The 125,442-nt window shown below is 36.8% G+C and overlaps 3 protein-coding genes across 16 annotated transcripts in view; 2 read left to right on the forward strand and 1 right to left on the reverse strand.

Moving 5' to 3' along the window:
- Positions 1-12,950: 12,950 nt before the first annotated feature.
- Positions 12,951-90,601, reverse strand: LOC121383439. 12 transcript variants are annotated; one of them, XM_041513474.1, is made up of 5 exons: positions 90,491-90,601; positions 76,186-76,803; positions 74,462-74,814; positions 26,627-27,047; positions 25,597-25,735 (listed from the first exon to the last, which is right to left on the reverse strand). In XM_041513474.1, exons 2-4 carry the CDS (start codon positions 76,796-76,798, stop codon positions 26,649-26,651), a joined length of 1,365 nt encoding a protein of 454 aa, XP_041369408.1. In that variant the 5' UTR covers positions 76,799-76,803; positions 90,491-90,601; the 3' UTR covers positions 25,597-25,735; positions 26,627-26,648. The 12 variants fall into 12 exon arrangements, with proteins under 12 accessions (XP_041369402.1, XP_041369405.1, XP_041369408.1 ...); XM_041513468.1 differs by lacking the exons at positions 25,597-25,735; positions 26,627-27,047 and adding an exon at positions 12,951-14,249; XM_041513471.1 differs by lacking the exon at positions 26,627-27,047 and having other exon boundaries at positions 24,811-25,735.
- Positions 90,602-92,851: 2,250 nt separating this feature from the next.
- Positions 92,852-117,043, forward strand: LOC121383721 (pneumococcal serine-rich repeat protein-like). Its single transcript, XM_041513817.1, has 11 exons — positions 92,852-92,958; positions 102,300-103,868; positions 104,074-104,321; positions 105,343-105,376; positions 108,603-108,646; positions 109,182-109,262; positions 109,957-110,042; positions 110,404-110,429; positions 111,892-111,959; positions 113,670-113,762; positions 116,651-117,043. The coding sequence occupies exons 1-11, from the start codon at positions 92,901-92,903 to the stop codon at positions 117,041-117,043; spliced, it is 2,700 nt and encodes an 899-aa protein (XP_041369751.1). The 5' UTR covers positions 92,852-92,900.
- An 8,046-nt stretch (positions 117,044-125,089) lies between these two features.
- Positions 125,090-125,442, forward strand: part of LOC121382580 — a 23,760-nt gene continuing 23,407 nt past the window's right edge. Inside the window, exon 1 of one of the 3 annotated variants that reach the window (XM_041512069.1) lies at positions 125,090-125,417. The gene's annotated coding sequence lies outside the window, so the exon portion shown is untranslated. The remainder of the gene's footprint in view (positions 125,418-125,442) is intronic. The other 2 variants (XM_041512067.1, XM_041512063.1) reach the window with 2 other exon arrangements.

Consider the following 125,442-nt stretch of genomic DNA (forward strand, 5'->3'; position numbering starts at 1 on the left):
TTTTGTTACTTTTGTTAAATGTATATGAAAAACTCAATAAAAGTAAATAAACAGAAAAATAAAAATTACTTCAATCTCCTCGATTGGTTGCAAAATAAAGCTTGTCTTTGTCTCTTCAATGTTTGCTTAATAATAAAACAATTTTCTATTAGGTTGCACTGCCTTTTAAGCCGTTGTGTACGTGATGTTGTTTTGTGATATACGTGACGTTTTTCACAATTATGTCCATGTGACCAAGAAAGAAAACCCAAAGTCACTTCGCCTATTTTTCCTGATATAACCAATTGTCAACAATAACATCTTAACAATAAACGTATTACTGTGTTGTATCCAACAAAGGAACAGTATATACAGACAAAACGTGTTCCACATCCAGGTAGACTTCTAAGTCTATCCATTTACGTGGCGTTGGTGAGCAGCAATTACCTTCTCACGAAGACCATCAACCAGATAGTACTGCCTGCGCTTCTGACCTCCAGTGGTTATCGGTGCAGGCACATTTGGCATGAAGATGTCCTCGAGATCGGTTTCATAGGTGTCCTTGTTCACTGGCCAGTTGTAACGGTTCAATTTCCCGGTCACTAGATGAAGGTAATCGACTAACACCCGACCATCCTGCAGGCCACGGACGACTTTACCCACATAGTTAAAGTCGGCAACCAACCAAGATCCGACTTGGAACGGAGGATCTTCTATTGCAGGTCCTACGGTCTGCTGGTTGGGCAGCGTCGCCGGAACCAGCTCTGCTTCAGGTGGTCCTACGGTCTGCTGGTTAGGCAGTATCGCCGGAACCAGCTCTGTTTGTGGTTGTTGGAACAGCACATGTTCTGTCCATCCTTGACAGCCAAGAATAAATGTGCCCTCCTGGAAGCAACACGGTCCATAGCAAGACGTCTTCCGCATAGCCAGTACCCCTTGCCGAATGCAGACTGCAACATGGTACGTCATAGTGCCCTTCACCTTGCGGGTGGTCCTGATTCTGTCAATTGTGACTCCACCTTCAGCAATGACATCCTTTGGGACAACCACGTAGGTTACCTTACCCGAAGAATTTCCATACTCGGCGTACTGTGCTGCAGTTGTGATGCTATTGCCACGTCGCACATAGTCATCTGCCATACGTTTCGAGGAACCACCGACACCGTCACATGGCCCCTTGCCATGACCTGCTTCAAAGTACAACCATGAGGCACTGACACCAAACAGGTCCTTATGCTTTGCTAGTACAGAAAACATGTGAATGTTCCGATATTGAGAACTTGGCGAATCAATTATATAATGGATGTGCTCCACCTGGATCTCCTCGCGGATCTTGGGGATCAGAGTCTCTATGAAGCTGTACACTGTTGGTGCGCTGTGATTCCTCTCATCTGAGACCAAAATGTACGACTTGTGCAGCAGGGAACCATTCTCTCTGTAGTGGACAACTACTGGATGTATTGTCAGCTGGTCTTTTGCAAAGTAGGCTGACTGTATTTCACGACAGGATAATTAAATCCACCAAGGGGCTGATTGTGAATCCCAACCAATACCGAAATATTGACCATTATATTATAATTCATAATGAAACAAATTTTGGGGGGATAAAACCTTCAATAGACAGTTTATTTGGGACCCATTGAGCCCCTCTGCTAGGCCCCGAGTGGTCCCAGCACAGGGGCGCAACGCCAGGTACATTACTGAATGGGAAAATCATGAAACATCAAAACCATCACGTACATAACGAAACATCACGTCCATAACGGCATGACATCATCATGATCCTGCTTCAATACAACTTCTAATATTGCCCAGCAAAAGTGCCAGAACGAATCTGTACATCTACCCCAGTGATTCAGAACCATATACATGCTTCGAACACTTACCATGTCATTGATGCTATACATCTGTTATGGTTTAATACTGAAGAAAGTTACAGGATTTGGAAAAACATAGTTTTCACCCGGGAAAATATAAATTCTGGACTTGGTTTGGTGATAGGCACGTCATATGCCATCTATCTTCACTGGGTTAAACTACTACGCAATGTTTTATGGCTTGCAAGGTGTGTTAAGTTATCAATAGATGGCAACATTGTTCCCGTTATGTACATGACGATTTTTGTTATGTACATGACACCCAATTATGTTGCATATTATCTCGGATGATGTTTTTTAAATATTTTCATTGATTACTGTGTATCTATCTACACATGCGGAAATAGTTTTAAACAGTTTTTGGTGTCTGGTTGATAGACCCTTGATTTGCGGACCAAAAACCAGGCATCATGTCCATAACGCAATTTCCTGGACATTTCATATAGCCGTTATTGTAGAAAATACTATACAAAAAGTACTAATCTGTGCGGAAAGTCACTTTTCACACAGGTACAAATGGTCTTGAAGTACCTTTTAAGACAGTTAATTTGTATATAGTTATTTTCGTATTCGTAGCATGGCACTGTTACATTTGCCGTTATGTACATGATGAAATATTGGCTGATTTTTTACCGGGCCATTAAAAAATAAATTTCTGGTGGACGTGGCTTAATTTTTGGGCTTCATCGAGATATGAACGAAAACAAAAAAGCACCTCTGGACCAATCAGATTGCCGTAAAGTGTATAGACGCAAAGAAAATTTAATTATATTATTTTCAAATCACTGGCATGATTCTGCAAGTAAGGTTTTGATTGATGGACATGAGCTCCAACTGGCTGTTGTTAGATCCACATGTAACAGTGGAGCTAATTTTAATTAGATTGGCATATTAGTTACTAATAAAACCCCACAAAAACAAACAAACAAACAAATGAATGACGTTTTATACGTTAGGATTGTTAAATAGAAACTTTCGCCTGCATTTTAGTTGCTAACAAAACTGCAAATAATAATAATAATAATAAAATAAAATAAAAATAATAAATAAAAAATAGACACCCACCCACCCACTCCCACCCAGAGCTAAACTCTCCTTTTTGATAAACGGTGTGTACCGAAACAAAGTTCCACGTGTTTGCGTGTATGTGTGTGTTTTGTGTGTGCGCGCACGTGTGTGTATTTTTTATGTATGTATGCATGTATGTATGTATGTGTGTTGTTCATTTTAATGCATGTGTCTATGTGTTTGTGTATATTTGTGTATGTATGTGTGTACTTTTGTGGATGTATGTGTGTGTGCATTTTTTTGTTTGTATGTATGTCTGTGTGTATTTGTGTGTGTGTGTGTACGTTTGTCTATGTATGTTTGTATTATTGTGTATGTATGTGGTAGGGTATCTGTGTGTGTTTGTGTGTGTCTTTCAGTGTGTTTGTGTCTGTCAGAGTGCGTGTGTCTGTCAGTGTGTTTGTGTGTCTGTCAGTGTGTTTGTGTGTGTCTGTCAGTGTATTTGCGTGTGTCTGTCAGTGTGTTTGCATGTGTCTGTGAGTGTGTTTGTGTCGTATGTATGTTTGCGTGTGTCTGTCAGTATTTTTGTCGTATATGTGAGTCTTGCATGTGTATCTGTGTTTGCGTGTCAGTGAGTGTGTTTTTGTCGTATGTGTCAGTGTGTGCATGTGTATTAGAGTGTGTTTGTGTGTCAGTGAATGTGTTTGTGTTGTATGTGTGTGTTTGCATGTGTATCTGAGTGTGTTTGTGTTTGTGTGCCTGTGAATGTGTTTATGTCGTATGTGTGTGTTTGCATGTGTATCTGAGTGTGTTTGTATCTGTTAATGTGTTTGCATGTGTATCGGAGTGTGTTTGCGTGTCTGTGAGTGTGTTTATGTCGTATGTGTTGGTGTTTGCATGTGTGTATGTTCATGTGTTGGTGTTTTTATGAGTATGTATTTGTACGTTTGTGTATGTGTGTATCAAGTATGTATATGTGTGAATGTGCGAGTGTTTGCATCTGTGAGTGTGTTTGCGTGTGTGTAGGCCTATGTATGTCCATGTGTTTGTGTTTTTATGAACATGCATTTGTAAGCTTGTGTATGTGCGTGTTTGTGTGTCTTTGTGTATCTGTCTACAGACGCGCGCGCGTGTGTGTGTGTGTGTGTGTGTGTGTGTGTGTGTGTGTGTTTTCAGAAGCAAGGAGCTAGAGAGCCCGAACATCTGCCCCGAATCCGCACCTGTATCACAAACACATGTAACATTATGATTGTTTTAAGCATTATTGGTTTAGAGTCACTTCATACAAATGTTTAGTAGTTTAATAATTATTGTCACTATTAAGCAAACAATATAATTTTAATCCACGATTTCAATCTGTTTCGACCCTTTCTGTTTCCTCCGACTCTGTCTTCTGAGCTGTCCACATCATCGCCTACCTGCCTCAACTTCCTTCACGGTTGCAGTCTCTGTATATTTCCCTGCACCCACCTGGCATCCTCGTCCTTTGCCGCTAATAAAGCTGGTCTGACCTACGGCACTAACTAACGACCGCCGGTAGTAGGGGTGCATAGTAGGTGGTTACAAGTGCCTCTTAACAATGCCAGAAGTAACTACTGAACACTCCCCGAAGTGACCAGACTAAGTCCGCAGCTAAAAGCTGATGGGGAATGGCAGGTGTGTGGCACAGATAGCCACAAGAGACAAGCACCTGTCGCGGTTGGAGAGACAAGGACTGGGATGTGGATGTGGACAGCGAAAGAAGTTGAAAGATAGGAGGAATTGTCAGATCAGGAAGAAATGAGATGGAATTCAAAGGAGAGAAAGGAAAGGGGGCAGTGGGATAATAAAAAACAAACAAAAACAAAACAAACAACAAACAAACAGACAAACTAAAACAAGTTCTGCTTCCTTCTTTTGTGTTGTTATTATTGTTTGTATGATATGATAACATATTTTTAAACTGCAATTTATGTTTTTTAACGAAATTCGGTCGCGGGCCATTCAAAAGTTGTACAGGCGAGTCAAAGTGTTACTTTGAGTGGCCCGATTGGCCAATCAAAACAAATCCCAAGTGCATACCATGGGGCTACGCCTCGCCCCTGCCCCTGCTTGAAGGCGTCCAATAGCGTTATGGCGTTGTTCTTCTGTAAGTTTTGGCATTGTAACGTCAACCTCTGTGGAAAAACTGTGAATCGATGACATCTGCCGATGGTGTCCTTTATACCCCTATGGAACGATGTCACAGCGTGCAAATTATTAAGAACTTTATTCAATAATATATTAGATAGTGAATGTTTTCCGCCCGTGCGGGCAAAACGTATAATATGTCCTATATTTAAATCTGGTTCTAGGGACGATCCAACAAATTATAGAGGGATCTCTTTGATTGACTCTTTATGTAAAATCTTTATGTCTGTTCTGAATGATCGGCTGCAAAGGTGGTGCAATGAAAATCTAGTGATTGAAGAGTCTCAAGCAGGATTTCGATCTAATTATTCTACTATAGACCATATTTTTACTCTTCATGCGGTGATTGAGAAATATATATATAAACCTAGAGGTAGATTATATTGTTTATTTGTAGACGTTTCCAAAGCGTTTGATACGTTACAGCATGATGTACTGTTGAATAGCTTAGTTGAAGTGGGAATTTCGGGCAATTTTTTAATATTTCATCAATGTACAGTAAATTACATTCTTGTGTAAAAACAGTAAATGGTCTTACTGATTATTTTAAGTATAACATCGGTACGCGTCAGGGGTGTATTTTGAGTCCACATATTTTCCTAATTTTTATCAATAAATTGAACAGATTCTTCCGAAATTCTGGTAATCATGGGGTGTTTATTACGGCAAATTTGGAAAATATGCACATATTAATGTTTGCAGACAATGTTACTGCTCTTGCCGACTCAAGTTTACAGTTACAGCTAAACATTACGGTTTTTGAAAATTTGTGTCAAGCTACAGGAATGCGAATAAATCTTGACAAGACAAAAGTGATGGTGTTTAGGAAAGGAGGTCGTCTGCGATATTATGAAAAATGGTTTTATAATGGGGTGCGAGTCGAAACAGTATCATTGTATAAATATTTGGGTATTGTGTTTACTCCAAAATTATCCTGGAATAAAGCTCAGCTGTGTCTGGCTGCTCAGGCAAATAAGTCTATGTTGGCACTATTTAGATACTAAAAAAGGGTTGGAGATATAAGTGTAGCTGATAGCTTTAAAATATTTGATACCATGATAACACCAGTTCTAACATGGGTCAGAAATCTGGGGTATTACTAGAAGCAAGGTAATAGAAGCCATTCAGATTAAATTTTGTAAACACCTTTTAAAGGTGGGGAAGTCAGTAAAAAATGATATGGTATTAGGTGAGTGTGGAAGAGCTCCTCTCCAACTTATTTACATGACTCGTGCTATCAAATACTGGTGTAAATTAATACAGCTTCCTCTTTTCAGACTGCCCAGACAGAGTTATGTCATGCTTAAATCTCTTGATGATGCAGGTCATGCTACTTGGGCAACAGGCATTAAACAAATTCTTTTCAAACTTGGTTTTGGATATGTATGGATAAGCCAGCACGTAGGAGACATCAGTAGTTTTATTAATGTATTTAAGCAAAGACTATATGATATTCTACAAGAATGGGCATCCTCTATGAGCGGTTCGGATTCTTGCTATTACTATAACCAGTATAAATCTCTATTAAATGTTGAATGTTATTTATACATGAATATCCCCTTGAGATTCCAAATTGCATTATCAAAATTTAGATGTAATAGTTTTGGTTTATGTGTAGAATCAGGTAGATTTAAAAAATATTGTATATGAGAGAAGATTATGCACTTTTTGTCAAGATAATAACCAGGGTTTTTTTTTATTGAAGATCAGCTCCGTGTATTATTTGTATGCAAAAAATATAGTTATTTGAGAAATATGTACATTTTACTCTTTGTGAAAGTAAATGCTGGTCTACCATTAACAATTAACTTCATTAATCTGATGTCATCTCAAAACGAAATTTGTTTACTAAATTTATCCAAATTCTTATACTATGTATTTAGATTGAGAATGAATGGTGAACTTTTTTACACAGAATATTTATAAATGCACTGCCTTACTATTACTATAATATAAAATTAAATGGCAGACCGTTATGTGACTAAATCATGTAACGCATGCTCTTAAATTGTATAAAGTGACTGTATTTTGGGCAAGAAGCCTTTTACTGAATAAATTGTCTGTTTGTCTGTCTGTCTGTAGCGTGTGATTTGTCAGTTTAACGTAAAGTGGGACTAAAGGCTGCGCTTTGGCATCAAGGTCAAACTTTGGTAGTGATTTCTTTGCAGGGTATGGATATTGTTTATTGTGTGTATCATGAGATGTTACGTTCATATTGGTCATACATATATTCAAGTAGTTGATGGTGTAACAGAACTTTTTGGGGAGTGTATAGTTTAGGTATTGTGTGGATTTGTTCAATTATTTGGTTGAAACATTGAAATTTAACCCAACTTGATAATAATGACCATTGGCTGTCAAAAGCTAGCGGCAGTGAGCCATTTACACTGACATATGGCACCCACATGTTGGGTGTTCGTAGGCCCTATGGTGTGTACTATGTACTGTGTAAAGTCAATAGAAATATAGTCCGTAACACAAGGCTCAAAATAAGCGGTTTGCAATAATTAGAAATTATAGGCTTACATGATCATGATTAAATCGATTTTTTGTATCTCATTTTTGAAGGACTAGTAATCCGCCCCTCTTCTAGAGAGTTGCGGTTTTCTAGGTCAGGAGGCCTAACTGCGCTATTTGTGTAACGACTGCATTCAGCGATAGGCCGTGACCCAGTTTTCCTTTGGGTATGGCCCAAACAAGCACGCGTCGCGTCCCCTGGTATGGGTTGGGTTTTTTTTTTAGAAAATTTAAATGAAATGTATTTCAGGCGGCCACTGTTTCCAGCATGGTGTTTTAAGGTGCTACGCATTCGTTTGCCTCTGTGTATTCTTATCCCTGGCGTAGGGATTCTTACACCGGGGTTAGTGGTGGTGGTGGTGGTGGTGTTTTATCGAGTTTGGTGTCAAAATAAAGGGAATTTGAAACTGAATAACATTCTAGTCCTCGAGACCTTCTTTCCAAACTTTTTGTTATTTTCAAAGATAAACATATCGTGTTTGGTACAAAAATAAAGAGTATAATAACCTGTTATTTCCGAGAGAAAAAATATGGAATCATGGATTTTGAGAATGGAAATGAGCCAACTCAGGAGCAAATGATTTCACTGGAAAAAAATGGACGCCTGGGAAAAAATCCTTAATGCTATCCCTGGAATAAATAAATAAATAAATAAATAAATAATTTGTGGGTGGACATGTAGCATTGATTATTAGTTGTATGACTCTTTTTAATGAAACGATAAGGGGGAAATAGAGCTGTGATAGGTCTATGTGAGGTAGGGGTTTTCTTGGGTTTTTTAGGGGGAAGGGGAGGCATATTTTATTAAATTTTAAATACTGAAACATGTGGAGAATTATAAACATCACTGGAAATCCGCATGAATATTTAATTATAATTCTAATTGTTAAAAGTAGCAAACACATTCCAATTAAGTTAATTTTATAGTATGAATCTTTTAATTTTGCGTTGTTAAAACCCTTGACAGGTGGCTCCAGCGACTACGTCTAAGTTAATGTTTCACTGCTTTCTGCCTTAAACCTTGCCGATGTAAACTTTAGTAGACCGTTTCTTGCAGCCATTTTACCATCTAATACGAAATATGTACGTTAGTCGCTAGAGATTCACAGCTCCTACGAAGCTACTCACGACGCCCATACAACTGTCGAGCATGACCTCCAAGATGTAAATAGCCTTGATACAGTCTAATTTGGCAAGGGACGTTACTCTTCGCGCACATGCGCAATGGGAATGTGAAAGAGGTCTAAATCAGCCTGTTTCCCTTGCCCACTAGAAAAATGGAAGCAGGTGCACCTTCCCTTATTTCTTTCCATCAGTAGTTGACAAAGTTCAAGTCCTACTACCTCTGCCATTCACGAGGGTTCGAATGATACCACACTTCACCATTTAATGCTAAGGTTGTTCCAGAGTACGTCTACACTATTTGTCATTAATCTGGAAATGTATGCCTGTGCTAGGTCGAGAGTACAATTACGAGTGTACGTTATGTCTTGATATTGATTTCCGACTACCGTGAAATTAAGTCTCTCCCAACCGCTTCCAGTTACAAAGACAAGTAAAATAAAACGATTATGTCACCCACGTATCCTTTCTCCCATGGGTTGTCATGCCACGATCAGAAGAGATCAGGCCCTTTCTAATGGCCCTATGGGCCATCTAAGGAGACACCTCATCATCCGCAGGTCTTAACTACGAGCTACTCTCGGCCTACTAAATTCCAAACCTATACATAGCTCCCTACCTTTTATCTTTAGAACGAATATTAAAATTGCGCAAAACTTCCTTCATCAAAATGCGCACTCATTTCCCTCTGGCTTAATCCTACGGGACATTTCAAATTACATAGCACCATACCACCCTCCGCCTGTTACCAACTACGGTTGGACTGCTGTTGTTCCCTTGCACCTGCCAGTGCAGCCGTCCCTCCTTTACCCACCCCAACTCTTTCCTGTCCTGGACGGAGGAACCGGCTGAGGCCGGTACTTGTGCCCAGGACAGGCGTGCGCTACAACAGCTTGCTCTGAATGTGCACCTTAAACCATTTTCCATTTCCATGTATCCTTCTAGTTTATGTAGTCAACACATTTAATCTTGTGCTTGCAGGTGAAAGAGTTTCTGTGCACATTTTTGTTTGAAAATTAGTTTTCAATCAATTCCACTGCAGTCAGGTTTGGAAAGTCTGAAGTTCAATTAAAGTTTTCAAATATGGATACTTTTAATAACAATTGTTTTTATTAGAATGTGGAGAAACCAATCATGTAATATAGTCTGCATTAAACCATTTTAAGTAAACAACTCCTTTTTTGATCCCGACAGACATTTTTTTACATATCATCAAAACCGTCAGATATCAGCCAACGTTATTTGCCATCTAAACATGAGATGTTAATTTTTTTTAGTGTACAATTGTATTAGCATAAAATTGTTCTGCTGCAAAATAAAATATGTATCACAAATAGTGTAAGTAATTTTTAACGATGGGGTGGGGTGGGGGGTGGGGGCTGGGGGGACCAAGGGTAAAAAGGCCAGGTGGGGTTTATTGGCAGAAAATTACTCAAGAAATGCCCCGATAGGGATCAGACTAACATATTGGAAATATGGCACATCACAACAATAAAAGTATATCATTGCATAATTATTTTTCCAGAGTCACGGAACGTAGCGCAGTGGAAAGCGCTCGTCTGATGGCTATCAGTCTATGGTCGATCCCGTCGATGGGCCCACTGGGCTATTTCTCGTTCTAATCAAAGGCCGTGGTATCCGCTATCCTGTCTGTGGAATGGTGCATATAAAAGATCCCTTGCTACTAATGGGAAAATGTAGCGGATTTCCTCTCTAAGACTATATGTCAAAAGTTACCAAATGTTTGACATCAAATATTCGATGATTAATAAATTAATGTGCTCTAGTGGTGTCGTTAAACAAAACAAATTTTAATTGTTTATTCAAAAGACCCAACACTAGCTGGTTCAAACGCTGGATTTCCATTTTAAGACGTTCACTTCAAGAGAGAGAGAGAGAGAGAGAGAGAGAGAGAGAGAGAGAGAGAGAGAGAGAGAGAGAGAGAGAGAGAGAGAGAGAGAGAGAGAGAGAGAGAGAGAGAGAGAGAGAGAGAGAGAGAGAGAGAGAGAGAGACCTCTTGTTATTTCAAAAGAAAAGGCTATTTTGCCACTGTTTTAAACATCGTTTCTTACAGAACTTCCTCAATAACCCCACACATTGATCGTACGGTACGTATCTTTGAATGTACTTGAAACTTTAAAACTTTATTTCAGTACACTCAGGCTGTCAAACGACAGAACCTGAAATTTGGTTGTACAATATTATAGACTTTTAATGGCCCATTTTCAGCTACTTTTAGTGGCCCATTTTTTGAACTACACTAAGTCAATGAATGCATTTCTAAAATATCATCCTTAGTTTCCAGCCAGTGAAACATGTTTTCCTACTAATGAAGCCCTCTGAACGACAAAGTATGGTTAAAGCGGCTATGTTTGGAATATTTTTATTATTTAAGCATTTAGAACAGAAAATCCCATTACCTTTGGTGCATATAAGACGCCGCACTCCGAATTGGTTTCACTACACTGGCTTTTCCAAGTTAAAAATAAACCCACTATTTTGAAAATGGGACACTTTTGCCGGGCTCCCTCTGGGCTAAAAATAGTACGGTTCGGCTATTGTTGCATTACAAAAACCGAGCGGATTCTAGCAGCCAATTCCTAGCATCCAATTACGCTAGCAGCCAATTTCAGCTAAACACCGGACTCATACGCCTTTCGATTGTTACCTGTATTTCACACACTTTTATACACACTGTTATGCTAATTTTTAATTATTCACTACAACTTAAGAATTTTAGAGTTTTAAAGAGTATCTTTATATAATAACAACACAAAAACAAAATAACAACCAAGACTCATTTTCACAGTCTTATTGTTACTAATATCCGTATAAATACAACTTAACCGTTTTATTAAGCACTTTTATATCTGAAGTATCACTTTAAAAATCCGTCTGTACTACGGTAATATAGGATGTCCAACTAGTATCGTATAGCCCACACCACAACACACATTATAAAAGGCGTAATGGTCCGGTGTTTAGAACGTCGCCATGCGTGTCTGCTGAAATTGGCTGCTAGCGTAATTGGCTGCTAGGAAGTGGCTGCTAGAATGCGCTCGGTATTACAAAATGGCGAGAATTGTTCTAACTGGCTAGTAAGCATTTGACGATATGCGTTAATGACGACAACTTGCGAGTGAATTAAAAGTGCAGTTATGCTTGTATTTGAACTTAGAACTTGACTGTATACGATTGAAACCAGACATTGCAGCTTTAATAACAGTGATTTTACACTCAGCGTCTTTCTTGACGTCCTAATGTTTGTAATAGCTCCAACAGGGTTTTAACTCCCAGTAATTTTGTACGTACGAAAAACAATAATATTATTATGAAAGTAAAGCTTAAGAAAATATACACCCAATAATATAAACAATAAAATGTACGCAATATACGCATTATTGGTTAAGTAATTGCTACTATTCAATTGTTGTATCCGAAAAAAAAAGTGACGTATTTATGATGAGTGCCAATGGCCTATTTGACTGGTATCATTGTTCTCTATCATGTCCTATTCATCTAACTTGAGGCGCAAAAACCAGTCTAGTTGGTGATCGCGATTCCCCCTCCCGGATATGACTCGGGGCACCGTAATAAAATGCAGGCAAAATTCCTTCCAACCCTGAGTGAAAGTGTGATCCCACACGTGTGTAGAAGTATGAATGTAATTTATTTCCGAGAGTAGTCCAACCAATGTCTGGTGTATCAGTATATTGGTATGTGCTGTCCTGTCAAATCTGTAATACGCCGATCATTTCCTTCCATTTGTACGGGCGAGATTCAGCTCAGTTGGTAAAGCGCTCGCTTGAATACTTTGGTTGCAGGATCGAATCTCCTCAGTGGACCCATTCACTGATTGGGTTTCTTTTGCCGTCCCAACCAGTGCCATACGACTGGTATTAGCAAAGATCGTGGTATGTGCTGTCCTGTCTGTTGGAAAGTTCATATAAAACATGCCAAGTTCTGGTCTGGGTTTTTACATCGATTAAAATGATGTTTTGTTTAACGACACCACTAGAGCACACTGATTTATTAATCATCGGCTACTGGATGTCAAACATTTGGTAATTTTTACATCGATCATGTCACTAGTGAAAAACATGCCAAGTTCTTTCCATTTTAGAGATGACACAAACATATCGTTTGTGGGTTGGGGGGGGGGGGGGGGGGGGGGGGGGGGGGGGGGCGTATTCGGCGTAGTTCTTTTATAACAAAACCCTTCATCGTGTCGGGAAGTTAGCCATGTCATAACAACGTTAATAGTGAATTCTATTATTATTACTGAACTTTAATACAATAAAACTGTTTTTGCAATAATCACAAAGCATGTACACATAGTCCACTTAAGAAGAGTGGGAGAACTTTTGATAAAGTACGCCAAATTAAGTCGTCTTTAAAATAATAATAATAATAATAATAATAATAATAATAAGATATATATAAAATATTAAATACATGTATATTTTAAAAAACTAATACTTTTTTTTCCCAATGACTACTGAATGTCCTTAAGTTACCAAAACCGCACCCTACCCAAACTTTCCTAACTACACCAACCCGTATATTATATATATATAACACAGTGGCGGCTCTAAGACTGAGAGGTAGTCATGTCGAATACCAGTACCGATTCCAATCCACACTCATTATTCATATCAGACTGGTGATACACGTTCAGTTATATCAGATTTCATGAACGTTCAGTTATTCTTTTCAGACTGGTTATACAATTTCAGTTATGCATATCAGACTGGTTATACACGTTCAATTATTCATATCAAGACTTAATGAACGTTCAGTTATTAATATCAGATTAGTTATACACGTTCAGTTATTCATATCAGACTGGTTAATAAACGTTCAGTTGTTCGTGTAAGACTGGTAATGAAGGTCCAATTATTCATATCAGACTGGTTATGCATGCTAAGTTATTGATTTCAGACTGGTAATGAACGTTCAGTTATTCATTCAGAATCCCTGGAAATGAACCTTCTGTTATTCATATCAAATTGATAATGAACGTTCAGTTATTCATTCACAATCCCTGGAAATGAACCTTCTGTTATTCATATCAAACTGGTAATGAACGTTCAGTTATGCATATCAGAATCACTAGCAATGAAAATTCAGTTACACGTGCTATAATTACGGAGTGTACACGACCAGTTTCGACTTCAAACCAAGATATTTACTATTCACTTGTGGATTACGCTTTAGAAAGCCTTTCAACCATCCGTATTGTGGATAGTTATCTTTGAAAGGAGAGATTCTGTTCGTCGTGTCTAGGATTCGTTTGACTTCAGCCAGCACGCCTGTCCGTGTTATGGGCCTCCCCTTGTGGTAGAGATCGAGGATTTGTGTAGCTAGGGTTGTCTCCTCCTCCGGTGTCAAGACGGGACAGGGGCCGTGGTTTTGTTTGATCAGAGGCAGGTTTTGGTGCAGCGTACTTGGCGGTATTCTATACTTCCGAGCAGTTCTGTGAATCGCCATCTTGTTGTCAATTACGTCACGTATTGCACGTTCCATATCCTCAGGGGTATATTTTTTGTAACACATGGGTCTGTCCCTCTTCATCGTCTGAAAAAAAAAAACAGGAACCAATATATTATTTAATATTAGGGTACTGACAATGATAACTAATACAAAGCCTGGTAAACCTGAAACCCTCGAAGTAATGTGTAAATTTTATTTTTCCAGCAACAGGACAAGGTATTTTGAAATGTTATGGGGTGGGGTGGGGGATAAAAGTAAGATATGAGATTTATGAAATGTAACATAATTGGGTTTTGAAAAAAAAGAGAGAAAAATATGAAATTTCTTTTTAAAAAACTGGAGGTCAAAGGGTGGTCTGGACAAATAAGAGTAAAATAAAGCAAAATAAAAATAATTATATTTTTTGGTAAATTTAAATAAATAAATACGTAAATAAATAAATATATCCTACCAGACCAAACAACCTTCATACACGATACACACGTGACTATGTTCGATTCACAAGATATGGGTTTAACCATCTATACGGGTGGGACGTAGCGCAGTGGTAAAGCGTTCGCTTGATGCGGGGTCGGTCTGGGATCGATCCCCGTTGGTAGGCCCATTGGGCTATTTCTCGTTTCAGCCAGTGCACCACGACTGGTATATCAAAGGCCGTGGTATGTATTACCCTGTCTGTGGGATGGTGCATGTAAAAGATTCCTTGCTGCTAATCAAACAGAGTAGCCCATGAAGTGACGACAGCGGGTTTCCTCTCTCAATATATGTGTGGCCCTTAACCATAAGCCTGACGCCATATAACCGTAATTAAAATGTGTTGAGGGCGTCGTTAAATAAAATGTTTCCTTCCTTCCTTTAACCATCTATAATAAGCCAGTACCGCCCACTAGCAAAGATACATGTGCCCAGTTGTGCTCGGTTAACATTATTTAGCTCAATGTTACATGTCATAAAAATACAAAACATTTTCAGCAGTAATTGAGCATTTGATTAGTAGTGATCGCACATACGTGCACCAAACTATATATAAAATCAGGTCAAATATGTATATTTCAATAATTTAATTTCATTTCAACTTATTTTCGTGCTTATATCCAATTAAGGTTCAAGCATGCAGTCTTTGGCACACACACTTCAGCTATCTGGGTTGTCTGTACAGGATAGTGGGTTAGTGGTTAGTGGTTAGTGAGAGAGAAGAGGGTGTAGTGCTCTTACACCTACCCAATGAGTAGTTAAAACTCGCTTGGGGTGGGAGCCAGTACCGGGCTGTGAACTCAGAACCTACCAGTCTTATGCCAATGGCTTAACCGCATACACTAAGTATATTAACAGCAAAACAACTTTCAAAAACAAACAAATCCCACAACAACATACAAACATCACAGAAAAAACACCCCACAAACCACAAACAAACAATGCAACATATATTTCTATTATAAACAAGGTAAACTTAAATATATGTTATTTGAATTAAAATAGCGCCGATTAAACTGAATATTAAAATAAAATGACTGAAAACTGTTGGGTTTCTATTGGCTGTCAGTATATCATAAAATATCAACGTGTACGTTCGTCTTGAAGACGTCTGGGGTCTTAATTTAATGACTCCTCGTTACATTTGTAAACTACAACTATTTGGAAGGAAAGAAAGGAAATGCTTTATTTAACGACGCACTCAACACATTTTATTTATTGTTATATGGCGTCGGACATATGGTTAATGACTACACAGATATCAAGAGAAAAAACCCGCTGTCTCCACTTCATGGGCTACTCTTTTCGATTGGCAGCAAGGGATCTTTTATATGCACCATCCCAAAGACAGGATAGTACATATCACGGCCTTTGTTACACCAGTTGTGGAGCACTGGTTGAAACGAGAAATAGCCGACGGGAATCGATCCTAGATCGATCGCGCATCAGGCGAGCGCTGCGCCACTGAGCTACGTCCCACCCCAGCTATTTGGTGTCTTAACATATGGACAATATTGCTATCAAATTTTAACGGTAGGGTTTGAATTCCGTTTTTTGCTTTTTTAAAGGCTATTTACGTAGATATTACTAAAATCTTAACTTTTTAGAAGAAAATATATTTGCTCATTAACAATTTAGTTCATTCCCGCCTATTTAACATTAAAAATAGGAAATATGTGCATTGTTCGACTGACAAACGTATTTTGACGTGTAAATTGTAACATTTACAGACGGTCTCCTTTACTTCAAACACAATTGGGGAGTAATAAAGGGGCCTGTATGGGGGTCATGACCTAGTTTTCCGTGATCAAGTGACCTTGGTGTGCAGGTGCGTGACCTTGGTGTGCAGGTGTGTGACCTTGAGCAGGGGCATGACTGGCATACTTGGACAAGTGTGTAACCTTGGGTAGGGTGTGACCGTGACGCGACCTTGGTATACCTGGGCAGGTGTGCGACCTTGATCTGATCTTGGTTTTGGGAGGCAGTGACTTTGATATCCTTGATGTGCAGGTGCGACGTTCGCCTTGAGCAAAGGCACGTCTGTATTTCATCTAACATGTGCAGGCAACTAGCGTTTTCTGTTTGTCTTTCTGGTATAACGTCTATTGTGTTGTTGTTTTTGTCTTGACAGTGGACATACACGTGGGTGTTTTTTTCACATTGTGTTTGTTGTTTTAGTCTAGTTGACTTGACACCCAAAATAATCAATAGCCATAAAAACTACTTCTCGTGCAGAAAACGTTACAGATGTTTGCAGACGGTACGGCCAACTTTTGTGTGTGCGTGTGCGTGTGTGCGTGTAGGGGTATATTTGTTGTATCTGTGAAAATGCCCTTCACTGGTGAATTTGAAAGAATAGTCTGGCAAGCTCGAGCCGTACCACCATTTTTTATACTGTGCCGCGCCTGGTGATCATATGCAAATTGTGAAAAGAACATACTCTGGTATGGTTTGGTTTAAAGTGAGACTTTAATGACGCCAGACAAAATGCGTGTGTTGTGATTTTCATTCATTTGTATTTCTTTTACACATAGTCGACTTTTTCTTTCTTCTCGTCGTTGAGCCATCCATTCATTCGTTTAATAAAGTACAAAGGATGAACGATCAATAGCTTTCTATTCAATCTGTAAACCTTTATTGATAACCATATTACAACTGTCGGTCCACACCCAAAAGAATTTTATTAAGACCACACAGTGTTTATGAAAACACGTAGCCACCAGGTGGACAGAGGTAATAAAACTGCAAAAGAAATACCTATGCGTGCCCGTCTTAAGCAGCAGAATAAATTCTATATTCGCCTTTATGGTATTCACACTGACCGTCAAAGTTTGTTTTTGTTTAGCGACATCACTAGAGCACACTGATTTATTAACCATCGGCTACTGGATGTCAAACATAATTTTGACAGTTTTAGAGAGGAAACCCGCTACATTTTCCCATGAGAAGCAAGGGATCTTTTACATCATCTGATAGCCAGGATAACACATACCATGGCCTTTGGTATTCCAGTCGTGGCGCACTGGCTGGAGCGAGAAATAGCCCAATAGGCCCACCGACGGGGATCGATCCCAAACAGACCGCGCATCAAGCGGTCGTTTTATCAAGGAGATACTGTCGAAATAACAAAACAACAAATCACAAAAACACACTCCACCACTTAACTGTTTTTATTGCATTTAACTTCACAGACGAAGAAGAGTGAAATATATTTGTTGTATCTGTGAAAATGTCCTTCACTGGTGAATTTGAAAGAATAGTCTGGCAAGCTCGAGCCGTACCACCATTTTTTATACTGTGCCGCGCCTGGTGATCATATGCAAATTATGAAAAGAACATACTCTGGTATGGTTTGATTTAAAATGAGACTTTAATGACGCCAGAGAAAATGCGTGTGTTGTGATTTTCATTCATTTGCATTTCTTTGACACATAATCGACTTTTTCTTTCTTCCCGTCGTTGAGTCATTCATTCATTCGTTTAATAATGGAGGAGTACAAAAGGATGAACGATGAATAGCTTTCTATTCAATCAGTAAACCTTTGTTGATAACCATATTACAACTGTCGGTCCACACCCAAAATCATTTTATTAAGACCACACAGAGTTTATGAAAACACGTAGCCACCAGGTGAACAGAGGTAATAAAACTGCAAAAGAAATACGCCTGTAACAATGACAAATAGACATAAATTTTGCTGTACAACATGTATATAAAATAGACACACATTGGATTACATCGAGAGGCCTTAAGAGCAACAGGTGAATGTTATTACTCTTCTTTTCTCTTCGTCATCTTGGCAAGGCGTATCGAGTGGTAAGGCGCTCGCTGGATGCGCGGTCGATGTGCGGTCGATCCCTGTCGTTGGCCCATTGGGCTATTGTTCGTTCCAGCCAGTTCACCACGACAGGTATATCAAAGGTAAGGCGCTCTCTCGATGCGCGGTCGATCCCCGTCGTTGGCCCATTGGGTTATTTTTCGTTCCAGCCAGTTCACCACGACTGGTATATCAAAGGTCGTGATATGTACTGATAAATTATCCCTTGCTGCTAATCGAAAAGAGTAGCCCATGAAGTGGCGCCAGAGGGTTTCCTCTCAATATCTGTGTGGTCCTTAACCATATGTCTGACGTCATATAACCGTAAATAAAGTGTGTTGAGTGCGTCGTTAAATAAAACCTTTCTTCCTTCTTCGTCAGTACTGGAATCATCTGTATCGTCGTCCTCTACTTCGTCCAAATATTCGCTGATCTAGGAACGATACTGATTTAATTTAGAACGAATCTGTGGTCTCACATATTTATAACGATCCACTGACTAGAATTTTCCTCGTGTTGGGGCCTTTGTCAAAGTAATGCATATACGTGAGGAAGCGGGAGTACGTGTCTTTAAATAACTTCCATTGTAAAGTCTTAATGGTTTTTTCGATGGCATTTTGGGACATGCTTTGTGGTCGGTTTCAAGTCCACCAAGAGATGTCCGTAGGGCCTGTGGGTAGCTTCGTCAAACCGTTTGCATGAAATGATGAGTTTTTTCCGGATACATCTGTCGTGCCAACGTCAGAACTTGCTGCTTGTCGATGGGCTTGTTGAACAGCGCCAGGTAATGACAGTTTCTTCTCTGTGCCGGGTCCTTACTGTAACAGAGGTTCTGATTGATGGCAATCACCGAGAGGTTTCTGTGGTGACTTCCTTCCGTAAACAGGTCGGTGATGAGATAATCTTTATTGTCATCCAACACGGTGATATTTCTGACTCTGGGATCCAAATAACGATCGTTTTTCAAATGTTCAAAACTTGCCCCAATGATAGCAAAGAAGGGTTGTAATCGTTTGTTGAGACATGTGATGCGGGGGTGGGGGGTGGGGGGATTTTACCATCCCATAGCAGTTTGTATACCAAAACCGTTTTACCACACGATATGTGTCCCAACACGATCATGGTTAAGGGGTGTAGCAAATTAAGAGGCTGCTGCTGTGGACCCAGAGCCGGAGACGGAGCTGGAGCTGGAGCAGGAGATGGAGCTGGATCTAGTGTTCGTTGTGGTAAAATACGTACATTTTCCCAGTGCCGTATCATGTTCCATGATTTGGAATAAGTCTTTGCACATATGGGACATGACCTTCTATTCATGATATTCGCAATTTCGGGGACATACTGACTCATGATGTTAACTCTTCAATGACGTTGTCTGGCTCATGTGATTCCGTTTATAGTCTATTTGGAAATGCTTCTTCCGTTTCAGGGCTTTCCAACCCATACCACTTTGATGATGATGTTGTTGTTGTTTGTTTGTTGTTGTTGTTGCTTCCGTTTCAGATCGGCCTTGGCTTGCTCTACCACCTGTTGCGTGGGGAGACCATGACCGCACTGGGTGTCGAAGATGTTTTTTGTTCTCTTTTTCTTTCTTCCACGTGGGATCGTAGAATTCTAGACATCGATACACACTGAGCTGACTTTTCCCACCTCGCTGAATTTCATAGTGAGACTCAAGTTTGCATTCTGCTTGCAGCTTGTAGAAGCGGGTCCGCTTATACCACCTAAAACGTCGGGTACATACAAGAACTGACCTACAGGTCATAGAGTCATGCTATTTATAAATAAAAGATTTAAAAGATACAACACACAATTTATTGATAAACAACAGATTCAAAATGTAGTACATAAAATATATGACAAAACATTTATTGCAAAAACATACAGGTGTCTCACACGTATTTGACACATCTAATGTCTGAACACATTGTTCACATGGGGACATCTTGGAGAGAGTCTGTAATGTTCCATCACTGGATCATCCATCTTCTTCCAACGGTAGGCGCGTAGACCACAGCAGAAGCACATGACGGCATCGTGGTTTCCAGTGTAGTAGAAACCGGCCTTGGCGAGTTCCTTTGGTTTTTGACGTAATTGTATGGACCATCGAGCATACGTCAGCATCCGGGCATAGAAATGCCTCATTTCGGGATGATCACAGAACAAGTAACATCTCCAATACCAGTCATACTCATAGGCAGCATCTGGCGGACTCGCGAGTTGCATCTGTTCATTCGTCTTCGTCGTCAGCATCGTAGGAAACATCAGTCAGGAACTGTTTGGTATTCACGGCCAGCATCTGTCTGATTTGTTTTTTTGATTTGTTTTTCAAATTTCTAGTTGGCATCGCGATTTTTCACCCTGTTTAGGGCACTGAGTAGTACTTGATGAATGTCCCGATGCCATATTCTTCTTTCAAACTAAAAAGGAACAAGCCACAAAAATGTGAATATCATCAACCTCTGAAGCAAACTGGATGTAGATCTTGTCTGTAGACTTTTCGGCGAGCGAATGACAATGAAGCCAAAAAGCACCCTTTTTATACGCTGACGGAGGCATCCCAAGGTCAGTCAAAGGACATCGGGACCAGTCCAAGTAGGTCAAGGCCTTCCCAGGGACGTCGAAACCATCCTAAGTCGGTCAGGGACACGGGCGGGCACCTGCACACCAAAGTCACTGCCTTCCAACACCAAGGTTAGACTTACACCAAGGTCACACACCTGCACACCAAGGCTCACGGTCACACACCTCCACACCAAGGTCACACACATCCACACCAAGATCACACGCCTCCACACCAAGGTCACACACCTGCACAACAAGGTAACGAGATTACGGAAAAGTAGGTCATGACCCCATACAGGCCCCTTAATACTACTGTGGAGTTCTGTGTAAGCGACATTCATCTCAGATGTCTCTGCTGACATCATATGATTTTAGACTCAGGAAAAAAAAGAAAAACGGCCAAAAAATGGAAGACTAAACGTGTAAATTTGAACGAAAATTATATAACAGCAAATACAAAGGCTATTACGACACTTGATCTAGAGAAGAAACCCGCAGTCGCCCTAATTGCTACTCCTACCGAACAGGAGCAGGGTCTGAAAATTTATAATAAATAAGCAATTCAATTTTACTTTTTTATTTCAACATATTACAACGTCAAAGAATGAAAATGCAAATTATGAAACCTTAAAGTCATATTTTAAGAGGAAACTGTCGTCTGAAAATCCTATCTAGATTCTCTCGAAGTTTTGTAACAGTTGACATTTGTCTGTAAAATAACAACCACTTTTATGTAATAATTAAATAGCATTCACAAACAATGTCACACTGTACAGTCAGATGTATTCACTGACGTAGGACGCGGAGAGGTGGGGGGGGGGGGGATCTCCCCAGTTTTAGCAGCAGCGATGGGGGTTTTAAAAATATATTTATACATGTATTTTTGGCACCTTCTTACGCCCGTGGTATTGGATCAGTAACAACAATGGTATTGAAAATCGCTCTATGTCTTATTAAATATACCTATAAACGTAAAGTATGAAAAAAATGCTGTCAGCTCTTATTTATAGATAACTATATAGTGATATTTTCGAAACAAGTGAGATATTATTGAAAATATTTCTGAATAGATAGTCAAAAATTGTATTTATTATTATTATTTATTTTTTACTTAGCCTTAATTTCAAGTCTCAAAAGGTTCAGTCTTTATATATATATATATATAAATCAAGATAAAAGTCGTTGTGAGTTCTGTGTGCACTTTTAGCCATAGAGAATTAGTCTTCAGATCATTTATCTAGATCACATACAAGATACAAAAATCGAGGTGGCAGTAACGTAGATATTGGTATCACAATCTATCGCATATTTCCTAATATCGTCAAATATACTGACTTTACGTTTCTGTCTTAAACATGTTTATGATGGTATGAAATGTTACCTCTAGTTGTCGGTAAATCTATATTATATTCAAAACGCATGGGAAATATCATTGCAATTGAAAAAATATATAATAAGAGATTGGACAAAAGTTTGAATTTTTTTTAGTGTAAACATGTATTAACACCGAAAGCCAAAAGTTTGAATTTTTTCATTATTGAGAAACACGCTGAACGGAATTTAAATTGGGTTCTGTCAGATATTTTATCTTTTCTTTCAATGCTTCTATTATTATTATTATTATTATATATTATTATTATTATTATTATAATAAAAACAAATCAGCTAAGACATTATAGCCAAGCAAATCACGTATACAAAACAGATGCTGGGGAAAGTATTAAAATGATTCATTTTACCCAACATTGGTCGTTCCCCACTGGTATTTTGTTGTAAATATTTCATCAGTTATTTTACGTCTGGTGTCAATGCTGCTCATTTTAATACAATTATAAAACAAAATTCAGCTAATACATTATAGCCAGGCAAATCACTTATACACAACCGATAATGGAGAAACTAGACTACTGTAATACAGTGAAACCCCTCAAAACCGGACCCTCACTAAACTGGAATTCCCCCAAAACCGGACGTTTTACACGGTCCCGTGATTTGCGTATCTTTTAACACTAAAATTTACCCGTCTAAACCGGAAAACCCTCTAAACTGAACACCGGACAAACAATTCGGTCCCAATGTGTCAATTTAGTGTAAAACGGCCCCATGAAAACCGAATGACCAAACCACCACCAGTCAATGTGGCGCCACTAATTGCTCCTAATGTCACTCCAGCCGGATTACCTGTCTGCGAACACATAATGTGCACATGCTCGGGTTCGCTATTATCAATGTAATCACAGTTACACGCCCCTAAGTAGGCAAGGTTGGCAACATCTCAATAAACATTTAACAAAGACCCATCGCCAGCGTAGATATTTAATTACACAAGCATTGTGTTGGTTACGATAAGCCGAGTTCGAGTTTGGGTTAGATGTTTTAAGTCACGAAGGTGATTTACGGTCTATATATTCCTTCACAAACATGTAACATGATTTGCTTCAAAGATCGAAAAAAAGAACAATGAATTTAAATCACTGTCTTCCTATCGTGTGAATTTTTTGCTCTTTTAAAAACATTTATTTAGCAAAATAACGAGTAAACAAAAGTAACGTTGGCTTTGCATGGTCAAACAGATGTTAGTAATATTTTATTTTCATATCGATTTTCAACATAACAAAACGACCGGCTAAACGTCGCCGTGTTGAACTATCACACGATTATAAACTTTAAATAATTAAACGTTTCGAAAGTAAAGATTTTTGGGTTAAAAGTTTAGTATCGGAAATTCAGCAGTTGGAGACATTATCAAGAAGCGAGAGGTTTATAAAGCAGAGTTTGCAAAGATCATTAGCAGAAATAAACAATAAGCTGAACTATTTAATGGGGAAGGGAAGCTAGTTACGTAAATGCAGACCCCTGAAAACCGGACACCTCTGAAAACCGGACATTTTACTTGGTGCCATTGATGTCCGGTTTAGAGGGGTTTCACTGTATATTTTACCTAAGAATGCATATTTATCTTAATTTATTTAAATGCGAAAAATAAAGTTTTCGTGACCATACAACAAAATAAAGTTCAAAACATACATTCACAATAAAACACAGAGTGAATATATAAATGTATTGCGGCTTATGATTTTTAATATTCCAGCCACAAGTTCATCGTATTTTAATTTGGTCAAGTATACCATACCAAATATGATATAGTATACAAACAATGATAATTTCTTTTGTTCGCTACATTTTTCCATTAGTAGCAAGGGATTTTTTATATGCACTGTCCCACAGACATGATAGCACATACAACAGCCTTTGATATACCAGTCGTGGTGCACTGGCTGGAACGAGAAATAGCCCAATGAGTCGACCGACGGGGATCGATCCCAAACCGACCGCGCATCAAGCGAGCGCTTTACCACTGGACTACGTAAAGTAAATTTCAGAATTTCACAAATGAAATAACATTAGCTCTAACCAGTTTTTGCCCAGGAAAAAAGGTATGTGTTATCAATTAATGTACATGAGCGGATTTATATTTTTGCTTGTTGGTAATATCATCAGAAACCGAAAAGAATGGTGTTACACCCTGTGATTATACACGTTTCAAATCAAACTAATAAAAAAACGAACGCCATATTTCGTTATTTCCATAATTTTCAACATTTACACGAGCGTACAAACCGTACACTTTTGACCACCCCCCTCCCCCTAAAAGTGTACCTCCCCAAATGAAAAATGTTGATCGACATTTTTCATTTAACAAAAAAAGTGTACGCAGGCCCCTTAATCCCCCCCCCCCCCCCCCCCCCCCCCCCCCCCCCCCGCGTACGGTGTGTACGCTCGTGAAAATGTTGAAAAATTATGGACGGCCCCTAACACAACATATCGATATAGTCTAAATCTATGTACATGAACTCATCCAAGAGATATTTCGAAATATGTGTACAACGATCACAAACAAACTTGAACGTTATAATACACTGTAAGATGACAACACAATGTTAGTATAACAAAACAGCGAGGTTGGTGAGAATTGTTCATATCATTCACACCTTTCAAATCTTTATGAAAGTGAAAGAAAGGGATATTCTTTAATAACATTTCACCACATTTTAAACATTAAACAGAACGAGCGGAACCGGCTTCTGCCACACATGCTACTCCTTTCGAAAAGCAGTAAGTGATCCTTCATATGTACTTTCTCATCGACAGCACGAACACAATTCGGCATTTGTCGCATCAGTCATAAGGCACTGGTGGGAAGGAGAAGACGTGGGGAGAGTTCGAATCCATCAGGTGAGGTCGATCCGGTGATCCACTGCATCGCAGGCGAGCGCCCTACCATTCAGTGACCTACGACGTCTTTTTTATGAACTCCTCACGGACTTGCGGGTTCCTCCTGAGAAACTTAGCCAGCCACCGGTAAGTAGGGCCATTCTTCCGGAATTTATGAGGTCTTTCACTGGCATCGACAATCTTTTTGGCCTCGTGACATATGTCCATCCGGGTCAAGGGACACGCCTGCAGATGACGTTCAATTATCAGGTGAGCCAGGCCGGACTCTTCGTCCTTGGACAGAACGGGGCCATTTCCCGACACGCCAGGAATTATGGGAAGCTTGGATTCTAGAGTACTTTCTGGGATGCTGAACATAAGGCCGGCTCTGCGAATACTCATCCGTTTGTTGACAACTGCGTTTATCGCCAGATTCATGCGCTCTTCGGTATAACACTTGTATTGTGAACGATATTTCCTTTTAACACCCCAAAACACATCCTGCAAAACATAATATATAACTATGTGAAAACACATGGGTGGCTTGTATTACAAATAAAAACAAATTTGTCAACACCAAAAGACTATGTAAATACTGTCATAGGCTTACTTGTTTATTTTCATTCTCAGTCGAAAACCAAACTTCGCCAGTTTGATACTAGTCTACGACATATAGGCAACATGTTTTAAGCTCACCAAAGAAATATTATTTGTAAAAGTATATCTTTCACACCACATAATGAATTCGATTAGATGGTTATAGGGACAATTATGATAAAATATCAAGGAAATAGTATTGTACTGTTAAACTGTTTTTGCTCGAGTCATCTGTTTGTACTCAAATCTATCAAGTTGTTGATCGTCTAATTATTCATTGTATAAGATTTCATAAAGACTGGAATATAGTCAACGATCGGGAACGTTGTCGGACTCAAAAAAGAAAAAAAAAAGAATTGGGAGTCCATGAAATCGACGATAGACGTCAATGTCCATACTACTTTCTTCGCAACTCGACAGTGTCGGGGTATTCATTAGGTTCAAATAGACACAATGCCTTGGTTTTAGTTATCTCAAAACTAAAAAAAAAAAGAGAAAAGGAAACAGGCGTGAGTTTGGGTACAGAACAAACAGCAAACAACTCCCAAAGTTGTAATAACATTTATTAAACAAATGTAACTCAAACATTAACTTTGCTGATATTTTTTTTTCCCTTTTTTTGGACACCAGTTTCACAAGTTATAACCATTAATTTAGTGCCTAGGGCTTACGAATACCCGTCGATTATAATTATCAATATAATCTTATTTAACTTAAACGTAACATGAATATATACAAATTGTTTTATAAATAAACTCTGTTCATAAAACTTATTAACATCATTAGAATACTAACATCAGCTGCTTTACAACTAACATCAGACGCTGACACCAACAAACGTTTTCTTTGGAACTACGGGATGCCGTCTCAAGAAACACCGCAACCACCCATACAGTCTTCGCCCTCCACGAAACGGATTGTCTCTCCCAGACGGCAGCAGCATCTCGTCTAACTTGGCAACCACTTCTTCCTTGGTGACGCGCCGTCCTTCCTGGGATCTCTGGACGAAGAACAGAGCAAGATGTTCTTCCTCTTCCCCGGAGAGGAACGAGCAGGCCTTGGGGTTGCTCACCAGCGGCAGTTTCATCAACATGGTGCTCCGCGGGATGTTGTACAGCCTGCAGGCCTGCACGGTGTTCATCGACTTGTTACGAATGGCCGCGATGGCTGCGTTCAGGTCCTCGGCGGAGTATTTCTTAGTCCTGAACGAGTTCATCTACAAAGAAGAAGTCGCAACTTGTGATTTTCTTCAACTAAAACTATAGGCGTTTAGTGAATTTTGAGACCATTTTCACATTAGTCCAAGGTGTCAATCTTGTAAAGTAAAATGAATAAAACACCACCACCAACAACACAAGACTAGCCCATCGTATCTCTATCCAAGAAAAAAGTATTTAAAACCGGGGCGTGTACATACACCCCCCCCCCCACCACACACACGTTCAAAGCTAATCTTCCTCTTTTTAAAATATATTTTCCGCGCGAGCATGATCCGAACCCATCTAGAAACTTCGCTCGGCAGTCTAGACCACCACCCCCATACCTCCTCCACAAGCCCATTTAACTACTAGTATTACCATATTCTAAACAAATTATTAATAGATGCTGCTGCTACGAACTGCCAGAACCTCAAGAACAAAAATATATTTTTAACAATGTCCCACATAAAAAAGTTAAATTATTTAAACTTCAAACCAGAATACAAAAAACGTCCAGAGTACAAAAACGTATCTTTATATAATGTTATGGGTCTTGGGACATGCCAGTTTGTTCAGAGCATCTTTATTAGTTGTCCAAAAGAACATAACAGGAATCTGTTAGTTACTAATCACATCCAGTAGAAACTATTTCTCTTGCTCTTGATAATTATATTTAGTTAAATCTGTCCATCTTAACTGTTTTCGCCGTCAGCGTGGTACAGTTTTTAATTTATAACAAGAAACATATCTCGAATTGAAATATTACTTTCCCATTCCTATTGTCTTGTATTTCTTCTTTGTTGAGTTAATGAACAATTGTTTTGATGATATTTTCCTTAAACAATTCAAAGAGATGCGGAATGGCCGTACCACCTTTGTGTGTGTGTGTGTGTGTGTGTGTGTGTGTGTGTGTGTGTGTGTGTGTGTGTGGATTATATTTGTTGTATCTGTGAAAATATACTTCACAGGTGAATTTGAAAAGAGAGTCTGGCAACCTCAAGCCGTACCACTATTTTTACACTGTGCCGCCCTTGGTAACTTCTCTTGGATATCGAAGAACGTTTTGCATACTTGTTTTACTATGTTCAGAGTACAAAGGAAGAAAGGGCACAACTCTTAAATACAATGTATATATACAAAGGCGTATGGGATGGTGTGTGAAGAGGGATGGTGTGTGAAGAGGGTCTGAGGGGACTGCCCATGAACATCGGAGCTGGGCAGAGCAACAATAGAGGGACACACCCTTCGGTACCCACCCCTCCGGTTCACCAATGTTAAATTCCTTCCGACAACCCTGCTACCGCTGTATTCATTAGTGTTTTCAAACTAATGTTCAATTTGGTTATTTTATGCTATATGTAATGCTTATGTGGAAATCAGGGTACCGTAACAAGAAGTTTGTTTTGTTTAACGACACCACTAGAGGATATTGATGAATTAATCATCGGCTGTTGAATGTCAAACATATGGTCATTTTGTCAGTCACAGAGAGAAAACCCGCTACATTTTTCCATTAGTAGCAAGGGATATTTTATATGCACCAAATCACAGACTGGACAGCACATGCCACGACCTTTGATATACCCATCTTGGTGCACTGGCTGGAACGAGGAATAGCCCAATGGGCCCACCGACGGGGATCGATCCTAGACCGACCGCACATCAGGCGTGCTCTTTACCACTGGGCTACGTCCCGCCCCGGTCATATTCCTTGCAACTTCCTCCATAGCTATATATCAAAATATGATACATTCTCCAGTGTGAAATACAAGAAAAACACCACACATGAAGTTAACAATAATACTTTATTAGTTATATATACATGTATATCAAACGAAGTATTCATACAAAATGATACTCGTTTAATTTAAAGACCAGTTCACATAGCATGCACATTATAAGTAAATAAAACATGCAGGTATGCAGCTCACGTAATGCAATGTAATACAGAAACGTGCATCAATCTAATGGTCTCCTTCGTAAACAAATATAAATATTTGGACAAAACATGTTGTCTAACTAGCAAACTGCCAGTTTAATTACAAGGAAAACGAGGCATAAAAGATTCTTATCACAAGTAAACCATTATTTCATTTACTTGAAACAGAAAGCCACAAAACATGACCTAGATGTTATTCCATGTAACCGAATCTTGAGACTACAATGACGTGTTTACAGAGATCAGCTTGAAACAATATTTATATTGTGAGAAAAAAATATTTAAAAAAAAATGGGAAAACACAGAACTGTAAGAAATAAGGCAGCTTAGTCCTAACAGCCAAGGCAATCGCATTATATTCCACTCACATAATTTTAACAGACACACCCAAACTGGGATTCAAGCCGAACAATTGTTAACAGGTATTCTGAGAGTATTGCTTAAGCAATACATGTCCCCTACCGAAACCAAACAAATTTCCGTTTTTCCTAAGTTCAAGGAGGAACTCTAAGCAATGGGTAAATAGCCATGAAAGTCAAACTTGATCTGTAACAGTAACATTACATAAAGTTCAAGAGCCTTAACTCTGTCAAAAATTGGTAAATCGCCATGAAAGCTATATACAAAATTTCATCTCAATATCTTGAGGCATTGCGAAAAAAAAGAGGAGAGAAAACAAAAAAGTCCGGAAAACGTTATGTGCGACATACGGATACACAGACAGAAAGACAGCGACGAAACCAGTTGGAGCGGTAGAAGACTAATAAATTAAAGATTCTTTTGTGGTTCGGTATAATAGCTTTAATTTTATTATTATCATTATTATAATTATTATTAATAATCCTCATCAGACCTAAATTACTATTCCTGTTTCTTTTGTTGTTCAGTATCAGCTATCACACTCAATTCCTTTCTAGCAGGGCGACCAACTTTCCGGAATTTTCCGGAAAATCTGGAATTTTTAACCCATATCCGGAATTCCGGAATTAATGCGAAATATCCGGAATTTTTTTCCAAATTCGCTATCATTATTTTTTTTGGAAGCAACCATTTCTGAATATATTTTTAATGTTCTATATTTTTAAATCCCGAGTTTATTAAACAGAGTTTATCATTCTGCATTTTCCATTGCAACCTGAACTTGGTATTACAGGGCCGTAGCTAGCATGGGGGCAAGTGGGGCAGTCCACCCCCCCCCCCCCCCCCAAAAAAAAAAATCAAAAAAAAATCGGAAAGCATTATAGAAACTTAAAGAAAAGGAGTTTTAGACTATTAACTTCTCAGTTGCCCCACCCCACCCCCAAACAAAACATCCTAGCTACGGCCCTGTATTATCGACTGTTTCGTGCTATTACTAAGACGTTTGTCTATTGGCTGTATTTGTCAACAGCCGACCAATGAAAATGTTTTTTGACAATCGAGTAAACTGAAGCCATATATGAAATTTGTCTCACTTGTTATGTAGTTTATGCATTCATTTTAAAGATATGTCAAATATTATATGGTAATTACTACGGGGCAGACATCGGTTCTGTGGCGATGCATGCAACTTCGTCACGGTGTGTAAAAACATCAACATATAACAGAACACTTGCGATCGTACGAAAATAAAAGAAACGGATTCACAATTCTCTTCTTAAGTTCTTTTCGTATGCTTTCACGTGCAACATTTCACTAAATACTATTTGGCTACCAGTAATCTGTGACACATTCATGGCATTAATCTTAATTAATTATTAATTAATATACCTACCGATCTTGTTTTATTCAATAAGTTAAACTATAACCAATGTAAATTTGTACAAATCATTGTAAGATTTTGCCGCGAAAAGTGCTAATAGTAAATTGTAATGTAAGCGTAATGCAGAAAGATAGGCAGTCTATCGTCCCCGATTCAGTTAACCACAAATTAGTTTGACCCCACTGATGAAATAGTGCAAATGTAGCAATGTACCTACATAAAAATAACATTGGTCCCAAGTTTGTCACTTTATTACTAATCTGTAGGTGGGAGTGAAACTGTACTACACTATTTGCTAATAAATTGGGGCTTTTAAGGGGGGGGGGGGGGGGGGGGTGTGATGATGATTTTTGATGTTTGGTGTATGTGTGTGTGTGATAATGCTGTTAATTGCTGTACTAGGTATAGTAACTTTATTTACACTGATGAATATATTTAGCATGTTTCACAAGACAAGCCATGATTAAGGGCTATGATTATTGTTATTGTATCTCTTTGGTTGTTGTTATTTTTAAATATGTCAAATATGGCGCTGTTTAAATTATCTTTTATGTTTTTGAAAATGGCGTTTTTGCGTGCTTTAAACTATTGTTTTGAAAGGGGCGTTCGCACGCTTACAAATGAAAATACCAGGAAATTCCGGGAAAATATTTCCATTCGGTTGGTCGCCCTGAGTTTGTCACGGTATTACAATTAATACGGTACGACGGCTGTAAAAGACAATTAGGTCGACTAATGACTTTAGTTCATCATTTTTTATTAGCCCACTCAAACGAGCTGTTGGCGTCAAACTTAACAGCCCAAACGGGGGCGGGATCCGGTTGAACGCTTGCCTGAGTGGCTTTGGCTGTACTCTCGAATCCCATTGGTGGTGCCATTCTCCAACTGGGGTTTCCCCGTCCAAAGTGTCCCATGATTCGTATACCAAAGGCTGCCATGCGTGCTATCCTGTGTGTGGGAAAGTGCATATCAAAGATCCTTTGATGCTAAAAAAAAATAAATGTAGCTGTGTTTTCTTTAAGACTTTTTAGTTAGTTTCAATCTTAACGATTCGATCATTAACTATATGGCTGGAAACCTGTAACGAGTGATCGTGGGAAAATGCAATCTGTATTGTTATGTACAACCAATAATCAAACAAAGACTGGTAGTAAGTATTGTGTTTTGTGATAAAGGAGTGTTCTCATTACGTGATTAGTCGCACCGACTTGTCGCATGTGTTCGAATCGTACTGTGTGAACACCCAAGTCATGCCGTAGAACATGTCCTACTTGTCACGACAGGCCGGTGCGACAAATCGCATAATGAGAACGCCGCTCCAGGGGCGTAGGCTAGGGGGGTTCGGAGGGTTCCGATCGGACGAACCCCCCCCCCCCCCCCCCCCGCTGAAGCAAATGGTCCGCTTTCAGAACTAAAACATACAGGTTTATACATACCCCCCAGGTCCAGATCACGCTACGCCCCTGCGCTTAACTCAGGTGTACGGTAATGTATTTCTGCAGTTAAGACAATCAGAATTGCAATCCAACAGCTTCGTAAATATCAAATGCAATACACTTAAAATATGGTTGGTTAACAGTCTGTATCCTGTTTTAATAACTCTTCTTCTTCACAAATGCATCCTGAACTTGCGGATTCCGCCTCAAAAATCTTCCCAACCAGCGGTAGCCTGGACAGTTATTCCGGAACGGATTTGGCCTACCCGTGGCTTCAATAACCTTTTTGGCCTCGGCAAGTATTCCCATCCGAGTTAAGGGCTGTCCCTGCCTGTATTGCTCAATGATAAACTTGGCCAGCCTCGATTCTTCCTCCTTCGTAAGGACCGGGGCATTACCATTGGTGCTAGGTACAAAGGGAAGCTTGGACTCGAGAGTACTTTCCGGGATATGAAATAGGTCGCTGGCCTTGCGGAGGCCCATCCTCTTGTTGACCACGGCATCTATGGCCATGTTCATATCTTCCTCGGTGTAACACTTGTACTGGGCAGGTCGCCGCGTCCTCTGAAGCACCGAAAACGGATCCTAAAAAACACAAGGCGTAAACTGAACTGAACTGAACTTTATTTACACTCTGGCAGTAATTCAACGGCTTATGTACACACGTGCGAATTTAACTCGATTGCGACTAACTGGTGAACTGAAATAATAGAGGCCGAATTAAACTTGATTGACACTAACTGGTGAACTGAAATAATAGAGGCTGAATTAAACTTGATTGCCACTAACTGGTGAACTGAAAGAATAGAGGCCGAATTAAACTTGGTTGCCACTAACTGGTGAACTGAAATAATAGAGGCCGAATTGAACTTGATTGCCACTAACTGGTGAACTGAAATAATACAGGCCGAATTAAACTTGATTGCCACTAACTTGTGAACTGAAATAATACAGGCCGAATTAAACTTGTTTGACACTAACTGGTGAACTGAAATAATACAGGCCGAATTAAACTTGATTGCCACTAACTGGTGAACTGAAATAATACAGGCCGAATTTAACTTGATTGCCACTAACTCGTGAACTGAAATAATACAGGCCGAATTAACTCGATTGCTACTAACTGGTGAACTGAAATAATACAGGCCGAATTAACTCGATTGCTACTAACTCGTGAACTGAAATAATACAGGCCGAATTAAACTTGATTGCCACTAACTAGTGAACTGAAATAATACAGGCCGAATTTAACTTGATTGCCACTAACTAGTGAACTGAAATAATACAGGCCGAATTTAACTTGATTGCCACTAACTCGTGAACTGAAATAATACAGGCCGAATTAACTCGATTGCTACTAACTGGTGAACTGAAATAATACAGGCCGAATTAACTCGATTGCTACTAACTCGTGAACTGAAATAATACAGGCCGAATTAACTCGATTGCTACTAACTGGTGAATTGAAATAATACATGCCAAACTAAACTTGATTGTCACCAACTGGTGAACTGAAATAATACAGGCCGAATTACACTTGATTGCCACTAACTGGTGAACTGAAATAATACAGGCCGAATTACACTTGATTGCCACTAACTGGTGAACTGAAATAATACAGGCGGACACGTTAAAAGTACTATTATCCTGTTCAATTATTTAGACCCAAAGTTTTTTGCAAATGTTACGTTTATTTCCTATTCGATATTTGTTTTCTTTGCATTTACATGAAAACAAACCCAAACCCCGACAGGTTTTATATACAAATCATCATATAAAATGCACGAAGTTGACTTAATTCCACTTTTTAAAAATCTCTGTGTCGTTTGAATGCACGTTATTTCGCCTATAAATAACTACGGTCATTTGCATATCAAAAGCATCATTCTATAGTGCGTTTCAAACTAATGTTCGGTTCTATCGTCCTATCCGCACAAATCGTAGTATGACCTATATTTAAGAAAATATCTGTAAACATGAAGCAGGCGCGGATTCAGGCGCGGAGTTCAAGTGACAAAACCTCAGTTTGAAAAAAAAAATATGTATCAAATATTATAATTATATTGTGGAATACACAAGCGCGCGCGCTGAAGGGAGAGACAGACAGACAGAGAGAGAGAGAGAGACAGAGAGAGAGAGAGAGAGAGAGAGAGAGAGAGAGAGAGAGAGAGAGAGAGAGAGAGAGAGAGAGAGAGAGAGAGAGAGAGAGAGACGTCATTTGTGTAACGACCCACTCAACATATTTTAATCTATGGTTATATGGTTATAGGGAGAGAGAGAGAAGAATATGGTATGCATGCGATTGGTGGAGGTGTGACCCTCTGCACAACCCCAACCCCACTTAAGGCTTCTTTTGTATATGGAGCGGGACGTAGCTCAGAGGTAAAGCGTTCGCTCATGGTAGGTCGACTGATCGATCCCACATGGTGGACCCATTGGGTTGTGTCTAGTTCCAGCCTGTGCACCACAACTGATGTATAAAGGCTGTGGTATGTGCTATCCTGTCTATGGGATGGTGCATATAAAACGTCCCTTATTGCTTATCAAAATTGCTTATCGGAAACAGTGGCCCATGTGGCGGTAGCGAGTTTCTTTCTCACTGTCATAATGCTCCTTAACCGTTTTGTCTGACGCCACATAAACGTATATCAAATGCGTTGAGTGTGTCGTTAAATAAACATTTCTCTCGTATGTATGTGTAGTCTATATGCATTTCTAGTCGATTAGTTTATAGGTTGTTAGGTTGTTTGATAGTGAATGATATGGAAATAAATTGTTTTTGGTGTTAAAGAGTTCATGAATACATTAAAGTAATACTCCTGATGGGTATGGAGAAATAACTTAATCAGTCGACGAACTCATTTCTTCATCACTATCTTCGTTAAGGGGGACTATCACAGGGGGTATTTTATTTCTTATAAAACTATTTTGTTTTCTAAAATCTTCTTCGATCTTTATTACATGTTTAACTGCGTCAGAGAAGTGTGTAGGTGTGACAGAGTTCAATGCATGTGCAAGTTCTCTCCGCACCGTGGTCATTTTACCATCATTATGACGAGCTATGTGCCCTTTGACTTGACTCCAGATCAGTTCTATCGGATTGAGTTCAGAATGTCTTGGCGGCAGTCTTAGACACAAGTGCCCATGGCGTTCAGCAATATCATCAGTAACAAATTGCTTTGCACATTTGTTACTTTTCACAAGTTCATAAAGAACTGGCTTTGTCATGTTACTCTCAAAAGGTATATTTTTGTTTCGTAGCCACGACTGAATTTCTTCCTTTTTAGCGTTTAGTGCAGGACATCGTGTAATCTCAGTTAATTTGTTGTGGTAGCTTGCGTTATCCATGACGATAACAGAAGGTTCTGGTAGAGAAGGCATAAGTTGTTCTTCAAACCATTTGATGAAATTGTCAAACCCCAGCCCCTAGCACCACCCTAAATACTATATATATATATATATATATATATATATATATATATATATATATATATATATATATATATATATATACGTATGAGTTCCCAATTTAGAGGCAAATTAAATAACATTTTTATTATTATTTGATGTTGGTGGCCTTTGACATTTTATCCCCCCCCCCCCCCCCCAGTCTTCTGGGTCCGGCCCTGCATTAAATTTATTTATAAATTTGGAAAGCACATTCCTGCGGTGTGTGAGGTGATTTGTGTTTATTACTGTGATACACCTCAGTTGTGTTAGGTTAGGTATGGTATGCTAATATATATTTGATATAATAAAATAAAAATACATAATACATTAGCTAAATTTATTAAATATAATGCACCTACAAGAAAGGGTTACATGTTCTGTTTGTTTACATCTATGTTTAACGGAAAGATTAGACAATGCTGTTACACACTGCAAAACAATAATAACCTTGATTTAGTGAAACAAGCTATAATGGCCTTCACGTAGCCTCAGATCCCAATGTTTTGATATGCAAATGACCTTAGTTATTTATAGGCGAATTAACGTGCATTCAAACGACATAGAGATTTTTAAAAAGTGGAATTAAGTCAACTTTGTGCATTTTATATGATGATTTGTATATAAAACCTGTCGGGGTTTGGGTTTGTTTTCATGTAAATGCAAAGAAAACAAATATCGAATAGGAAATAAACGTAACATTTGCAAAAAACTTTGGGTCTAAATAATTGAACAGGATAATAGTATGTACTACACGTAAAACAAAGCAACATATCGTATTCCAATACAGAAAACAATGCAGGTGCTGTGTCGATAACGGATGTCCTCATCTCCACAGATATGCAGTGCCATACCCAACACAAAACCTAAGACCTAGGCCTACGATCAGCCAGCCATCTTTCGCTAAACGTTTGCAAACTATTTTCAATGGTTCCCTAAGTGATCGTTGAGTTTAATTCAAGCGTTATCGATAACGACTGGCTAAACTTACCTCAGAGCAAAGTAATGTCTCCCTTAGCTAGATAAAACAAGAAAAAAAGAGAGTACTTTCAAATGAAAAGATTGTTTGCGTATTTTTCGGTGTGTGTGAGGGGGGGGGGGGGGGGGGGGGGGTCGTCGTCACCTGCCTACTGCCACACTCCTGGTTGTAATACAACACTAAAGTAAATACTACTGATTACCGAAGAGTTGAGAAATGACTACATTTATAGTCCTTCCTACAGAAAACGCCTTTTTTCATACTATGAATTTACTACAATTTATTATATTCTGAGTCGATTATTTTCTAAATTGCACACAAAAATGTTATGTTTTTGTTATTTCCAAACCACTTCAACTTTTCTTTTTACGTCATACCAAACTGAAATTATTTACAAAACAAACACCAACAACAAAAAAAACCCAAACAAACAAAAACAACATTTTTGTAAGAGGATGGAGCGAACTATAGGTCTGATGTTTGTTGTGATGTTTGTAAGACAAATCGGCATGAATACAATAAATCAAAAACGGGTCTCAGCCACCCATAACACACGTTTTTGGCGTAGTCTGACAGATGTCCCCATGAGGAAATTGCAATTGACGGTTAGTCCCCGAATGCGTAATTAGTTTGTTTGTATATTAATACAAACTGTTACATTAGTGTCGGGCCGGGTGGGTAAGGTCGCTGGTTGTCAAATGTCAAGCGAATTGGTGCAGTAGGTTCGAATCCTACCAGTTTACACTTTGTGCTTTCAAATGTCTACGCATTGTATTGAACTATATAGTTTTAAAGCATATTCACCATTTCGCGTTAAACAAACATGTGTAGTTCAAATAGATGACTTTGTTAGCGAGTAGCATCAACCTCTTGGCCGTTAGTGTACATGTGTGAATCATCTATTACAAGATGCTGGAGAGGATGGTGTTTTCTTTGGTGTGTTTGTTTTCTTTGTTCGTTTGTTTTATTTTATTGGTTTCTTTTTTTACAAACATATAATTTTTACACGACTAAAGTTCCATTACGTAATGTCTTTTCTCTCATTCAACAACAATTCAAAACAACTAGTACCCATACCAAGAGTTAATGTCCAGAGGCGGATCTAGGGGAGAGGGAGCCCGGGCCCCCCTAAATTTTGCGATAGTTATAATTTTATTATATATTAATTTTCATTTTTTTTTACGATCCCCCTCCAAACCTCCCTGAAAGTTCCCTTGGCATTTCACCTGTCACTGCCCCCCCCCCCTCTTTAGATGGATTTTCTGGATCCGCCACCGATGTCTGTTTTAAAATGTGTTGTGTCATTCACTACTTACTCGATTGTGTCTATCCTTCTTGCACTATCTGATGTATGAAGACGTTCCACTCTTTCATAATATATTTAGTAGTATTCAAGTCAAACGCTACGCAGTCGAAGTATCGGCTCAATGGACTATCATTTGTGAATATGTTTCAGTGACCGACTAGTTATGAGAACACATTGTTTAAGGCTAATCGGATCGGTCTTGCTGGTTCAAAATTCTGTCACCGGATTCCTCCTCCCCGTGTCCCCAACCGAACAACACGTTTGTTGGTCGACTATTAGTGCATGTACGCAAAACGAGTCGTTACAACAATGGCTACAATATTGGATTTCTTCAATACTGACGTATATCGATTCATCCTGTTCTCGTTCTTTCAGTGTCCACCAGTAATACTGAATCTCAAAATTCAAATATGTCTATTACTTTCAACAGTAAATGTGCTTTAATAAGTATGGTATAAAAGTATACTTAGTAATACTAAGGCAATACTTACAAACAAATAAAACGTTCTTATTTTATTCATGCAGCAACACCATATTATAGTAAATTACACTAATATATGTACATATACATAAAATAAACTTTACTACAATGCACAGTTTATAACTACACTTACATTATGAAATTATATAATTTAGTACTATAAGAATATTTCCCCACTATAGCAGTAAATTCATAACATGTCTCCAAATGTCCTCTGAATAAACTAGTCACAAGTTAAGGACCAGTGTGAATTTTTCTCTCTACATTAAAAAACAAATTGTAAAAAGAAAGAAAAAAAGGCAGGGCAGTGACAGATAATGAAAAGTAGGTTACAGATGTGGTCAAAACATTGCAAACTGCACACGCATCAGCCTTTTACTCACAGCTTGTTTGTTCCCAGGTACAATGAGTGTCACAAAAAGAATTTTTAAAAATCCAAAATTGTTCAACTTTTAAAAACTGTTTTTGCTGACTAAGCTGGGCACCTGCGTTAGAACTGTATGGTGCACGTTAAACTCCTTTTTTATGTCAACACTTTTCGTGTTTGAATCTGGTAGGGTAATTATACATTTCGTTGAAATCTGGCTTTGGATAACCAAGTCACCAAGACGTAAACTAAGAATCCTGGACCATGATCGAGCCCAGGCATAGTTGAAGGATGCGTTTCCATGCAAAAAGTGGCGAGACTTCTTTAAGTGAGCCATTCCGTCATCCAACGTCTGCATGAGCGTTTCCGTGTCACTGGCAGACCGACAGAGCAACCTTGCTCCGGACGTAGTGTTCATGTGGCCCTTAACTTGTGACAAGGATAAGAATAACCCAAAGATTTGGATGGAATTTCCCCCAAAAGCTTTGCCACACTGATGATAAGGTATGCCATACTTTATCACTCAGCTCTCCTTCTCCCCGTTCCACCCCAACCCTGATATTCAGATGTCACCAAATAGTACGATCCATGTGGAAATTATGACTGAATTGTAACTGGTAAAATCTTTATTTACTTAAAAAATACTGATGGGAAGAAATGAGGGATCATATAAACGGTAACACAAATAGTGATGGCAATCAAAATCCTCATCCATAGTGTCTGAACGTTAACCGTGTTACTGACACTCAATCCCACATTACTGACACTCAATCCCATATTAATGACACTCAATCCCACATTACTGACACTCAGTCCCACATTACCTTTCTACCGTATGCTATGCAGAGATATCTTAGCAGTGAAATAAATTTGGTCTACAGTACCAAGTTTTCACTTATTTCTTCCTTACCAGTATACTAGTATATTGCGTTCAACCATCATGAAGCACAAATAAATACTTTCCATTTTCGTAAAAGGCGAGAACTTTCTACATAATGGTATTGTACAAATGCATTTAAAAATCTGGCCTAAGACGTGAGGCGTTCTATCCAAAGGACCTTATTAATATTTTTTTTATGTTATAAAACTGGACCCTCGTGACATTTTTTCACCAATGTTGAAATTTCTTTCGAAAAATATCTTTTGGTAAATCAGGATTTCGTTTCAGGAAGTACACAAGCCATCCATAACCAGGCATGTTATCTCTCCACTTATTTGGTCTCGGGTTGGCGTCGATCATCTTCTTCACTTCCGCATACAGCTCCACCATCGACATGGGCTGGCCACTTTGCTTCCGGTCAGTCAACATTTTCACTATCGCTTTTTCCTCCTCCTGAGAGAGAACCGCTGCCCCGCGTCTGGTTCCCAACATTGGTACGCGTCTCTTCAAAGTAGACTCGGATACATTAAACTTCAAGCTGGCCGAGTGTATGGATAAATTTCCATCCACCACTGCCTCAATCGCAGCGTTCATGTTGATGCTGGTTCTATCTGGAGTGACTGCTGTGCGTGCTATGAGCATCTGCAAGTAAGAAATACACTAAAGGTAAACTACCTTACTAGTTACTCTTTGTTGCTGCATATATTTATTGATTTTGTTTTTTTAGTTTTACTGGGTTTTTACAGGTATCCTACAATTTGTGTACATTAATGTGAACAAAAGTTACTATGCCATTAAAAATGTTTTAAAACCCACCTTTATTCCATTTTTATTTCTTCCAGAAAGTAACCTGCTAAACACATCCAATATTTAAATGAAACAAATCAAACGAGTGCAACAGCTCAAGGAGCAATTTGCCACAGCCTCGACTCCTCTCAGTGGAACACCTGGGTTAATTCCTGTACCAATCAGTACTCAATGAATGGTATATTTAAGACCGTGGTATATGTTGTTACGTTTGTGGGATAGTGCATTCAATATATGCTTTCCTGTAAATAAGGTTTAAGCAGCAGGGTTGTATTGTTGTGTGGTGGGTTTTTTGTTGTTGGTTTTTTTTTTATTATTATTATTATTATTTTATTATTTTTTTTGTCGTGTTTTTTTTTTTTGGGGGGGGGGGGGTAATTTAACACCACCCCTGGGGAACATTGGCATATTAATTATCGTCTAATTGATACTAAACATTTGATCATTCTGACAGATAGTCGTATGCAACATTTTTCCCATCAGCAGTAAAGGATCTGTACATGCATTTTTTCAAAGACAGAACAGCACATACCATGGCCTTTGCTATCAGTCGTGGGACACTGGTTGGGTCACTGCAACTGTAGGAAATCCTTCTTTAACAGTTTCGACTGTCGCATATTACCACGCTGGATGTCTTTAAAAGCAAACGCTACTTTTTTTCTTTAAAGAATAAGTCAAATATTCAAAATATCTGACTGACAGATCCAGCTAATATTATAAAAATATAACAAGTCAAAATCATAAGTGATAAAACTTTATATACAAGAACTGTCCCATGGTATAAACAAAAATGGTTAAATCTGACGTACAGTGATGTATATGGGACAAACGATAATCACAAAAGGTGAAAAACGTTACAATGACACCATGTCTTTAATGAAAATTACAACACAATAATTAAAGTGTATGTTTCCAAACAGAAATGTAAGAAATAACGGCATCCTACTGTAGTCCTAAAGACAGTCACATTTTATTCCACTCACATCCACAAACTGTCTTAAAGAAAGTCAAAACAAAATGTAGACGTTTGAGAGGGGACTTCACTGAAAGAAAAACAGAGCCTTGGTGCCAAGGCGCTGATGATTGTCGGCGATGTCCTGATGACGTCATAGAGGTAACTAACTCACTGTCTGCTTCCAGGCTGGAAATAGTCGCTCGGTATTTGAGGATTTCTCTTGAGAAAATAAACCAGCCACGACCAGTCTGGAGCGCTCACTTTAAAGAGGGAGGCACGAGGGGAATAAGACTCTAGCATCTTTTTCGCGGCGCAACACACTTCACTCTTGGACAAAGGGTGACCACTCTCCAGTTGCTCTAACATGATCTTCACCAACTGGCTCTCCTGGTCTTCTGTCAGCAATGTTCTGTTTTGTCGACGGTGACGCGATATCGGGACTTTTCTCTTCAGGGTGGTCTCAGGGACACCATACATTCGGCTTGCTGCTGTTATGGAACACTTTTCCTCCACCACAGCTTGAATTGCGTGCTGCATATCGTCGTCGCTGTACGTGCGATATCTACTCACGATTCTTAACAATCGGTCACAACTCGAATGCTGCAAGTGGGTCAGCCTCTGAAACAAGGGTATATAGGGTAAATAGTCTTCCAATAGCGCCGATGTATGGCATTAAACTGAAATCCATCAATAACAATAATAACGACAGTTCTAGCTTAGTGTTGAAAGCTATTAATTAATTAACTGATGTACACAAATCAGGTGATTATTTTGCATATTATTAGAAACGGACTCTTGAATAATGAATAAGGGAATCTTTCATTTGTACCAAAATTCCAAACCAATATTTTAGGAAAGTAGTAGGTAATTCATACTCGACAGTGTTTAAGAAACGTTTTGAAGCACCTGAACTCGAGCTACAACTTGAATAATGCCGCACAAATCATGTTATGCATTTTTAATCCTAGCCATCTGAATTTAGGATACAAAATGTTTATACAGAATTAAAACACCCAAGAAATGCTAAAAACCTGGTATGATACACGCCAGTGTTGGCTATCAATGGAATATACATATAATCCGTGTCTGTTCCAAAACAATCTCGACCAAACAAAACTGTTAAGATTCATTGACTGAATCAAACATATTTTATTGCATATAATATACACAAAGAATGGGCACACATTACGTGTGTGAACATACATGTACGTACACATCCAAATGCACACGCAATGTGGGGATGGTGTCTTATGGATTTATAAACCAACAACGCAAACAACACATTACACTCAGTAATCCCCAAAGCACACTCGATCCAAGCAACATCAACATGAACGTATACATTACATTAACGAACGTCTTAACATCTAGAATGAAGAAACCAATGAAAACAACTAATTTTCTTTCAAATTTGTTAACTAGTATACTTTTACTATTTAAGTACTTTTTCTATTTCTTTCACTTTAAAATTTAGGCCACATTCAAATATTAATGACAAAATCGTATTCCGAGACCAAAATCGTATTTCTGCACCAGGGTGAGTCAAAAGAATGTTTTAGTCAAAAGTCGTCCTTGCTTCCATGATTCACTATCAGGTGCTCTCTTTAGGAGGACCGCCACTCACGCAGGAGATCCATAACAGGATGTTTTAACCATCCTGTAACATATGTAGGAGGACTGCCACTCCCAACACTAGCTTAGAAAACCCAAACTATCATACGAGAGAACGTACTGGAATATACATGTTATGTGATGACAGGTACTCATGAATCACTGTAAAAGCAGTGATGATAGCAGGTGTTCGCGAAAGATGAGCATATCCTGCCACACCGGTGGCACCCGTCATGAGCACAATCTACAGACACCAAGTCCATAGTTGAAAGGTACACAATTTCAAGGTCAAAATAGGGTATGGTATCAGACGTCATTATAGTCAGTCATGCGTCATATCGTGAAATGGACTCAGAGTGTCTACTATAAACAGTTTTTAACGCTTTCAGAGATGCTATAGCCCTTGGTAACATCCACACTTCAAAGCGAGACACCATTATAAAATTCCAATGTAAGATACAAGAGATACGTTATTTAATTTAATAAGTATATTTATGAACTTGTCTTCTGCATTTTACTAGCATACGTGCTTGACAAACATCTTTTTTCTTTCATAATGTATATGTCTACTGGAGTTAAAATATTATTATATTTTCTAAACGTTAGGGTTGATAGCATGGCGACGACGGTTTTTAAGCTTATACATATATACAAAACGTGTTTCTAACTGCACATTTGACAACAATCACAAACACATTTGTAAATTAAAGTGAAAATGTATGGTTACTACAAAAAAAAACACACACGCACAAATACATCACAAAATAATATTAGCGTGGTTTAATAAATTATTTTTTTAACATCTGTTTTTATTTTATGTTATTTGTTTGTTTGCTAGTTTGGGTGGGTGTGGAGGTGTTTTTTTGTTTTGGTTTTTTTCTCTTTTTTTTTGGGGGGGGGGCGCTTATGGGAGGGGGGTTTGGTAAAACATTTCATCCTGTCGTTGTGTCACAAGAAGTATATTAAGTAGATGCATTTTCACATATTATAATCGTTTTCATAAAACGTGCTTTGGCGTTTGAAATAATCTCTTGGGATGGCTGGATGACGTTTCAGAAAATAAACCAGCCAGAACCAGTTAGGAGTTCGTCTTTTCACTTGATCAGATCCGGGCTGGATACCCAGCATTCGCATCGCTTCGTGGCAAACTTCCGTCTTTGTCATGGCCGACCCATCCCTCTGTCTATCTAGCATCAGTTTTTCTAACTGATTTTCTTGCTCTTCGGTCAACAGTGCCGTTCTTCGAGAGGGCTTACTGCTCAATGGAACCTTTCTCTTCAACGTGGATTCGGGAACGTTAAACACCCGGCTAGCCATTGCAATGCTCATTTTATTCTGTACGACAGAATCGATGGCGTTCGCTAGTGTTTCTCTGGAATACCTTCTATAGCGTTGGAAGTCAAGCAGTTGTATGTGGGCCTGCAAGGAAGGATTAGGATTATTTTAAGAAATGAATTCTGTATTATTTCGTTCCCTGCAGCTACGATTGACGGATAACTCTATAAACTTCATATGCAGTTAAGATGTAAACTATATTTTGTGACGAAGAATTACATGTACTGTTGTATCATGAACGTAATATTATACATATCTGAAACCATACCATGCAAGTATTTGAAATGGACAGGACTTTTAAAAACAACAAATCTAAAACTACAGCAATGTGTATAACTGAAATGTGTATGCGGACGTAAATCTAGATATAAACTCATGACAATTACAGTATGCCTGTGCATATGCATACTGTGCTGATGATTTTACATTTAAACCGCAGCCATTACATTACGCATATGCACCCCTATTCACAGATAATGGTAACAGAGACTATCAGTATTACACATATATAATAATGTAACCTTATCTGTCAAATGTATGTATCTGAAACCGTTGCTATCACACTACGCATATGGACAATTCAAAGTTAATCGGAATGATCCACAAAGGTCTTGTAGAATATGTGACATCTATAAATACTAGGAGTTATTGAATTTGCCAGGTTGCATACTATATGTAAACAAACCAGCCTCTTCATTAATGTAAACTTCTAATCTTCTGTAGAGTTTGGATATTCAATTCAAAGTAATGTTCTCAAAAGAATAGGGGTGCAACGATACGGTCAAAACCGTATTGCGATATATTGCGATATAAGAAACTGTATTGCAATATGTATTGCAATATAATTGATATTATTTATGGGTTGGGTTTTTTTTTAATGAAAATAGAAGGCATAACTTTTTAATGATCTTTATTAGTTTCAGCTGTCAGGCTAAATGTTTTAGGCCATATTTTTATTTTTTAACACAATACTAGTCTACTAGAACACTGGCGTGACGGTGTCAAATTATTGATGATGATGATGATGATGATGATGATGATGATAACTAATTTAACGTGTCCATATACCACTAGGGTTTCGAACACGCCCATCCCGAGTCCGACCTCCGATAAGATCGGTGGCCTGACTCGGGATGGAGGGGGGGGGGGGGGGGGGGGGGATGAAAATGGGCAGAATTTTGAAAATAGCAATTAGTAAAAAAGTTAATAGAATAAAAAAAGAAAAAAAAAAAAGGTTACAATCCAAAAATAAAAAAGAATTGACTGCTCGGCCGAATATTTATATAATTTGGAGCATCTTAGAAGGAAAGTCCAAAATTAAATAAGAGAAAGAAGAGAGGATTGGACTATTTAATAATATTTAAAAAAAAAAAAACTAATTTCGACATAAAATTTTGAACGTAGATCTAAAAGTTTAAAGTCCGATCGATATGTCCACGCGAGTGGCCTCGTTAAGGCCGTTTGGGTGCACAGCTTAAAGGGACGAGATAGGTTGCATCCCGTCAAGAAAACCCCTAGATTGACAGTCGATAGACGTTGAAGGTGTACTGCTGTGCTGAAATACAGATCTTGAGAAGCCGGATCTGTCTGAACGAGAGAAAGTATCAGACTAGGGTATAGTCCAGTCGTCATGGGTTGGTATAGTGGTGCGGACGGGCCCGACTCCGGAGGATACGAGATGGTATCACTATAAAGCAAGGTAAAGTCTAGAAAAAGAGTAGTAGGGGCCGACCCCGCTTCCTATTTCTTCTTAGAGTGGGGCGGTCAATCTTCCAGTACTGCTAGGACAGGCTCGGACATGTAGAGACTAAACGCGAACAACCGTGGCGTTCTGCAGAATGGCCGTCATACGAGTCACGAAAAAAACCTGTCGACAGTCAGACGGAGAAATGACGTGGAAGCAAGGAATCTCGCTAAAAAAAGAATCCAACCTGGTGGTGCAGGCTGTCGAAATGAGAAGCGTTCCAGCGTTCAATCAGTTCCAATGGCCGCATACATTCCAGTAGAAAACTTCATTTCGCTGACAAAAACAACGAAATGAGGGACCCCCCAAGTCGAGCACACGAAAGCACGTGCAGTGTGCACAAGCGAAACAAACACGTCTTACCGCGTGGAGCTCCAGACTGTGAATGGTCAAACTATTCATAAATTGTCACATTCGGAAATCCTTACTATCGGGCTTTTCCGTTGCTGCTCGCTTAACACGGAAATGTACGTATTGAGTCACAATGTTTCGCCAGATCGACCGAACCAGAGCCGAGGTTATTAGCCGAGGTATTTTGAACGATCGGCCGAAGTATTCCGAGTTCAGTGAAAAACAGCGAAGTGTGATTCTCATTTGTTAGATGATAGCTGTAGCTGTAGCCGTAGCCGTAGCCGTATTCCAACGTAAATGAACAACGAATAATAATGTGTAAGTAACAAAACATTTATTTGTAATTATCGTTAACTGGTTATTTTCACTGGACTTTTGACACGTTTTGTTTAGAAGTTAGAACCAAGTATAACCGACCTATCACTTCGTATGCCAACAAGTAAGCCGACTACGCTTGACGTGATTGTTACATTTCCTGTCATCACCAATTAATAAAATGATGTGGTTTTTGTTTGTTTGTTTGCCTATTTCAAATCAAATAAGTTACAAGGAAAAAAAATCGCGGTACGCAAAACTGTACCGCGGTTCGTATCAAGCTGATCAATTATCGCGGTATACCGGTATACCGGTTTATCGTTGCAGCACTACAAAAGAACCCGATTTTACAAGATTAAATATAGATCTAATTTCTGAACTTGGTAGATTTTTAAAATGTGTACGAGTTATGCAGAACAGGATTTAAAACACCAAAACAAATGTTATTAGATTACGAGGGTACCGGTATGATTCAGGTGTTGTTACATGTTAGCATATAATCTTCAGTCTTGTTTTGCTTCATTAGAAGTGCATTTTGTGGTACTAACACATTATTGCAATAACAGTAACTTTTACTTGTATTATTCCAAAGGACATAATTGCTGAAGTCTGAAGCACCGGGCCCTTGCATAGAAAGCAGACATATTGTCATTAACCGATTAGATTTCCCCCTCGTCCCAACCAGTGCCCCATGGCTGGTATATCAAACACGTGTGTGTTGTCCTGTCTGAGAAAGTGCATATAAAATATCATTTTTACTGAAGGGAAAATCTAGCAGTTTCCTCTGAAGACTAAATTTCACTATTACCAAATGTTTCACATGCAATAGCCGATACTTAATAAACCACTGTGCTCTGGAGGTGTTGTTATAACAAAACAAACTTTAACCGTAACACGAATTTCATTTTATGACTGTTACAAGAAGTGTACGACTTTTCTAAACTCAAGTCAGTTAAAAGTTTTTAAATAATGCTTGCATTTACATCGATGCATTTTATTAACAAAACATAAAAATTCATTTGTTACTCCGTAATGGTGGCCCATACGTCTTAAAAATTAAATAATCACAATCACATACTAAAACATAATCACATCTCGGTCGGTCGAAGGATTAAACCTACCTGGCATACCCAGTTGGCATTCCCTACCCTCATCCCAACCTGTGCCCTACGACTGGTATATGAAAAACAACTTGCAAGTTTCCCCTGAAGACTTCTTTCAGAATCACCAATCTTCTGACATCCAATAGCCAATGATGAATTAATCGACGTGTTCTAGTATTGCCGGTAAACAAAACACACTTTAACTGTGTTAATCCCTCTGTAAACAGCGACGTCAATTGTTTGCAAAAGATAAACGTGTCATACTCCACTTGTGCAACCAATATGCGGTGTATTGAAATTGATACAACGAACTGAATTATACAACAGAAACACTTTATTCCAAAAGAATACAAAATAAATAAACAAAAGGTGTTGAAAGCACGTATTAACACACAATAAAGCAGAAACCTGCTTTATGCAAGGCAACACTGGTGGATCCTGGATAGTATCACACAAGATGAATTTAAATAAATAAAATCTAAACATCTGAAATTATTACTTTACAAGGTATCCAATATGTAAAAACGAACCTTGGAATATTGTTTTTAACGAAGTGTTTATGTTATTGTTAGAACTGTTTTTGAACTTCTTAAACGTAACATCGGTAACCTGGGCTTCAATGTGTGGCCATGGACAATGTGCCACTTGCTTTCTGTAGTGTTCACTTCATTTTAACCACAGCAGAGCATGGTCCACGTCCTCAATAGTGATGTTATGCATTCCCAAAACTGTAAATACACATCACACACTAGGGCCCACATTATTACGTTTGGGTCAGCATAAGAAAATGATAAAACGGTCTCAACCCTACGATGATAAACCTAACAGGCAAAGCAATATACTTAACAACGTCAGAAATGTCATAATACCCAGACGTTTTAAAAGCAATTGGCAACCATCTACAAAACAACTATTATGCATTAAAAAGACACGTAAACTCCACCTCACCCATCTGGCAAAGGTCACTTTTTGTATTCTAAAAATACACACTCCTATAAACAAAAACCTCCGATAATAGCAGGTGTATACAAAGTCGGAACAGGTTGGGGGGAGGTATGTGCCTCCCCCCCCCCTCCCTTCAGGATCAACCATTATTTTTTTTTATTATTATTATTATTATTATTATTATATATTAATATATTAAATATAAAACAGAAAAACAAAACAGAACTAAGTCATCAAATCATTGCTATTTTGTTGTCCAAATATTACAAAATCTCATCTGAGCCAATCTAAAGGTAATATATTATTTTATAGAGAATCATGACCATACACACCCACTTAAAGGTAAATGTAATTCAGGAAACAAAATGTTTCAAGTGTTTAGACACCATGACCATGTAACTTCAATTATTAACACAAGACTATATCACAAATCCAGGAGCGAAACGTAGGCCAGTACTAAAGCACTCGACTGATGCACGGTCAATCTAGGATCGATCTCTGTTGGTGTGCCCATATAGCTATTTGTCGCTCTAGCCAGTACACCACGACTGTTCTATCAAAGGACGTGGTATGTGCTATCCTGACTGCAGGATGGTGCATATACAAGATCCCTTGCTTCTAATGGAAAAATGTAACAGGTTTTCTCTCTAAGACTATATATCAAAATTACCAAATGTTTGACACCCAATAGCCGATGATTATTAAATCAATTAGCTCTAGTGGTGTTGTTAAACAAAACAAACTTTATATCATAAATACAAAGTACTACATTATACAACATGCAGAGTTAAAATAAAATTGCAAGGGATTGTTTTTATAATACTACATTATAATAATAATATCTGTGAATAATAATATCGATGAATAAATTATCAGAGTAAATTGAGACTAAACGCAACCAACGTCTGAAAACATTCTTTACATTTGAACTTCAAAGTTGGCTTCAGTGATTAAACATGGCACCTGTAATAACTGTTCACCACCACCCTTAAACCATTCCGTGTGGAATGTGATGGATCGTGGGATAAAAGGACTGCCACACACCAACAACCATGATGATGTTAAAGATCGGTACCTTTGCATATTATCGCAACTTCTACCACTTCCTCGATGTCACTGAATGCACTAATTATTATTCAATTGGCAGCTCCCTTCAGCGTAAAAGACAGTCATGGCAGGCAGACTACCTCAGTTGGATTGTCCACAATATTAAATTTTAAACATTGCATTATCCGGCTGTCGCATAAACCTTTCAGTGCATCTGCCTGCTCATTTGATGGCTATAGTTGTTTTTAAGAAAAAAGTACCAACAATGGTGTTTCAGGGGTTTTTTTTGAAATCCGTTTCTGAAGTCTCGTATTTGAAAATCTTATCTCTGCAGAGGGAAGTCAAAAGCTCAGTACATAAAACATGAAAAGACACGCTGCGTATAAGTGGTACCAATATGCTAAACATGGATAAACCTTCAAGACTAATGTCTTGTATCACAGTTAAAAACAAAATCTTAGAAGCACTATATTAAAAAGCATCCCACGACTTTTAAAAAGGGTATCTAAAAAACAAAAAACAAAAACAAAAACAAAACGAGTTTAAGTTACTCTCACAGACTCATTGCTGTAAAATTGTTCCAATCACGCTTGTGTGCCTAATTACCAGTAGAATTCAGCACTGGACATCAGTTTACTGAGTAACAGGATTTACTGGCGAGAAGTCTGTAAACTTTTGTTTCAAGTACTCCTCAGGCAGTTCTGGGTGTTTCTTTAAGAAGTATATAAGAAGTCTGTAAACTTAAATTTCAAATACTCCTTAGGTAATTTTGGGTGTCTCGTTGAGAAGTATATGAGAAGTCTGTAAACTTAAATTTCAAATACTCCTTAGGTAATTTTGGGTGTCTCGTTGAGAAGTATATGAGAAGTTTGTAAACTTAAATTTCAAATACTCCTTAGGCAATTCTGGGTGTCTCTTTAAGAAGTATATAAGAAGTCTGTAAACTTTTGTTTCAAATACTCCTTAGGAAGTTCTGGGTGCCTCTTTAAGAAGTATATAAGCCATCCATAACTAGGCAGGTTGTTCTGGAAGTGTGTGACTTTCTGTTTTTCATCCAGAATCTTCTTCACCTCTCTGAAGAGGTCCTGTCGTGACAGGTGTTGTCCACTGTCTGCTCTCTCCTTTATCATCTTAACCAGCATGTCCTCCTCCTCATTTGTCAGAATAGTCATCCGGTTGCGTTTACCAATAAGTGGCAGTCTACGCTTCAGGGTTGTCTCCGGAACACCAAATGCCTGGCTTGCTTTCATGATCGTCCACTTCTGGTCAAGAACAGCTTTGATTGCACTGCTCATGTCCTCCTCAGTGTACTGTCTGACAGAGCGTCTTGGGGGATAGTTCCAGACGTAGTCATGTTCCTGAAAGATAGGCAGCTGTGTCAGTCTTTGTCAAATACGAAATAAAAGTAGGAATGAATGAATGAATGTTTAATGACACACCAGCACAAAAGAAAATAAAAGTAGGAGGAACTAAACTCTTAATATGAAGCTGGGCAGAAATTGCCATGTTTTACACTAGCAAAAAAAAAAAAAAAAAAAAAAAAAAAAAAAAAAAAACCTTGCACATTCTGATCCCATGTACATTTGCACCAAGTTATTCAACAACAACTAAAGACAAGTGTAAAGACGTTTATTTCATTCTATCAATCCAAAATGCATTAAAGTGCAAACCACCAGTAAGAATCAACTAATAGGTTCTAAAACACATGGACAGTCGAGTCATTTTCCATGGCAGACATTTTTCTGGACTGGCATGATTAGTATTAGGGTATTGTACATTACATTTCCATTAACAGACAAAAACACTGACAAGCTGATATCAGACAAGAAGCAGTACAAAACGAGTATTTTCGGGGCTTATAATAAGCTTATTGTCACTCATAAACATTAAAAAATAAAAGCAAGGTGTATACAATTCCTGGAAATGAATATTTACTACAGCAGAACATTCAGAATCTTCACGTAACACAGACAGTACTACCTCTGCCAACCAATGGCAAACATTACTGTATTAATGTAGAACTAAAACAAGGTTGTTTATGTCAGGGATCATTATTTCAAGATTACTTAAACATTTGAAGCAAACTTTATTAATTTAATTCTTTCTAGTAGAATACATCAAAGTTCGAACAGTTGATGGAACTGTACAGATACCATAACAGTCACCATGACTTGTCTAAGAAATTGTTTTATTTTTATTGTCAATTCAACATGTAACTCACAATATCATGTACTCTGTGAGTTCACAGAAACTAAGAACGAATTAATGCATGCATGTACACACATTCACAACATACCCACTATGAAAACAGGGATATATAAGTAGCCAAACAATTCATTTCAACATTTCACAATATTTGTAAGATCACTTGTCAAACTTTAGACAATCCTTAATTGTTGGATTACGTTTCAAGAAAAAGATAAGCCAGCCATAGCCTGGCATATTGTCCTTGAAGTGGTTAGGCCTTGGTTTTGAATCAATAATCTTCTTGACCTCTCGGAAAAGTTCATGCCGTGACATGGGGTTATTCTCCTGAGCACGTCTGGCCATCATACCAGCAAGATCGTCCTCTTCCTCTTTAGAAAGAACCTTTCCTCCCTTTGACGTCCCTAACATTATTGGGACCTTTCGTCTCAGGGTTGATTTTGGAACCTGGAACACTGTACTGGCCTTGAAAATAGTCCATCGTTTTTCCACCACTGCTCTTACAGCATTTTCCATCATCTTCTCAGAGTACTGCTTCATAAAAGGGAACAGCCGGCCAGGAGATGTATATTGTAAGTGTTCCGTCTGAAACAGATGTATTGACATCAGTTGCCGTTTGTACACTTACATTATATATCACACAATGCAATGTTACATTCTTTTTCACATTTTATATGCCATACACTCAAAAGCCATTGCACAAATACAGCAATTTGTCTTTTATATGTATATGTGTGTTCTTGTATTTAACATTTATGAAAATGAAAGGTTTTCTTGAAAATTGTGTGAATTAATATTTTCTGCAGAAGTGAGCACTAAATATTAGGCAATATATATTTTTGCATATAGTTCCAATTTTATTGGGAGAAAGGGGGAAAAGGGCAACATAAAACACTTGGACACACTTGTAATGAAGCGTAGTATTCATCCACTGAGTTTCCCTAGAGATAATTTTCAAACATGCTGATTTAAAAAGAACAAGAAAAAAAAAGAAGTTATGTCATGAACAAGATTTCCATAAAATATTGCACTTTAATACTCCAAATGAACATAAATATGACCATGCATGTAACTGTACAATTCAATAGGTGAACATTAATGATGCTAAAGTCTGGAAGTAAACAAATATTAACTGAAATATCACAACAAACTGTTATCTTCTTCCCATGTTTTTTTTTCTGTTTATAGATCACACATTTCAGTGTGATTGCTAAATCAATTCGTAAAATATATACCTGTAAACAGACCTTTAGATGGCACTAATAGTATTGACATTTCCAACTGCAAACAGCAGCACATGTTGATTAAGAGAGAGCAGACTTTGTCAGTATCTCCAGCTAATACCTTAGGCATAATCTGTCAAGCCCTTTAGATCGTGCTGACACCAACAAAACTTTTATAAATTTGGAACTATGGCATTTTAATTGGCATGTTCTAAAGTTTTGAAATATATGCTGAATCACAACATGAAGTATTATCAGGAATGCACAACAGTTAATGATCTGGAGTGTTTCCAGAGCTAACAATAATTCAAATATGATGAAGATTCATTACAGTATTTTGTTCACGGCTATTACATGCCATCTTTTGAATAAATATATCTAACTAGATTTGTAATCAAGTCTTTATTACACTTCACAAAGAATTCTACCAACAGACAAATCATAGGCATAAGATATCCCATTTGGGGGGAGGGGGAGAGAGAGGCTGATTTTTGCCCAAATTAAACAAAACATTTATTCACATTGGCATTACTGCCAAACACCTATATATCCTATATAGGGTTGCAAACCAATCGTCACAATTGTTTGCATCTATTACAATACTGTGGGTAGAATAATGAAAATACAGTGAAAAGTGTTCAGGCCTTCTAATTTCCCCAAATTTTTCTACTGTTTTTGCAATAATTTTTGGATTTTCTCCTGGTCTCGTACGCTTATGACACAAATTCAAGATCTGGCAAAAGCATTACACTGCTAACAGACATAGACATAGACATAGACATAGACATAGACATAGACATAGACATAGAGACAGAGACAGAGACAGAGACAGAGACAGAGAGAGAGGGAGGAACATTAAATACAGGTGGTAAACATGAAATTTTCTTTTCGTTAATGTACACAGCATTTTATTTTGTAAATACTATCACTGGTAAATTATTTTAAAGACGTAAATGATACAGTGGTAGTCTAACCATTGAGCCTCTATAGTGATTTAAATGATCAACTTGGGACTCAGGATAGGCATGTTGATTTGTTTAAGAATAATATAAAACAGTATATATATATATATATATATATATATATACTAGCAACCTTTAAGAGTAACCTAATGTACATGTACCTCAACTTTACTTGCATGTTATCTTAGACGAGTCAATGATGTTTTTTTGTTGTTGTTGTTGTTGTTGTTTTTGTTGGTTGTTTTTGTTTGTTTGTTTGTTTGTTTGTTTGTTTGTTTTTTTGTGTTTTGTTTTGTTTTGTTTTTGTTGTTGTTGTTTTATTGGGGGGGGGGGGGGGGGGGGGGGGGGGGGGGATTCTCTTCAAATCGACAATATTAACGTTTTAGACCATATTAGACATGTATTAATACTGTTGGGTTATTCTGCATTCAGAACATGGAACTAGTACTAGCAAAGATGGACTAAGTTGTCAATCCAATTGGTTTCAATGAATAAACTTAAGATTTGACATGTCAGTCATGACCAGGAACAGCCTGTACATGTGCATACTAAGGCAATATGAACTGGCAACTTCAAAGTAAAGTAAACATATACAATAGGGTACATCCTTCAACAATTCCAAAGCCAATGAATTCATAGAAGTGTTATGTCTGGGTGCCGTCTCAAAAAGTTCCTTAGCCAATGAAATCCTGGCATTTTTTTTAAAACCTTTTCTCTGGGATTCTTCTCTATGATGTCTTTGACCTCTGCCAATGCCTCTGTTCTAGTCATAGGATTCCCAGCCTCGTTTCTGGTCAACATCAGATCAGCAAGAGCATTGTCTTCAGCCTCTGTTAAAATATTATTTGTTCGTCTTGGCCGTATTAGTGGTAGCTTGGCTGACAGGGCATGGCAGGGAATGTTAAATGTTTCTGCTGCTTGAACAATTGTCATCCTCTTGGACAAAACTTCATTTATAGCCTCTGTGAAGTCAGAGTCCCTGTTGCTTAATCGTGTTCGAGGAATGATGGAAAATGGCCTTGCAGCATCCTGTAAAAGAGGACACCTTTAATTACTTGAAGAAGCTATATTCCAGCAAAACTGTTTTACGAGGGTTCTTTATTAAGCAGTTATATTGAAAATGCAGATAGATGAAAATCAGATATGTAAACTGTGTATCACACTACAGAAGACAGACAGCATATTCTTATGATTTTAACATCTTGGTACAATATTACAAAGGTGAGACAAAAAGGCAATGCCCATGTGAATGCATTCACACATATACACACAGATCGAGGTAAAGCAAACTCAGGTTAAGATACATGTACCAGTACAAGAGAGGTACAAACAATATATTCCAGGTTAAGATACATGTACCAGTACAAGAGAGGTACAAACAATATATTCCCAACATTGTAAAGTTCTCTGCTCACCTAAATGAACATTTAGTCAAAAAAAGTGATGACTGTCCTCCATTTCACTTGTGACCAGCAATTGTAAATCTTGAGATCAACATGGAAACCATTAAGTCAATATTCTTTATAAGAAACACATACATGTACACCACTTTGAACTGCAGCCGCAATAATAATTCAATGCATGCAATAATATACTACTCTTTAATAGTATACATGTATATGACACCCAATTTATCTAGGACATGTATAGAACTCAACCCATGCAATTAAGAAAAATGTACACGGCAATAAACATTTTGTTGAAAAAAATTCAAATAAAATATTATAGTCTAAAGCAAATAAAAAGTGCTGCAGAGATTTAAGAACCCCATGGCAATCTTCACGTCATTGCTGATTGTAGGGGTTGAGTACTTTTTTTAATATGTGCCTATCTAGTCTGATGTTCATTAATGCTCTTTACATGATTAACCTTCATTTCTGATCCCAAACACCTCAGAATTAAACCCGATATTGTGCTTCACCTGCCAGTGAATTGCAAAGTCAGTAGTGCTAAGGCTGGGATTTCATTGTGTGAAGTAGGAAGCAATCTTTGCTTTTAAAATGTTATGTTGAAACCAAATGCTAAAAAATGAGAAGCAGTTCTAGAAATTAGTCTCAAAATTCCTAAATAGACCTGCATGTCAAATATAAGATTAAAAGGAAAAGCTGCTTGTAAAACTATAGTCAGACAGCATACTGTGCATTTTTTTAGCTGCAATTGCTGCCTGTCTCCTGTCAATTTCTAGCCTTGGTTGAACAGTCTCCCATCTATACACTTTTTGAAGCAAATACCATGATCTCTCATATACCACAGAGACATGAAGGATTGTTCCATTGATGAGGAGCAAACCACAGAGCTGTTGCATTTGAAGCTGACATTATACCACTGAACTAAATTCTACCTTCATGATGACTTAACATCATCAATAAGCAACTCAACAAAGAAAACATTAACAAACAAACTGCAGATACACTGTTTTAATTGGTGTTTTTAAATGAAATATGCACACTTACTATAAACATAAAAATAAAAACAGTAAAAATAGAACAACACCATGATTCTTCAGAATACTGTCAATGTTTTTTTTCAACTACTTAGCAAAATAATTATTAGATAAGAATAAACCATTAACTCTGGGGTGTCGTTTACAAAAGTTTGTAAGCCAGAAATAATCAGGCCCTTTTGGCCTGCCTTGCTGAGACACATTCTGACCCATCACAGGACAACTTAATCCATCAGGTGATTTGGAATGACATATCTTTTCCACTTTCTTCAAAACTTCAATCTTTGTCAGAGGGCATCCTCGTTCATAACTATGGACAATGAAGTCAGCTAACCCCTCTTCCTCTTCCTGGGTGAGAAAAGATGTTTTTGCTTGTTGTTTGGAGGGTCGTGGCAGTTTGTCGTATATGGTTGCACGTGGAATATGGTAGAATTCTGAAGCAGCTCTGGCACTCATCCGTTTCTCCATGACAGCTTGAATGGCTTCCGCCAAGCTTTCAGAACTATATGAGCATTTCATATTTGTTCTCATCATTAAAATTGGATTCATTGGCACACACTGTAAAAATAAAGTACATACAATAAAGTCTTGCTAGTGCACAATCAAACTGTTGCTAAATGATGATATATTTTCAATAATTTGGGTATTAAAAGAAATAAGAGATTCCTGAAGAATAAAATACTTGAAAGACACTTACCTAAATACCATCCTGTATAAAGTACAGTGTACTTTACTTCTGAGTCTCGTACAACATGGAGCAATCTAATATCTGTGTAAGTTTTTACTAAAAATGGTTGTGCTTCCAAAATCTGCTTCCACTAATTAGTGGTAAGACTGCAGTGGCTGAAATTAACAGGTGTAAGTCAGTACGCACATATTATTACTATCAGGAAGATATTAGGTATATTAAAATTAGAAAAAAACCTGTAACCATACAGCCATATATCCAATATGTAAATTAATAAACTATTATAATAGTGTGGACCATGCAATTATGAAAAACAAGGTAATTTTATACCCAGACTGTATCCCAGTATTATAGTATTCTGAAAGTTAAAAACTCAAACGGAAAATCTTATTATAGCCACATTTGTATTTCATCACGTAGTGTCAATCACTAATTTTGTTTGTCATTAAAAATGTACAAATCCACAGAAATATCACAACTGATTGATCTGGGGTTTTTTTTTGCATGGGATTGTTTTGTGTGTGTGTGTGTGTGTGTGTGTGTGTGTGTGTGTGTTTGTTTGTTTCTGGTGGGGGAGGGGAGATCAGAGGGTTTTTTGGGGTTTTTTTTATTTTATGACAATTACTGATATCTACTCTTCTTTTTTTCTCTTGCTATATGCAGACCACATACAGTGTATGTTGCATACTGAGCCATGATATGTAATAAACTGAGCAATGTACACAATAAAAACATCTTTATACATGTGTGATTATTCTATACCCTTTATCAGCAATAAGGGAGGGATGTAGCCCAGTAGTAAACCACTTGCTTAATGCATGGTCAGTCTAGGATCAATCCCTGTCTGTGGACCCATTGGGCTATTTCTCATTCCAGTCAGTGCACCATGACTGGTATATCAAAGGTCATACATACATGTAGTATGTGCTATTATGTCTGTGGGATGGTGCATATAAAAGATCCCATGCTACTAATGGAAAAATATAGTGGGTTTCCTTTCGATATTACCAAATGTTTGACATCCAATAGCCAATTATTAATATATCAATATATTCTAGGGGTGTTGTAAAACAAAACAAACTTTTTTTTATCAGAAATAATTATATCAGTTATATCTGTGCATACAAATTTATTTTAAAGAAACAATTCTCAATACAAAAATTCAATAAATGGTTTTATAGCAGTACAAAATATGAGCACATAATAAAACCAACACATTGCAGCCTGTGGTAATGGAATGAATGTTCAGAATGAAAGGTCACATGATATGAAAATGGTGATGTAGAGTTGTGCCATCACCTGTCATACAGATAGAATGTATTCATAACTGTAGCACTCGTGTAACATTATCTTTAGGTCAAGCAACATATTATGATATCACAGAACTGCCTTTTCAGGTATTAATATTATAAATGAATCCAAACCGACTCTAACTGGTGATGATATAGAGGCACATAAATCTCCCTTATATATAGACTACATCGAGATCACATCACAATCTGCACCAACAAAATCTGATTTCTCCATAGATCATTCACTCAATCCATACAGATATAATGGATAAGCACATAAGTCAGCACATGAAATAATGATGATGGAAAACAATTGTAAATGTCTTGAATTTATCTTATATCATCGGTCTCAATCATACAGGTAAAGTTAATCACAATTGTCGAATTACGAAGAATATTATTATTATTATTTTGGAAAACATTGCATAATCTCTGGATTTCTCTTGCAGAAATTAGCTAACCAGCTGTAATCAGGAAGATTGTCTTTAAATCGCTTGGGTCTTCTGGCTCCAGGATATGCACAGCTACCTTTCCTTTCTGCTGCATCCAGTACCTTTTTAACATCCTGCAGAAACTGCCCTTTGCTTAAGATATTGCATTCCTTGCATTTCTCTACGGCCAAGGCAACCAATGCCTTCTCCTCTGCAAAAGTCAATACTGACACATGCTCCTTGTTGGCTCGTGGAAGCTTGGAATAGAGTGTTGCCTTAGGAATTTTATAGACATTTGATGCTTCTTTAATAGTCATAGCCCCAGACATAACAGAGTCTACAGCTGAATTAAGGTTTTCTGATGTGTAGTTTTTCAAAACTTGAGGTCGGTTTGCTTTCATGTACTCCTGCGCCATACGCAGAGCTTGCTGAAATAAGCAAACATTTAAATTCAACAAACTCACTATTTACACAGCAACAAAAAAATCAACATAAAACAAAAAACATGCAATCAACAATACAAAGAGGGATTTGTAGAATATGCTTCATTTTGTGGTACACAGTATTTGGTAAACTGTCTTACATTTTTAATATGACAAAATATACATACATGTGTAAACATAAAAAATGTTATGCCTTAATTCCAACAAGTGTCAAGGAATAGGCATAGGCTTAAATGCATACTGATGCAGCTTATGAACAATGCTGATTTTATGTAACATACACTGTCATGTAATTTTAAATTATATCCATGGATATTCACAAGTTATATATATGTACGAAAAAAACAACTATTATTAAAGTATGAATGTCTGGATACTTTTATTGTAAGCATGTTTTCTGCCTGAGGGCAAGAAGGGTAAAATTATGTACCCTAAAATCTTGGAAATAAATGAATACATTTTTATAATTTTTAGAAAGATTATAGTAAGAGAACAGCTGTTTAAAATTTGTCACAACACACGGAATGAAGTATTGGGTTTCCAAAGATTTCAAACTCAAACCACCTAGTAGGGGCACCTATGGTCCGTTTTGCCTTTATTATACATATCTTCAAATTATTTTCTGGCAGAAAGCCTGGTAATTAATTACCTGTAGGTTGCAAAATGGCAGTAATGGCCAACATGTCTCAAATACCTAGACCAATACAGCTTAGGGCTATTCCATAACCAACCACATGGGTATCATGGCAGGAGTCATTATTTTTGTATGCCCACAGAATAAAACTGAATTTAAACTTTTAAACTAAGCTCATGTCAAATGAAAATTGTAGCAGGCCCATCCGCTATAGGAATCAAAATAAACATTGTCATTACAGGGACTCCTGCCACATGATCCAATTCTACAACCATATATTGTAGGGGTTATTTTATCTCAAGGATAAAAAAAAAGCTGGCACAACCATCTTATATTCAGATCATTTTCTAAAATTATGCTTAAATGTACCTATACAGAGCATATATCTATGGTAAAATTTCAATTGTAAGATAAAGGGTATACTAATGCAGACCTGAAATGCAGCAATACTTCAATACACACAAGAAATGTATATGATACATTTTGTTAATATTGCCTAAACTTCTTGTTTTTCATGTTGTTTGGGGGATTTTAATTTTTTTTAATAGGAAGCATAATTGATTTTTAAAAAAATTTTAAATCCCAATATGTGCCAAGTGTTCTTTCTTAATCATTTCCACTTCTGATCTAAAGAAAAAGTCACATATTACACTATTTCTCTAATCTTTACCAGCATATCAATTGAAATCAGTCACTCACTCACATAAAGAGGACTGTAATTCATGACTTTTGGTTATTCTCTCACATGACTAGACTAGCACATGACGGTTTGTTTTGTTGTTTTTTTGTCTATAATATTGAACCCTTGCTGCTGCCAAGTCAGAATTATCAAACGTTTGTCATCCAATACTGTACATAAATGATCTTCCACTATACATTGAACATTGTACCACAAGTATGTATGCAGATGATTCAACAATGTTCATGTCAGGGAAAACTGTTACTCAAATTCAAGATAAACTACAGCAAGATCTGAATAGTGTAGAAAAATGGTGTTCCTATAATAAAATGTTCATAAACACAAAAAAGACCAAATATATGACTATAGGAACAAGACAAAAAGTTACAATCCAAAATGATATTTCTCTTATAATAAATTCAGAACGTCTGCAACACACTGAATGCGAAAAACTTTTAGGAATTAAAGTTGATAATAATTTAAAATGGACAAATCAGGTTAAACATGTGTGTTCCCTGATCTCTAAACGTCTGTATCTGTTATCAAAAATCATTAGGTATTTAAATTTAGATGCAAGAAAACTTTTCTACAATGGGTATATTTTACCATTCATCGATTACTGCTGTGTAATTTGGGGAAACTAATCAGGATGGATTAGAACGTTTACTAAAACTGCAAAAGAGAGCTGCAAGGATGATATTAGATGTAAATCCTATTACTCCATCTGCCCCACTATTTAAACAGTTAAAATGGATGACAATGGAAACACAATCCACTATCACAAATGTTTACAAATTTATAAATGTCTATACAATGAAGCCCCAAACTATCTTTCAAACTTATTAATATATGTTGGAGAAAACAATCCCTACAACCTTCGAAATGTAGAGGATAGAAATCTATTAATTCCAAAACCTATTTAAACATGCTTTCAGTTACTCTGGACCAGTACTTTGGAATAAATTGCCTAAAGCTATCCGATCATCGCCAAATACTGCTGTTTTTAAATATAGACTCAAGAAATATTTTCTAAAATAATATCATTTGTACATATGTGTGGCTGCACGACAAAAGGTGCCGGATGTCACGCATTGTAATATCGCGTAACAGCCAATTACAATAAAATACATGAATTATTTTTTTTTTTCGTTTTTAGCACAAACAGTTTTTAAAACAACTTAACTTTCATACTAATACATAGTTTTTCCTAAAATAAAACAATAAAACATGTTATTTGGTGATTGTGTACAACCTGTCAAATTCTAATTGTCTTTAATTACGCAAGAATTAATCACTTATTTGGCCGAGTTTATTATAAAACTTGGACTTTTCAACGCCAAGTATTGCATGCCACTGGAAAGGTCGTGAACTCTACTTTCTAAATATAGCAAGTGCGCAGATATATTTGTCATGTAGGAGTAATGCGCATTGAGACAATTTCCGTGGCAAAATTCAACAATTACTTTTTCCCAAACTACGAAATAAGAAAAACGTGCGATCGTCTGTTCAATTTATGAAGTAAAAATGCATTTGAAGTAGTACTAAGACTGTATATGTTGTAATGCGAGACGTGAAACGTATTTAAATCGAGCTAAATCGAGACGAGCATGTAAAAAAACAAGTGCCTGCTCGATTCGCGGTATCAATTGAGAAAATGGCGGCGCCCGTGAGACCAGCATGTGTAATAACAAAGGAAGCTGAGGTGGCTCGCCAGTTGATTTCGCTGTTAAACATCAATGCCAGTATGAGAAACATTGCTTCTGACGATGTGTTACAAGACATTATTATGGACTACTTTGTAATTAGGGATCAGAGTGAGTCGGAATCGGATTTCGAATCAAACGAATCTATTTACTGAAATCGAGGTGGTCATCGGGCTCATTACTCTGGCCGTGTTACAACCTGGTATGTGAGAACTTACTGTATGTTCGAAGCTGGAGAACTATTGACTTATGTTTGAATCAGGTTTTTTGTGTAAAACTTCGGACTTCATTTTCTCAAAGATGGTCCTTTGAAAAAAATCATAATTGTCTGTACAAAAAGTTCAATATTTCGGAAAGTTTTCATCAGATTTTCATAATTAAAACAGAATTATGCTCTGTAGAATGTGCTTTATCTTATTCCTTCAAAAACACCTTCTTTTTTTTTTGACCATGTGGCACCTTTTGTCATGCAGCCACACATATGTTTATTGCCATAAACATATTTTCTATTTGTTCATAAATGTATGCATTGTAATTCTGTATTGTTTGTACCTGAGGGCCTCAGGGAAGATTAGCTTTTGCTAACTGTGTTACCCTCACTAAATAAAGAATTTATTATTATTATTATTATTATTATATTAAAAGCCAATGATTAAGAAATCAATGTGCTCTAAGTGGTGTTTCAAAAACAAATCTGATACTATTCTTAAGGCTTTAGATGCATATACACATTCCAAAGCCATGCACATGTAAAATGTATACACCAGAACTGTTAAGCGAAGACTGTTGTAAACAGACTTGCTTTGATCCATGATGCCCTGCTTCTGAGCTATTACATATATAATGATGCAGATCATGGGATTTAAAACAAATCTTTTCCTCAACTAGTGGACTTGGTTTTATTAAATGACTGTCATTCAGCTGCTTTGTGCAGTAAGATCCACAGTTGGAAATTTAGAATGTGTTCAAATACCTTAAGTTCACCTTTAGTAATAATATGCATGTAATCTCAAGTATACCAATACTAAGAGCAGCATTATCATTTGGAGCATTTAAAGGCATCTGTAAAGAGGATAAATAAAAACAATGTTGACTTAATTCTGTTCAACATTTCTGACTCTGTGAATGGAATCCACATAATAAAAAAATGTGCAGTGTAAGCTTCAACTCACATATATCTCCAAGTTTCTATCTGTACATATATCTATTACGTTTGACACACCAAATTGCTTGTGTAAATTAAATATCTACGCTGGCGATGGGTTAAATGTTTATTGACATGTTGCCAACCTTGCCTACTTAGGGGCGTGTAACTGTGATTACATTGATAATAGCGAACCTGAGCATGTGCTCTAGTGGCGTCGTTAAATAAAACAAACCTTACTTTTCAACATTCGTTTGAGCATCCTGAGCACTTGTACTGCATTTCTATTCATTGGACCAATTGATTGCTTCAAACCAAGTGTGTACTTTAATACTGGATGCATACAGAATAAAACTAACATTGTAAATTATAAAATTGGTAGGTCTACCATGTCTTAGATACACTAGGAAAGATAATATTCATAACATTTTTTTTAAATGTTATTGTTGGACAGATAAATATAGAACCCTTCTTTCAGTTTTCATTAAAAGAAATTGTTATAACTTATTTACTGGTTTCTATCCAATTAAGGTTCAACCAAGTCTGTCCTGGACCAGTACAGGAGTTAAGTGTTAGTATGAGAGTAAACCTACTGCCTATTATTAAACAGCAAGGGGTCTTTTGTATGTACTCTCCCACAGATAGGTTAGCACCATGTTGCCCTAAAAATTAAAATGCCTTGCCTTTTATAAATTTATAAGTTGCCCATGTAAAAAGAAGCCTTTAAACACACCTATGTGGACAGTAGTACATATTTCCTTTTTTTAATTAAGTTATGAAATAGATATAGAAAATAAAATGGCCATAAGGTTTTTGTCCTTTTGAAAATTGTATAATGGAAAAAAAAAAACCTTATATTTAAAACTGCACATAAAATATGCCCCCAAAACGCCACTTTACCATGCCGTACTTCATTTCTAGGGAAGACACTGTGATGAATGGTATTGTTGGTTGCATAATGCATTTCTATACATGCAGAGGTTATTTTGGATACTGGTAGTCAACACCTTTATTTAATATCCATAAATAAAATTATTTTAAAAATAAAATGTTTTTCCTACCTACCTACCCTATATTTTTCCAGCATTTAATATGAAACAAGTAATTTTTTTTTTTTTCGGCCTGAGTGATAATAAAAACAAGAACTGTCTTTTTCCCCTTAATCTCCTCAAAACTATACGTACAAGTAAACTACACTCCAATATTCTTGAAGTACATGAACTGGTACTCCCAACTTTTGACCAACATATTTTCGTATTCATCTTTTATTCCACAATACATTTTTGGCTTTCTGGATCACAACTGAACATCCACATGCATGCCAAAAAAATAAATTAATAATAATAATAAAAATAAAGATTAAAACTTCCAGTTTCCATGTACATGTACTAGCTATAGGTCATACAAAATCCTATAAAACAACCAATTACAAACACTGGATGTCCATTACAAAATAACTATGCAATCACAACAACTGATGCAGAATCAGAAATACCAATCAGAAATACTGGAGCATTATTACAATGTACGTTGTATATGCTGAGTGATGTCCTGGCAGGGTACATACAGCACAAACAAGAAACAAGTGTGTTCTGCTCGTTTTTCGACCGTCTTGGAAAAAGCTCTTTGGTAATAGGCCACCTTGAACAGTTTTCTGATGGAAACTAGTGTTGGGAATTGGTCGGAATATCATCATTGATAATTACCAATCAATCAACTTTCTATCAAACAACTGGTTAAAATTATGTGAACAGAAGACGGACCATGCACCTACTGCCTTCCTCACAAGGATGTAGACCATACAAATGGCTAAGTTAGATGAAAGCAAACTCCAAACCCAACATATTTAGATAAGTTCCATCATCTAAACTGGACGAACAGTTGCAGTTAACATTTTACTACACAATCGATTATGGATTTTTATAATTGATCATCACATCAGTAGAGCCAAACCGATCAAATTTCTATTATACATATAATCTATCATTGGAACATCACTATAGTGGAAGCATGGGAAAAATTATCCACCCCCAATTTTAATACATGTACATGTATATGTATGTACATTTTATGTGCACTAACAGCAATTACTGTTTGTTGATATGATGATTCTCTCAGGTAGACAAGTTTAAAGTCTTCAAGTTACAAACACAAACTGTATACATAATCAGGGTTCTTGGTGACTGTCAGCAAGGTTTTACCCACAGCTCTTATTCCTGCAAGTAACTACGTTTTCACTTTTAACGTGTACCGGCTTCATTCACTGATCTTCATCTTCACCTGCTTTGGGTTTTCAAAACAAGAATTCTGACTACCGGTAACTACATATATATACATTTACAAGCACCTGTACACATAGATAGAGGTGTAGGATAGAACATTACAGGTTAGCCTGCATCACTGTCCACTGTGGTGATCCAGTCGACTTTGTAGTGTTTGGCCACATTAATATAAAAACATAAAAGCCAAGTGTTCATGGGAGGGATTAAGACTTTTTTATTCCTTTTATCTGCCATTAGGTATACAGCCACAGTATTTAATAATTTGCATGTTCAAAAGAAAGAAAAACAAAAATGCACTGTCCTCAAGTCAATTCTACATGTATGTAAATGTGCATAACAAGTATATTAAATATACATGTTTTAACCTTTTGATAAAATACTGGTAGAACATTTAGTATCTGAATATATATATACATACATGTAAGGGAACAGGACATAGCCCAGTGGTGAATATGGTCAGGACCAGAGCTAGGCCTGAACATGAAATACATTAATGACTTTTAAAGTACACCTGTAAAGCCATAGTATTGTCTCAACGCTTCATTATTTTTTCAGTCATGAAGAAATGAAATTCTACTTAATTAACTCATCAAAATTGCTAGTGTTAAACTCCATACTAACATATATTGACATAAAGTTATTATTTAGTGGTGTATTGAAGTTGGGGAATATCCTCGTAACTCTCCATTCCTGAAAAACAATGGGACTCAACCCTAGCTGGCATCGTCTCCTTTATTTTTCAGGCATGGAGAGTTACGAGGACATTCCTCTATACAAAGCTCATCAGATCTATATGTATACATGTAATTTTATTACTGCAATAATAGCAATATCTGTTAATTAGACATGAGTACCTAATGATGACATGCACAGACATATACTCTTAAAAAATGGCAATTTTAGTTGCAAATATATCTAGGCTAGGTAGTTGAGTTATACGAAATTCAACATAATAAACAATCATTAAACATGATATAACTTGCCAAATTACGGGCAAATTTATTATGTAATACAGTTTTGAAATTCAACTTGTTTGTATTTGATGATTTGGCAAACAGCAGCTCACAGTGTCTCCCCACTATTAATTTCACACAGCAAAGCATACTATTAATTAACCTTTTTGTGTCTGTGCTGGAATGACATCACAGACCGAGCCTTTTCTTGATGTCAAACTAATGGCGTCACATCCACAACATAATTAAATTAACAGTGCATTGTGTGCCTCACATCACGGAAGGGTTAAATTAGATACAATGTTTTCTACAGTTGGAAGAAGAGAATATCCATTATGATGTTATTCTTCTCCCAGAAATAATAAGTTCACAACATAGAGTTTTAAAAAATATCATCACACTACTTCGCTGGATTCCAAAAGGAAAGCAATTCTGGGCTCACCATGTCTATTGCCTAATTAGCCAATTGCTAATTTTCATACAAAGTGGCTACAACATTTAGACTTGGCTAGTAAATTTTCTTTAAATTAACCTCTTTCAAATAATTTTCAAGGAAATATCTACATATCTGAGAATTAGCTATAACAAAATTTGTTCGAGTGTAAATGAGCACAGCAATTCTCATTAAACCTCTGCATACAGGCATCACACTACACATGAAGAGTTCATTTTGATGCTGAGATGTACTACTAACAGAATACCTTCACTGCTAAGTTCATACTTTGGACATGGGAGTTTATCATGTTTTGTAAATGAACTCTTCACATGTACATGTATTTACATGATTGAGAAATCAATAGTTGATTCAGGAATCAGTTATTCTCAAATACTTTACATGCTGTATGTCTTTGTCTTATATAAGAGGCTGGACATAGTCCAGTGGTAAAGCGCCCACTTGATGAATGGTTGGTCTAGGATCGATAAGTCGGTGGGCCTATTGGGCTATTTCTCATTCAAGCCAGTGCACCACAAATGGTATATCAAAGGCTGTGGTATGTGCTATCCTGTCTGTGGAATGATGAATATAAAAGATCGATTGCTACTAATGGAAAAATGTAGGTTTCCTCTAGACTATATGTCAAAATTAGCAAATGTTTAACATGCAATAGCCGATTATTAATAAATCAATGTGCTCTAGTGGTGTTGTTAAACAAAACAAAGTTTTATTATATACAGACGTTACTACACTAGAACATAATTAAATTTGATCTACAATATCAAGTGTTCCCTTACATGTATCTATCAGTATACTTCAACTGTAGGAGTTGTCATCCTTTAACACTGTACTTGTAACATAACAGTAAGATAAATCGAGCTTGATTCCAACAAAATAAACATAACGGAAACGACCACTCTTTTTAATGGAACTAAATGTGGTGGTTATTGTTATCTTTTTCTCCACAAAATATTAATATGTATGTTTAATTATCTCGAATGTAACAATATCTCAAACATACTGGCTGGCACCAGCAGCTTCAGTGTTTACTGTATCTCCCTATTTTCATTATTTAGCATTAATTTACGATCATAATAAAAGAATTCAAAACAGATACAGAACTTTTGGAGACCCTACGTGACCATATAAGCGAACAGCCTGAGATGGCCTTTTATTGTCCTTCAAGTTGAAGTGAAATCAAAGTCACCTCGCAAAATTAGCAGACGCCACTTGCTTTTTAAATGGTCACCAATCAATGGCCCAAAGAACTTAAGAAAGCTATGTGTGAACTACATAATAATTAAGCGTCAATTATTAGTCTTTACACTGACACTCTGGTGCCACAAAACCATGTGACAGATATATATGCCTATATAACTACGACTACACAGTCTCATACTAAATACAGAGGAAGAAGTAATTTTTCCCTACAAAGTGGAACTAGCTGGACCCCTGCCATTGATTGTACATGCACATGTAATTAACAGTTATTTTCAGCTGTTGGAATTACTTGGTAAAATGAGCTGTTGGTCATAGGAAAACATTATGGTCACTACCCTAGGCACCTAATGTGATTTAACACAACTTTTGGTAGCTTTGTAAAATGGGACCCAGAACAAGCACAGCTCAGTATATACACATGTACATGTATACTGTACATACATGTATATATACTACACATACATGTATGTATGTACAGACATAGGATACATTCTGTAATGTATACTCAACCAAAAATGAAAGTACATACATGTACCATGCAATGAAAAAGGCATTTCTACATGTACATGTATAAATATATGTATTGTTGTACCTATTCACTGTAGAATATCTATCTGCACATATATGTATACCCTGTTACAACATAAACTATGTGTATGCTGTCGGAATGTTGCTGGTCACCTTGGACTTACGGATAGGGCAAATGCATGATTTTCGTATGCTGAAAATGGTTTTCTGCTCATACACATATATGGGCCCAGTTTTTTCCTCAAACAGGTCCAATACTATTTAAAAAACAACAAATAACATTCCTTCTGACCATGCCATGCTCAACCCCAAATGGCCATTAGAGAGCAGTTGAAATGCTCCATAGAGGCATCAGTATCATGCAGTGACATTTTTTTTTTTTTTTACATTTGACATTGCCAGACCGACTGCACAGATTTGTCAAATAACTAAATGTCACTGGATGCACCAATTACCATCCTCATAGCAGTTTGTCTAACCCACAACCCCCAAAACCTGCTTCAACCACCCACCACGTATAGCGGGGCAGGACGTAGCCCAGTGGAAAAGCACTCGCTTGATGCACAGTTGGTTTGGGATCAATCCCCATTGGTGATGGGCTATTTCTCTTTTCAGCCAGTGCACCATGGCTGGTATATCAAAGGTTGTGGTATGGGATAGTACATATAAAAGATCCCTGGCTACTAATCGAAAAATGTAGCAAGTTTCCTCTCTGAGACTATCACATGTCTGGTATCCAACAGCTGATGATTAATAAATCAATATGCTCTAGTGGTTTTATTAAACAAAACAAAACTTTAACCAAATGACAACATTCTTGTGACATCCAGGCAGGAGTTATTTTTCCTTATCTTGCACAATACCCGCATATATGACAGTTTAACACGGTTAATGCAAGATCTGCACATTGCCTGAGTGAACTGACCACAAGGATGTGTTGTCTTGGCCAGCAGTGTCATCAAACCTCAGACCAAACAACACCTACTGTATGGCATGAACTTGGAAGACATCTTCAAATCTTACATTCACCAGCTGCAGCAGGCCCTTGTAGAGGATGGACCCAACGTTCCTGTTCTGTTGGTGAACAAGTTGACCCAGTCCATGAGACAACATTGTCAAGCCTGAATGAATTGACACCCGCAATGGACTCATGTCCTACGAAGTTACAAGGACATCTAACATTTTGCGAGTTGTTGCAACTTGAGGTCAGTGATTTTGGTTTCTTGGGGTAGTGCTGTTGATTATCACTGTGAGGTACATATGTATAGCATAAATTTATCTTTTCACAAAATGTTATCCATGGAACTTGTCAGGTTGATAAAATAAATATAAGTACCATTACATACATGTATACTTTTCTTTTATTGTTGAGTATACATCCAATGTATGTAGCACATGCATATCAAATTACAATAAATACATGTGTACTTTAAATACTGGCAGTGTTAAATTTAATTAAATAAATATATATATATATATATATATATATGAATATATACAGTTGAATCCCATTGGCTCGAACCCCATCGGTACTCGAAAAAGTGTTTGACTCAATGGGTAGTTCAACCGAACCATTAGGTAAATATTTTGTAAGTTTAACTCGGGACTTCGTTTTTGGTTCAAGTGCTGTGGTGTATGCGACCCTTCCGACGTCAACCCAACGAGATTATACTGTATATATGTATTATTAAAACAAAATCACATACATTGTAAACAAAAGGTGCAAAAACAAAGTAAACCCATTGAATATATATATATATATATGTACATGTAATTCAAAAATATATATGTACGTTAAGTACATTGTTGTATATATATAATATACATATAGGGTAATAATATTTATGTTATAATAATGGAATAACCTTTAGATTAAATTTTGTGAGTATTTTTTATAATATACATCTACATGTACATATATGTATGTATGTATGTATGTATGTATGTATGCATGCATGCATGCATGCATATATATATGCATGGTCATGGCTATTCAATATTTCGTCTCGGCTCGTGGAAATCATCATTAAAGTTCTGTATTTTATAGCGTTGTGAAGGTGTATCACTGTATACATGCAGTAGCCTAAGTTAGAATTCAAATAGTTTTTATGGTGCCACATTAACACAGTTCTAAGTCTTGCGCTGGGCAGTTAAAATATATATCTGAGTGTTTATGGTGCAAGTAGTAATAATATTCATGAACATACAAATATGAACATGTCATCATGGAGCTTACAATACTGAATTTCTGGGTGTATAAAATTAAAAACTGTACATAATCTGCTGGAACTTAGAGTGCTTGGAGGATAAATGTAAACATGTACATGAATGTATCCTAGAGTAATCAATAGTGGTGCACATAAGGACAAACAATTTAGTAAAATAAACATATAACTGAAAAGCAATAAAATAAATAAAATAATTTTAAAACTTGTTGGTTCAATGCTGTATATATAACACACTATTTGTTATTAATATACATATATGCAGTTATATGCTGCCAAATTCATATACCAAAGCAAATGTTCAAATACATGTAAATCCCATTTTTGCCTCCTACAATACAAGTACATGTGTATGTATGTATATATTAATGAATAGTTGTGCAGTCACTGCTTCTTATAAGTTCAATAATTTCTGTCTCTGTCCCCATGTATTTGGTATTGGAAAACACTGAAATTTTGGAATGATGAAAAATGAAATGTATCAACTTTATGAAAGGTTGTTCAGTTTGAACAAACATGTACATGTAGTCCTATTAACAGACCAGGAAATATTATTTCTTCATCTGTTGATAAATCTGACGTCATTGGTTCAAGCATGCTTATGGGCTTTAAAAAAAATGTGACATGAGCAACTATTGATGTGCATGGCTGTTGATTAGTCCACGATACATGTCAGTGTTGTAAGTTTAAACTCGGCATTTGTGAGTTTAGGTAAACATGTATACATGTGAATGTCGTGAAGGCAAGTTACAAAATATAGTATCCATGGGTTTACTTTGCTATGTGCACATAGTGAGATCATTCTTAGTCGGTTGTCAAACTAATATGTAATTTGGAAATCATATAATTATATTTCTGAATATTTCAAGTGGAATACAAATTACATACACAGGGCTCAAAACTTGCCAAAAAATATGGTGACCCAAAAATTAATAATGGATGTTGGCAAATTAAGGTAAACGAACCATGAACAAAATTTTAATGTGGAATCAGTATATGAGATACAAATATTAATAGTGGCTCATATGTTATAGCTCTGAAGAAGATCGCCCAAATAATATTATTTTGGCGACTAACGCCATTATTTTTTAATATTTAAGTCGCCGAAACAGGACATTGGTCGCATTTGGTTACCTTGGCCACAGGCCATTTCGAGCCCTGATACATGGTATAGATTTACACATTGGACAGAACTAATATCAATTTCGGAATGTGTGTGCTTTATGTTTTTATGTAGCAGAACAATTGAGATAAATGGACATTACACCCACAGGATCTCATCTAGCTAGAGAAATGGCTTTTTTTTCAGCCGAAAGCAATGTTAGTCCAGGGCTCGAAATTAACAAAGGCACTGATGGCAATCGCTGTCAAATATACACTGCTGTGGGCCAGGAGCATCACTGATTGCACTTTAGTGCCGCTGAATAAAAAGTACTACCGATGGGAAAACTCTTCAGTAACAGCAAATTGTACACACCTGGTGTACATTATCTGCCAGTATTTGACATTTGTACATTTGAAATATCTCTAGTCTCTAGATAAAGCAAAAATACCCTTTCAGCATGTTTATTAGCTGCAAAAATCACGTTTCAAAAACATTGCTCTTGGTAGGCTCAAAATTGCTGCCGGTAAGTCATTTTACCCATGGCAATATATTTGTTTTAATGCTCATTGGGTGACTAATTTTTAAGTTTGAGTCCTGTAAGACACAGAGTTGCTAGTAGTAGTGAGACATCTACATGTAAGTCAATGTAATATTTTTGACCTAATCAGATTTCACAAACCAAAATCATATAACAGACATGTTTAGTGTCATAGCTCACTTATAAGCCTGGCAATAATAAGTTCTGTGTCCAAACTGAACATAGAAAGATATTCACTTAATAGTGCCTTGCACTAGTGTTGAAGCAGTTCAATGCAGTATCATGTTTTAAAATGCATATTTAAAATAGTTTTTTGACCATGGATATTATGCAGCATGCATGTACACATGCTTATTTTATGAACTGTTGCTACAATGCCTTCGCACAGAAATGGAGTTTTCCATACATGTCTATTAATAGACCCCAAAATTAAAAATTCTAAACTAAACACTGGACGAATAATCTAGTGCCATTGTGTTTATTTAATATAAGTTGTATATCTGAAACCACACAGAAAATATCTTGGATGAGTTGAAAAAGTGGTTTTTGGCAAGTATTTTTGCTTGACTTTTCAGGGATCGATAGCTGATTGTGACAGCTAATTTGATAATAAATTTGATAATTTTACCAAAAACAAAAATAATGAAATACTGGGATATGAATCGTAGTTCGTTTTAAAAAAAACTTCTGGTCAGAAAAACACTGTTATTGGGAATAATGGACATAAATACTGGACAGCTGGCCACAAATGGCCATAAGTAAACGTGACTTTTTTGCCTAATTTTAATCAACATTAACCAATCTAAAATTTCATAAAAATTTGAAAAATCCACGAAAATATGAACTTTATTTTATGTATTAATAAAACATTTAAGTGACAATATGTGAGTAAAAATTATAAACTTGTACCCACTCGACGTGGTTTTTGTCAAAAATTAATCCAGTACGTCTAAAGGTTACTGTTAATAGTCATGGTTTTTGCCACATGGTATAATGGGTAAAATTATATAAGGGCTTTAGATCTCACTAATTTGGGCACGAGGAGGACTTGCGTCTTTTCTTAACTCTTTTTAGTTTAGTACTGTCATTAACAGCTGCTGGAAATGCTTTTCAAGTTATTTTAATGTAATTAAACTTTACATTTCAGTGGTTTTCAGGTGAAATATTTTGACGTCAGCATGTTTGTACTTATTTTGGGCACATAATGTATTTTGTTTATCACCTCGACTTTGATGCAATCTAATGTTACAGCAGCTGTTAACGACAATACTGAACTAAAACGACCTTCCTGTGCTCAGAAAAGACAAAAGTTCCCATTATAGATCAGTAAGATCTAAAGCTGTGTGTTCTGCATACATTTGTAATGGTTCCGAATTAAACACTCTGTTCAAATCCTAATATTTTGTTACCAAATTCCAGTAATATAATTTAAGTAAAACAATTTAAACATTTTAATGACAACTGACTAAGAAATGATCTCGGACTGTTAGAAGAAAAGGCCACCTACCTTCTGTTGACTCGACCCAGGCTGATCAGACATACCGGGCATTCCTTCACCCGGGGATGGAAAGGAGAGTGGCAAACCGGAACTGTCGTACATTGAGCTGCTAGAATCATCGGCACTGAGGACATTCTGAAGGTCTCTGTCATCGGCTTCGTCGGCACTGTCTATGAGCACACAGTCATCGAGTTCCTCCTTCACCTCCACGGGATCAGGGGGCAAGTGAACAATGTCTGTTAATGAACCATGTGTCGTCGCAGTGTCAGAGGCAGTGTCACCATCGGTTTGGTTGTGGGATAGCCCACCCGGGTCTTGGTTGGAATACTGACTCGACAAGCTGTGCGGCATGGAAATGCTTTCTGAAATGTAGTAAGATGAAAATCAGATTTAGACATATGGCAAACCAAACCCAAATAGTGTTTTAATTTTTCTTTTACCCAGCTTTAATTTTTGTTACCTTGTTTCTCTTGCTACACTGATTTGAAGGAGTGAACTTTAGTGTTGGGAATAATTGGATGAAGTTTTTAATCGATCATCAGCTGGCACCAACCAATGATAATCAGGGCTCTGATCCACGAATTGAGGCCAAGTTAATTATTGCAACTTTTACAATTGTTCCACAAAGCAACCTTATGGTATAGCAGTGTTCCTTTAAGTTTAACAATTAATATTTCTGTGCAAAGAAATTAAATAACCCATTGGTTACAGACTATTCTGAACATCTTGGATGCATTCACTGGTATCAGGCATCCATAGAGCAATTTTGTCAGTTTATGTGTGAAGCAATAATTGCAGAATGCATTAGACATTCATGAGTTATCTCCCATATTTTTGTGTCAAAGTTGTATGGCCACAATATTTTTCATTGAATTAATGAATATTTAACGACACCCCAGCACGAAAAATATTTCAACTAATGGGTTGTTCATTTGTTCTGGTCACAAAATAAGTGGAGAATAACTCTGTATTGTACTTGGTTCCAACACTTTATCAACAAAATTCCATGACATGACATAACTTTTTAAAGACATTTCCCATGAACGTTTTTAAAATAATAATGACAATGTTATCAAGCAAAATACTGATATTTTTCTGGAATTTCTCACTCCAGCCAGTGCACTATGACAGGTACATCAAAGGCTGTGGTATGACATGTGCTATCCTGTTTATTGGATGGTGCATATGAAAGATCCCTTGCTGCTGACAGTATAATCAATTTGGTCAACAATACCAAGTATTCCCGTAATTCTTTCTCTCATATTGGTCAAATGGTTTAAGTGAGTGCTGCTGGACAAACTTCATTTATGTTAAAGTTTTTGTTTAATGACACCACTTTCTCTCTCAATATATATATGTATTAATATTGGTCAAATTGTTTAACGACACCACTAGAGCACATTGATTAATTAATCATCAGCTATTTGATGTCAAACATTTGGTAATTCTGACATAGTCATCAGAGGAATTCTGCTACATTTTTCCTTATGCAGCAAGGGATCTTTTATATGCACTTTCCAACAGACAGGAAAGCACATACCACAGCTTTTGACCAGTTGTGGTGCACTGGTTGATATGAGAGAAAAAAATAGTCAGTTGAATGGATTCACCGAGGTGGTTCGATCATGCGACGCAAGCACCTCAAGCGAGCAGTCAACCGACTGAGCTAAATCCCGCCCCCACTTGATTAATGATAATCAGACCATCAATCAGGATAGTGTAGTGAAGTTTACCTGTTTTGAGAGTCTTGGCACTGGGCGAGTCTACACTGGACGATATACTGCGTTTCTTACTGAGACTACTCGTCCCTCCACTGTCTGCAGGATTTAAACTTTGTAAAGAGTCTGTCGCTGGGGTCCAGTCTGAACTGCTGCTCGTAGATGGATGATAGTAATTCCCTGACATGGCACTTTGGTCAGAATGATAGGACTGGTCTGCACGCACAACCGTATGGGATGAAACATTCTTACCATGATTAAAACTGTTTCTCGGTGAAATGACATGTTTAGATGAGGACAGGCTCAAACTTGCTGCCCTTTGTTCATCTGCTAGCCTACTATTGAAGTTTGAGTTCCTTTCTTTAAGAACACTGCTATCGTCAGTCCTGTTCGAAACGTATCTCCGCTGTGTTTTGAACGCCTTGGTACAGTAACTTTCACTCATAACATCACCAGTACTTTGTAGCAGCTCGCTGATCACAAATCTCTCCTTCTTGTAGTTGTCGATTTCCAAGGCGAGGTAGCCGCTGACGTCCACACACTGGTCGAAGTCTAAATATTCTCGACATAACTTCTGAACTGCCTCCAGCAAAGATGTGAAGAACCTCACTGAATACTGCTTCTCCATGGTTACTGTGGGAGACAAAATACAAAGTTCTATGAATGGATACATCTAAAGAGTATGTGTGCATTTAAGTACTCTTATAAACTTGAATACATTTCATACATGCTTATTCAGGAGTGCTGAAATAGAAAATATTTCACTAGCACTCCGGATCAGAATCAACTAAAGTTTACTAGCCCACTAGTCCACCTGCCTATAAAACAATATATGACTGTTTATCAATACTATAACAAATGAAAACCAAAGTCATCTATTGTCAACGTGGTACATGTATTGTTGTGTATTTCATCATCATTCTGAACAGTTTGTTTGAATGGTTTGGAATTCTGACATGGCTAATGCAGAGTCACAGATCTGATAAAAAAAAAAAAACCCATTAAAACAAAACATAATTACAATTTTAAAATAAACACAGATAGACTGGTAGTTGCATTTTTTAACTCGTCCCTCAGAATTTTAACTTTTTTCCTGAGCAGGCGAGCACTTTCTGTACCCCTGCTTATTACAAGTTATATTAGATGCACAAAACCCTTTATAACATCATCATGGTTTCATGTACAGGCCTCTGACAATTGCATGAACGGCCATTTCATTTGCGCAAATCTAATTTTGCGTAACCTATTTTTTGTTCGCACAAATTTTCGAGCACTATTTACTTGGATATAATGGGTTATGCAAAAACGAAATGGGTTACATGGATTTATTTCTGCGTAACCAATAAATGGCACTTGCCAAATTCACCATGTAGTTATCAGACTCAGAGGCAACACGCTACATTTTTCCAAAAGCAGCAAGGGATCTTTAATATGCACCATCTCACAGACAGAAAGCACACACCATGGCCTTTGACCAGTCGTGGTGCACTGGTTGGAATGAGGAAAAAAACAATCAGTTGAATGGGTCCACAGAGGTGGTTCGATCCTATGACGCAAGCTCTTATTAATGGTACCCACTTTAATATTTGTTTAAAAACAGAAACAATTGTTCAAGTGATTATGTGAAAAAGGTTTATACATGTTATTAGTAAAAAAAAGGTTACAAACATTACTGAACATTGGTACTTAAAAGTTACATGTAGTGTGACAAAACTCAGCATAAGCATCAGCCTTTTACTGTTATTACATACTGTTAGCAACAAGGATATTCATTACCAATATCCCTAATTGCATTCGTCTTTAAATTCTGTTATATGCTTGTTTTCATGTGCACTGTTTGCATAATCAGCATCAGATCATAGATGAGAATGCCCCATCCCCAAAAGATCCTGAAAAGTACAGCGACTTATTACGAAAAATTTTTAAAAGGACCTAATGTTAAGCAGGTTATAAATAATAATGCAAAGCAGTCATGATTCCTAGGGAGGTATGGGGGCATGCACTCCCGGAAAGACGAGCATCCTAGTAAAAAAATATAAAAAAATTCCAATTATCAGTTTAAATCATTTTAAGGTTTTTGGTTATTTATTTATTTTTATTTTTTTTTTTATTAATTCTATTAATAGACCCGAGCAAGCCCGATGATCCGGTATGTTCTGAATGGTTGAAACAAGCAATGCATTTTTTTACACAAAAATTTACCTGTCTAAACTGAACAGTGGATGAACAGTACTATTGTGTTTAATGTACATCACATGTAAGTTGTACCGCTGAAACCACATGGACCGCAAGCAGCGGTCATTATTAATTCTCATCAGTGGATTAGACCAGTAGTGTGATTTACAGGGTATATGCATGCTCAGGGTTAGCTGTCAGTCAATATTTATCAACAGAACCGTAGCTTGTGTTGCTGTGTTCATACGAATGTCAAACATATAATATCAATTTAAAATAACTAAAGTACACATTATTCAATATGTTTATTAGGTGCTTTGTTTTTATAAATTTATTTTAGTTTCGAAAGTGATTGGAATTTGTTCACATCATGTAGGCGTCATCGTTGGAGCAAAAACGACCACCCACGATAACCAAGTAATATTTTCTTTGGGACTACATAATTGGTCAGTTCTTTGATTTTAGATAAATAGTTTACTTAATCAATAGTTTTACAGAATTATTTACTGTTATAAAACATGTTGGTTGCCATTTGATAATGTCCATTACCATTTTAGGGGTGACAGGTTATTTGTTGGAGAATGTTTTAAATTTTTTACAGCAACATGGTGACATGGGTCATGATTCACTACATGCTAATAACATAAGTGTCTACATTTTCTTCAAACCATTAAACAAAGACTAATATTAGGACATGCCAGTATTCTCGCTGCTCCATTTAAGTGGGGCAGCCCACCCCGCTATTGCATTTTGCCGCCCTCCTTTATTTTTCTGCATCCCTCTTTATTTTCCCACAACCTACTATATTTTACATCACCTATCTCCGCTGTTTCCAAATGCACACTTTTTTTCACACAAAAATAATCATCATTCTGCACATCAAAGGAAACAAGCCGTGTTGCGTGTACGAAAAAGCAACTGACGAAAACCTTCAGTAGCTTACGAGTTACCGTAACGTAATTTAATAGTATTTTTAACAGCCTCTATTTTGTCCCATACCTGTATCCATTTGTATGTTTGATACACGCAATAAAAGTTATATTTTATTTGAGCAATGAAAACATTTTATTTGTTATCGACTCGGCAATCTCCGACTGACAAAACCACTTATTTGGCACCAAATGTATCATGTCATCAGACCGGTCATTCTGTCTTTTGTTTCCACTAACTATCGTCTGATTTTTTGTCCTCAATTACAGATTTAATTGGTTGTAACTAATGAATTTTACTTTCTGTCATTTCTGTCATTCTGTTTATTCAGCAATTCTTTATAAAATATTATAAACTTTTCATTTTGGGGGGGGGATATCACTGCTTATAAAAACAATCGAAGTGGTAGTGTTTAAAACTAAAATAATTTATCTTGGGTGCCAAATAATATAATACACCGCAGGGCACAATATTTCACGCAAACCGCCGTTCTGTTCGCGTGTCGGTTACGCAAAATTAAATTTACGCGAACCGCAAATGGGTTACGTCCTGACCTGTAGACGTTTAGAAATTAAAACTTGCAAACTTCACGATTACAGGAAATTTATTCATGCAGACATACTACTAGTATTTCGGCAAATGTTTTAGACTGATTTTTAGTACTTGATGCGCGGCAAACCAGTAGACAACGTTCGGTATATTGCAACTGTTGTAACTTGCAACTGAAGGCTCAGTATAGTCGAGCCAAAAGTTTTAAAGAAATGTGCATGGACCGCTAAGGCGCCTAAATTATCTGCTGCTATTCTATCTCTAAAGGAATATAATATGTAGACATAATACTGGATTGCCTATAATTTTACAAAGTTTCAAAACGGTTTTAATCGTAAACAAAAATGCAAAAATGTCACAAAAGCTGAAAAATACTAACATCGCATAATGAGCTTTAAAATTAAATAACAAACATTTACCAGCGATAAAGAGAATATAGCATCACCACCGCAAAAGATCAGTGTTAAATTGTGGTCTTTCTTTTGATGTTATTATAAGATTTATTTTTATTAATCTAATCATGCACCAATGAGTAGCCTGTTTTATAGTTCAGAGGAACTGGACATTTGTTGTTTGAGTTTTTGGTGGGTGTTTTTTTTAATCTGCTGTATACTAAATTTTACATATTATCAGTGACAAATGGTAGCCTTTATTTGTTATTTATATAAAAAAAATATATTAGTCTAATCATGCACCACTGAGTGACTGAGTGTTTTGCATTATACTTCAGGGAATGGAAATGTTTCCTCCAAATGTATCTATTTTGTTTCAGTACTGGGCTAATAGTGTTAACTTCCACAAGCTGCACAGAGGTTCTAGAATACGGTGGTCCGTTGGCCGAGGACAGTGGTTTTTAGATTCGGGCAACTAAAAATTACTTTTTGCGATCCCGATGGCAAGTGGTGAATAATAATAATAATAATAATAATAATAATAATAATAATAATAACAATAATAATAATAAATCTACAACACTACGATCGTACGAAAACAAAAGAAACATCTACAAGTCACTTGTTTCGATTTGAAACTTTTTTATAAAACGTTTTGTTTTGTATTTTGTTTTAACTTTATGTTTGAGCTAAACAATTATGTATTTAAAATATAATTTCAACGTAACTTTGAGGTAACCGATCAGGTAATCCACAGGTTACGCAAATATAATTCACGTAACCGAACAATTGGTTACCTAGGTAAAAACCACGTGAACCGACTTCTGGTTACCTCAGATTTCGAAATATTGTCCCCTGCACCGCCTTTCCAAAAAACAAATTTTTTTATCAGTTGGCAATATCAAAGCGATCAATTCATTCGATGAAGGTGGAAATAAAATAAGCAGAAACTTTTTTTATCCCACATTAGGGGATCACTTTACAAACATCTTTATTGCTTTACATATATCTTGAAATCTTTATTAAAATAATAATATTAAAACTTTGATCACTTCAGCAAAACCGGAATTGCCAGTGAATGTTACACCGACAACTGTCACAACATGAGTCAGCTAATAGTATTTTGTATCAACTTTCTTGTACCAAATAATGAGAGGCAAAATAAGGAGTATGTCTTTCCACAAAGTCGACCAAACAACACACAAAGGTATATGGTAACCAAGCTTGGGTTTTTTGTTTTGTTTTTTAAGGGTGTGGTGCAGCGTGGCCGCCCTCCTTTAATTTTCACCCAGCGAGAACACTGCATGCCATGACACCTCAGATTGGTATATGATACCTCAGACTGGTATAATGACACATCAGATTGGTACAAAATGTATAACAAATACATCACAATACCCTATGATGTTAATAATACTAATACATATTTTTGTGTCTAGATGGAGGTAATTAATTGCCAGTGTTTGGTTACCTACCAAATATACACCTGCCAATCAGGAATCACAGGTAGAGGCAACTAAAAGACCAATTAACTAAGAAAACACTGTTTATCTTTTTAGTATGTAGGTTAATGCATGGACAAACCATGATACAGTTATTTCGACTTGTTTTGTAGACATTTTGACATCAATTTGGTGGTTTATTTTGTATTGAAAAATAATATATACTTATTGCTGGCTTACTGGGATGGATATTATTACAGAACATTGTGATGCATGCCTGTTTCATCATCCCAAAAAAATCAGATACGTTTGTTTCTTCAGTTCCAAGACTAATTCCTGGTGTGACACATTAAGTATTATGTAATCACCGGCTCACCAGAGGGCAGATTCATTGGTATGGGAAAAAATGGCTGCACCCATTATATATAATCGCCGTCACATTTAACTGTTTTAGTAATTAAATATACAACAGACCTTGCCTTTTAAGATGCGGGTACGATCACGGTTGTACAGTGCACATAATTTAGAACGAGTGTGAAAATTTACACGTTACATTTAACAAACAGCCATTTAGCCATTACCAAATACAGGCGTCGAAATAAGCATTGTGTCTGGTAACCCATTTACAGGTTACCACAGAATATAGCCTGGTAACCTATAGGTTACCACAACTATATGAAAGTTTGAATTAAATTCCTGCTACTACTACTTTTAACATGGAAGTTCTGATATTGTATCGAGGCGCGTGAACATCAGTACGAGAAATGAAATGCGGAAGTAACTTTATCTAGTGGGTGCTGCTTAAAAGCGGATTGCCGAAATTGCTTGCAATTACACAAGTGCGCACGAACATCGATGCAATTTCGTATGAGAAAACGAAACGCAGAAGTAAATGCATGTAGTTGATGCTGCTTAAATGCGGAATGACTATAATTGCTTGCAATTGCACAAGTGAGTACGAACATCGATGCAATTCCTTACGAGAAAATGAAATGTGGAAATCCTGGATTACTACCATTCCCCGTTGAAATGTTTGTCGAGAACGAAACACCGTTCTCGACTTTGCTTACATGTGGTAACCTCCTGGTAACCTGAACGACTGTTCTCGACTTATTTCGATGCCTGCAAATAGCGGACAAATTGTAACGCAAGTAACCCTAACGCGAGTAACCGACTATTTTGATAACCCATAATGTATTAATTGTATAATTTCAAAACTCTTATCATATAAAAGATACTTAAACACCATAGCTATACACCAATATATCCACTTTTATCATAACTGTTACAGTATGAGGAGACTTTGGATTTTAAGTGTGTTCATTTTTTGTCGTTCTTTTTCTGTAACGTGAGTAACCGATGTTTACACATTCACAGTATAAAAACTAATCATCATATTTCCTTTTTTTCTTCTTATATATATATATATATATATATATATATATATATATATTATTTTACTAATAAAATGTAATAAAGAAAATAAGTGTTGAATGTATAATTATTAATTTACTGATAAAATCAAAAGAAAATAAGTGTGAATGTAAAAATGTAATCGTGAGTAATCAAAAGAATTGCCCACAAAAATACATGATAACCATGGAATTGCCCACATGAATTTGACTTTTGCATGAGAAAAGTAAACAAATGTCTGTTATATTCACAGAAATGTTCATAAAACTAAGTTAAAACGAGCAAAGAAAGCAATATTGGACTTCACCCACTCATAAACATGGCACATTTCTTAATACCGTTTTCCTATGATTTTCAAAGACTGTAATTTGAAAGAAAACTTAATTTTAAAAACTATTTTTGTCTGTTTGAGATCAGCTGTACTGGTATCTGGTTAATTAAGTCACATGATTGTCAAGGTGTCTGCTGGTAAAGTCTCTTTACAGATACTTTTCAAAAATATATGGTCCTTATATGTTTTAACATAAATATCTTTATGGATATCTGTTTATATATTTATATTTATATATTTATTAAAACTCAGGATGCAGGTTATATTTTTTAACCAAACAATTTTACCATTATATAACCATTCATTTGTTCAAATTATAACATGATTGCAAGACATCATAATTGTTATATTCGTTTTCCTAAAATCTTGTCTGTTAACATTGGTTCTCGAGGGCTCCATTCTGTAATTCAATTGCCTTAAAATATTTAAAATATTTTTAATAAATTATTATAAGTGCATGTTTTGCTGACCAACATACATGTTTTGTTAAAAAAAATAAAAATTGTTAGAAAGTTTTTGCTGGAAGCTATACCACTAAACGTATCACTCACCGCAACAGGTTAAGTAGTTGACAATATTTACTGTTGATGCATGCCATAGTTTTTGACGCATACATGTGCAGTAATCTTAGTTACTTAGCGGCCAGTTTAGTGCTCGTGTGAAGTGTAGAAATACTAATAAAAAGGTAGGTATTTGAATAGCAACTGTCTGTTTATAAATATTGATATGCTTTAGAACCAAATGCTTATGCTCACCAAAACTGGTCCACCCATGATACCTACAGTAATTTTGAAATGTTTTTGCTATAGGAAAACTTCTCACCGACGACAATTGGGAGTCTGCTACAGCAATTTTAAATCAGCAATTTTTTCAACAAATTAAAAAACCAAAAATAGTCTCTTCAATCTACAGCAATAAATTTTATCCATTGGCACAAAACTGCCATCGGTGAAGTCCCTGATCGACGGCAATTCATATTGCAAAGTTCTACGGCAATTGCTGTCGGTGTTGTCGTTAAGTTAAGAGCCATGTAGTACTACAGTGAAAAATAGGTTTGGCGTATACATTTCCGTATATACATATAAATATTTTTTATGCCTACTTGTTTTTTTCTCATTGAAGTCATTGTGTAGCTAAAGTCCGAACCAAATTGTTAACAACTACAATAAATTACTCTCCTACCTTTAATTACTGTTACATTTTGTCTAGACACAAGTTGTGAAAAACCCATTACAGTGACACCGATTCCACATATGAGACTAACGATGTTGCCAGTATCGACTTCGCTGAGATAGCATAGGGCATAGGCCGTCTGCCATTTTGTTTGTTTTTATGGAATACTCTTCAAGAGGGGTGAAAGCCTCCAAAGTATGTGACATAATTAATATAAAATCAATGATCTCTAGTTGTATCATTAAAAAAATTTTTAATAATAATAATAATAAAATTAATATGACATCATCACGTTTGCTTTTATATCTTAACATGTTATGACGTTGTTAGATTAAGTCATATATCCTTTCACCCCTCTTGGAGAATATTCCATAAATAGTCAAGATTTCAGCCGGCACAAAATTACATATGCTTTTTGCCCTATGTGATCTCAAAAAAGTCAATATAGCAGCGGCTGCAAAACAAAGTACTAGTAGGCGTTGGAACTGACAGAGTAGGAGTTGGGGGTTTATCGAGAGCTACACACTCAGTAATGGGGGCACGCGGGGGAAGGGGGGGGGGGGGGCTCTATGGGCGGGAGTCTGTTACCACAGAAGTGTGCGATGTAGTCCACTTGTAATGCAATTAACTATTGAACTAATACAAGTTGTGACAAATTAAAGTCCGAACCAAATTGTTAACAACTACAATAACTTACTCTCCTACCTTTAATTGCTGATACATTTTCCCCAAATGTTGTTTAGACACCAGTTGTGAAAAAAACATTACAGTGACACAGATTCCACATACGAGACTGTAACGATGTTGCCAGTGTCGACTTCGCTGAGATAGCATAGGGCAAAATACATGCAGTTTTCTGACATCTGCCATTTTGTTTCTTTATGGAATATTCTTCAAGAGGGGTGAAAGCCTCCAAAGTATGTGTCATAATTAATATAAAATCAACGATCTCTAGTGGTATCATTAAAAATAATAATAATAATAAAATTAATATGACGTCGTTATTTGTCATTAAATCAAAGTAACCCTACATTTTAGTAGCGAAAAATCAAAGCAAAGGCTACAATTATAATAACTACATAAAGCATGATTGTCTAACAATTAAGTACACTGCACTTAGGGTTCACAAAACGTAAACGTCGTCTGCAAATTGAAGTATGCGCATGACACAGCGGAAATAAAGTAACATTGCAACATTCAGCCAGCCGTTTTTTGCTAAAAGTCTGCAAACCTATTTTGACTAGTGGTTCCAGAAATGGTTATTCGGTTTAATGTGTAGTGTAAAAATCTGTCTTTCAAGACAAGCGTTGGCGACAAATCGCTGGCTAAACTTACTCCTGGAAAAAAAAAACCTGTCCCATCTGCGTAGGCACAACAGACTAAGCAGTAAACCAGCCCCAAGTTCAGCCAGTAAACGTTTCGCTAAACGTTCGCGAAGTATTTGATTGGTTCCCAATGTCACCATTTGCTTTACCGTGAAGCACATAATCCAGTCTAGCGTTTACCAATAGTACTGCGCACGGGTCAATTGTCAGTTTACAGTGTGGCAATAGTAAAATAGTATAAAAAAAATCACTGGGTCTACTGTCCTCATGAATCAAAACAAAAAATATTTTAATAACAGACGCTGTATTCGTGGGAAACTCAGTTTTCCTGAAGAAATTAACTCATAGAACTCTGAAGCCGAGCTATACATTCAGACAAGAACCAAGAAAATATGAACTGTAGTCTGAGCAACTGTGGCGAAAATAGACGTCGGAAATGACAGTAGTAAACGTCACATGCAACGCCTTGTTTTGCAGCCACTGTATAGGTGTCATGGTTATCATCTAATATGTGAAATCTGTGTCATAGTAATGTTTTTTTCAAGATTTCTGTGTGGACAAAATGTGGGTAAAATCTAACGAAAAATAAAGGTAGGAGAGCTATTTTTCGTAGTTGTAACATTTTGGTTTGGACTTTAGTTTGTTTTTGCTGTCCAGGGTTCTGCCCAAAGATTTCTTGAGTGGTGGCAAGTTTTCCCCCACTGGATTTGGCATCAAAAGGCGGATGTGGCTGGGTTTTTTTTTTTTTAATGCAGGCCCTCAGATGCGATCTGAGCAACTCATAAGGTCCCTAATACAGTTTAAAATCTTGGGAATTTTGTCAGATTTTTAATGTAATTTTTTTCTATTTTCCTCTGATCCTTGTAATAACACCATATGATATGATATAATATCAACCTGCTTATAAATAATATGTTTATTTTATTTTGTGTGCTGATAGTTTGTTATGCTTCACTGCTGAATGAAATAAAAAAAGATATAATTTGTGATGCATTTGTTTATTTTGCTATAATAAGCCTATTGATAATCTATTCATTCCAAAGGCAAGGGGACAGTGAAGATAGATAATGTTGCAATGGCCAGCAAGGCAGGGAAATCACAATTTATTCAACTGAGTAAGTCTGCGATTTTCCCCAGGATTTCTTGAGTGGTGGCAAGTTTTTCCCCACTGGATTTGGCAGCAAAAGGCGGATGTGGCGGTGGCGCTACATCAGTCAGATTGGTTTTTACACTAAGTTACGTTAAATGTATTGATAAGGAACCAGTTAAACCGCTTGGCTATTTTTGTTTTGAACTTTGTAATCTTTAGGTTTTTATGAATTAAAAAAAAAAATAATATAACATCGATTGACATTGGAAATATTTTCCGTCAACCATGACGCACAGATTTTATTTGGGACTATTTTAGATAAATAGTGCGTCGAATACGCAGGATTTCTGTGTCATGTGGATAAGTGCAGCAGTCAAACAGACGACAGACGATAGGTCTCAGTGGTGGGCTCAATTCCAGGTAGGCCAGCTAGCTGTGAGATTTCAGCCTCATAAATTGAACAAAATGCCATTCATTTTAATCAAGAGACTACTTATATTCCCATGGGATTGTTCTCACCTAAAGAACTTATCTAGCGAGCCTATGCCCGCTTGTTCATGAGATCGTTTCATGTTGTTTTATATCAGCTGTATCAGCGCATGCACATGGAATAGCAGGTGATTGCAGCGTCACTCGCAGCCGTCTGAGATACTACAGTAAATGTAACATACGTGGCATAGCCGGTTATGACGCATGTTTGTTTAAAGTTGCGGAAAGTATGTCACAATTGTTTCAAACTGTTTCATGATGAAAATAAAGAATTATTTAATGCCTCGTGATAAAAGTAGTGGTGGTCGGAAAAAGCACTTCTTGAGCTTAGTGGTGGTCGGGCATGTCTGAGTGCTGGCAAGGCCGACCAGTGCCGACCAGCGCGGGCAGAATGCTGGTTGTCAACAAAAGTATTCCGATGTCAGGGTTCACACTAGTTCACCAAAATAAACCTCGCATGTAAGCACAAACAGCGAGGTTTATCCTGTCTAGGCATTCCGCCATTAGCAGAATTAGCGGAACTAATTAGCACGTTATAGCTAAAACAGAACCGTGCCAAAACGGCACCAAGCGAAAACGGGACCAAATTGGACAAAACGGAACCTGCGTTGGCTAAAACGGCACCATAATTGAATTTTATTTGAAGAATAGTAAATAAGACCAAAAAACCCCAACAAAACAACTTAACTCAAATGAAAAGTTATTTATTAAAAGAAAAAATAAATGTTTTTGTGTCACTTCTAATAGTTGCACAAACAATCTTCAGGTCAGGTAAATTTATTTACATGCTTCCATCAGACAACTGTTCAAGCACGCTCCCATTGGGAGCCGCCCTGACAAGAGCCAGACGACAATCTTGCTGAGGAGAGCTCTTGTGAACTTTTATTTTTCTCAATAAAATAAGTCAAAACAAAGAGACCACCGGAAGTTGGAAGAAAACGTGAGCTGTGTATGCATTTCTTAATTTTTACACATTCAATAAAGACTAACACTTTTCCTTGTTCCTGTATTGTTGTTGTTGTTATAATTAACCCCACCATACAGATCCGTCTTAATGCTGAAGTACGTCGATCTCGTCCAACGTCTATCTCGCCCGTGGCGAGATAGCCGTAAATCCTATTTCCTACTGGGCGAAATTGCCGTACATTCTATAAAGGATTGGCACTGTTTAGAATGTTTATATTATTAAAATTAATTAATGTATAGACTTATTCTTATTCAGTGCATGTTGGTGCGGGTTGTTTTTTTAAAATGTTTTTCATTGATGATTGTGTTAGTTTATGTTTACGCCTTGGCGAGATTGGGCGAGATCTCTGACATGTTTTTCTTCTGTGTAGAAGCTGGTTATGATGTAACTAAATTGTATTAATAATGTTTAAAATGTATATATTATTAAAATCAATTAATGTGTGCACGACGTTGTTGACTTATTCTCATTTAGTGTACTCAATATTCGTGCGTCATGTCATTTCAACAGGAAATGATGATATTTAGCGTGCTCATGCGCTGCGCGAGATTTGCATCTGTCAAAAAAGAAGAAGATAAATGTAATTTTATTTTGAGGAACCGATTAGGATATAAAATATGCCACAAAAATTTAAATAATAACATAATGAATTATTAACTTGGAATTTTACCACTTTTCACTAATACCAAAATGTCTGCTTCCAAAAATAGCCACTAATTTTTTATATTTTTTTATTTGTGTTTCGGGGAATAGGAAAAAAAAATTTTGTTTGTTTACACTTTGTATGATTTATGCCCATACATAAAAATTGGCCTCATTTGTTTCAGATAGTATACTTTTATACTTAATATTATTGTTCTTTATACATATTTTGTCTCCTATTATGTAACAATTTCTATGTGATTCATATATAGAAATAAATGATTGATTGATTGATTGTATTATTTTTGGTTGTTATATTATAAGTGTATATATGACATTAACGGTTTTATGTATTTTATGCTAATAAAAATATTATTTACATTACATTAAATTACAAATAAAGGATTGATTGATTGATTGTATTATTTTTGGTTGTTATATTATAAGTGTATATATGACATTAACGGTTTTATGTATTTTACGCTAATAAAAATATTATTTACATTACATTAAATTGTTTTTGTGTTTCTACACAGAAGAAAAACATGTCGGAGAAAAACATTAAATTTTTTTTTTTTAAAACCCCACACCAACATGCACTGAATAAGAATAAGTCTATACATTAATTAATTTTAATAATATAAACATTCTAAACAGTGCCAATCCTTTATAAAATGTACGGCGACTTCGCCCAGTAGGAAATAGGATTTACGGCTATCTCGCCACAGACAAGATAGACGTTGGGCGAGATCGACGGCTCCTTAATGCTTACTACTACAAAAACTAATCTGTTTGACCAACAGTGTTAGTTGGGGATGAGTCATCAAAATGGAAAGACTTCCGAATTTACCCCCCCCCCCCCCCCCAAATGGAAAGACTTCCGAATTCACACACACACACACCCCAACCACTATTCATTGCTCTGGACCCTAACCCTAATCCTGAAATTAAAAATAAGATAAGTTATATATATTTATATATGGTGCCGTTTTAGCCATGATAGGTTCTGTTTTCAACAACAAAAATGGTTCCGTTTTGGCACGGTTCCGTTTTAACCTGTACCCGTCCAGAAGCTGCTAATGGCGGAATGCCTAGACAGGATAAACCTCGCTGTTTGTGCTTGCACGCAAGGTTTATCTTGGTGAACTAGGTTCACACGTGTGCAGATTCCTTGAAAAAACTAGCAATCTGTAAATAGGTCTGTTTTGGGGATAGTTCGGTTCACGGTAGTTTACGATATATTTGCGTTTTTGTCATTACCTGAACGCAATTTGGGACGTCGATGAGATGTACCAGTAAGCCGCTTACCGGTAAAGCATACGTCCATTTACGGTATTATTATTTTTAACACAAAAAATCGATGTTAATTTGCATGATTAAATTTCAAATCAACAAGCCTTACCTAATATAAATAAAAACAATATTTAGCGTTCTTCTGAAACTAGATTACTTCACATTTTACGATTGTTCATTTCAGCAGGTCAACCTTTAGCTTTGTTGTCTTACACCACGTGACTGACTGAAGGAGTTATTTCCCTTTAGTACCACAATTTGTTATAATTACTCTCATTTTGTATTTAAAGGAGCTGTCTCAAAATAGTATAATGGCAAAAAAAAAATATTTTTATTTTTATTTATATGTATTTTAAATAATTTACCAGGATTCTGTATGACTACATCAGTTCACCTTTTGTAAAACTTAAGGGGGGTGGGAAATTATATTTTTAAAATGTTGTTTCACGCCGGTATGCGGTCAAAACGACCCCATGATGAAACGGCCCTGAACATGCAAGACAAAACGGCCAAAGAAAAAAGTCAAAACGGCCAAAAACTAAAAGTTAAAACGGCCAAAGGAAAAAGTCAAAACGGCCAAAGGAAATAGTCAAAACGGCCAAAGGAAATAGTTATCGTACCATAACACTAAAGTTTCACAGCCCCCATAAAAGTGTGACTTATGGACCTCTCTATAAAATCCTGGGGATTTGATTTTAAACGATTAGGCCTATATACGGTTAAATGATCCTAAATAATGTCGATCATCGTCGGTGAGCCCATTGGGCTATTTTTTGTTCCAGCCAGTGATCCACAACTGGTGTAACAAAGGCTGTAGTGTCGCTGGTGTAGCCAGGATTTTATATTGGGGGGGGGGGGGGGGGGGGAACCCATACTATGTATGATTTTATAAAATTTAATAGTTAAAAAAAAGGTTGATTGGGGGCGTATCCCCCTACATACGTCACTACGTGGTATGTACTATGTCTTTAGAATAGTGCTACTAAAGTACTAATAACAATTATACCCAGGTGATTTTCCAGTCTTCAATATTATTTATGAAAATCCCTGAAATAAAAAACACAAAAATATGTCAGTATTATCATGACCTGTTACGGTATTCAAACAACCGGTACAAAAAAATGACTATAAATGACCTGTTATAGATCGAAATAGGAGATGTATTTACAATTTTACTGCAAAACATATGTAATTTGAAACAGACTATAGATAACACCCAGGTTGATATTGATAGCAGAAATAATACACCTGTCCTTTCCAATACAAAGAAGTTCAATATACTGTACCGGTTATTTGAATACCATAACAGGTCATAATAATACTGACACATTTTTATGGTTTTTATTCCAGATATTTTCATAAATAATATATAAGACTGGAAAATCACACGGGTATAATTTTTATTAGTACTTTAATCGCAAAGCCCATTGCGTAGCAGCAGCGGGTTTCCTCTCTCATTATCTATGTGGTCCTTAACCATGTATGTGAAGTCATATAACGGTAATTAATGTGATGAGTGCGCCGTTAAATGAAACATTCCTTATTTTTCCTAGTTGTGTTGAAGTACGTCGATCTCGCCAACGTCGATCTCGCCCAGTCGATCTCGCCCGTGGCGAGATAGCCGTAAATCCTATTTCCTACTGGGCGAAATCGCCGTACATTTTATAAAGGATTGGAACTGTTTAGAATGTTTATATTATTAAAATTAATTAATGTATAGACTTATTCTTATTCAGTGCATGTTGGTGTGGGGTTTTTTGTAATGTAAATAATATTTTTATTAGCGTAAAATACATAAAACCGTTAATGTCATATATACACTTATAATATAACAACCAAAAATAATACAATCAATCAATCAATCAATCATTTATTTCTATATATGAATCACATAGAAATTGTTACATAATAGGGGACAAAATATGTATAAAGAACAATAATATTAAGTATAAAATAGTTTTATGTATGGGCATAATCATACAAAGTGTAAACAAAAACTAAAAAAATTCTTGTTCCCCGAAACACAAATAAAAATATATAAAAAATTAGTGGCTATTTTTGGAAGCGGACATTTTGTTATTAGTGAAAAGTGGTAAAATTCCAAGTTAATAATTCATTATGTTATTATTTAAATTTTTGTGGCATATTTTATATCCTAATCGGTTCCTCAAAATAAAATGGCATTTATCTTTTATTTTGACAGATGCAAATCTCGTGCAGCGCGTGAGCACGCTAAATATCAGTATATTGGGTACACTAAATATCAGAATATTGAGTACACTAAATGAGAATAAGTCTATACATTAATTAATTTTAGTCATATAAAAATTTTAAGCATTGTTTATCCTTTCCATTTAAATATAATATGTACGGCGACTTCGTCCAATAGGAAATGGGATTTACGACTTGGCGAGATAGACGTTGGGCGAGATCGACGAGCTGCGTTGTGTTCAGCTATAGAAATGACAAAGTAAGTCTACGTAAGTGACGTAAACTAAAACTGAGGAGTGAGATCTTTTATGATTAGTGACACTTTGCAGTGTTATAAACAAAGCTCCACGTCTTTGTATTGCTTTGGTAAGAACTAGTTAATTTGCCATTTAGTATTGTTTACGCATTGTTTTTATTTCTTTTAAAGTATAGTCTAATATTATTTTGTTTTATGATGCTTTGGTGGTTGGTGTAATTGTTTAACTCCAAGAACCACAAACGGGGAAAATAAGTCTGATGCCATTAAGAAAATGGGAGCAGGTCATTTCGCTCACAAACTGTTTGGTCAGCTCGCCCACAAAATGTTACCAACTATAGCCCGTCCCATCCTCCTACAAAAGGTTTTTCTTGGGGTGTTTTTTTATGGTAAATGATTTCAGTTTGGTTTAAGTTTTAACAGTATCGTCCATTGACCTGTTTCAGTGAGGGACCTGTTTCGGTGGGTGCGCGCTACAAAACACACCTTTAGAGATTTCTACGGTCATTGACTTGTCATATTCATAAAAATATTCGTAAAAATTAGGTTAAAAGGAGCAAAGAAATCAAGATTGAACCTATCCCATTCATGAACATGGTCATGATCAGGGATCGATTTTGGCCCACGGCACTACGGCTATTGCTGTAGGTGCCCTCGTTACTGGACGCTGTGCCCCGATAAATTGGACCGTGTCCACGGCCATAAGTAGCCGTGGTTGCCTTCCTTGTATTCCCTAGTGCCTGGTACCTTCTCATGCCTGGTACCAACTAAATTGAACTTTGCAGCATTTGTCACATGCCATGTATTCGTCCATAAGAACAGAAATCCAAAGAAATTATTGCCGACTCTCAGACACGCAATTTCGATGGGCGCAGCCATATTGTTATTGTTTACAAGCCACAGATCCGAGAACCACGTGGTCGCCGAGAAGTAACTGCGCAGGCGCTCTATAAAGACTGTTCTGCGCAGGGAACCTCATCTCTCACTCGCATCAGTGAAAACTTTACAGAAAGTGGCCTTGGTGCCCTGCCGACTGGCCTTGGTGCCCAAAAAATTTCCTCAAACCCAAAGCCAAAATGGCCTTGCCCAGAATTTTTTTTAATTCTACCCCTGCATGATCATGGTGCATTTCTTAGTATACTGGGGTACCACGATATCGCGATACTTAACTATTTGGAAGAAATAAAGAAATGTACTAACATATATCAGACCTTGCTTTTTAAGGTGTGCGGATGTGATCGCGCTCATACAGCGCACATAATTTCAGTTTGACGAGTGTGAAAAACAGCGCACGTTACACTGAACAAACGGCGCACATAAAATAGATTGGTATATTTATTTCCACTGTTCACAAAAATCAACAGTTTTCATAGCTCATTTAGCTGATAGGAAGGTCCTTTTATTAAAAACATGGCAGTGGCTTCCATACAGTTTTTAAACTGGTATTTCTCTTTGTTGAACAAATTGGGAAATACTGGTTTAATAGACAATTTTGTAGACTTAACAGTCAAAATCCAATCGGAGTTACACTGCCTATTTTATTTATTTTGGAAAGTGATTTTTCACTCGCCTTAGCATATTGAGGTGTGCGATTTTCCACTCGCCTATAATTTTCAAAAACCAAGGACTGATATTTGAAGGTAAATATACTTGGGTTGCAATTTTTGCTATATCTGCATCATGTTCATGCCATTGTGTTGACAAATAAATGCAGTTCTAACATTAAAACAGTTGATGGAAGTACACCATAGCAAACGTTACAATATGGTGGACTGCACAGGTCAAAAATTGCTCTTTTTGTAAACACATTTGTAGCAGGGTTGAAAATTAGCAGTCGGCAGTGGCGACCTTTATTGGCTACAGGCGACAGAGAATTTTAGAAAGGTAGTCCGTTAGGCGACATCGATTTTAGTGTCTGGCATGTATGATACCAGTTAAACAAGAAAATACACTGAAACTGAATTGAATGTGACAAAACACACCGCCTCTGTGTTGGCGCGAACTACAGAAGCAGAAGACACAGAACATGTTCTATATTTTGACTCGGCTTCTGTGGCTTTGGGCTGGGTCTTTCTGAAAATAGAGCTCAAAACGTATCGAAGACATTGCATATATATATTTTTTAAATCTGGAAGTTGTCGGCTTATTGGAATGGACTGGATACACCATAATTATTTAGTAGAGCTACTATTTGACAAGTGTTATTCAGTGAACTATGGTAAAAAGGAACCATATTTAATTAGCTTACATTATTCTAGGACAAAAACTCACACTAACAATTCAGCACATGCTTTATGCTTTGTAATATGATACATCATATATTTTGGGGGAATTTTTTTGTTTTTGTTTGTTTGTTTTGGGTTTTTTTGTCACATATTTATTTTTCTTTGGATATTTATTTTATTAGTAGCCTACTAGCATTTACAATATCCAAATCAAACGTGTCTGCTTCGTCTGTAGGACAGCTACTCCCAAGATATCGGCACAAAATTTATTTCATACCTCTGCCATCGCCACAAAGAGGACTGCCACCCAGACTAGTTTTATATATACTAAAGCACGCAGTTCTGCTGTTATTCTCTTTGTACTGCATTATTTTTTTATTTTTTTTACTTCAGAGGCAATGCAAGTCAAGCTGCATACCTAGCTTGGCTGTTCTAGCATTTTGTCTTCACCCCTGTATTAAAATGAGTTTTATTTATACTGAATTTCTTTTTTCGAAAAGTGTTATTTGAGTTATGGGTTTAACACTTTTTAATATGTTTTATATGAATTTTAACTTTATACATTATGAAGTTGCATGCCAATTTATCGGTTTCCTTTTGAAGCAAACGGTCTACATACGATGAGCACATGATTACTGTTCAACAAAGAACATTCTAGTTTTGAATTTGGCTGTACAGTTAAAATTGGGAGGGCTAGTTGAATTTGAGAAGGGCAAGTAAGATTTTTCTTCAACTGGCCCTGCTGGCGACCATGGTTTTCATATTAATTTTCAACCCTGTTGTAGTAATGTCTAGTAAACAATCTTCAACACAAATACGAAGAAAAGTCAACTTAAAACGTTTCGTTTTTCATTTGTACTAAAATATTTACATTTTCCAATGGAAAAGTCGGTAATATTAATTATTATTCTTCTGCAAGACAGTGTGGGCATTTAAAAATACTACCAAGCAATATTAGTAAGATTCTTGAAACAGTTACATAATCAATATTTATCAAGTAAAACCAAGAATAGAACATATTAAAAGTTTTATTTAAATTGCTAATAAATATACACGCGTATGCATGGCCCTTAGATGTTTCCATATACTTTTCTAGAGGTTATGCGTTCTAAATATAGTAACACTGTGACCGTATATAGCCTCGTTTTGATTGTCAACAACCAGACAACAGTCGGATAGCTGTCAGAGCAGAATTGTATGTGTGTATGTTAAGTACTGGGGCTATTCATAAGCATTGGGGTGTCTGTCAGTAAAATCACACTGTTATTTTATGACCAAACAGTAAAACTATGAACACTTACCCACAATTTTGACATTTCTTCAAATTTGTTAACGGGCAAAACAATGTGTTGTCTGTCATCACATTTTTAATAATAAACATGCCACCAGGTGGTGTTGCGCGTGCTAAACCGCAAAAAATGTAAATGCTGCGATATCATGAGCAAGGAGTAGACCCTTTTTCTATTATTTTCAAAGACTAATTTGAAAGAAAACTTTATTTTAAAACTATTTTTGTCTGTCATCAGCTGTACTGCTATCTAGTTATTGGAGTCACATGATTGTCACAATGTCTGCTGACAAAATTCAATACAGATACTTGTCAAAAATATACTCTTCAAAAAAAGAAACGCAAAAGGGTACAAATGGGTTATAACTCCGATTTTATGTTTCCTACCGGTTCATGCTTTGTGAATATAAGGTCATTGCATGTCCCAAACACATTCCCACGGTTACATTCGATAAAACGCAGCTACTGTACAATAAAGTTCCAAAATGTGAATATTTGCAAAAACGCAGCCACGTGCAAACCATGTCACCACTGCACGTGCGTCGTCTGCATGTGCAACATGAACACCGACAGTATAAAAGTGCAGGGTGTTCGCTTGCCTGGCCTCTGTATCTGGCCGACAGTTGACAATCCAGGACATGCCACGTCTCAGTGAACCGCAGAGAAACAATGCCATCGGCCGACTAGACGCAGGCGAATCCAGAAAGGCCGTTGCCAGGGCATTCCATGTGTCCCCAAGCACCATCTCCAGACTGTGGGACCGTTAACAGCAACATGGATCAACACGTGACCTCCCTAGATCCGGTCGACCACGGGTCACTGCCCCCGGGCAGGACCGCTACATCCGGGTACGCCACCTTCGGGAACGATTGACTACTGCCACCTCCACAGCCGCAGCAATACCAGGTTTGCGCAGGATATCCGACCAGACCGTACGGAACCGCCTACGTGAGGTAGGAATTCGTGCCAGACGTCCAGTTCGAGGTGTCATCTTAACACCACAACACCGTCGACTCCGACTGCAGTGGTGCCAGATTCATCGACAATGGCCTCAACTGCGATGGAGACAGGTATGGTTCAGTGACGAGTCCCGATTTCTACTCCGACGTCATGATGGTCAATGTCGCGTGTATAGGCGGTGTGGTGAACGTTATGCGGCAAACTGCGTGCAGGAAGTGGACAGATTCGGCGGGTGTAGTGTCATGGTGTGGGCAGCCATCTCACACACTGGCAGAACTGACCTGGTCCACGTGCAGGGCAACCTGAATGCACAGGGCTACATTGACCAGATCCTCCGGCCACACATCGTTCCAGTTATGGCCAACGCCAACGCAGTGTTCCAACATGACAACGCCAGGCCTCACACAGCACGTCTCACAACGGCTTTCCTACAGAACAACAACATTAATGTCCTTCCTTGGCCATCGATATCACCAGATTTGAACCCAATTGAGCATCTATGGGACGAGTTGGACCGACGCCTCCGACAGCGACAACCACAGCCCCAGACCCTGCCCAAGCTGGCAGCAGCCTTGCAGGCCGAGTGGGCCACCATCCCCCGGGACCTCATCCGTACTCTGGTTGCTTCAATGGGCAGGCGGTGCCAGGCAGTTGTCAACACACGCGGAGGCCACACCCGGTATTGACTCCAGATGACCTTGACCTTGGTGGTGTGTCCTATCACTTACTCACAATGGACTAGAGTGAATTGTGAACAATCCTGCAACATTTGGTATTTATCGGACTCACCATTCAATAATTAAATCAATTCTCCAAATGTTACGACAATGTGGTCTTGCGTTTCTTCTTTTGAAGAGTATATATATTCCTTATATCGTACGTTTTAAAGGCGCTCAATCACGGATGCTTTACCTAATTATTGACACAACAAAGTATTATATGACAATATATACATTTGATTTGTACCTAAAAGTACTTAATTGAATCATCTACATAACCAGCATATTCCACTTATTATTGATATTTTATAAAAAAAATAATTGAATTATACGATGGTCCATACTTCAGAGAAAGAATAACGGCTATTTGGAAAGCAGAGGTGTGACGTACTATTTTGAGTCACGTGATGGGCATTCCGCGAATAACAGCATTGTCAAAACAAGATCGTTTAATGAGAACGTTTGACCGTCCGCTGTGACGTAGGGCAAATAGAAGAAAACAACAATGAAAATAAAGTTATTAAAAATTAATAAAAACATGTACTGAATGATAATAAGCTTATACATTAATTTATTTTAGTAACAGAATCATGTTAAAAGTTGACAGTCTCGAATAGTTAGGCATTTGCATCTATAGGTAAATTTATTGTTAATCGTATGCAAAAAAAAACCCCATCTTAACATCTGGATCACAAACACCCAGTTGCAAACACCTTCATTTTCCACCGTGTCAAATTCATTATATGCAAAATATGCCATAACAGCTGACTTGGGATAGGAATTGTTACATTTTAAAAGAATACTCTGAACTAAACATTGCTTATATACGATGTGACTATATATACAACGGCTGTGTATAGCGAGGGCTGGCTATATTCACAGAAAAAATGTATAAATAAGTATTCGATTGATCCATATTACCGAACCATCTGGAACAGGAGGAATACATATTAAGTACTGTACGTACGAACAGTGCGTTTTCTAAATTGGAGGGTGGGGAGTATATATGAATCTAGCGGACCCTTTTGTGTACGTTTTCCATAGACATATGAATAGCGTAATATTGCCCCCTACAGTACTAATAAAAAATTATTAATAATAAATATATAAATAAATAAATAAGGGGCCATTCAAATATTACATAATACTTAGGGGGGTGTAAGTCCAAGCATTATGTGGCGTTACAAGGGGTGGATGTATTGAACAGCGTTACATAACACAATTTTGCTTTTTCTTAACCGTGCCATGCCATGACAACAATAAATAATGTAGACTTTTAGAGGTAAATGTAAACCAAAACAATTATAAATCAAGCTATATTGTATTTATATTTTTTCCCAAGGAGATTCTCGGGATTCAGGGTCTAGCTGGTATAATTTTTCTTTGTCAACCATGATGCTGATCAATTAAAATGGCGCACGTGAAAACCCGCGGTTTTTTTTATCGTACAGCAATATGTCACTTTAATGACGTCTTCGTAGTACACATGGGTATAAACATTGCCACGTTGCTTTGTCTGTGTGTTCGAGTGTTACATAATATTTTGGGGGTGTATGGTCTAGCGTTACAAGGGGTTGGGTCGGTGTCTAATTTTGACAAAAATAGCGTTACGTAATATTTGAACGGCCCCTAAATAAATAAATAAAAATTACAAATTATGACCTGCTTAGGTAGATTATCGGAAAGAGAAACTAACTTCGGACAGTAAACAAACTAACAACATGGCTTGAACTTAATTTTTTTTCACTGATTGCAATTTTGAGCCTCGATCCTTACTTAAAATTAAAAAAAATTTTAAAGTTAATTTTACCGCAAATAAATATGACTAAAAGGTTATTTTGCTGTATTTAGTCATATTTCAAATGCGCAAAATTGCAAGGGACAATAAAACTCTAAATAAATATTTTTTATACCAGTAATGCTGAGACCACTCCCGGGTACCCCTCTAAATTTATGTAATGTTTTTGTAACAAACGCCCCCTCCCACCCCACCGCGGCGTAGTTACCAAACAATAGTGAGTTACGTTTTTGATAAACTTGGACCTTTAAAAATTGCTGTGGGAGACAAATTCTTAAGTTCGAGCCCTGCATTGTATTTGTTAATATTGCTGTGAAACCCTGCTAGTGTTACGACCATTTGTGGGTCTTATTAAAACTGGTCGTAATATATGTACATATTCCTCATGGACATAAAATGCCCTTTCACAAAACAAATTAAATATACTTTTGCTTGATATCAGAATTAATAATCAGTGATTGTTTTATCCAGTTTGATCATGCGTTTTATACTCCCAGATTGACTAATTTATAAATATAATTGGTTAAATGACAGCATTTTACAAGGGCTCGAAACTCTCCAAAAAATATGGTGGCCCAAAAATAATAGCCTAATACATGTTGGCAAATTATGGTAAGCGAACCACGAGCAAGATTTAAATGTGGAATACAAATATGAATAGTTGTTCATATGTTATAGCTCTAAAGAAGATAATATTATTTGGGCGACCAACGCCAATATTTTTTAATAATTAAGTTGCCCAAACAGGACATTGGTCGCATTTGGCGACCTGGCCACAGGCCGTTTCGAACCCTGATTACAGACGTCGCTGTCTTGGGGATCATCAGGGTTGAAAATTAGCAGTCACCTGGAATGGCTACGGGCAACTAAGAATTTTTACAAAGATAGTCCACTGGGGGACCATCGATTTTGGGGTCTGGTGAATATGATGCCAGTTGGAAAAAACAAACGCACTGAAACTGAATCGAATGTGACAAAACACTCTAAGTCTGTGCTTACGCGAACTACAGATCTGACAGCTGAAGATTTTGGTACGTGTTTTTTTCACAGATTTATTTTGCTTTCGACATTTATTTTATTAGTTGCCTACTACTGTAGCATTTAAATATCTAAATTAAAACAGAGACACAGGGAATCAATGAATTGACCTGTAACTTCATAATGAATAAAGATAAAATTCATATAAAAACATTTTAATTTATTAAGTTTCAAACCCATACCATCTCAAACTAAACAGTTTGAGGAAACAATACCAGTCCAAGTTAAAAAGAAAATTCTTTACAAGTAAAATTACCATCAAACTGCATAGGTTAAATCTTCTTCTCTGATGCATACATGTTTCAAAGCAATTGAAGGAAAAGCCAGTGTACTCTGAACAACAAAACCGCCATACATGACCAGGGCCGTATCTCTGCACAATTCAGAGTCGAATGAGCATTTGGCAAAATAGTGGATGATTCTAATGATCTCTAGTGCCTCATCTATTGGAAGACAGCCACTCCCGAGGTAATTGTTTACTGGAAATTTCATCCCTCTTGGATTGCCACAAAGAAGACTGCCACACCAAGACTAGTTTACTAAAGCACGCACAGTTGTACCTTTAGTTCTTTCTGCATTATATTTTACTTGCCTTGGCTGTTCTAGCATTTTGTTTTCACCTAGCTGTATTAAAAATGATATTTAATTTGTGTATAATTTAATGCTACTTTGTACAGAAACATTTTTATTTATAATATATTTATTTTTTCAATTTTTGTTAATTTCAAATGGTATGGGTTTAAAGCTCAATAACATGTTTTTTTATATGAAATTTAACTTTATAGATTTATTTATTATCTGTTTCTTTTTGATGCAAACGGACTATATACGGTAAGTACATGGTTATTATTTAACGAAGAACATTCTAATGGTCAATTTCAATGTGATAATTGAAGGGTTAGTTGAATTTGAGAAGGGCCGGTAAGAGTTTTCTTCAACTGGCCCTGCTGGCGACCATGGTTTTTAAGTTAATTTTCAACCCTGGATCATGAGTGTTTATTGCCATAAAAATAGGAATGTTTACCAACTGCTGGGGGCGAGTTGGTAGGGAGTGAGTTGGTTTTGGGACGAGTTGACCAGCATTCTGTGGAACTTTTTACTCACTGATTATTCAATTTAATCAATTTGTGGAAATATTTCATGCGAATCCAAATATATTCGGATGTTTTATGCTTGTGCGAATGTTATTCGGAGATTCACACATATGTTTAGCCCTGATTTGAAAGTAACATAAACTAGGCATTGGAATTGGATAGAGAGCATAATAATAACTATTATTATTTCTTGCCCGCACATTGAGTAGATGCTAACATTTGACACCTGAAGCAGTCATTGAGAATAATGAAGTCGGCACTTGGACTACATTGTACACAGATTTCTAAATTGCCTGACTAATATTTGAATTGTCTTTGTATATTTACAGTCACAATGGCTAAGCAGTACTCTGTTGAGTTCTTCACATCTTTGCTGGAGGCAGTTCAGAAGTTATGTCGAGAATATTTAGACTTCGACCAGTGTGTGGATGTCAGCGGCTACCTTGCCTTGGAAATTGACAACTACAAGAAGGAGAGATTTGTGATCAGTGAGCTTCTTCAGAAAAGTGGTGATTTCATGAGTGAAAGTTACTGTACTAAGGCATTCAAGACTTCTCGGAAGACAATTCCTGGCAAGATGAGAAAAACCAGTAATTCCTCATTGCATGAAGAACTTTCAGATTCATTTCCATCACATCATAAATCAACAGAACATCTGGTTCCTCAAGTTGTGTCTACCAACTCTTCTGCTACACAGACGGACAGTGAGGGCATCAGCTTTTTGACTGCAGGTTCATCGGTGTCAACAGGCAGTGCTGCCACCCAAACCAACACTGACGTCTGTCTGTGTACAGTGTCATCAGCTTCACAGACGTACACTGACCATGACTCTGCCCTGACACCAGGGCCACTGGGTTGTACTGTCAATGCAGGGTCCCAGACGCTGAATGATGAGGACAGTTCTCTGATGCCAGCTACCCATGTTTCAACAGTCAGTTCTGCCTCACAGACGCACACCGACTATCCTTTAGCAGCCAGTCCAACAGCTTGTGCAGCTTCACAGACTGACATTAATGGACATCGTTCTTTGTCTGCAGGTTTGCCTGTTTCCACTGCAAGTGCTTCATCTCAAACTCCAGCAACACTTGTGTCCACCACAAGTGCTATGTCTCAGACGAACGATGAATATTGTCCAACGTCAGCCACACCGGTGTCCACCACAAATGCTATGTCTCAGACGAATACTGACTATTGTTCAATATCAGCCACACCAGTGTCCACCACAAGTGCAATGTCACAGACGATTACTGACTATTGTCCAATATCAGCCACACCAGTGTCCACCACAAATGCTATGTCGCAGACGAATACTGACTATTGTCCAATATCAGCCACACCAGTGTCCACCACAAGTGCTATGTCACAGACAGACTTTCACTATTGTTCATCATCTGATACTTCAGTGTCTACTTCCTCTGCTGCCTCTCAAACAAACACTGCCAGTGATCATCATGTTCTGACACCAGATAAGTCGGTTCCTACCGCAACACCTAGTGCTGCTCCTCAAACGAACATTAGTCATGACCGTCTTCCGAAAACAAAGACCTCAGTTGCTGGCTCTCAAACAAACATTGAAGGCAGGTGTTCTCGCACAAAAGTTCCTTCAGTTCCCTCAAGCAGTGCAGGTTCTCAAACACAACTTGGTGGAAAGCTTTCTCAGAAGTCAGTTCCATATGTTTTACTTGAACGATCTGATGTGAAGCTACCTGTAGTCTCAGTAAATACATGTAGCAGTAAACGTGTTATGTCAAATACAACTGTTTCAGCATCAACCTGTAGTTCGAACGTAAAAAGAGTTAGAGATCGCCCTTCTTCAACACCTGAAGCTAACGGCAAGCATGGCACAAAACGCAGCATTCAGACCACTGAAAATATTCTTGGCACCCAGCAGAAAATGGGTAAATTTATAATATTTTTGAAATCAGTTAAGAATAAATGTTTGATCAGTCTCGTCACATTGTGGATGACCTGTTTTCTGTAAATTCACGTATTTGAAAATGATCTGCATGTCAACCGTTTTCTTCTTTAGTGTTGCTTAGACATGTCATGTACCTACATTTGAAGTTACTGTGTATGCATTAAATAGTGTGTTCTATTTTTCAGCTAAAAAAGCTGTTGAATCAAAAGGATCTGGTGATGTAGTTAAAAAAGTTGTAGAGAAGCGACGTATCCATATAGGCAGACGTACCTTTGTGGAACCTGTCAAGAAGAATGTTGATGCTGCTGCTGCTGCTGCTGCAGCCGGCAAGAACCCCAAAGATGTAGAGAGTGTTGTCCAGGCGACAACAAGCCAAATTACCATGACACCATTTTCATGGGATGGTGATGTCACAGAATCATCTTCCCAAATTGTACGTATATTCAGCACTGAAATGTTCAATCCTCGACATTCAGCAGTGCTGATGTTGTGGGATGTAACTTAGTGGTAGAGGCTCGCCTGAGGTGCAGTGGGTCGAAGGATCGAATGCTCTTGATGGAATTTTTTTTTTTGTTTCCCTATTTCGACTAACTAGTGCCTTATGACATGTATATCAAAAGCCATGGTATGTATTGTCCTGTTTATGGTACAGTGCATATAAAAAAATCTTTTGCTGCTTTATTGGTAAGAGTAACCTATATGGTGGAAGCATGTTTCTTCTCTGTTGACCAAAGTCACATAGTGTTTTCCCTAGCTTGTTTTAGCATGGTGCAGCACCATGCCTCAATAGTCTAGCGCCATCTTGCCTTAATCAGTGCCATGCTGCCCTGAGATTAAACGAGGTTTTTTCAGTAATTAATTCTAAAATTGCCTTTATAAAACACCCAAAAAGGTATTATTAATTAATAAAGTATGCCTTTTAAAATACATTTTGCCATTCATTTATTAAAGCAAGCACATAAATTACATTAATTTTTATTTCAATAAATTTTTGTATATTTTTAATGAAAAACAAAGTGCCCCGAAAATGTTGAAAATGCACAAAAGTGTGGTCTACTATGCCTTGCCAAATTTCTAGGGAAATCACTATCACAATATAATCATACTTTAGACATCAAGGGCCGAATTTACGAAGCCTGTTTTGTTTAAATGCAGGAGTTTAAGTATTGTAAATGTATGTAGTTACACATGCTTTGTAAATTCGGCCACAAATGTTTAAAATTTGTCTTAAATATGTATAAATTCAGTGCAACAGGCTTAATATTTTAAATTACAAAGAAGTAAGGTTTGAGGTAATTTGTGGCATGAAAGTATTTGAAGTTTCAGATAACACTGCAGAATTCTAAGCCATTAAATAGTCATTACTTAATTGCCTTTAATGAAATGATACTGTTATCACTGGTCTGATATCCATTAAACTAATATTTTATTTTGTTATTTGTTACTTTTATTAGTGGAAGACAAGAAGCTCGGATGAAAAACAAACAGGTGTGTACTTTTATAACTTTACATTAACAGTTCATCTCATTATACGATTAGTCACACCGACTTGTGACAATGTGATTGAATCGTACTGTGAGAATACCTAAATGGGAACAACTTTAGTCTTTTAAGTTATTATTTTTGCAAGGTTGACAAATCATATGCGACAAGTCGGTGCAACTAATTGCATAATGAGAACGCTGCTTTAAGAGTTAGCATTCTAACCTCCAGTAGCTGGGGTTTTTTTTAATTTATTTATTAAATAGGTTATTAACCCCAGAAACAAATATGGCAGTGGTAGTACTAAACCAAATAACTTCCGACTGGGTCAAAGTTCGAGGTGCACCCAACTTTTGATAGAGAAGTGAACACCACAAGTCCTGTGGTTGGTTATAAATGTCAGTGTGTTGATTGTAAAAAATAATAGTTTCATCTGGGTAATAAAAATATGCAATTTTATTTCATCTAATACCAATGTGTCAAGTAGCCTTGTGCTTGAAACATGTATGGGGTACCTGTATAAAAAAAGTACTCGAATTTTGTGCAGAACTACAGTAGTCATAGACGCTACCTGTTATCTCAGAAACGAGCAGCTTGACCCCCAATTTTTTCTGATTCACTTTAAAGTGTGAGGGGTGGTAGTATTTATATCCGTGGCGTTTATGTCAGTTGATACGTTGCAGGTAGGAGTTTTAGCCACATATGTTACTGTTGTCTGTGGGATTTGATTTGGTAGTATACACCCTATAGCACATATTCAGTGCATAATAAAAAATATGATTTTGTCATTTTATTTAATTAAACTATACTGGTTGATTAATTAGCCATCATTCGACCATGCAAGTTCACATTGACCTTGACCGTGACAATAATCTCTGTACATGGCTCTGAATGGAGTTTGAATCAAAGTTAGCACTGAAGAAAAGTTGGTTTTGGCCTATAATTCATACTGTAAAGATTTCAGTAATTTCTTTTTACATGGTATTTGACTTGCCATATACAACTGCTCTTAAATATGGTATTATATATAGGCAACCTGAACTAAGATTTTAATAGCAATTTATTTTTATTTTTATATTAAAAATAGCATGTGCCAATAGTGGGTTAATGTCTTTAGTTTCCATTAACATTGTTAATTTTTTATGTATGAAATTCTGAAAACTCAAATTTGTAAAGAACTTGATTTTTATTGTCATTTTGACATATTTATAGGGTGCTAAGTTATATTTTAGACAAATTTGTAGTTTTATGCAAAATTTAAAGTAAATTTGAAGAAAAACTTTACCAAAAACATAATTAAATTTGTTGTCAATATTGTGCCTTCTGTTCTTATTTGTACATAACAATAAGGTTGTTAAACATATACTTAGATCTCCAGATCATTTTTTTCTTCTTAATAATCACTTAGTTAGCTCTCATGAAAAGCATTTTGAGTTTATACTATATTCAGAACCAAAATTTTCAGATTTGATTATCTGCCTTGGATAATTTATTTTATTGTTAAAGCTGTATTACCTAATGTTTCTAGCTAAATAAAATGCTGGATTACAGATTGTAGGAATACATCTAATATACATATTGTATTCATCTGGATTAGAAAATAATGCAAGAAAATAGATGTTGGGTAATTTTGTCATTTAAAAATAGTTTTTTCCAGTAATTAATCAAATATAAATGTGTGAAAGCTGCATGATAATTCCAGATATCACAACTATTAAAACCTCCAACTACAGTAGGCTATAAATAAAATATAGTCAGGATTATTGGTGGCTGCCAATGGTTTTGATGATTCATTATGAAAATCAGCATGGCCGAAGGATTTGAAATCCCCACACCTGGTAACTTGAAGACACCCACACCCAGCATACAGGATTTCCTCCCAACACTAATGTTCAGGACATTAAGTCGTTACTTCATACAGGTACAGTCATGTTGGTGTTTCCTTCCTCAGACAGTGCATTTTTTTAATACTGAATTTTGTGCGGAACTAGGGTAGTCATAGACGCTACCTGTTATCTCAGAAACGAGCAGCTTGACCCCCAATTTTTTCTGATTCACTTTAAGTGTGAGGGGTGGTAGTATTTATATCCGTGGCGTTTATGTCGGTTGATAGGTTGCAGGCAGGAGTTTTAGCCACATATGTTACTATTGTCATCTATGGGATTTGATTTGGTAGTATACACCCTATAGTCAGGGTTGCGCACCGTAATATCACTACCTTGCAGTTGTGCTATAAGGGGGAGGGGGGGGGGGGAGACGTAGCCCAGTGGTAAAGCGCTCTCTTGATGCACAGTCTGTTTAGGATCGATCCCCGTCGGTGGGCCCATTGGACTATTTCTCGTTCCAGCCAGTGCTCCACAACTGGTGTAACAAAGGCTGTGGTATGTACTATCCTTTCTATGGGATGGTGCATATAAAAGATCCCTTGCCGCTAATCGAAAAGAGTAGCCCATGAAGTGGTGACAGTGGGTTTCCTCTTTATATATGTGTGGTCCGTAACCATATGTCTGATGCCATATAACCATAAATAAAATGTTGAGTGTGTCGTTAAATAAAACATGAAAAATAATTATGTACGTTAACATATGGGGTTATCAGTGAAGTTACAAGTAAAGAAAGAAATGTTTTACGGGGAAAGGAAGGACTGAAAAAACCCATTGGCTGTTGTTAAAATACGTAAACATTTAGTAGCTTATATTATACTGTTAGTAGGAGAATACCACTTTAAGTTAAGGTCACAAAAAAATATCATCTCAGTTGGGGTCATACATTCGGGAGAGGCACATAATGGAACCCGTGTAGTGGGTGAAACTTGGTGTATGTGTAGCACACACCTCCACATTGAGCCTAATGGTGCACTTGCTCAGTTGAAACCAATTCTTTAATGCCTCAGGTGAGACATGAACCCAGTACCTAGCAGCTTTAATTCAGATGGCTTAACCACTATATCATCAAGGTCTTGATTAGAGTGACACATTTCTTTTATTAGGTACACTGGTCACTGGATTCTTTCCCCATTTCAACCAATGCCCTACACGTACTATGAAAGTTGAGGTGTGTGCTGTCCAGTCTATGAGAAAGTGTGCATTATGTCACAAAGCTAACTGTTGTACTTGTAGGTACTTTATTGAGAAATAAGTAATTAAATAGTCATTGCATATTACACTTGTGTTTTTCATGAATAATTGATTTTGTATTATTGTGAATTTTTTTTTTCTTCTTCAAATTTCAGATGTTTATTTTACATCAGGAACTCAAGAGTCTACACAGTTTATGGTAAGTTTTATGTTACATCTAATAAATCTATCTTTCATTCAGTCACCTTGATTTGTGTATTTACATGTATAGTTTGCCCTTCAGTATCAATATTTTCATTTCATTTTAACTTAACCTCTGGCCTATAGTATTTCCCCCATTCATATAGACTGGTAGTCCTTCACATTGGAAGTGTGCAATCATGCTCAGGAAACGTCCTATCTGATGATATGTTATTGTTTATTGACTAAAAATAATTTATATATAATATAAACGTTTGCTGTTGTTATTATTAGTAAGTAGGCTATGTTTTAAATTTAATTATAAGGAGTGTCTGTTACTTCTTTTACATTCATCTGGGTATGAACAAAAAAAATCATCTGCAAACTTTGTGAGAATGACTTCACCAATTCACAGTTTGCGGATGATGATTTTTTTTTTATCATACATTAATGTAAAAGAAATAATAGACAATTCTTAAGTGTATTACTGACAACATACTGTTACAATGTATGTCTCGATGTCTTTGATTAGATTGTTTGTCTTTTTCTTTCAGAAAACATCACTTTGTGCAAGACATCGTTACCCATTTAGTGGTGTAAGAGAGCATCCTAATTTTCAAAAAGCAGTCGCTTCAGTAAGTTGATATTTTAGTTTCTATTTATATACTTGTCAGTTGATTACTATAGAAAATTTGACATCCATTGAAGTGTAATTTTAGGCTGCTAGTAAACATCTTATATTATGATGTGACCACTCGGAAATGTGTACATGGAAAAGTTACTGCATATATGTAGCACATCGATAAACTCGTACCAAGCACTGTACGCAAAATCGCATTAATGGAAAACGTGCCTTACCTATTAAATATGGCAAACCCTGGAGACCAAGTTGCCCTAATTATACTCAAGCCACGTGAGTATTATAAAGCAAATGTAAATGTGGCAATTATTTTTCATAGAATAAACTATTAAATGGATGTTATTGGAAATATGTTCTGTCATTATCTGACTGCAGGGGCAGGATTTAGCTCAGTCAGTTCAGTGCTCACCTCAGGAGCATATGTCGCAGGATCAAATCACCTCACATTCAGTCAACTGATTGGGGTTTTTCTCATTCCAACCAGTGTACCACAACTGATCAAAGGTTGTGGTGTGTGCTTTCCTGTCTGGGAAAGTGCACATAAAAGATCCCTTGCTGCATTCAGAAAAATATAGCGGGTTTCCTCTGATGACTACGAGTCATAATTACCAAATCAGAGTGCTCTAGTGGTGTTGTTAAACAAAACAAAGTTTAACATCTTTCTGCACTTTCTGTTTTCACTCTTGCAGGTGCTGCAGCAGATTCCAGCACTTGGCTCAGCTAAAGAGAGAGTAGAAAAATGCATGTTGTTTGCTGATCGGGAGAACAGAAAGAGGTCAGTCGAAGTTTGCATACTGCTTGAATTTTCTTTTTTGATCTAGTTCTTGTTGAATATCCTACTGTGATGGCTTCTTTCTCTGTCTTTGGCTTTTAAAGAATTTGTCTCTGATGCCAAGTATTTAGTTACTGACAAAATCTTTCTTTCAAATGTGTGATGCTGCATACATGTATATCATAGTTAATATTCATACTTTAACAAATTTAAAGTTTTATTTTTTATTTTACAAGGTGTCCTGTAATAGGATTATAATAAAATATCCTGGTGGTGTCATATTGTTGAAGGTATTATAAAAGCTACTGATTTGTCTGTTGGTGTTTTATGACTTATCACGATGGTATCTGGTTTTATGTTGCAGATTGCTGGCCAAAAAGACAAGCCCAGGTATGTAAAAAAAACTCCAGTTAAAAACTGGATTATACTTCAGTGTGTGATTATGGTTTAAATATTGTTAAGTGTCATTAGTCCTTCCTGTTTGCAAATCTTTAGAGCATGCCACCAACCCAGTGAGCCCTACCACATGTCTCCAGTAGAACAGAAGATACACTAAATGTTTTGCATGAAATCATTGAAAAGATCGCTATTCAAGATTGTAGTTTCCCAGGATTTTGATATATAGGGTGTATACTACCAAATCAAATCCCATAGATGACAATAACAACATGTGGCTAAAACTCCTACCTGCAGCGTATCAATTGACATAAACGCCACAGATATAAATACTACCAACCCTCACCCTTAAAGTGAGTCAGAAAAAAATGGGGGTCAAGCTGCTTATTTTTGAGATAATGGGTAGCGTCTATGACTACCCTAGTTCCACACAAAATACGAGGACTTTTTTTTTAACAGGTACCCCGTACATGTTTCAAGCACAAGGCTATTTGACTGACACAGTGGTACTAGATGAAATAAAATTGCATACATTTTTTGCCCAAATGAAACTATTATTTTTACAACCAACACTCACATTTATCACCAATCACTTGTGGTGTTCACTTCTCTATTAAAATTTGGCTGCACCTTGAACTTTGACCCAGCTGGAAGTTATTTGGTTATAGTACTACCTATACATTGAATGAGTCATTTCGAAGAATCAGTATAATTTGTACAAATATTTTTTACGAGCTATGCGAACTCGTATGCTAGCCAAGCTAGAGAGTCCTATATGATTTTTGTGGGCCTCGGGCTCCCGGACTCTCCTCAAAATCGCACACTGTGCTTTTAACATTTTTGCTTACTGAATGAGTAAGAATCAAATTTTCTTCATTGTCTTGTGACACGTTATAAAATATGGAGGATCTCTTCTGTCATTAACTGTCCTATTATACAAATTATAACCATCGTGGACTAACAGTGACAATGAATACACATGACCAGTAGGGTAGTTTTATTAACTGAATATTAACATGTAGTTCACACTCCTGACTAGTTCTGGGGCTCACACTGGGACGAATATTGGATTAGCCAATTTTCAGATAAATAGAGTATTTTCTTGAAAATTATTAATTTGAGAAATGTTTTATTAGCCAAAGACTAAATGTAGCCACTTTGCATTAAAATTAGCAACTGACTAATTTGGCAATGGACAGGTTGAGTCATGTTGTTCGTAATATCCAGAAACATCTTTTGAATAGCTGGAAGCATCTTTTTAAGAACACCCAATAGTGTTTTGTGTTGAGGTGTCATTAAACATACATTCATTCGTTCCTTTTGAAGAATCTTGTGTATTTTTCTGTTTTTACTTCATTAGCTTACGCTAATATTACTTTTGAGAAGACTGAGAAATGTTCAACAGTAGGCCTACAATGTAATTCTCTGAAATTGTGTAATGCTTATCTCTATACAGGTATTTCCAGCGTTCGGCAGAGTTCTACTGATGTGGAATCATCACCATTTGAAGCTGCCCCTACTCAGGTATTAGACTATCTCATTCTTGTGCCAAAAAGACTGCATTTGTTTTATTGGTTAGTCTTTACCTCAGAGGACATAAACAATTTCATGCTGGTTCGAATTTGTGGTTAAGCTTGTTGCACAAAGGGTGTGTGTCTATATTATTAGTCCCCTGATGGTCCAACCAGAGGGAACTATAGATTTTTTCTCATTGTTTGTCCATCCATTTGTCCATCTGTCCCACATGGTTTTCCATACTTTTTTTCACAATGCTTCAAGATACTGAGCTAACATTTTGTGTGTAGCTTTATTAAGTTTGAGTTTCATGGAGATTGGCCGATTTTTGACAAAGTCAGAGTTCGACAAATCCACTAGCAGACGTCCGGGGCTAGTCCTTTTTAACACAGGGCTAGTGACAATTGCAAAACCATTAACCCAATGGGCTAGTGGCTTTAAAAAAACACAATAATAAAAAATAAAAAAAAACACCGCTAGCTCATGATGTTTTTCCTCCACTGACATAGGTTTGATAAATGTTATTCGAAAATTGGTCATCGCATAATGTAAACAAATCAATAAGTATATATTAATATTCAATTTGAACCAGATTTCTATAAAATGCAGTAAGAAGAAGTTTCTACATGTCAATTACAACAATACACATGATACAGACTTTGTTTTCTTTTCACTTTAAAGTTTCATGGACAGGAAATAACCTTAATAAAACGTAGTAGTAAACTCTCACACATGTAAACAAGGTAACGAAGGTGTGAATCGCCAGTCTCAATTAATTAACAGGCTAGTATAACTGAAGTACAATCCCAGTCATGTTTTGAATTACTGTGTTTGTCTTATTTATCTACTGTCTTCTAATTTAATGCCTCGCTTACTTGCGATAGGGATGTTGGCAATCGGGGAACACAATAACAGAGCCAGCTTGACCTGTTTAATGTGTGTAGCCATTTGTATAATGTTTCATATCTGTACAAGATAATACTTGTTTTTAATCTATCAATTAACAAGTTAATTCTTGCCAATATATTTGTTGATATCTATCTGACAATGGATATATTGCCCTGTAGACTATTTGAGCAACTGACATCACCGTTCCTGGTGACATTTCACTACAACATACACTGAACAAGACCATGCATTATTGTGTTTGTTAAATTACTTACCCACTCTGGATGAGGGGGTGGGGATGGGTTTTTTTTGGCAAAAGCGAAAACGGGACAATACATGTGTAGTTTAGGATAAAACAGGACAAAATAGGGTAGGTCATGCAGTTTTTAAAAAATCTAAATTATTAATTTATTTTTTAAACTTCATTCACCTCTATAAGGTCGAGATAAATTTTCACTAATAAATAATACTAATGTTAATTAAAATAAAATAAAATCTGTAGTTCAATAAGAACAGTCCGATGCAGTATAATGCCATTCAAGATACACGACATCATTTTTAGTAAGACGCTAGCTACATTTTGACATTTAAAAAAAATATTTCTAAACTTTTAATTCATAAATAAATAAATATGTAGATTTTGTATCTTTATCGTGACACAAAACATTATTTGTATATACTGTACTGAAGCAAATGATTTTTAATCTGTAACCGTAAATATAGACATTTATCTAGTCATCACAATTATCTTATCATTGTATATAGCGATGGCAGGATAAATGTAATAAATGTTGCAATCCAATAGTCGGTATTTATTTCTTCCTTTTGTAGACTGATTTTGCAAAATGTCCCACATGTTACACCAGTGTTGGTGACAGACGGGTGATAGTGTGCACTAGCTGTGACGGGGTTTACCAAATAGCTGTGACGGGGTTTACCATGATAGCTGTGTAGTATTGCCCACCGTTAGGATACAAGACTGGGTCTGTCCATTGTGCAGCGATGTGGTAAGTTGGTCAGCTCTATAAAATACACATGTCGGGGTGGGATCTAGCTCAGTCACTAGAGTGCTTTTCGGGGGCTTAGTTCATAGGTTGGGGTGGGATTTAGCTCAGTCACTAGAGTGCTTTTCGGGGGCTTAGTTCATAGGTTGGGGTGGGATTTAGCTCAGTCACTAGAGTGCTTTTCGGGGGCTTAGTTCATAGGTTGGGGTGGGATCTAGCTCTGTCACTAGAGTGCTTTTCGGGGGCTTAGTTCATAGGTTGGGGTGGGATCTAGCTCTGTCACTAGAGTGCTGGGGCTTGGTTCATAGGTCGGGGTGGGATCTAGCTCTGTCACTAGAGAGCTTGTCGGAGGCTTAGTTCATAGGTCGGGGTAGGATCTAGCTCTGTCACTAGAGACTTTGTTTTCTTTTCACTTAGTTCATAGGTCGGGGTGGGATTAATAGCTCGTGTCACTAGAGAGCTTGTCTGGGGCTTAGTTCATAGGTCGGGGTGGGATCTAGCTCAGTCACTAGAGTGCTTGTTGGGGGTTAGTTCATAGGTCATAGGTAGGGCTTGTGAAGGCTAATCTCAGTCACTAGAGTGCTGAGTGTTTGGGGGGGTTTTAGTTCATAGGTCGGGGTGGGATCTAACTCGGTCACTAGAGTGCTTGTTGGGGGCTTGGTTCATAGGTCGGGGTGGGAGGATCACTAGAGTGCTTGCTCTTGTCATATCTAGAGTGCTTGTCTTTTTGCTTAATTAGGTCGGGGGGGATCTAGCTTAGAGTCTTGTCAGGTTTTCATAGGTCGGGGTGGGATCTAGCTCTGTCACTAGAGTGCTTGTCGGGGGCTTAGTTCTAGGTCGGGGTGGGATCTAGCTCAGTCACATAGGTTTGGTTCATAGGTGGGGTGGGATCTAGCTCTTGTCACTACTCTGAACTAAGACCATGCATTAGTTCATAGGTCGGGGTGGGATCTAGCTCAGTCACTAGAGAGGGGGTTGTCGGGGTGGGCTAACTCAGTCACTAGGTCTACATCGGGGGCTTGGTTCATAGCTCAGTCACTAGAGTGCTTGTCGGGGGCTTAGTTCATAGGTCGGGGTGGGATCTAGCTCGGTCACTAGAGTGCTTGTTGGGGGTTTGGTTCATAGGTCGGGGTGGGATCTAACTCAGTCACTAGAGTGCTTGTCGGGGGCTTGGTTCATAGGTCGGGGTGGGATCTAGCTCAGTCACTAGAGTGCTTGTCGGGTGCTTGGTTCATAGGTCGGGGTGGGATCTAGCTCAGTCACTAGAGTGCTTGTTGGGGGTTTGGTTCATAGGTCGGGGTGGGATCTAACTCAGTCACTAGAGTGCTTGTCGGGGGCTTAGTTCATAGGTCGGGGTGGGATCTAGCTCAGTCACTAGAGTGCTTGTCGGGGGCTTGGTTCATAGCTCAGTCACTAGAGTGCTTGTCGGGGGCTTAGTTCATAGGTCGGGGTGGGATCTAGCTCAGTCACTAGAGTGCTTGTTGGGGGCTTGGTTCATAGGTCGGGGTGGGATCTAGCTCAGTCACTAGAGTGCTTGTCGGGGGCTTAGTTCATAGGTCGGGGTGGGATCTAGCTCAGTCACTAGAGAGCTTGTCGGGGGCTTAGTTCATAGGTCGGGGTGGGATCTAGCTCGGTAACTAGAGAGCTTGTCGGGGGCTTAGTTCATAGGTCGGGGTGGGATCTAGCTCAGTCACTAGAGTGCTTGTCGGGGGCTTGGTTCATAGGTCGGGGTGGGATCTAGCTCAGTCACTAGAGTGCTTGTCGGGGGCTTGGTTCATAGGTCGGGGTGGGATCTAGATCACTAGCTCAGTCACTAGAGTGCTTGTCACTGGGGTCGGGGGCTTGGTTCATAGGTCGGGGTGGGATCTAGCTCAGTCACTAGAGTGCTTGTCGGGGGCTTGGTTCATAGGTCGGGGTGGGATCTAGCTCAGTCACTAGAGTGCTTGTCGGGGGCTTAGTTCATAGGTCGGGGTGGGATCTAGCTCAGTCACTAGAGTGCTTGTCGGGGGCTTGGTTCATAGCTCAGTCACTAGAGTGGGGCTTTGTCGGGGGGATCTAGCTCTTAACTCAAAGCCATAGGTCGGGGTGGGATCTAGCTCGGTCACTAGAGTGCTTGTCGGGGGCTTAGTTCATAGGTCGGGGTGGGATCTAGCTCAGTCACTAGAGTGCTTGTCGGGGGCTTAGTTCATAGGTCGGGGTGGGATCTAGCTCAGTCACTAGAGTGCTTTTCGGGGGCTTGGTTCATAGCTCAGTCACTAGAGTGCTTGTCGGGGGCTTAGTTCATAGGTCGGGGTAGGATCTAGCTCAGTCACTAGAGTGCTTGTCGGGGGCTTGGTTCATAGGTCGGGGTGGGATCTAACTCAGTCACTAGAGTGCTTGTCGGGGGCTTAGTTCATATGTCGGGGTGGGATCTATTTCAGTCACTAGAGTGCTTGTTGGAGGCTTGGATCATACGTCGGGGTGGGATCTAACTCGGTCACTAGAGAGCTTGTTGGGGGCTTGGTTCATAGGTCGGGGTGGGATCTAGCTCAGTCATTAGAATGCTTGTCGGGGAACTTGGTTCATAGGTCGGGGTGGGATCTAGCTCAGTCACTAGAGTGCTTGTCGGGGGCTTGGTTCATAGGTCGGGGTGGGATCTAGCTCAGTCACTAGAGTGCTGTCGGGGGCTTGGTTCATATGTCGGGGTGGGATCTAGCTCAGTCACTAGAGTGCTTGTCAGTGGGCTTGGTTCATATGTCGGAGTGGGATCTAGCTCAGTCATTAGAGTGCTTGTCTTTTTTAAACTGAAATGTTTTATTGTGTTGATAGGGAGATGACATTATCAAGACTGAGCCAATGGATGACAATGATGTAACACTAACAGAGGAGATTGATACTACACTGCAGACTGAAATGGCAGATTTTAGTGAACCAAGTGAGTTCGAGGAAGAGGAAGAGGAAGAGGAACAGCCTATAGGAACTCAAAGCCAATTAGAAATCCTGTTGAAAATATTCGACTGCAAGTCCAAAGCTGAGCTTGTTCAGCTAGCCCAGAAAGGCATTCCTCGGCACAAGCTGTCGGACACTCAGAAAACTCTCCTCGACTCCCTGTTTTACACAGCATTTAAAACAGACCGCAGGCTTGTCAATCAGGACGATTCTGGGAACAAAGTGTTGGGTGAGAAAAAAACCGGACCGATCAAAAAAGTTTCACCTAGTTAAATTTGTGGTTAAACCATACCGGGTAATATCTTTGGCAACAGTGACGATCATATCTCATGTAAAATAGTGTGAAAGAAAATTTGTTGTAAATTACAGAGTGTAAATAATGCAAAACAGGTGCAGCTATTGCTACCTGTGAAGGTAAATACTTTGGGCAAGGATTTCATTGAACATTACATACAGTATGAATAGTAGTATTATCTGTCAAAAACATAGGTCGTACAATGTAGAGGAAGGATGTAGCCCAGTTGTAAAGCGCTCACTTGATGCACCGTCGGTTTGGGATCGATCTTTATCAGTGGTTGGGCCCATTGGGCTATTTCTTGTCCCAGCCAGTGCACCACGACTGGTATATCATAGGCTGTGGTATGTGCTATCCTGTCTGTGGGATTGTGCATATAAAAGATCCCTTGCTACTAATGGAAAAATGTGGCAGGTTTCCTCTCTTAAGACTATATGTCAAAATTACCAGATGTTTGACATCCAATAGCCGATGATTAATAAATCAATGTGCATTAGTGGTGTCGTTAAACAAAAACAAACTCCACACAGTGTATTTGAAAATACATTCTCTAATGGCAGAGAACCCATTGTACATCATACCATTATGTGAGGTAGTGCGGGATTTTAGAACGTGAACATTTAGGAAACACTTTTAGGAACACGTTCCCTGCACCAGAACACGAGTTTCAAATAAACAGATGGTTGGAGGCATAAATGGGGAGATAACTCGGATATCCCATATTGCATAGTATAATTTAAAAGCTGAACTCATTATTCAAAAACTAAGGAACAACAAATGGAAGATAGCTAAAACAATACTAAATACTTTCCTTAAGGCCTAAAAAAACAACAACATTTGTGTTCCGGGAACCTGATCCTGCCTTATTATTATTATTATTTTGTGTAATGTAATTTGTGTTCTAAAGTTATATATAGTTGAAAAGAGTACATATACAACATTTGATCTGTACCTGTAGTGGTGAATGTAGTAAAACAAAATATATAATAATACTTCTTTAAAACAGAAGTATTCATTACAAAAAGCCAACCTACCCTATCTTAATTTTTTTTGGCACATTCCCCGAAACACATTTTAAAATAATGTTTGAGGCCTAATAACAGTTTGCATCTGGCTGGAAAAGAAAGCCTTTGGTTTTATACTTAGTCACATAAAAGCTGTTGATGCTAAAAGTTGCACCTGCAGAATATTTGCATGGGGTCATCTTCAAATGGCAGCCAGTTAGAAAACCAAATATTTTATTAGCTTGTTTAACCTTTGCTGATATTGCGCTTGGCACACCTGCATTTGTTCTAACTGTTAAAATGTGTGTAATATTAGTTAAGAGATAATTAATATTATTTAAACAGTTTTGCTAATTATAGTGAATATAACAGTTACTTTGTTTTGAGGGCCCAGTGGTAAAGCACTCGCTTGATGCACGGTCGGTTAGGGATCAATCCCTGTCAGTGGGCCCATTCTCGTTCCAGCCAGTACACCATGACTGGTATATCAAAGGCTGTAGTATGTGCTATTCCATTTGTGGGATGGTGCATATATAAAAGATCCCTTGCTGCATTAGGACAAATGTAGCGGGTTTCATCTGATGACTGTGTCAGAATTACCAAATGTTTGACATCCAATAGTCGATGATTAATTAACCAATGTGCTCTAGTGTTGTCGTTAAACGAAACAAATGTTTTAACTGTTTTGAGGGACAAATGAAATTTTTATAAAAAATTAGTTGATGTCAAACACAGATGATGTATGTGAATATTAAGTATAATGCCACGTGCTCTTGTCTAATAAACATGATCACTTTTGTGAAAAGTTGTTAAAGATCCTAATCTTAACCCTAACTGAGACACTTAAACACGGGTTTGAAAACTTACGGAATCTAACCATAGACCTAACCTTAACTAATGCACTAAGTCCAGGGCTTTAGATTGCTCCAAAACTAAGGCGATAAATACTGTGCCCAAAATAACCCTGCCCAGATTAAGTACAAACCAGCCAACCTCAAACTTTTCACCTCAAAACCACTGGAATGGTATGCTTTAATTAAATTAACTTGAAATGTATTTTTGAAGTTAGCAGTTGGTAATAACTAGTGATGTTCCAGTGGTCAATAATTATAATCAAAAATTGATCGGTTTGGTTCTAACGGTGTGATGATCAATTATAAAAAAAACATAATCGATTGTGTGGGAAAATGTTAACTGTAACTGTTCCTCCAGTTTATATGATGAAACTTTATCTAAATATGTTGGGATTGGTGGATGTTTTCATGCAGACATAAAGAAAAAAGATAATTATTACAAGTAAAATTAGCTATCTGATAGGTCTGTCCCACTAAATGCGACAATAGGTGCATATGATTCAAAATCCTTCTTAGGTTCATATAATTCTAACTGATTTTGTATTTTTTTGGAGTGTCAACCGATTATAACTGATGACCGATTATGAAATTTCAACTGATTCCCAACACTAGTAATAAGATTATTGTGTTAAAAAAGACCTTGTTGTACTTGAAACAGACAAAAAAACTAAACACACAGTGTTGTGCCTGAATTAGTGCGATCTAAAGCCCTGATAGTATTGTTGTATTGAATCGTGTAGGACATATTATACTTCATCTTAAACTAACCATGGCCCTAACTGATACTTTTCACCAATATGGCTTGGAATTGCTTAGCTACATGTATACAGGATGTGATACATGGAACCTAACACTAGTGCAATAAGCTTTGTGGGTTTTTATCACTTGACATTTTTCATCTCATAACTTCATTTTCAACTTACTTTTGTAATTATGTAATGTACATGAACATCACATGTTATGAATCATATATATTTTGATGTAATATTAATAAAGAATGTACAGTGTACTGTTTGTTTTTATTCATTAGTCACTGGGTGGCAGTTTTTTTAAGTAGAATATGACACTGTTAATGAGTTGCTCAATAATTACATTCACCATAGTTTATTCATAATTGTAACTTCGTTTCATCAAAAACATTCACCTATTACTGTTTAAAATAGAAGGTGTTTTATGTAAAATCAGTTTTTATTGTTTAAAGGTTGACTTTATTATATAATTATGAACTATGAGCTAAACAGCTAAAATCTATTTTACTGTATACAAAATTGCCAGTAACGAATAAAACGTGTTATTCCTACTTCTGCTTTTAGATAAGTGTTGCATAGCATCGTACAAAATACCTATGCTGCAGGTTTCAAGTTTTATGTAGAAACAAAGATGCCTTATACATGATGTCATTCCACATCGTTTTCAGTATGTACCTACAAAATCAGATCAGGAAAATTGTATTAATTACATCACTATTCATAGAAGTTTACTATTGGTGAACTTTTGTTTTAACCAAAAAGCAATTTTAATGCAGAATTTTTAAATTCGTTTATAAACATATTGGCCCTAATTTACGAAGCCTGTTTATGAGTTACACGCATGTAACTACATACATTTACAATGTTTAAACATCTGTTTATGAGTTCCACGCATGTAACTACATACATTTACAGCGTTTAAAAAATTCAGGCTTCGTAAATTTGGCCCATAATATGTAATGTTATCTCCTCATATTTGACTACAACTTGGCAAATTATTTCTTTTGTATGGTTTTATATTTACTTTATTCTAAAATTAACCTTTAACAATTGCAGTTTTATAATAAACATTACTTTGTTATAAAGTTTACCTTTAAAAATTGTAATTTTATAATAAAATAGTGCAGTATTAAAAAATAGAAATTGTTTTATTATATGATCAGCTATTACTATTTAAAAGTTGTAATTGTTTATAATAAATTATTAATTGCATTTTATAATAAAGTCATTCAGAATTTAAAAATAGTAATTGTTTTATTAGAAGATTGGTTATTACTATATAAAAGTGGTAATTGTTTATAATAAATTGATTATTGTCATGGGTTTGTTTTAAACTCTTTGTTACATGTACATGTAGCTCTGCTATGACATTCATCAACTTGAAGCTATGACATTCATCAACTTGAAGTCTATCTTCTCCTACCGTCTTGATTGAATTGTTCATAAACTTGGTAAATGATCCTCTGGGGCACCTGCAAACTAGCAGAGAGATATTTTTAAAATTTATAAAAAAATTTTTATTGAATTTTAACCTTTTAAATAGAAATTTAACATTAACAATTTAATAGTCTGTCTTCTAGAATTTTTATTGGATAGTTATGAAACTATAAGTATTCTCAGGAACAGTCTTCACACACTAATAGAGTGATAATTTGGAAATTTATAAAAAAAAATTTAATTTAAACATTTTAAATAGAAATTTAACATTGAAAATTTAAACATCTATCATCACCTACAGTTTTTATTGGATATTTCAGAAAAATTGTACTAATGATTGTCTGGGACAGAAATATATTGATAATTTTTTGATTTTTATTGAATGTAAACATTTTAAATAGAATTCCCCTAGAGTTTTGATTGAATAGTTTTGAAACTTAGTAAAAGTATTCTTGGCAATCTTCACAAATTAATAGATACTTTTGAATTTTTATTCAATTTAGATATTTTAAATAGAAATTTAACATTAAAAGTTTAAAGTCTCTTTTCCTAGAGTTTTGATTGGATAGTTCAGAAACTTAGTATAAGTATTATCAAGGGCAGTCTTCACAAACTAATAGAGATATATATTTTAATATTTTATTAAATTTAAAATGTTAAATATACTTTTTTACACTTCTATCTTCTAGTTTTGATTGGATAGTTCTGAAAGTTGGTACTATGATTCACAGACTAACAGAGATACATGTATTTTGGAAATTAAGATTTTTTTTATAAAATTTAAACTTTTAAAGTAGAAATTTATAACTGAAAATGTAAAAGTCTATCTGCTAGAGTTTTGATTAGATAGTTATGAAACTTATTATATGTATTCTCAGGGGCAATTTTCATAAACTTGTAGATATTTTTGAATTTTTTATTAAATTGAAATATTATAAATTGAAATTTAAAAGTCTATCTTATAAAGTTTTGATTGGATAGTTCTGAAACTAGGTATAAGTATTCTCAGGAGAAGTCTTCACAAATTAATAGATACATTTTTAATAGCAATTTAGCATTGAAAATTTAAAAGTTTATCATACCCTAGAGTTTGGATCTTAAAGTTGTTACTATGGTTCTCTGGGGCAGTCTTGACAAACTAATGGAGATATTTTTATTTTTTTTATTAAATTTAAATATCTTAAATAGATATTTAACATTGATAATTTTAAACTCTATCATCTCCTAGAGTTTCAATTGGATAGTTCTGAAATTTAGTACAAATTTTCTGAGGAGCAATTTCACAAACTTATAGATATTATATAATTTTTATTAAATTTTAAATAGAAATTTAACATTGGAAATGAGTCTTTATCTTTTAGAGTTTTGATCGAATAGTTCTGAAGCTTGGTACTATGACTCTTTGGGGCAGTCACTAACAGAAGGATATTTTTGAATTTCTATTAAATGTTTATGAATTTAAATAAAAATAACACTAGGTGGTGATTACAAATTAATGAATTGTATTCTACTGATAAAATGGAAAATTAAATGGCAGGTATTTTACTTGAGAGTAAGAAATGAGAGGGGGAAAAAAGGTAATACTTGTTTTGCAACACCCCAGCAGATTTTTAAACTGCCTAAATGAAATAAGTTTTTCTCACGTATCTTAGTATGCTAGATTTTTATCTTCTGTTGGATTTTTTTCAGAATGGTGGGGTGAATTTTTATGTTGTATATTGAGGATTGGAAATACTGTATATTGAACATGTCATATCATATGTGTTTAAAGAACAAAAAATATATGTTTTTGGCCAGTAAAAAATGGGGTGGGCAATATATACAATTTCATATGGGTAGGTATTAATTTATCAAGGTATAATTAATGCAGTTAAGTAGTATTTTAAGTGGTGTAATATTAAATAAATAAAAGTTAGTCTCCCATTTTACCATATAATTTTAGAATTATTATGGGAAGTAAGCAGTTCTATAGTACTCCACTAAATGTTTCTTTTATAAAATCCAAACAACTTAAAATGGAAGAACTTTAAATTGTAAATATTTGAATGATGACTGGAAAGGTATTAATGTGATGTCTTTTTGTTGTACCAAAAGCACCGAACTATAGTGCTTTCGGTATAAAATCATACATAATATATACTAATAAGACATACCTATATACAATTATTATTAAATTATCTTGTTTTATTATTTGTTTTATTATTTTATTTTTCGAAATGTGCAAATGCCAACATGTTATAAAATATTTATATAAAAAAACATTTAATAATGTTGAGTAACAAGTGATTGTAATATGGAAGCAGGATTACATTATTTTACTATATATGTCTCTAAAGTCTGTCTTAATTAATGCTAATCTTTCTTGTTGGCTTAAAACAATTTTCAGAATATATAGATACCAGTTTTCAAAATCCACAGTAAGCATACCCAGGGCTCACAAGGGAAACATTTTTTGTTTAGACAATTTTCAGATATATTGAGTATTTCCTTAAAAATTATTAAAATATGGTTAATTTAAGAACAATTATTTTAGCCAAAGACTAAATGTTGTAGCCATTTTGTATAAAAATTATCCATTGACTAATTTGGCAATGGATAGCGTGAGCTCTGAATACCGGTATACAAAGACGTTTTCAAAGGAAAACTACAGTTCACGGTCAAGAGAAAAAAGTAAAGTGTGTATCTTAAAGTAAAGTGTGTATCTTAAAGCAAAGTGTGTATCTTAAAGTAAAGTGTGTATCTTAAAGTAAAGTAATATTCTGCCCATAAAACCTTGCACGGAAAACGTTAGAATCAGGGGAAAGAAAGTCTTGAGTATGCATTGGGAGGGAAGGAGGGTGGGTAGGTAACTTGGAGCGACATTCAGTTGCTGCAAAAAGGAGAACACTATAATAAACCAGCATGAATTTCATACGTTCAACAGAAATTCGCCGACTCTTCACATGTCTGCATAGTCGTCAGTTCAATCTGTAGGGTACGAACAGCCGCGACCCTTATTTGAACATCTTTTGATTGTCAGTATTTATTTATTCATTTGTGTATTTATGTATTGGATTATTTATTTTGTTTGAGACAATTTGACATCGGAAATTATGAACCAATGCTCCGTTTAATCTTTTCAACTTGCTTTTTGGTCACCACATGTATGTCTTAACTAAGATTAGTCATATGCATTAAGAGACCAATTTTTCATATTTCATAACCGCTTTAACCCAAAATAACATCCATAAGTGGGGTGGGATGGGGGAATATTATTCATCAAACTAATTTGATTCATAACATTTCTTAAATGACGTGATTAACATGGTAACAAACTCCATTTAATTAAATGTCTATATAAAACTTACTCGTTTCATTAAAACAAAACATTGGTTTCCTATCCTTTTTTTTGGTATTGCATCGCAGTCTACAAAAAGTGTGTGTGTGTGTGTGTGTGTGTGTCTCTCTCTCTCTCTCTCTCTCTCTCTCTCTCTCTCTCTCTCTCTCTCTCTCTCTCTCTGTGATATCACTTTGACTAACTCATTAACTCATGAAATTATTAATAATTAGCTATTAATAACTTTGCAAAATCAAAATAATGTAAAGTGTGCATATTTATGGACTAATATGTAGTGTTTTTCCACGCGGTTGTAAAGCTAAATCATATACACCACAACAAGCAAATCAAATCACACTACCACCCCTTAAATCCACATTCCAAAACAATAAACAGAAATGAAATAAAGATGTTAGACGCAATTATCACGTAACAGATCATACACTAAACTTAATTATTGGCAATTTACCTTCAGTGGTTGCCCTGTATGTTAAAATCGATTATTATAGGTACTACCTGTGTTTATATTCCGACAAATGTCTTTTTCAGTTTGATAAATAGAAAGTAGGATTGTATACTGTATATCTAGAAATGCGTTTTCAATTTGATAAATAGAAAGTAGGAATGCATACTGTATATCTGTTGCTGACAGGTATAAACATTGTTACCTCGAGTTGGGGTGGCTGGTGTCAAAGCTGTGATAGAAGATGATTTTTTAACTGCTTTGGGTTGCATTATTGTTCGAAAGCTTGGACGTGTGCATGTTTTAGTTAAAGACTGGTATTTTGAGGTTCCTCAAATTGCATTTCAAATTGACTAAACTGGGATATCCAGCACGTTCACAACCCATTGTTGATCAGATATTGATTGCCGGGTATTCTTAAATAGCTGCTGTAGTTGTGACGTAACAACGTACTATCTGTACACTTGCTGGGCGTTAACTACGCAGTAACAGAGGACAGAAATATTTTTAGTTTAAATCGCTTTAAAAGGTAAGCATTCTGCTAAATGTTTATA

Source organism: Gigantopelta aegis, chromosome 10 (genome assembly GCF_016097555.1).
Source record: "Gigantopelta aegis isolate Gae_Host chromosome 10, Gae_host_genome, whole genome shotgun sequence".
In the NCBI taxonomy this organism is placed as follows: domain Eukaryota; kingdom Metazoa; phylum Mollusca; class Gastropoda; order Neomphalida; family Peltospiridae; genus Gigantopelta; species Gigantopelta aegis.

Coding starts and splice junctions, on each gene's coding strand:
- LOC121383439 (XM_041513463.1), bottom strand. CDS start 76,798: ATGGAGAAGCAGTATTCAGTGAGGTTCTTCACATCTTTGCTGGAGGCA. Junction 74,815..76,185: donor TGCCAAGACTCTCAAAACAG/GTAAACTTCACT, acceptor ACTACATTTCAG/AAAGCATTTCCATGCCGCAC. Junction 57,211..74,461: donor CTGGGTCGAGTCAACAGAAG/GTAGGTGGCCTT, acceptor TTATTTTTACAG/TGTGTGCCAATGAATCCAAT.
- LOC121383721 (XM_041513817.1), top strand. CDS start 92,901: ATGATTAGTGACACTTTGCAGTGTTATAAACAAAGCTCCACGTCTTTG. Junction 104,322..105,342: donor CAGAATCATCTTCCCAAATT/GTACGTATATTC, acceptor TACTTTTATTAG/TGGAAGACAAGAAGCTCGGA. Junction 113,763..116,650: donor ACGGGGTTTACCAAATAGCT/GTGACGGGGTTT, acceptor TTGTGTTGATAG/GGAGATGACATTATCAAGAC.